This window comes from Pteronotus mesoamericanus, unplaced genomic scaffold (assembly GCF_021234165.1).
Source record: "Pteronotus mesoamericanus isolate MK-2021 breed Mesoamerican mustached bat unplaced genomic scaffold, CSHL_Meso_final contig_173, whole genome shotgun sequence".
Classification (NCBI taxonomy): Eukaryota; Metazoa; Chordata; class Mammalia; order Chiroptera; family Mormoopidae; genus Pteronotus; species Pteronotus mesoamericanus.
In genome coordinates this window covers 1681811-1787822 of record NW_026555072.1, presented here as the reverse complement: position 1 = coordinate 1787822, position 106012 = coordinate 1681811, and the positions used below count along the sequence as shown (strand labels likewise).

Here is a 106012-nt window from a genome sequence, read left to right as displayed (position 1 = left end):
CTGGGTGATAAGTGAATTTATATGCAGCTCTAGTAGATACTGCCAAAGTTTTCCAAAATGATTACTGTCCCCATTACACTTCCATAAGCTGTGAACAAGACACCTTGTTTCTAGAATTCCTTAGCAACACTTGGTGCTAACAGATTTAAAATTTTTTGCCCATCTGATTGATATGATATAGTATTTTGTTGTCTTAATACACAGCCCCCTGACTTAGCATAAGTATATTTTCATATGTTATTGGCCATTTGGGTTTTCTCTTTTGTAAAAAAATTTACTTCATCCTTTGCTTGCTTTTCTATTGCTTGTCTTTATTATTGTTTTGTAGGAGCTCTTTATATATTGTGGTAGTTCATTATCAATTTTGTTTTGAAACTGATTATGTCTTTTGGGGTAGACATGTTTGTATGATGATCTGGCAGATAGGGCTCGTATAACCATCAAGCTGCCATTATGGTTAGGGAGAGTGAGCAGTATTTCCTATTGCCCTAGGAGACACAGAATTAGCCAAGAGAGAGAATCACCCTGTAGCCAGTCTGAGCAATAAAGCAGGAACACAGGGCATGGATCAACACCCGAGGACCACACAGGACCTGGCACATCTCAGAAGATTCCTGTGTGAAGAAATGATCTTCAAGGACAGCCCATTCTCCCTCGTCCTCTCTAAGTCCCCAGAAGTTAGACTCCAGCCTGGGGAATAAGAGGGGTACGAAGAAAGCCTGTTTGAACTGAAATTATTCTTTAAAAGATTTATTTACTATTAGAGAGAGATGAAAGAGAGGCAGAGAAACATCAGTGTATGAGAGATACATCAATTGGTTGCCTCTCACATGGCCCCCAACCAGGGACCCAGCCCGCAACCCAGGAATGTGCCCTGACCGGGAATGGAACTGGTGACCTTTCAGTTTACAGGTCGGCACTCAATTCACTGAGCCACACCAGCCAGGGCTGAGCCAAAACTATTAAGGAAATAGGGTTCAGTGGAGCAGATCCTAAAGGAACTGAGATTTTCTTTTGTAGGAGAAAAACACCGTATGTTCATTATTCCACTGAAATTAAAAAAAAAAAATCCTCTTCGGCCCTATCCTTCATATTTTGCAATAAAAATTTAGAGCCATAGGCCTGTTTTCTCTTTCTAATGCTCACTAAATAAAATTTCAGAGCCCAGTCCTATAGTTGATTTCATAAGTAACTAGGGGAATCTGAGGAAAAGCCTTCCTCTGTGTGCTGTGGAGGGAGAGCTAAAAATCTGCATCATATAGTTCATACCATCTCTTTGGTGAGGTCTTCAAGTGAGAAACTTTGTCTTGAGTTCCTGTATAAACACAGAGCCCTATGTGAATGCCCAGAACTGTTGCTGATTTGATCTCCATTAAGTCTGTCCTTGAAATTATTTTAACCAAGGGGGCTCAGAAATTGTGGCCATGGCCTGCAAAACCCTTCCAATGACACAGGTAATCATGACTGGCAATGTGTCGTTCTGGAAATTATGTTGCAAATGACATCTGTGAAACTCTAAGCATTATAAATAAGGATATAGAACCCAGCTTTGTCACTTTCAGGTAGCATAACTGAGGGCATGGTTTCACTGTCGGCTCAGAAGTGATAAATGCACTTGGGATGGTGAACACACAATATACAGATGATGTATGATGTATTATAGAATTGTACTCCTGAAACGTACATAATTTTATTAACCAATGTCACTCCCAATAAATTCAATAAGAAGTGATCGTTGCACATCCTTCCTCTTCCACATGATTGTAGGTAGTCTGATGATGCTGTAGATTCCCCAGAGACAGCCCCCATTGGTCAGCTCCAGAGGTTGGTCCTCAATAGGCTTCTTGAGATGGCTCCCAGTCCCAACATCAGGGCACAGATATCTATAGGTATATCCCCAGGGGAGGCGGCCTTCCTATGCACCTCGATTACCTAGGTGGTTGAGGTGGGGACATCACAGCTGTCCTGCTCAGTTAGGCCCTGTTCTCCAACTACCACGGAGAGAACAGAGGACATAAGAACACTCAGACTAGCAACCCCCAAACTCAGGGTAAGGTGTGTGCACCCATCTCTCTTCTCTTACTTTTTCTCTCCTTCTCTTTGTTCAACTCTTCTCTTTCACTTCTGTCTTGTTCTGACACTCTCTGCCCCTCCATTTTTTTATGTCTGAGTCTCCTAATTTCAGTCTCCATCTCCTCACTTCCATTCTCTCTTTTCACTTGTTCACTTGTACTTTTTCTTTTTTGGTGTTTCTTTTTCTCTGAATCTGTCTCTCCTTTTAACGTCGCTGTAAACTCTGACTTTTCTCTTGGTATCTTTCTCTGTCTTTGATTTCCCCATTCTCTGTCTCTCTTCCCATCCTCCCAGGGACTCTGCCTCAGGAAGTGGATAGGGTGATTCCCCCACCTCACTGTTCAGGTTGGACTCCCTGTTCTTCCCTGATTCTGTCCATCTCTGCGACCCACCAAATATACCCCCCACCATCGTGTGGACAGGTTTATGGCAAATACATGGACCACAGGGAAAGACAGCCACCAGTCTGGAAGATCAAAGAAAAAAAAATAAGGGAGAAAGACTGAGATCAAGACAGAAAGGGATAATGCTGGGAGGAAGAAGGCAGGAAGAAGAACCTGAATGGAAGGAGCTGAAATTCTTATTGAAAGCAGATGGGATTAGAGATGAGATGGAGAGAGGATTCAAGAGTGTAGGCTGGCATCTCTCTGCCTCTCTGAGGGCCCTCAGCTCTAAGTTAAGTGGGCAGATGGCCTGAGACCTGGCCTGGAAGGCTTCTGGCAGCCGAGCCCCTCAATCCAGCTCACAGCTCTACAATGCCACCTCGCCTTCACTCCTGTGTTTGCCTCCATCTCAACCTGAAGTTCTTGCCTGTCCACAACTGCATTTCTTTTTATTGATTGACTGACTTTTAGAAAGGGGAGTGGGGGCAGGGCAGAGAGAAACATTCGTTGTTCCCCTTATGCATTCATTGGCTGATCCTTGTATGTGCCCTGACCAGGGATGGAACCTGCAACCTTGGCTTACCAGGGCAACACCCTAACCGAATGTTCTACCCAGCCAGGGCCGTACCTGCATTTTTGACCTCCAGTCTTCCTGTTTCTCTTACAGTCTCTGTCCTTTCTCTTGTCTTTTATCTCTTGTATGTTTCTGCCTGCATCTCTTTGTGCGTCTCCATTAGTGTCTCTTATTTCCCTATGTGTATGTCTGTCCAGTTCCTATTCCTTTTTTCACCTACTTCTGCTGCACTCCTGCCTTCTCCCATTCTCTGCAGTCCCTGCGGGTGCAAACCACCAGGGGTCTGAGCCCACATCCTTTTGTTTGGGAAGTGAGGCAGGCCGTTGGGTCAGGTGGCGGGGCCTGAGGATCCTGACACCCCCCACCGTGACTCGGGAGCCGGTGACCCCAGCACCTAGGGTTTGGGATTGCCTGAAGGGGTGGGAGAGGGTGGGGTCTGAAGTTCCAAAGAGGTCTAGAGGCTGAGGCTGGGAAGCTGCAGATTAGGGAGCTGTGGGGGCGGGGCCCATTTGGAACACACCAAAGAGATACAGTAGGGGCTGGGCTTCAGAGGAGCCTGGGTTGGTTTATGAAGGAGTAGGGTCTGCAGGAACCTTAGAGGGCCAGCAAGAAAGATAGGGAGGGGGTGGAGCCTGAAGACAAAAGGGTGTGTTGGAACACAGCAACTTAAGAGGGTGGAGCTTGAGGACTACTGGAAGGGAGTCTCAGAAAAGCTAATGGGACAGTGTTAGAGATGATCAGGGTGGGGTCTACGGAATGTGCCCTGGAGCTGAGGAAGGGCAGGACCTACGTATACAGAAGGGGCAGGACAAAAGCAGTGGGCCAGAAACGCGAGTCACAGCCTGAGACACCCTGGGTCTGACCGGGACCTTGGTCCTACACAGACCTGCGTGTGGAGCCACAAGTTTGAGGATGGGGCCTTGCTGAGGCCCTGAGAGCCCTGTGCACGGTGCCTGCTGCCCTCCCCAGCCAGGGTCTTCACTGGGATGGCTGGGCTCTGCCTGGCATTGAGTCAGTCAAGCACGCAGTGCTGCGATCCTGCTACCACTGAGAACCACTTGGTCCCTGTTGAAGCCTTTGGAGGCCCTGGGACTTAGCATTTGCACCTCCAGGGCGTGATTTTGTATGAGGGACTTTCTACCTGTTTGTGATGGATTGCACAAAAGGGACAGCTTTTATGCCTCCTATGAGACTACTTGCACTGGAGCACTTGCACCTCAGTGGATGCAATGTTTGCCTCACCCATGCAGGGGTTTACATGGAAGAGGCAGCGTTTGGAGGCGATGTCCATCCAGAAAAAATTTTCCCATAACCTACCTGCCCCAAAATGAAAACTCATTTATTTTGTGGTTCTCCCTAAAAAGTCCTGACAGCACAGAGCATGGCAGAGCAGAAGTATCTCTGTGGTGCAAAAGAGGAGACTGACACAGGACCCTTCTTCAAGGAAGCTGGGTCTCCCTGACCCTTACTTCTTCCCAGGTCCCTGGTGAGGCCATATGGAGGGAGACTATCTTCACGCCAATGGTACCCAGAACCGCAGAGTTCATTGTGAGGCAATGGGGGCCTGGGATGGAGGGGTCAGGGGTGCCGTGTGCAGAGCCGCTCCCTCAACGCCAGCAATCCCTGTGTTCCCTCACTTCTTTCCCAAGCCTATTCTTCTATATACTGATGATTCATTACTTGGCCCCCACACGCTTATTCATGAATCTATTCACATCTTGATTCATTCCTCCTCCTGGTCATTCATCCTATATTCACTAAGGCCCACTCTCTGTGGGTCTCCAAATTCAGGGCTTCTGAGTCCCTGAAGAGGGCTCTCTGTCTTTTATCTCAAGGTGGGGGGTATCCCACAGGTAGCTTAATGAGTACATACGTAGGCATTTCAAAACTGGCTTTAAATACTCATCAGGGCGCCACAGGAAGGGGCTGGGGTGAGAGCTTGTTACATGTGAGTGTGGGGCTGGGGTGCCCTGAAGGAAGGGGACCCATCCATCAGGGCAGCTGGGATGCCCCACCCCCACCCTGGGACAAGGGAACAAAGAGAGTAGAGGCCCTCTTTGGAGGGTCCCAGGGCCAACTGGGAGCCAGTCCTCCCTTCGAGGTAGATCATCGGGGAGGGAACCGAGGAGGAGCTCCCACGATGGTGGTAACAGGTGGTCACTTCCTCAGTGGTACTGCTGATAGCTGGGATAGCCTGAGGCCGGGGTACCCTCCTTAGGGGGCAGCTGGCTGGGGTCCTCCAGGAACGGGGGTGCTGGAGAGGGGAGAATCAAGTAAAGGTGAGCAGAGGAGACTAGGCAGAGCATTTTCCACCTCTTCCTGGCCAGCTTCACCAGATACTCACCGTTGCGGAACTGCTGGGCGGTGTAGCGAGTGAGGAGTATACCAACACCCTCGATGAGGGCCAAGAGGATGCCCCCCATCATTGCTGAGCCCACCATGGCTAGTGGGCCACCTGGAGGAGCAAGGAGGCAGGGAGAGAGAGGTGAGGGCTGGCAGAACCCGGCGGAAGGGGCTAGGGCCAGGGCTGGGGACACTCACTGCGGGCAGCCAGCACAGCCCCGGTCAATGCTCCGCTGGTGATGGAGTTCCAGGGATCCTCCTTACCCCGCAGCCGCACCAGGCCACAGTCGATGGTGGAGAACAGGCCCCCCCACACTGCGAAGCTACCTGCAGGGGGACAGAGGCCTAATTAGTGTTTCTGGGGAATCCTAAGAATCCACAGCTCAAGGACTGTGGACTTCCAAGGCCTGAATGCTCTAGCAAAGAAAGGGGAGAAAAACTCAGATGCGAAGACAGAAAGCAAACTTCTGGGGGATATTCCCATCTGTCCCTGAGGTAGCTACCTCTTCAAGCTGCCTCTAATTGCAATCATCAACTACCTTCTTCATAGGGAGGTGAAGAGTTTACAAGCACATTTACCTTCTATATGGCTTTTCTGTAATTTTTTTTTAATTTTTAGGGAGAGAAGAAGGGAGGGAGAAACACAGGGAGAGAAACATCAATGCGAGAAAGAAACATGGATTGGTTGCCTCTCATACATGCCCCATTCAGGACCAAACCTGAAACCCAGGCATGTGCCTTGCCAGAAACTGAACCTGCAACTCTTCACTTTGTGGGACAACCCCCAACCAACCGAGCCACAGTGGTCAGGGCTCTATTGGCTTTTAACAGAGCAACTTTTACCTTCATAAACCACCACATAGAGTTGGAATTCTGATCTTGGTTTCAGTGAGAAGGAAACAGATTAGGAAAGCCAGTTAACAATATGATAGTTAAAATGTTTACTGACGCCTTACTGGGTCCCGAGGGTCCCGAGACCTGATCTAGGTACTGCATTATTTGACTTCTGAAATTTTAAATTAGTTAACATCATTAAAGTGCATAGCAGAGCAACTGGCACTTAATAAATGCTATGTAAATTACATATATTACAAAATGACTGGGCTGGTTACTGCTATTGTCATCCCCATGTTACAGATGAGGTTCAGAGAGGTTAAGCTACTACCCCAAGGTCACGCATCAGGGAAGAGCCAGGGTCTGGACTTAAACTCCAGAACTCAGCCACATTAAACTGTTGGGAAACATCACCCCTCCCAGGAAGTCCCATGCAGAGTTGGGGCTCGAATGTGGACCTCCAACTTGCAGACTAGACCCAAAGCAATAACCACCACCAACTTTGCCATCACATCTCCTGTCTCCCCATGCCTCTCACCTCCAATCTGAGGGGCTCGGATCCTCACTGCGTTGACACTACCTCTCAATCGGTGCCGAATTCCCTGGGAAAAGTGAGGAGTAGGAGTCAGAGCAGAACTGAGGCCATTGGTAGATAGGGTTTTTAGCTTTTCAGAGAGGGAAGGGGGTGGGAATCCTGTTAGGGGCATTCAGGGGTAAAGATGTGAAGCAGCAGCCAAGATCTAAGGGGCTGAGAAGCACCCCAACACAAGCTATTCTCAAAGCTGGGTTGAGACGTTCTCATCCATTTATCTATCCTTCCATTCACTCAATTATTACTGAGCACCTATGTGCCAGGCACCATGCTGTATGCAGGCACAGAGCAATGAGCGAGGTAGAGCTGACCCCTGTGCTTTCATAGCTCATATTATAGTGGGACAGAGATATACAGAGGAAGGGTACAGATAAGCAAGCCAGCTTTAGACAGCAATACGCACCCTACAGGAAACAGAATAGAGGTATGACAGCAGCTGAGAGCTAAGAAAAGACCTCTTTAAGGAGAGGGTATATGTACTGAGACCTTGAGGATGAAAGGGAGAAACCTGGGTAAAGGTCCAGGAAAGAGTGTTACGGGAGTTGAGGGGAGGGATGGGGAGAGAGACATAAACTGCAGACCCCTTGGCAAATGGATGGTATTCAAAGTTTGGCATTTGATGAGATCTCCAGGACGGGTGGCATCAGAAATAGAGACAGAATAGATTATCCTAAATTTAAAACATTTTCCTAACTTTATGGCTGTCTTCTCTCTGCCAGTTAAACTCCTGTCACTTCCCCTCTATGCACGTTTCTGACCCAGAATCTGCTGTAGGTAAAATCTGTCTGGCTCTGTATATACATATAGAATTTGGTGATCTGGACAAAAAAAAAATAAAATAAAATAAAACCTAACTGACATCCTTTCCTGTGCCCTTTTAGGATTGACACAGTGCCCTAAAAGGATAATACAGAAGGGTAAAGTAAGTCTCCATTAAACCTAGAGGAGATTATATAAAACTGCTCTTAGAATTATAGCTGAGAAAAAAAAATCTCACTGAAAGTAACCACACAGGGTGATCTGATCATAAATTCCTAACTGGAGGTCATGGTAGGTAGTCACTACTCGGGCCTGTAACTTCCCTAGTAAAAGGTTCCTTCCCTTAGGCAAGCCCTGTTCATTGCTTTTGTGCATGTAGGTTAACACACTGCTTCACATAATCTTCCTTATGTTCACTCTTTAATTCCAAATGTATAAAACTGCAAACTGTCATGTTGGGAAGCATTTTTCTCAGTCTTTTGAGATCTTGCTTCCAGGCAGTCCTCTATTTGGCTCAAATAAACTATAATGAATTCTTATAAAATTTTTCTACAAGTCTGGAAGTCTTTACATTGACAGTGATGACCATTTTCACAGCACAGCATTTCCACAGAGGAGCTCCACTTGGGTTTGGGGTGCAGAGGTACAGAGGCTATGATTTCAGTTTCCCTTCAGGCACACAGAAGGCAAGCAGGCACCAGAATGATTAAGTGCATGTAACTGGTAGCTCCAAGCAGTTTTAAGAGCACTATCCCGTGTTGCTAGGACAGGACCCCCGCGCCACCCAGGGAAGGCCAGGACTCACAACAGGGGCATTGCGGAAGCCCTTGATGGCCTGGAAGACTCCGCCACCGATGACACCCATGGTGAAGGCTCCACCACAATCATCCACAATTCGCCATGGGCTGCAAGTGTAAAGGGTAGGATGGGGTTAACGTGAGCCGCCCCCCCCAAAGCCATGCCACTTTGACTCTTTGCAACTGGGAGAAACTAAGTCACCCGAATGGGAAGTAGCATTCCAGATAATGAGATTATTTTCCTCCTCATTTAAGCAAGAAATAGTACAAAGAGGGAAAAATATTCTTTGCCCTCCCCAACCCTCCCTTTTGCAGCTAAACAAGGAATCAGCCAACCTCTTTACTTCTATCAAAGATTACATGAATTGATACGCAAAAAGAGCTGGCACGTTCAAATAATCACTACAGTGTTAACTGGCTAGTACTGGTATTAAAGCAGGCAGGGTCTCACCCGGTTCTCCCACAATGAGCACTTCCACTTAAGCCCCGCCCTCTTCCCTCCCTTTTAACCTCGCACTACTGGGAAAAACCAAGAGCAGGCCGTGGGGAAGAACCAGCACCACCTCCTTGCTCACAATAGGCTCACCCAGGCCCCGCCCCCACTCGCTAAAGCAACCTGGGAAAAACCAAGCGTTGTAACCCTGGGGATTTCCGTTTAACACCTCGCCACCCCTTAGCGGGAATGGATTCGACCAGCGTCTCTTTTCTTTAACAAAGACGGGCTGGGAGATGCGGAATCAGGGAAAACGTGGGGTGGTTCGTCCTGCACTGCACCTTGTCCTCCAGGCACATGGTTGTGGCCCTTCTTAACAGAGCCCGAGTGGGAGGGACCAAGTGGAGGGGAGCGGAAAGACACAACTAAGCGTCTCCGGAGTCTGGGCCGTGGCGTTGCGGGGCCACTGCCTGTCCCGCCCGCCTCCCACAGCTGGCCGTGGTGCCGCAGGGACAGTCCCGAGGCCTGTGCCCATCGCCGTACCAGGGCTCCCGAGCGTACTCCTCCATGGCGCCGGCGTCTGCCTAAGCCCCGGAGTCCGCCTAAGCCGCGGCTGGGCCACGCCCCCACTGTAAACGCACAGACTCTCGAGCTTCCACCTATCCCATGGCCACGGTTAGGTTGTTGCGTCTTACGTAAGGCCAATGGTGCAGTCTCATTGGCTACCCTGGATACGTCATCTGTTTTCGCAGCCTTAGCATCACCCAGTTATTTCAAGTCTCGGGGAGAGGGGAACTCTTTCTGTGGCTTGGAGGGGAAGTGTCTTGTGCTCCTGGTGATTCTAGCGGCGGCGACAGCGAGGTGGCCAGTCTGACAGCTCTCCACTACCCGCGTGACTCTATTGGTAACGTCGAGGGGAGTGCATTTATTGGAACTGGAGGGGGTGCTACACTGTGCACCCCCATCCTAGCTCTTTGGTTCCTCCCACCTGGCCGTCTTTGGAGGACGTTGGGTGAGCCCATTTCTAGGGCGTGGGGGAGCTCCGTTCGAACCCTTCAGCGGTGGGTGGAGCCTAGGCCTGGGAGAGGAACTGGGTTCTGGAGGTCCTGTCCTGGAGAGGAGGGTTGGTGAGAGTTTTGGTGATGTTGCCACCTATTTTTTTTACTACCTTTTAGCTCAGCTTTTGTTTGCCCAGCTACTGGTGCAAGTGCGGGAGGTGAGGGTCCAGATGAGCACATGCTGGGGGGAGACGCTTGGTTACAGGATTCAGATTCATATTTTCATCTGAGCTGGTTTTCCGTCTGTCCTTCCGTCCCTAGGTCTGTCTGCTACTCGCTATGCCGCTGCCCGTTGCACTGCAGACCCGCTTGGCCAAGAGAGGCATCCTCAAACATCTGGAGCCTGGTGAGAAAGCTAGAGCAGATGGGCCTACCACGTGCCAGGCTTGACAGGCACTTTGTTGATACTGCCACTTGGTAGGGAGTGTGGGCCTACTGTGCAGCTAGCAGTGGAGTGGCGGGCATTCCACAGTTAACCATATGGGTTTCTGACACACATTCTTACTGGGTGCCAAGAATGGGATGGGGGAGGGGACCCAGGGGAGATAAGACATTTCATCCTCAATATTGACAGCTGATACCTGTTTGGGCCTACTGTACGCTGGATTCAGTCCATCCATCAATCCATAGAAGTGATTACAGAGTATCTAATAGTAAGGCTAACTATCATCTACTGCAAGTCTCCTGTCGGCCTAGGACAGTGGCAGGGTGCTGATGCTATGTTGTTGTCTTTTAAAATTTTGTATTTTATTTTAGAGAAAGGGGAAGGGAGGGAGAGAAACATCTATGTGAGAGAGAAACATCGATTGGTTACCTTCTGCCTTCTGAAAGTGCCCTGACAGGGGCAGAGCGCAGAGCCTGCAACCTAGGTAGGCTCCAACAGGCAACCTTTTGGTTTGAAGGACGATGCCCAGCCAGCTGAGCCACACTGGCTAGGGATGATACTACGTTCTTTACGATACTGATAGATAACATTTTTCAGACCTATTGTGGTGCCAGGCACGATGCTGGCGATATATATGTTATCGTTCACCATATCAAGAGCTGATATGTATTTTTGTCATACTAAGTGCCTGGACATACATTATGGTTAACAGTATAAAATAATGATAGGATCTATCATGGAGGCCTATTGTGCTGGCTGCTGCTAATATTCACACCTTATTGTCAAAAGGCATCTGTTTTGGGCTACAGTGTGCCAAGTACTGGAAAATGCATCTTGTTTTCATCTTGTTGATAAGTGACATTTATTACAAGCTTAATGTGTGCCAGGCATAGGTCTTGTGGTTAATAGTACTGGTAATGGTTATAGATATTTATGTTAAACCTATTAGGTGCCAGGCCCTATGCACCTAATTTTTTTTTTCTGATGGTATATATCTTGATAACAGTAATGATGGTTATAGCTGACATCTCCTTTGGGCCTACAATGTGACAGGCATGCTGTTGCTGACATACACATTTCATTGTTAGTTATATCCACAGCTGAAATCAATTATAGGCCTACTGAGAACCTGGTACTGAGCTGACAATATATACCTTTTTTAATTGATATTAACTGGTAACTGTATGCACCAGGCCTCAGGAACTGAATGGATTCAGAGCAGTGTTTGGATAAATCCCTTGCTATCCAGATTCTTGCTACTCAAAATACAGGAGTCAGAAACCCCCTATTTGCCAAGCTTGGGAGCTGAATAGATTTGGATATTTTCAGATAGACTTTTTGCTGTTTCAACTCATTTTATCGAAATAAATTTTTGTAGTGTACTATTACATACTCCCTGAATTCAGGAACTGAGTGAATATGGATAAATCCCTATCTAAACTCTGAAACCAGATAGGTTTGGGTAACAGTATATTTTATGTGAACCCAGAATAGGACAGATTTAGGTATATGTTTTTATAAGTTTACTATTTAGATGCTAGGACTTGAAATGTGAGCAATATGTGCCATGGCTACTGAGACCTGGCACACACACATGTCCACATGAATGTGAGCACTCTCCAAGCCCAAAGTGTAGGATGAGAATCTCCTATCCTTACTGCTCTCTGCCCGTCCTGGCAGAACCGGAGGAAGAGATCATTGCTGAGGACTACGATGATGATCCCGTGGACTATGAGGCCACCCGGTTGGAGGGCCTGCCACCAAGCTGGTACAAGGTGTTTGACCCTTCTTGGTAAGCCTGGGAACCTTGGGGTGGGGAGGGGGAGCTGACTTCTAACTTCGCCCTTCCTGTGCTTTCCCTGGCCTTGGGGAAATGGGGGACACAAGAGAAGGGATATGGGGTCCTCCCTGGGGAGTCCTGATATGGGGTGGGTACAGGCAGAGATTGGGGAGCAGTTGAGGCTACAAGGAGAGGGCATCTGTGCTGCTAATCCCTCCCTCCCACTGCCTCATAGCGGGCTCCCTTACTACTGGAATGTGGAAACAGACCTCGTGTCCTGGCTCTCCCCACATGACTCCAACTCCATCGTTACCAAATCTGCCAAGAAGCTCAGAAGCAGTAACACAGGTGAGTAAGGCAGGTCCAAGGGTGCCTCAGGTGCTTCTTGCAGTTCTCGGAAAGGGCTCAGTAAATGGTCGTGGATCCAGGAGCGGCAGATGAGACAGGCGTATCCAGCCCCAAGCAAGAGAGGTTGTCCGAGGCAAAGGCTATTGGGTCCTGAGGTAGGAAGAGGAACGTCACTTCAAGGCTTTGATGTCCCCAGATGCTGAGGAGAAGTTGGACCGGAGCCATGAGAAACCGGACCGGAACCATGAGAAATCGGACCGCAGCCATGAGAAATCTGACCGGGGCCATGAGAAATCCGACCGGGGCCATGAGAAGTCAGAGAGAGACCGAGAGCGCGGTTATGACAAGGTGGACAGGGAGAGAGAGCGAGACAGGGATCGGGACCGGGACCGTGGGTATGACAAGGTGGACAGAGAAGAGGGCAAAGAACGGCGCCACCATCGCCGGGAGGAGCTGGCTCCCTACCCCAAGAGCAAAAAGGGTAAGCTGAACAGGGCCATGACTGGGTGAGGCAGCAAGGCACCAAGTGGGGGGCACAGTGTACAGAAGTCCTCACTTCCCTTCATGCAAGTGTCTGAATCTGGGGCGTGGGAGAAGGTGCTGCAGCCATGGCACCTGTGGGCTCCATTTCTTGTGATCGGGGAAGCTCAGTGATCAGGAGTCTCATGTGCCTCCATTGAAGACCTTGCTCTGCCACCATCTTCCACAGCTGCAAGCCGGAAGGATGAAGAATTAGACCCCATGGACCCCAGCTCGTACTCAGATGCACCGCGGTAAGTGACACCCCCCCGCCCATGAGCCCTTTTCTTTCCTGGACTCCCTGTACTGGTGACCATTCCTTTATGCCTCACTAGTCTCTTTCACTGACTCATCAGTTATTTGTTTGTGTGGGGGGCTACCACATCCTACTCTCTGACCCTCTGTAACCCCCAGGGGCACATGGTCAACAGGACTTCCCAAGCGGAATGAGGCTAAGACGGGCGCAGACACAACAGCTGCTGGGCCCCTCTTCCAGCAGCGCCCCTACCCATCTCCAGGGGCTGTGCTACGGGCCAACGCCGAGGCCTCCCGAACCAAGCAACAGGACTGAACCCTAGTGGGTCTCTAATAAAAACTTCAGTGGATCATGCCCACGAGGCCAGAGTGCTTTTTTCCCTTTGTATTTTTGAGGCTTTCCAACCCAAGGCAGCAAGATGCAAAATAGTTTATTTGCAAAAACTCATCTAAGAAATATAGGGACATTAGAGCAGCAGGGGCTGGAGGCTGAGGTGGGTCCTGTGTGGGCCCTCCTTACCAGGGAGTTTAGTCATGTCAGCCCCGTGTGGGGGTGGGGATGGGGGAGGTGGGGACGGGGGGGGATCCTTGTCTGTCTCCTCCCACCCCTAATACTGATCAGAGTTTGGTCCTGGCTGGGCCAGGGCAAGAGGGAGAATGGGGCCAGGCCAGCGTCTTCAATCCCAGCGGCTACGAACCCTTCACCTTGCTGAGCAACCTGTGGTGGAAATGGGGAGGAAAGAAAAACACAGAAAGCTGGGGTGGGCTGGCAGGCAGGCATCCTGAGCAAGCGAGGCAACAGTAGTGAGGCTGGTAATCCTAGAGTTAGTAATAGAGCCCACGTGTAGAGAGCACGTCCCCTAGATCAGAAAGCTACACATGGACTAAATAAATACAACATCTTTATTTGGCATTAGGTATCCTGACATTTGTTCATTACAGTTCCTTAGAAAACAAACAAAAAAAAATTGGAACAAGTTAATCAAAAATAAAAATCCAATGGCCCTATTTACACATAGCAAAGACAGCCCAGGCGTCTCCCATGCACACGCGCACACCCCCCACCCAAGGAGACAGTTAAGGGGTTAATAAGCTTTGAGGAGTGCATGGGGCAGGTTCCGTATTTCAGCATTTTTAAGACACCCCACCATGAAGTAAGGAAGTAAGGATGCCTTATTCAGCCAGTGGGTCGCAAGAGTGGTTGGCAGCTTTATTTTTCCTCTCAGGATGTCTCAGAAAATAACTCTGCATCTGGCAACTTACAGTGTCTTAGATTCAATGAGATTCAGCTACTTCACGGACCTCCCTCCCTGCTTTTTCCCCCACACCCTGGATCATCAATTACCTGATTACATAATTCCCCAAATCACTAAAAACCAAATAGTCCCTTGATTCTGAACCGGGCTAATGCAAAAATCTCAGCTCTCGCCCCTTCCTCTCCCTGGGTGCTCCCAAGAGGCCCATTTTCAGGGGTCTCCGTCTCAGGGAAGCTGCCTGAAGGCCACAAAATGAGCTGCTAACATGATCCAGTGTGGCTGTGAGAGAAAGTCCCAGAGCTGTGGGAAAAGGAACCCCACAGGTAGGCAGTCATCAGTCATTACTAAAGAGCTGTAGGATTTTTGTCCAATTTGTCCCTACAAAGGTGGAGGGATTTCTGGGAGGGACTCTCCCAGGCATGAGGCAGGACACCTCTGGCTGAGGGGGGTGAAGGGGGCAGGGCAGACAAAAGGCCTTAAATGACAATACCCCCCCCAACCTGGTCCTCAAAGTGGTTAGACTGAGGCAGAGGAAGTGGCTCTAAAAACCCCTCCGGGGGAGGCAGGGGTCAGCAAACAAGGAAGGTTTCAGTTAATGCCCGCCCAGCCCCACGCCCCTGCCCCACGCCCCTGCGGAAGTCTCAATGACCTAGCAGAAAAGACTTCCAACTCCACAGGAGCCAGGCCCCAGTGGCAACTTGGGTCCTGCAGATGCCCAACACCCTCCACCCACTCCCCCTCCCTGTCTCCCCGCACTGCTGCCAGCCCTCACTTCACCAGCACTGACTTTGGCAGAAAGGGCTCCGTGCTGAGGTCTCCACGGTGGGAAGGTAGCTGCGGTGGTGGTGGCTGCCCAGGAGGCTGCTGGTGAGTGCAGGGCCCGGAGGCAGAGGTGGAAGTGGAAGCTATGGCTTTGGCTGCACCTCGGGGAAGGCTGTAGAGGTAGACGGCGCCAATGACCAGCCCAGCGCCAAGGGCAAACAGTGGGTCCACATGGAATCCAAAGAGGCGGATGGAGGCAACAGTGGACAGCACGATGGACAGGGAGGTGGCAAAGCCCTTAAGGATGTTGTCGGCGTACTTGACAACAACAGCCACCAGTAGCCCGCCAAAGGCCTGGTTGAGCACCACACCCCAGACAGCAGGCGTGTACCCAAAAAAGAAGCCACGGTGGGCCACTGCAGTGCCCTCAGCCCACCAGAGCCCCACCAGGCCCAGTGTTGTGCCGAAGAGGCCCAGTTGCAGGTTGCGCAGCCACACGGAGCCTGAGCTGCCTTTGAGGATCTTCTCAAAGTAGACACCTGCGAAGCCCGAGGAGAGACAGGAGGCCACGACAGCTGCTAGGCCCACCCCAGGGTTCTGATCCAGTGGTCGTGGGCCCCCACCACCGGCTTGCTGTGCCTGGACAATGGCGACACCCATGAAGAGGAGCAGCAGGGAGGCCCATTGTAGCCGGGAAAGGCTGCGGTTCAGCATGAGCACAGAGAACAGGGCCGTGGTCAGGATCTTCAGCTGGTATGTCACCTGCAAGTGGATATGGAAGGTGCTGAGGGCTGTCGCTGACCCCCAACATGTGCACATGGAGGACAGCACCCACTGTGGGCCCCCAGGCACAATGGCAGGGTAGGGTAGATGACAATAAAAACGGCAAAAAAAAATCTCTAGCCATTGGCCATTGACTGAGAAGTAGCTAAATAGCTCTGAGGTACCTCCCATATGGCACGCAGTAGGTTGACTGTGCAAGGAAATCCTGGACCACACCCAAGCCCACATCCCAGCCCCATTTCCTGGCTGTGTGATGAGGGAGAAAGCACTTGCCGTGTCTGAGCCCTGACATCATCTGCTGTAAAATATGGCTGGTGTATGTCAAACACCTCACACAGTAGGTAATGAATGAGTAGTAAACATCATGATGAGGGAGGTCTTGGTCGATATCTGTTGATACAAATGAGTCAGCCACACAATATCAGCAAACTATGTGCTGGGTGTGGGGTCTAAGCCCATCATGTGAATTCTTTTGTTTAATCCTCATGTATGAAGTGCGCACTATTTTAATGTCTACTTTAAAGATGAGAAAACTAAGGAACAGGGAGGTTAAGTGACTTGCCCAATATTACCCATCACACAGCTGGAAAATAGCAGGGCTGGGATTTGAACCCAGATAGCCTGGCCCCAGAATCCAGGCTCTGGAACCATTTCAAAAGGCTGCCTGCAAATAGCCTAAAGCTCATCTTTTGCCACCCAGGGGCTCTTCCCTGGTGTTGTATCTTTTAATCATCTCAGCATCCCAGTGAGTAGCTATGCCCATTTCCATTCCCATTTCTCACAGATGAGGAAACAGGTCAGAGAAGTTCCCAAAGGTAATACAGCTCCTGCTCTCTGCAGCCCTGCCTCCCACCCCAGCCAGTTCCTCTGGGGCCATGCTGAGCTTGGGGCTCACCTGGAAAGTGGCAGCTGGCAGGTTGGAGATGGCAACATACTGGAGGTTATTCTGCAAGGTGTAGATGAGGGAGGGCACTGCGAGCTTGAATGTGTCCACATATTGCACCAAGACAGCCTCGTGGAGGAAAAGGACCAGGTGCTTCACGTTACCTTGGTGGGTGGAGGAGAGCCCTTTTTAGCACTGACTACCAAAGACAGGAATCCTCTGAGGGCTGGGACTGGGCCTGGTCCTGTGTCTCCCCACCACACTCAGACTCCCTGAGGGCTGGGGTAAAGTCTGTGCTCTCAATTTCCCTACAGTATAAGCACATCTCCAGTAGGCAGTAGGCCTGTGAGATATCCAGCCTAATAAACACTAAAGTCCATTAACACTAGACATACTGTGTCTGAGACTCACAGGTCATATCTTACTCATCTTAGAGCCCACTGGCAGAGCCCCATTTGGGGCAAGCGCTCAACGCACATTTGTACAATCGGCCTTAACTAGAATCTTGTGAAGCAGAAGCCCAAAGAGTGTAGGTAGAGGCTGTTTACCAAATAGGGTAAGTTTTAGGCTCCACTTGTAGACTTAACCTAGCTCCTTACTGGCCTACAAGCTGCCGCCGGGGGCCATCTCTCACTTGGCTGCCTCTTTCCTGTCAGTCCTACACACACCAAGCAGTTGTCCCTGCCACATGGAAATACACAGGCTTGACCATTAACCCTGTGGAGGTCTCAGCTGATATGAGACACAAACTCTTTTCTTAAATATTATTACATATATTGGGTGCATAGGTTCAAGGTCATGACTAGCTGCGCATTTGTACATGATTAAGGGTAAGGCGTAACATTTAAGCCATCAGCTTGGTTATAACCTGTGTTAGGTTTTATGTATCCAAAATGGGTCGCTTATCAAAATACTGTTGTGAGTGTTCTGAGAAGTATTTGTGCCTTGACTATAGCAATATTGTTTGGGATGACTGTTACAAACGTTTTGCAAAGCCAACTATTGAAGATTTTGATTAATTACATTTTTTATTGTATTTTTAGCAATATCCATGTTTCCATTATTTGACAAGAAAAATGTTATTCTTTTTGTTTCTTTAATACTTTCTATGTTGTAACTGAAAATAAATTAAAAAATCATGTATTTTACTATATAAATATAATGAATGCAAATTTGCAGTGTTTTAAATTTTTGTTGTATTTCAGCACATACTAGTAATGAATATATCTCTTGGATACACACAACCTGTGCTGTCATTTTTTTGACCATGACCTCTGCAATGTTAGGCAGAAAGTTTGGTTGGGACCTGCTCCAACCAATAAATGAAAACATTTCCCTACATAATAAGGCCTTTGCAAAGCCCATTCTCTTTTGCAGTTCAGCATCGCTCCTCAGGGACAACCCAACCACTGCATGAGAGTATCACAGGAACTACTGATGCTCGCTCACATACCCTGTCCTTGACTTTCATGGCATTAATCCCAGGAGTAATTATCAACATTTAACCCCTTACCCAAATGTCCTGGGCCCAGGTGTTTGGGTGTTCAAAATTTTCCAGGTGTTAGGAAGGTAACATGGTATATATACACACCATGTTATGTTGTATGAAATATATTTCACATAACATACCCCACATATATGGGCTACACACCATATTCAAGTACATTCATATTCCCACAAAATGAGAAACATAAACAATACAAATATAAATAGCCTCACATCAGGTCAGGCCAAGTTTACTAACAAATGAAATCAGGAAAGAGAAAAATGGGGGTGGTGGGAGGATTGCAGATAAGTGTTGAAAGCCTGTGATTAAGTCTATAGCTACTTGTTTCTCCTCTTCTAAAATTATGAGTCCTATGAGAGTAAGATGCATGTCTGCACTGCTAACACGTCCACCTCCACAGCCAAAGCAGGGCCTGCCATGCAGGGTTCACTAGGAAGTCTCTCAGAATCCATCAGGAAGGCGCAGGTAGGTCCCTGAACAGCTGCCTCACAGGGCCCTGGAGCTAATGATTCAGTAAGAGTCTTGTTCAATGTAAGTTCCGAGGGCATAGCCACATGCAAGGCCTTTATAGAGAGAAAAGAATGGGCAACATTTTAAAGACCTTCAGGGAAGTGTTTAAACTAGCAGATAAACCCAACTTATAAGAAATACAAAAAAAAAAAAAAAAAAGACAGAGGACAGAAGAACATGTTCAATGATACTATGGGGAGGCAGCCAGCAAAATCCAGGTTACCCAAAGTCTACAAGACAAATGACCTGATTTCTTCAACAAATTAACTACAGAGAGAAAGAAGAGTTGGACGGAAACCTAGAGTTTAACAAACCCAGAAGATACTAACTAATTACAAAACACTGATCTTGATATAAACTTGATCCAAACACTCATAGATACAAAGAACCAACGGCTCTCAGAGGGGAAGGGGTAGGGGGACTGGGTGAAAAAGGTGAAGTGATTAAGCAAAAAACAAAAACAAACAAACAAACAAACACTCTCCTAAACAGACAACAGTGTGGTGATTGCCAGCAGGAAAGGGCATGGGGGGAGTTAGTAGAGAGTAAGGGGGGATAAATGGTGATGGAAAGAGACATGACTTGGGGTGGTGAACACACAATACAGTGTACAGACGATGAAATAGAGAATTGTACCCCTGAAACCTACATAATTTTATGAACCAATGTCACCCCAATAAATTCCATAAAAAAACTTGATTTAAGCAAATTTTTTTTTATTTTTAAAAAAATTTTTAAAGACTTCATTTTTTTATTTAATTTTAGAAAGAGGAGGAGAGGGAAACCTGTGAGAGGAACAATCGGTTGCCTCTCGCACACCCCCAACAGGGGACCTGGCCTGCAACCCAGGCATGTGCCCTGACTGGGAATTGAACCAGTGACCTTTCGGTTTACAGACTGGTGCTCAATCCACTGAGCCACACCAGCCAGGGCTGGTTCAAACAAAATTTTAAAAATGTTTATGACAGCTGAGAAATCACTAGAATATTTGAACATTGACTGGATATTCAATTATTTTATTAACTTTTAAATATATATTCAAGATAATAAGAAGGATTTACTTCAAACTAATATTGCATGTGGAACATAGGGCAGGTCCCCAAGTAACATTGTTTTGTTCAATGTCATTGTGTTGTAACTGTTGATGAGATGCCTAGGAACTTAGCTCATTTGTATCCATTCACGTGCAGTAAAACTGGTTTTGTTATACATTGTTTCACTTCAAGTTCCTGAACCTATTAACGTTAAGTGAGAAGTAACTGCACTTCAATATAACAGGGTGATGGAGGGGGTAAGATTGCTGTTTAATGGCAGAGTGGCCATGTTGACAGTAACTGACTCTGGGTGATGGGTACATAGAGACTTTACTATTTTATTATTCTCTCGGGTTTGGGGTTTGAAAGTCTCCATAATAAAAAGTTAAAGAGAAATAAATCATCGTGTAAGGGTCACCTGCTACTTATGGGCACAGACTGTCTCACTTGTAAAGTCTCCTCAGGCGAGCTCCCAGGGGGTTTGGGGAATAAAAGTGTGGATGCAGCTACTCAGAGCTGTAGGAACAAGGCAGCTTACCTGAGCTTACACACTTCCCAGGCAGTTTCACAGACACAGAAATACTCCCCCAGCAAACCCTCCATGTGGGGTTCAGGTGTACAACACACACACACACACACACACGCAGAATCCTACCCGCCAGCTCCAGTGCAGCCCCCCTCCCTGGCTCATACCCCTCTTCTGTGCGAAGAGCAGCAGCAGGCAGGTGAGACCTTTGAGCACCTCGGCCATGACCACAGCAGTAGTGGCAAAGAAGCGGTCCCCAGGCAGCGTGCGGGTATAGCGGATGCTGAGGATGAGGGAGGCATTCTGGACCACCAGCACGGCCAGGGATATATATTTGAGGCGCCGGTGAGCTGTGGGGAATGGAAGGGGCAAGGGGGAAAAAGGGGTCAGAAGCTGCTTGGGGCATAGCCAAACTACCACCCTCCCCTTTCCTTTCTCAACCAGTATCCTCCTAGCCACCACTTTTCCCTCCTCCCTCTACCTGCCCATCTTGACCCAATAAAGGTCTGACTACTTCTGCTTCCACTGCTTTAGTCACAGGAAGAAGAGCCAGGAAGGTACAAGTGGGCACAGCCCATACCTGGAATCTTTCCTGAAGTGTCAGGAAATGGCTGGGACAGGTCCTGAACAGCCACCTTTCCTTCAGTAAGAAGCAACCCTCCCCCAGAAAAGATACCAACTACATTTTCAACATTTATTGAGTGCTTACTGTGTGGCTATTACTGGGCTAAGGGATTTATGTGGATTACCTCAGTGGACCCATATATCACTCTGATCTCCAAAGGAACTATAAGGATTCCCATTTTATAGATGAGCAAATTAAAGAGTTATATGAAATGCTGCTTCTACTTAAAGACGGGTTGTCCCATGTAAAGAATGTTACCCCAATCCAAGGAATGAGGCTGCTGTATAAAGCATGCCCACCCCCTAAGAAAGTCTTTCTCCCATCTAAGAAATTATTTCATTCCCTCACAGTCAGAATGATCTCTCCAATCCCTCCCTCTTATGAGGACTGATTCCTTCTGACCCAAAATGATCTAATAAAATAAGAAATGAATCCCACTATCCCAAGGAATGAACCCCAAGAATGGTCTGGTTTCTTCAATGATATAAGCAAATACTTCCCTATGCTCCACATGGTCTAGTCCTCCAACTGCCGCATCCCCTACCTCCAGCCCAAGAATTATTCCTTGTTTTTTTTCACACAATAAACAATTCCGACTATAAGGAAGGGCCTGGCACCCTTAGAACGTTCTTTCTGTGTCATATAAAGAAGGACCTTCACACTCCAACATATAATAAACTCTATCTCCATTAGGAAGGGACTGCCCCAGCACGGTCTACTCCCCGTATATTGAAGGACATCCCTATCCTCAAAATGGACTCTATGTCACATAAGGAAGGACCCGCCCCACCCTCTCTCTCAATAGCCCCTATCTCTTTATAAGGAAGAAATCACCACCCTCAGGAATAGCCTCTCCCTTCTATAAGGAAGAACTCTTCCAGCCTCAGAATGGCCTCTTCCTTCTATAAGGAGAAACTCTCCCACCCTCGGAATGGCCTCTCACTTCCATAAGGACGGAACCCACACACCCTGAGAATGGTCTTAGTGGTCTTAGCCTCCCCAAAAGAAAGCATCCCTCTAGACTCAAAATAGCCTCTACTTCCCATGTGCAGAAGGGAGCCTCCCCACCATCCTCAAAATTGGTCTCTACCCCGTCCCACACATTCACAATAGTCTGTTCCGTCTTTCCTCCCCCACCCCCCTGCTCACCCCTGTCACACACACATAGGTCGGTCCATATGGGATGCTCCCTCTCGCTCCAATGAGGAACCTTCCTGACAGCCCCCAATGATCCTGACCCCCGCACTGCTGCCGATCGCTTGTCCACGGCCTGTCTCACCCGCACTCACGGTACCAGGTTCCAACGCCCCCGCGGAGACCGCCCCTGGCCCTGCAGCCGCGGTGGAACCGCCAGACCCAACCGCTGCCATGTTGGCATCTGCCTGGCCCGTCCCTCCTGCAACAGCAGGCCACTTCCGTGTCCGTCACTTCCGCTTCCCGGCTGCCACGGTGAGGTGGGACGAAGGACTGACCAGAGCAGTGGCTTTCCTAGTCCTCTCCAGAACGCGAAGTTATAACAAGAGGCCTCGAGACTTCCCAATTCCATCGGGTGAGGGAGACCTGGTGCGCGGCCGGCTCAGCCTCTCGCCGCCTTTCAGCCCATTCCCGTTACTAGGTCCACCCCTTTTATTGATCCCGCTTTCCGCATCACCCGCCCATCCCGTCTCTTCGTCTCATTGGTTCAGTTGCCCGGCTTCTATCTCGACTATTTATTGGGACGGCCTCCTGATGGCACCGCCCTTGCCGCATCAAAACTAGGTCTTTCCTGGTTGGGCTGAAGTTCCTTTGCCCTCCCAGACCGAGACCCCGCCCTCTGGAGAGTCTGCGGGCTTTTGGGTGGGAAAAGACTGACGAGGCGGGACAGGTGAGGGTCAGACAGGTAAACTAGCATATAAAATCCAGGCTGTTTAGGATATACAAGTGAAAAAGCACAGCAAAGTTTAGTTGAGACTGAGAAGGGAGGACAAGTAAGCCAAGAGATGGAAAAAAACTGAGAAGTGGACTGGTAAGACTGCAGGGGAGAAGCTTACAGGTTAGCTTTTGAAGGCAGGGCAAGAGAGGGTACAATTAAGGTGGTTATGGACAGGTGAAATCAAGATAGAATAGGGCAGGTAAGTCAAGAATTAAGGAGAGATGAGAAGGATGAGCAGTTAAGAAGGCAAAAAGGTGAAGGCAAAACAGGTGACTTACACCCTGATTATTAGAAATCAAGTAAGGGCTGGGAAGATTCCCGTCTTCACTCAAACCCTGACCCACCCTCACCAGTGCCCTGAAAGGGCTTTTACTCTTCCCTGGCAAAAGAGACTTCCTGCTTAGGGTTGGGGGAAGGGCATTTTTCCCTGCCCCTGAGCTAGCCATGTTTAATTGGGGATGTGTCCCAAACATCTTCAATGCCGATGTCCAACGGAGACCTTCTGCACATACTGGTCATTACATAACAGCTGGGAAGGGGGTGTTGTCAACAGTTTTTCTTTGTGGCCCTGCTTAAATGAATACATAGATCTTTAGGATGACACCACAAGACTGAGGCCTCCAGAGGTGAAATCCAGTCCATTTCCCTCTTGGCTCAGCATGCTGTAGATGCTCCACAAATGCCTCATTGCAACTACGAGACAGTCATTTGTGATTCTGTTACATTTATTAAATAGTGGGTTTCCACACATGGCTTTTTAAATAATCCAGGCAGGTGGAAAAGGGAGAGGATGACACAGTTGGAGCTCCCTTCCTCCCAATACACAAGTATTTACATTTCAGCAACTGGACAATCCTGGCTCAGAAGGAGGCAGCAAAAATCCAAAAAAGGTGGAGGGGGAGGCCCCAGGATAACAAACAGCAAGACTTATTCCCCCCCCCCACTAAAACCCATCCACCCCATCCTAGTGGACTCTGGTGGTGTCCATCTCCCTTTCCTTCCCAAATCTTGGAAGTAGGGTTTCTCCTCACCAGAATAAGAGCACTTGGAATAACAGAGTAGGGTCCCTTCACCAAAAACAAACAAAACAAACAAAATTAAAAAAAAAAAGCCCTGGGATAACAATAGGGCATTACCTCCCCCAGAATAAGCAACCCTGGGCTGAGGTAGGCAAGCAGTTTGACTTAACATGGAACCCTAGGCTAGAGTAAAGAGTCCCTTTACTAAAATAAGAGATGCTAGGGTTTTGAAAGGAAAGCACCCTTGCCCAAGTTAGAGCATTTGAACTAAGTTTGTGTGGTGGTAGCAGGCAGGAGGTGCCAGTGTAACGGTTTAACACATCAGAATAAGAGTACTGGGGCTCAGAATGGAGTTAACTTCAACCAAATAAACATCCTTAGCAAAACGAGAAGCAAGGAAGTCCTCCCTCCAGAATAAAAACCGTAAATTCTGGGAGGAAGGCTCCTTATCAGGATTGGGATGGGGACTGGGCAAACTTGGCTTATGTTTTCTGACCCCAGATCCCCAATCTCTGACCCTAGTTAACACTGGATTTTTAATAACCTGTAAAACCAGGTCAACAGATGTCCTTCTATCCCTGTGGCATGGCCATGGGATGGCTATCCCAACTAGGGTAGCAGGGACCAGGCCAAAGGGGTAGGGCCCCCTTTAGGGGCATTAGGGGGTTCATCCTCGGCTGGTGTCTGCATCCAGGGATCCAGCAGGATTTCCTCCAGTGAAGGACGGGCAGACGGTTTGGGGTCCAGGCACCGGCGGATTAGGGCACAACAGTCTGCAGGTCAGAAACACACAGGAAATTAGCAGTTAGTTGGGGGCACCATTCCCTGGGAAATATGGAGTCCACTGGGCTAGGACCAGTGAGAGCCTCACCTGGGGATACATGGGCAGGGAAGTGGAGCTCAGCCTCCAAAATCTCCTGGTCCCTCTCGAAGGGAATGTCCCCGCACACCATGTCATAGAGAAGGATACCCAGTGACCAGACAGTGGCCGGGAGTGCATGGTACTGATTACGAGAAATCCACTCCGGGGGGCTGTACACTCTTGTCCCTGCACACAAGCCAGAGGTTAGACCACTCTCTGAGAATACCCTTCTCCCACACCACCCTCCCCAGGAAGTATGGTCCTATCACCACAATAGGAACTCTTTAAATATAACCACAGGGTCTCATCACCAGAATAAGAGCATTTAGGATGACGGAGTCCCCTCACAGAACAAAAGCACTTAAAAATAGTAGTAGGTTACCCTCACCAGAAAACTCTCAGGAGCAGGATCCCCTCACCAGAATAAGAACCCAGAACAAGGTTGGTGCACTGTGAGGAAGATGGACTTTAAAAGAGGGCAAGGCATGAGAGCCCTCAATGTTAAAAATCAGGAACTGTATAAAGGTGCAATATAGATCAAGGGTTACAGGATACCCCAGCAAAGGTCAAGAGCCCATAAAGATAAAAGGTAAAAAAAAAAAAAAAATCTCCCCACTGAAACTGAGGGAAGTCTTACCATCAAAGTCAGTGTAGGGTTCATCATGAAGGAGGGCGCCAGAACCAAAATCAATGAGTTTGACACAGACTCGGCGGAGGTCTATCAGGATGTTCTCATCTTTGATGTCACGATGGACAACTCCACGGGCATGGCAGTGTCGAACGGCTGCCACTACCTGGGCAAAGAGGCAGCGGCTTCGGGCTTCACCCAGCGGGCCCTGTTCTGTGATGTAGTCAAAGAGATCCTGGGCAGGCAAAGGTCGCTCAAGGACTAGCATGAATCCCTCTGGTGTCTCAAACCAGTCAAGCAAGCGGATCACACCAGGGTGGCCACCACCTGCACCCACCTTCCACAGCAGTGCTACTTCCAGTGGGCACGTGACAGAGTCTGACTGTGGGGGGAAACAGGGTGAGAAAAGGGAACAGACATTAGGTTAGTAGCTCTGAGGCTGACTTCTCACCTAACTTAAATCATAGCCCCTTGGCCTCCTGACTATGTGACCTTGAGCAAACAACTTCCTTCCCTAGGCTTCAGTTTCCTTATCTTAAGGACTCAAACTCACATAGCCATTTGGAAAGTGATTCAAGTCAAAAAGCCCATGCACATCTGGCCCTAGCTGGTGTGGCCCAATAGAGAGTGCTGGCCTGCAAACCAAAGGGTCACAGGTTTGATTCCCAGTGTGGGGCACATGCCTGGGTTGCAGGCCAGGTCCACAGCAGGGGGCATGCAAAATGCAACCACACACTGTTTCTCTCCCTCTCTAAAAATAAATAAGATCTTTAAAAAAAAAGCCCATGCACATCTGGCACATAATAGGAGCTCAGCAAATATGTGAAGAATAAAAGTGATTCTTAATAAAAGACTCTATGATGGACTATTTTATGTTTTGTTCACTGGCAACTCCAAAGAGTTTAGAACAGTACACCTTATATGCAGTAGATGCTCAATAATTGTTAAACAGATGAAAGAACTTGGAACAGTGCCTGGTAACAGGGTAGGGCTCAATACATATGTGTTAAATAGGTGAAAGCAATTAGTAGAAAAGGACCTACTACAAGCTGAATTCTCAATAAATATATTTTCCCAAGTGCCTAGAACTGTGCCTGGCACATAGTAGGTGCTCAATATACTTTTGTTAACTAGCTGAAAGTGAGTAATTATAGAGGGACAGATACAAAATAAAGACTCAATGTTATCACGATATTTTGTTACTCTCACCAAGCATCTAGAACCATGTTGTATAAAAATGATTACTAGGACTTGGAATAAATAAGCTTTTTATGATGAAGTAAAGCCAGAAGCATACCTGTTGGTGCTCAATAAAGAGTATAAATGTTACTGGCCACAAAAGCCGTCTCACTCTAGAAGCCCCACGTGGGCACGACTTGCAGAAGCAGCATTACTGCCTGAGGTGGGGCCCTCTCCTGGCCACTCCACTGACTTGCACAGCTGCAAACAGGTTTTCTCACGGTGATGAAAATCCCGCTACTGCGCAGGCGCAGTCTTCCCAGCTCCCGCCAGGGGGCGCTACCGCCTTTACAACTGGCCCAGACCCGCCCTGCCGTCCGTTAGCGCGCTAACGGCAGAGAAGCAACCACCGTCGCCATGGCAACCAGTGACCTCTGCCCCCCCCTTCCCCACCAGCATGCCCTGCGGGCAGCCCCTGAAGCGGGGAGGACGAGAAAGAGGGGTTGGAGGGGAGATTTTAGGGCCCTAGGGAAACTAGGGTGAGTCAGAATTGTGTGGAGGTGTGGATGTCACTGCAGGGGAGTAAACACAGGCTGGGAGGAGTGATCTCCGCGCCAGTTACAGGGCCCAGGGAGGCACACTAGCCATCGAAAGGCACGGGGGCGAGTGAGCCCATCGTCAGCCATGGCGCCACCAGGTCAGAAGGGGCGCCGAAGATACTCACCAGTGTGGACCATCCTAGCACGCGATTCCGTGGGATCACTTTGATGGCCACCTGGAGAAGCAGGCTGGGTGAGGGGGCCGGCAGATGACCCCCAGAACCCTCCCAATCCCGAGCTTCACCTTAGTCTTTGTGGCCTCAACCACACCACACCACGACCCCCAATGGGCTGAGGCTTCTCCCCAGCCCGCAAGTCCCCAGGACCAAGTTCATCTCTCCCACCGCCCTAAGCCCTGGGCTCTCCCTTCTCAGGTTTAGGACTGCAATCCAGGTTCTGAGTCCCGAATTTCTTCACATCCCAAGCGCTCCATCTCCCCATCCAGCCCCAAGACGCCCCGACTCTGTTCCCGGGGTCTTTTTCCTCAAGACTCCATACTGGACACCTTGCCTCCAAAATCCCCCAAATCTCAGCTCTGCGTCCCCACCTTCACACACATTCACACATCCCCGGAATCCCAGGGTCTAAAGTCATCACGAACCCCCCACCATCACCAGCCGGTCTCACTCCCTGGCCTTTCCAAACCCCTGCCCCTCCCCCACACGCCCACCTGAGTCGCCACACACACAGACACACGCGCGCGCGCGCGCGCGCGCGCGGGGTGGGGGAGCGCGCGCTCGAACGCCCTCAGCAAGCCGGGTCCTGGTTCTCAGGACCTTACCACACACACATTGTGGGTTCATTCCCAATCAGCAGCCCAGCCCCGGGCCTCCCGCCCCCGCCACACACACACACCTGACCCTCCCCAGACCCTCGTGGCGGATACCTGGAGTCGGTCTGTGATGCGATGTCCTGCGAAGACAGTGCCAAAGCCCCCCTTACCCAGCAGGGGGCCAAGCCGGTACTCGGCCTCGAATGCTTCCCGATCCTTGCCTCCTACGCAGGCGGAGGCGAGGAAGTCAGGGTAGCCCCATGCTGAGCCCCGCCGCGACCCCTCCCCACTCCCCCCGTGCCGCCCTCCACCGCTTCAGCCCGCCCGGCCTGTTAGCGGTAGGGAAGCCTCCCTCACCTGGCGGCGGCGTGGGGGTCACGGGGGCCACCGCGAGCCCCTGAAGAGGCTTGCTCAACATGGAGGAGGCGCTGCGCAGATTGAGCCCACTGAGCCCGCAAGGTGTAGATGCCCGGGGCAGCGAGGCTGGGGAGCCAGGACTTGGGGGCGCCAGGGTGGAAGGCAGGGAAACTGGTGGCCCAGAAGCGCCCACAAACGGCGCAATGCTAAGATTCTCCGCGCGCTCCAGCCCCAACGCTACTGAGCCGGGGCACGCGCCTCCGGAGAGAGTCACCCCGGGCGACAGCCCCGCCCACTTGGCTTTGATCAATCCGGACGCGGCACCTGCTGTACCCCAGCCAATCGGAACCAGTCCTTATTTGCATACCACCCGCAATGTCTCAAGTACCCCCTTATGCAAATACAAGCCCGGCTCCTCCGTGGGGGGCGGGGCCTGTATGCAAATGAGGGGGCGCGCGCGAAGAGGAAACCGGTTCTGGGAATCCCTTTGGCGCAACTGCATTTGTTTTGGTTGTTGCGCGGGGTTGTTTTTATATGTGTGTGTATGTGTATATATAGATATACATTTATAAAAAAAATTACTGCACCCCCTCCTTTCCTAGGCAGTTAGTTTGCTGCTGCCTTGAGATAGCACAGAGATAACGCCAGGTCTGGCTTCCAAGAATCTGGGCCTTGTGGCTATCCAGGACCAGTCTCCGAAGGTGCTCCTCACCAAGGACAAGGGCCTTCTAGGCCACGGATGGCTTCCGCCCTGAATCTGAAGCCAGGGATCTTGGAAGATACTTTTCAGCTGCCAGGGATGGTAATCCCCTGACGACCAGGGTGGGGGGACAAGCTGGTCAAAGACAGCATCCCTGAGATGGCGGCCTGTGGAATGTTTTTGTAGTCTTTAAACTAGACAGAGCTAGGTAGACCTGGCCATGAGCCCAGTTAGCAGGTCTAGAATCTGGAAAGGGGTGGGGGGTGTTCTTGAGGAGTGGGAGTAAGCCAGAGTGGTGGTGGCTTCAGGGTATGCTTCCAGATGAAACGGGGCTAAGAGCTGGAAGAAGTGGTAAAATACCTTTAGTCACAAATTTGGAAAAAATAGGTCTCATGCCGCAGAAAGACAATCACTCGGAAGAGACACACACGGAAGTACCACAGGATATACACAAACACATACCACATTTGTGTAAACTTGTCCTAGACATACATGCAGTCACGCATTGTCATGAAGAGTGACGTCCACTGCCAGGCAGGCATGCTGCCAGAGTCATGTCCCAGAATGACACAAACTGTTACAGAAAGGCACTCCAGAGAAATCACATAGACCTATATTACCATTTGACCATGACACAGAAATGTCCCTCTCAGACACACTGCTAGAACTTGTCACAAAGAAACTGGCACCATCATATGTGCACTATCACAGAAAGGACTTGTGCTGTCCCAGAACTTAAGAGTCCCAGAGTCTGTCACAGGAAGCCACATAGATGCTCAAGAGACACATATGCACTGCTGTTAAAGCAGACACATGTATGTGACAGAGCCATAGAGATAGGCAGTATCACAAACAGGCGCAGACAGACCCAGTCACAGACACACATATACCAGCAGGCATGCAGCACTGTCACCGACACTGTTCAGAAATAGCTACCCAGAATCCATCACAGGAACACAAACGGACATTCACCCCATCAGAAAGAAACCACAGATGCGCTATCACAGACAGACCCCCACACACATGCACTCGCCTCAGAAACAGACACAAACTGTCACAGATAAGAGTCCCGCACTCAGTCACCATCTGACACACCTGGAAACAAGCCCTCATCACACAAACTAGAAACGCTCTTGTGAGATGCACATAAACACTTGGACTCACTAGTCACATATATACAGGCAACACCCAAACAGCAAATACATACATACTCACCCTTACGCATCTATTTATTAGGGGTCTACTGTAAGCCTACCAGGCCCTGGTGGGATTGCAGATGTTAGAGATACACAGGCTTCATAGCCCTTGCCCAGGAATCTGATAGTACAGTTATTGGGGAAGGAGTAAAAGCATTTGTACATAGATGGGAGAATGTGGATGCAGTCACAAGGGGCTTCTTAGAAAGCAACCCTCTACACTTTCAATTACCTTGAAAGACACGGTCGGGGGCTTGGGACAGGGGAAGGGCAAATTCTAGGTCGAGGCCAAGGTAATTGGAGGCAAGAAGAGGTAGGTAGGGGCAAATGGTGCATAATTTTCAACAGTAGAATAAATATCTACTGAGTTCTCAGAATGTGCCAGGCCCTGTGCCATCTCATGTTGACCATATGCATTCTCTCTCATTGCTCACAACCAGAGAGAGTTTGAGGTAGCAGGCATTAATCACCCCCATTGTAACACAAGCCACTTGAAACTCAGAGAGCCTATGTTTTGACCAAGGCCACACAGCAAGAAAACGCTGAGGAAAGTTTCAAACCAATTCTCCAAAATACACATGCTTGACCAGTAGATTCCAGACATCCCTCAGACAGCTACTCAGGCAGCCATGTCCTCACCTGTAGAGATGGACACGTATCCTTCCTCAGGGGCCCCATTACTGAGGCACAGCAAAAGACACTTGACAAAACCTGTCTTGGCTTTACCCCTAGGAAGGTCTGGGCACAGAAGTGTCAGAGAACTGGGGGGACATGAAAAAAAGTGAAAAAACAAAAAATGGTTTAGCCATTCCTCGGCTTCTAAAACCTAGTCAGGGAGGCCCATCTGGTCACTTCCACTGAACTCATATAGGTATGAAGCATCCGCTGTACCTTCCCAAAGCATTTCTTCATCAAATGATCACAAGGAAAGAGCAAACATTTATGGCAAAAGAGGCAGGCAGAGAAGTTGGAAGTTCAGTCCCTGCCCTCAAGCTCAGTCCTCTGTTCCCCTCACACCCAAGGAAATAAGGTGGGCAGGCTACATCATATGCCAGGACTGAGGTAGGGGCAGCAGGCAAAGATGGAGATTTCTTGGTGGTCCAGAAGTTGGTTTAGAAAGCAGTGAATCAAACATGAACTCTGGGCCCCAGGGAGAACCTGCTGGAGAGCATGCAGCCCTCAGAGGTCAAGCGAAAGTCTGTACCCTTGCCACCTCTGCCCAGAACCCACCCCCACCCCCCACCACACACTCTGCCCCACACAGAACAGAGGCGCTTGGGGAAACTGACATTTGGTTTTATTGTGCCAAGGACATTACAGATGGTGGATCTTGTCAACACCTGCAGGGCACGGGTGCCCCATCTGCCAAGGCTGCTCCCACTCCCCACACTCAAATCCTGGGCGGTGGCCATAACCCTCAAAGGTGCCTCCATCCCAAGATTCCAAAGAGACTGGTAGTGGCGATGGTGGAAGCAATAGGAATGCAGTGAGGTCAGGGTCTCATTGTCCAAAGCCCCTGTGACACCAGCCACCCGTACCCCCCTACTCTGCCCTGACTTGTACTCTAGACCCTGCCCACCTCCACAGAGCATGAGGCCAGAGAAAACCACCACATCTTTGTGCTCCCTCTGTGTGCCACAACCTGTCTGCCCCCAAACCAGAGAGATGCCACCTTCATAGAGTCAATGCTGTTGTCTATGTCATTTTTGATTGGTTAATTTTATAAGATAAAAGTACATTTTAATAAAGAAAAAATTCAACATTGAAGGCTCAGACATTCTTAGGGTACTGGGAAGGGGAATTCCCCACATCTTCCTCCCACTTCCCTGGCATAGTTGTGGAGGTGGGGTGACAAGGTCTTCAGAACTTGGAAGGAATGGGGGTCAGGGCGGCTTTCCTCTGCCTAAATGTCTCTCCTCGGGGACTGCCTGGCTGCCAGTTGGTTCGTCTGTGTGCCTCTTGCCTACCTTCGGCACCCTTGCCCAAGTCCCCTGTGGAATGCAGGGATGGTGCTGTGCAGGGGGCAACAGGGCACGTCAGCTGGCGAAGAGACAGGTGATGGTGGTGGTGGCAGCGATGAGAGGGGGCGCAGGGGTGGGTCAGCAAGAGGGAAGTGGGGAGGAGGAAAAGGAGGAGAGAAAGGGAAGGAGGAAGAAGGCAAGAGGGAGAAAGCCAAAGAAGGTGGGGTGGCACCAGAGGACAGGAGTGGTGGGAGTTGGGAGATGGTCTCCAGTCTCTGGGTCTCCATCAACTCTTGTCTGGGGGTGGATCTCTGTGCACTTTGTTTTTCTTCATACTGTCTAGGTATTCTTGTTGGGACACTGCCAGCACCGATGCTAGGATCTCATCATCATCCCAGTCGTTCAGACCTGCTAGGCAAGAAGGTAAAAAGAATGATGGAGCACCCTCAGCCTGCTTTTTCTTCGCCCTTCACTGATTCCTGACTCTAGAAAGATCCCGTCCAGGCCTCTCTCACTCTTATCTCCAAGAAGTCTCCTCTGAGCCTCTGAAACCCACCTCCCAACCACTTAGAATCCCTCTGGGACATATCCCTTGGGCCTAAAAGAGTCCCTTTTCATAGGGAGATGGCCAGACTCCAGAGACCCCCGACTCAGGACTTACTGCTTCTTCCACCTCTCCCAAGATCCCAGCTGGCCCCGGCCCCTAGATAGAGGAAGCTTACCAAAGGCGGAGGGGGACATCTGCTGAATGAGGGCCCGGCACTCCAGAGCAGGGTAGAGGGACACGAGGGGAGAAGTTGCTGGGTCGGCCCCTGCTGAGAACTGGCTGCTTGTACCTGGGGCGGATGGACAGTCAGAGGCAGGGCCCAGAACCTAGGCAGCACCTCCTAAGCCCTGCATGTTCCCTGTCAGTAAGTCACTGACCTGGTGCACAGGGCGAAGGAGGTTTGGCAAGAGCTAAGACAGTGCCTGGGGAGGGGGGCTTTATGCCCAGCTCAGCATGCAGCTCAGAGTGCTCAGGTGACCGCTGCCGTGGGGACCGGCTAGTCCACTCCTCCAGGCCACTGGAGGCGGCAGCTGTGGCAGAAGTGCAGGTGGCGCTGGCTTTCCGGGGCTGAAGTAGGGAAAGAGAAGGTAAGAACCTACAAAAGTCTCTACCCTCCTCTGCCCCATCCCTGAGGGCTCCCTCCCTCCCAGAATCCTGGCTGTGACACAACTTCTACATAGGCCACCATCACTCTCAGTCACACAACGGACCACACAACGAAGGTAAGCTCCTTAACTCTCCTCACACTCTCACAGGCAGTCTGGCAGGAAACCTGTTACCTCCACCTTCAAAGTAGACCCAGAACCCCACCTCCCTTGACTGTGCCAGCAGCAGCGACCTGAACTATTGTAGCGGCCTCCTCCTTGCTGGTCCCCTGTTCTACCCTTGCCACCCAGACTCCGTTCTGTACTCAGCAGCCAGGGAGATCCTGTCAAATCCTAAGTCAGATCCTATCCCTCCTCTGCTCACAACCCTCCACAGCTTGTCTCACGCAGAATAAAAGCCAAAATCCTCACCATGGCACACAGGTCCCTTCCCAATCTGGCCGAACTGCCTCTATGACTTCTGTTCAGCCACACTGGCCTCTGACTGCTCCTGAACCCCACCAGGTGTGTGCTACCTCAGGGCTTTTGCTCTAGTTGGTCCTCTGCCTGCCCGTACACATGAACATAGCTAACTCCCCTCACCTTTGGCAAGCTTTTGCTCCAATCTTACCTGTTCTGAGGCCTACCTAGTCCACACTATTTAATACTGTGAACTCCCAGCCCCTCTCAGCCCTACATATTCCCTTTACCCTCCTTTGTATGTCTTTTCATACATACCACTACTTAACTAATTTATTCATTATGTTTATTTTGTTCCATTCTGCAAAAAATCACAAGGACAGGGATCTGGGCCTGCCTGGCTCACCGAGGTACCTCTATACACCTAAAACAGTATGGGACATAGGTCTACAATAAATATTTGTTGAACGATTTACTCAGCTTTTGCCAACATCTACAATCATTTTAAACTCCTTATGATTTCTCAAATATCTCTATGTCCTGCCCCTTCCCTGCCCCTAAAAATTTCAACCTTCCTGTAACTAGAGCCCCCATCTCCACTAGTCTCCCAGCTACGGTTAGGGGCCCCACTGAGGCACCTGTTTCCCTCAATAGACAGGGGACCACTGAGGATGGAGCAGGCTAGACCTTTTTACATTCTCAGCACAGAGCCTGCCACACGACACTCAACAAAAGCTTGTCTCTCTGAAACTATCCATCAATCCAGCATGTCACCACCAGTGACTGCTCTCCCTCCCTCACTTTCTAAGTACTTGTTCTGCACAGGTGTTGAGAGTTCTAAGGCACATTGCCAAGACTAAGGTCAAGATAAGGTACAGACAGGTTTGGGAGCTTCCTTGTCTCCCAGATGTATAAACTGTTTAATTTTTTCTGCCTGTTTGGGGCAGAACATGGGAAATAATGGGTTCTTAGGGAGGCCAGTGGCAGAGCCTAGGACCCACCTGGCTGGGGCCGCGAACCTGGCGGGCCTGTTTTTCCTGATCCCGCAGCCATTGCAGGTATGATTCTCGAGCCACCTGCTCTTCAATAGCCTCATTTGTGGCTTCCCAATCTGTGGCCCGCTTCTTGTCTTCCAGCATCTGCTGTTCGATCCATGATTCCTCTGATGTTTTTATGGCACTCTTCATCAGGGACTGCTCTGCAAACTGCGAAAGTAGGAGGAACAGAGATATGGGGAGACACTCTGAACTCTGGCCAAGAGCCAGAACTGGCTCGGGGAGGTGGTTCCACAGGCCCAGAAGAGAGGAGACAGAAAGGCAGGTACTTTTACTAAGCACCCCCTGGGTAGGCTGACTATTCATCAAGGACTGGGGGAAAGCAGGTGTGAGTGGTGGAACTAGTAGTTCCAAACTCCTACACTCAGTAGTAGATATTTATTCCACAACAACTCAACTGAAGTACTAGGTCTGGGGCAGCCAGGTACCCTCCAGCATAGGCCGGAATTTAAAGAAGTCTTACCCACTGATGACTTAGTTTCATAATGCTGAGGCCTTCCTCATCTATGCTGAGGTGTGACAAGGAGATTACCTAAGAAGTTAGCTGTATGTACGCAGGGTGGACAGAGTAGTCAGGTATTTAAGGGGGTGAGGATGTAGTATCAGCATGATATGAGGTATTATGAGTTGCAGGACACTGTATGAGAGTGCTCTTTGTTAGACTGTGAGATATGACTGCATTTTAAAAAACAAAATAATAAAAAATATCAGAGCATATCCCAGGGAGTAAGTGTTAAGTACTGGTCAACAAAATTCTAATATTATTTTAATGCACATATACACACTGCACACCAATGTGTGTGTGCACAAAGTAATGATATAAAATGTAAATTTTTACCTATGGATAACAGTCTAAAAAGTATGTAAAGCTCTATGTTAGAACAAGACAATTTAAAAATGGGCAAAATAATCTAAACACACAATTTCATCAGGTATATGGATGGCAAATATTCACAGCAAAGATGCTCAACACCATTTGTCATTAGAAAACTAAAAATTAAAATGAAGCAGTACCTATCAGCTGGTAGCTTCATATAGTTATGGATAGTTATATATAGAAATATTTCTGGATATGTGTATACACATGTTAGTATACACACATATATCTCCTTACACCATCAGCTAAAAGGGTTTAGAAGGACACCCCAGTATCAAGGAGCACACTCAGCCCTGACTGGTGTGGCTCAGTGGGTTGGGCATCGTCTCACAAACTGAAAGGTCACCGGTTCGATTCCAGGTCAGGGCGCATGCCTGGGTTGTGGGCCAGGTCCCAGGTTGGGGGCATGCAAGAGGCAACCAATTGATGTTTTTCTCTTGCATTAATGTTTCTCTCCTCTCTTTCTCTCTCCCTTCCCCTCTCTCTAAAAATAAAAATAAAATCTTTTAAAAAAAGAAGTACACTCAGCACTCAGATTGCGATTTTTAATAGCATTCCAGTAAATGGAACCAGGGCCCCTGGAAGGAATGTCTGGTTCTAAGACCAAGGAAGGAAATATACAAGCTGAGCCTGGAGCACCTTTAGTGTCAGAAAGTAAGGAAGTGCTCAAAAACAAAAAGAACAACATCAAAAAACAAAGACAAAAATTAAAAAAAAAAACACTACCACAATGATGGGGGTACGACAAAGAGATGAAGGAACCAACTACGACAGCTTCCAACAGCCCAAAATGAAACAATTTGAGCATCTAAATAAGAATAGCGTTGGATTATAACCCAAAGTATGAAATTTGAGTCCATACCAAATAAACAAATGATTGAATAAATGGGGGACAAGAGTCCAATTCCCCTTGCAGGAAGAATTCCAAAACCTTTATATAGGTATTCTGCCCTCAAGGAGATGGAGCTGAACACTCACTACCTAAGTGTGGGCAGAATACAATGACTTCCTTCCAAACAATACAGTGTGGAAAAGAGGGTGGGGGGAAACCAATGATTTTACATTGGAGAAAACAGACACTGCTTCTGCCAGGTGATCCCGGTCAACAACAGTCATACATCATTTTCACAGTTTGTACTGCTGATATGATGAGATGAGAATGGCACTTTACCATTGTGTTCTTCCTCCCTACAACCCATAACCCCAGTCTAAGTATTAGAAAAACATCAAATTCCAAAAGAGAAACATCCTACAGTATAGCTAACTAGTACTCCTCAAAACTGTCAAGGTCATCAAAAACATGCAAGTGTGGGAAACCGCCACAGATGAAGGAGCCTGAAGAGACACGATGACTTTAGTTAATGTATCAGTATTGGTTCATATATTGTAACAAATGAGTAACAGTCATCTGATATGTTAATAATGAAACTGTGCAGGAGGAAGGAGGGATACATGGGAACTCTGTACAATCTTTTTAGTTTTTCTGTAAACTCAAGGTATTCACTTTTTTTTTTTAATGAAAGAGAAAGAAATGAATGCTCAAACCACGAAAAAATCTTAACTGTATAGCATTTATATGAAAGGAGACATTCTGAAAAACGACATACTGTATGACTCCAATCATATGACATTCTAGAAACGGCAAAATATGGAGTCTAGAAACAGATTAAAAACAAAACCAATGCAGAGGAACTGTCACAGCCAAAAGGAGCCAAAGGAGATACAACAACAACTGAATGTAACATGGTTCTGAATGGGATCCTGAAACAGGTAAGATCATTAGGAGAAAACTTAGATAATATGAATAAAGTATGGTCTTTAGTTAATATATCAATATTGGCTCATTAATTGTGACACATGTACTATGCTAATAAGGTGTTATCATAGTGGGGTATATGGGAATTCTCTAAGCACAATAATTATTTAAAATCTAAAACTGCTCTAAAATTCAGTTCATTTAAAAGAAAACAAAACAGCCCTGGCTGGTGTGGCTCAGTGCACTGAGCACTGGCCTGTGAACCAAAGGGTCACGGGTTCAATTCCCAGTGCAGGGCACATGCCTGGGTTGCAGGCCAGGTCCCCAGTTGGGGATGTATGAGAGGCAACCGATGTTTCTCTTGCACATCAATGTTTCTCTCCCTCTCTTTCTCCTTCCCTTCCCCTCTCTCTAAAAATAAATAAATAAAATCTTTAAAAAATAAATAAAAAACAAAAACAAAAGAAACCCTGATGTTGGAGGGTGTGTTGGTGTTAGGGTGTGTGTTTCCTAAAATGAGGCAGGAGCACTTTCTGTTTGTAGGAAGTGAAACCTGAATAGAAGATATCAAAACCCCCAGGAGATGACTATTTATGAAAGAGAATGAGAATCTGCCAATGTGTGCTGGGAAAATGTACTGCCACCTTCTGAGCACCTACTAGGCACCAGGCCTAGTGCCAGGCACTACCTTTATCAGCTGAGCTGCCAGTCCAGATTACTTTTGTATACTTCCTTGGTCCCATAGCCACTAAGTGGTGAGGTCAGGCCTGAACTCCAAGTCTCTGTGACCACAATGTCTGTAATTGCTGAGTTTCAGAGGAGGATCCACACAGGTGCCAAGACACCCAGACTGAGCCCTGGCTCCCGGTTCCCAAATATGACTCCATATCCCAAAATGCCAACCCTCCAATAGGCACAAAAGATGGGTTAGGCAGCTCAGACAGACAAACTGACACTGTAGAATGAACCCTCAGAGATCACCTTGGGTGATTCCCTGATTTCGCAGAGGTGAGACCTCAGGGGCAACTCAGAATGGGCAGGACATTTTTGTGGGCTAGAGGTAAAATTGAGACCCAAACAGAGGTTTCTGACCTCTAAATCCAACAGCCATCTTGGGTATGGTAAGATGCTTACCCCTGGTTTGAATGATGGCAGGCCCAGCCCCACACCAATGGTGGCCTTGTTGGGATTCACCACTGAATTGTAGTGGATATTCCGATGATAGCTGACACGGATGGGTTCGTCCTCATTTTGATGGATCCCATGGAATGTGTTGATGGGTTCTGCAGAAAAAGAGAAGAAAGTAGCATCCACAGTCAGTTGGGTAGGGCAGGTTTATACCAGGTACCATCAGTCGCTCACCTACCCACCACAGAAGTACCTGTGCTGTACTGGTACACCTCCACAGGCCGGTTGTACATCTCTGCCATGGCCTGCATCTCAATGTGGTTGCCATGGCAGTTGTTTTTTCGTTTCCGGTTGATGTAGGTGGTGAAGTCCTCTGTTACATAGTTGGAGAAGTAGTCGGCATTCTTCATCTGCAGAAGAGATCAGAGGGTCAAGATCTGTGTGGGCAGGAGATCCTCCCACTCTGCCCCACCCCAAGGTCTCTGCAGTCTCACCAGATAATCCATGCAGTGCTTTCGTACAACTTCATGCATGTCCTGGTCTCCATATACCTGGTCAGCTGTGGAGGCAGAAGAAAGGAGAGGCTGGGATCAGAGATGCCACCTGAGAAGAGTTCCAAGTCACAGAACATCCTTGGGGCGAAGGGCTGGGGGCCAGAGAAACTTCCTTTCCTACCCCAGGGCCTGGAGAGTTCTTAGTCTTGTGGGCTAAATGGGGTCATGGAAAAAGAGGCAGCCAGGGACAGTCTTTAACAAGAGGACAGGTGAGAGGGACACAACCACAGGCCTCTCGTGCAGATGATTTTGTCCTGCCTGGCCACTTAGACAAGTAAACATATGATGTCTCATAAGTGGCCTCAAGCACTACTGATTCCATATCTCCACCTTCACTCTTCACATGAAGAAACTGAGGCTCAGGGAGAGTTTGTGGCTTGACCAAGTTCATACAGAAAGTAAGTCGGTGACAAATTCAATTCTAAAATTCAGTTTGCCTGACTTCCCAGAGTCAGCGTGACCTTTGTATATTGGAAAAAAAATAAAAAGACAAAGAAAAAGGAAAACAGCTGGACTCCAAGCCCAGTTCTGCCAAGTACTAGTGAGCTAAATGGGAACAAGCTGGATGACTCCCTGGCAGGCTTTCTTGTGAGATTAATGAGATAATGGATATAACGTGACCACCACTGGGCTTGAGACAGAGCAGTCACTCAGTAAATCACAGTCCCCTTCCCTGTAGTGGGGTCTAAATATGGGGTACTGTGAAGGTGACAGAGCTGAGTAAAATCCTACCCATGTCCACAAGAAGCACATAGTCTAGTAAGAGAGATAAGATACATATGTACCTAACTAAGCTTAATTCAGAAAGGGCAGCCTGTGGACCAAATGGTTCAGGCATCATGGGGTTTTGGTCAAATTAAAAACCAGGCTCCCTCTGCCTTGCCTGAGGATCTTCACACATGCCTTCTCTCATTTCAGGATGTTCCTTCCATCTTGCTTGACTGCCTACTTGCCAAACACCAATGTGTTCTTTAATAGTTCCACTACTCTCCCAGGCACCTCTATTACCAGATTTATCAAAGGTATGTACAGACTTCATTTGCCTGATCATACTAGGCTCCCAGTGAAGGCAGAGGGCAGTTCGCATCCAGTCCACCCCCAGCTAAGGGCCCAATACAGCGCAGAAAACTGGCAACAGTTTGCTGAGTGGATGGACAAGCTGGCGGAGTCAGGAACACTTCTCCCTGGGAAATTAAGGTGGGCTTGGAGATGAGGCATGCCTGATGTCCACTGGCTAAGACGAAGAGGGAATTTCCCTTTGTCTTCCTAGAAGACCATTGCTCTGATGGGCTCTCCCGCACTGGGGCAGGGTTAGGTTCTGCAGGGAACACTGCAGAATTCTTCCATGACAGCCAGTCTACCTTTATGAAGAATTGCCAGAAAAATGCAATTCTTTTCCCTCCCTGGAGGGTTCTGTGTGATAAGGACAGAAAGGCTGCTCTGAGGTAGAAAATGGGGCCCATGCCTGCTCTCAAGTCCTCTTGGAGGTGTGCAGAGACCTGAGGGTGAGGCGGAGTAAGGGTTGTGAAGGCGGGAAGGGGTAGCCCCATCACTGATGTAAACAAGGATGTGGGTTCTGTGGCTACATTCTCCCCCGCCCCCCAGCGGCACTTCCAGAAAGTCACATGCCCTGTGCACAGGCTGGGGGCCCCCTGCTGTTGCCTTTCTTAGAAGCCAGTACCACAGAGCCCACTGTGGCTGCCTGCCTGCCAGAGCTGCTTGACAAGCTATTTCTGTACAATGGGCTTGGGCACTGAGGAGGCAGTGCTGTGGGCAGCTGCAGTAAACAGGAACTGAAATGGGAGCAAAGGGGTTAAATAGCAACTGGCCAGCCAGGCTCCTGGAGGTGCCTGAGATTTTGCTAGGATATAGGTCTACCTGAGCTAGATGCTGGATGCAAGAAAAAGAAGAAAGAGGGAGACTGTGGGACAGGGAAGGGAATTGGGGAAGAACTCCGTGAGGGTCCTCACATTTCCCTACCATTGACCCCTTTGCCTGGCAAAAGGGCTCTGCTGCCTCCTAGCTGTGTGACACTGAACAAGCCCCTTAAACTCTCCGGGCTGTAATATCCTCATCCATAAAGCAAAGAGAGTAACTCCTCTTCTTCTCATAGGACACTGTAAAGACTACAGGGGACGGTTTGCCAAACATCTGAGGCATACTAGGTGTTCAAGAAATGGCTCCATTTGCCATGAGGAAGATGATGTCTCCTTCATGTAGGTAGCCATCCACAAATCAGCCAGAATGTCACCGGAACCACTTATTAAGTTTTTCCTCATTTCTGTTATACTTCTCCAACCAGAATAAAGCCCCAAATCTGGAGTCTAGGCTGTCCCTTGTGTAGGCAGGACTGGCTCTCTACCTTTACTGATGCCAAAGGGCCATAGACCCACCTTCTATAATTGTACTGAAAATCTTTAGCAACCAAATTAATGTCAAATCAATAATACAGGCTTCACATAAGGGGGTCCGTAAGTTTGGACAAGGTATGACCTTCTCTACTTATCAATAAAACATAAACATACTCTTTTCTCCTCAATTATAAGATGCACTGACAGGTGGTACGATAACATGTATTTAATCATGCTGGTGGGGAGATCACCAATCTCACTGATGATAAGATACACCTTAGTTTAGGTATCATTAATGTGGAAGAACACAAGTTCCTCAGAACCAAGGACACAGAGCAATAGTACCTCCCCAAAGAGCACGAGTAGAAAGATCTTTTCAACGATATCCAATGCGGGCTAATAACACAGGAAGTCCTCATTGAGGAGGTTCTTGCCTGATTTTGCTAGTCCCACCTCTGTCCTCCTGAAAGCCCTCCTCCTCCCAGAAGGTTAGCACAGGGGCTAGGGGCCAGGCTGGATTTCCCTGTGGGGGCCAAGGTAGGGGAAAGGGCCCAATGGACTTACAGAGGTAGGGGAATTCAGAGAACTTGTTTTGATAGAAACTGAAACTCCTCCTCTTGCTGACGCTGCATTTGTGGGCAACGTGCACCTGCTCTCCCCTTTCAGCGTCCAGCTGGAAGAGGGTCCCCCACTACCTCACCTCTGTCCCCAACCCAAAAAGGGCTTGGAAATCCTCAGTACAATACTACAACTGGTTCCCCCAAGGCCTTTTTACATTCCAACTCATCCTATCCTTACCCCTCCAAATACGTAACTTTACATAGAGGGATCGTGAAGTACAGAAATGTGGCCCAGGGGCCCAAGGTCACCGATTTAGGAGGGTGAAGGGCAAGTCAGGCTCTCAAGGACTGACTTCAAGCACTGATACCCAAGATGATATTTTCATCACTCTAATCCAGCTAACCTGACACCCTAGGGCCAGGCCTGATCTTGTCTACCTCTGTTTCCCCACAAGCACAAGCAGGATTCAGCTGGAAAGGCCTGGGAGTAGGCAGAGATTATAAATAACAGGGGCTATACTCCTCACTAGGGCCAGAGGTCAGCATGAATCTTACCTCCCCAAACCCCACTTCTGTCCTTTCTCTGAGCATAGAGACACAAGCATAGAAATGCACATGTACACATTCACACAGCCAGCAGATCCTGCCAAAGATGCTCCCTGAGGCCAAATTCCCATAGGACAACCCTCACAACTAAAGACAACCATCACATTCAACAAGTAGATGCTCTTGCCACCAACAAGGAAAGACTGAAGGCTGAACAAGATATGAAGCTTTGCAAACTGAGGACCCTACACCCTCTTTCCTAGCCTTTGCCAGGGGTTGGTGGGAGGGGGAAAGAGCCAATAGCACTAACTGACTTGCCTCAGCCTCCCTCCACTGCTGCCTGGGGGCAGGTCTCTAAACCTCTTTAGGTTCCCTAAAATGTCACTATTTGCTGAGGAGTTATGTGGTGAAGCAAGACAGGAAAGCTTGGACCATCTAAAGGAGTTTAAGTACAGGGCCCTACCATTTGCTTTAGAGGCACCTGGGAACTGTGTCCCTGCCAGGTTACTGCCCACCCGCCTGCCTGCTAAAAGAGCCACAGCAAGTTCCGCTGAGAACAAAAAAGGAAGCCTTGGTGTCTTCAGGAAATCGAAAAACAAACCACAGAAGTGTGTACACAGAGCAGCAGGGGGAGACAGGGACCTGGTTTGTTCCCACTTCCCTCCTGGCTCAGTAGGAACCCTGGCCCCATAGAGGTGCACAAGGGAAAAAGCATCACCTTCCTGTCAAGCAGCTGTGATGCATACTTGGACAGTGGGCCCAACTACCCTAAATGTCATAGACTCAGTGGGGAGACAGCAGAACTCAGTCCTCTCAATAGCCTGGTCTCTGTGATGCCTGCTCTTCTACTCAGACTCCCATGGCAAAGATGGGAAGGCTGATGGGGGCAGGGCAAAAGCCAAGGGAAGCTGCTTTTCCGTCACCCATGCAGACACACACACACGTGGCCTCCACTTTGCCCACAGAGGCCAGGGCCAGAGGATTTTGCTGAGTCAAAGCATATGGCGAGAAGGAAGGAGGAGAGATATAGACTCACATTTCCAGGAGGTTATCTGAGCACAGCAGAGGCAGAGTGGACCACAGGATACCTCTGGGACTCAGACTCCCACTTCCATTCCACCCAAGTCTTCGCTGATACTCATGAGTCCCCCAGGAGGGGGTGGTGGGAAAGAACTGGGCACAAGCAGTGGATAGTGGTTCACAAAGGGGATACCCAGACCTCAGAAGCAAAACAGAAGGTAGAAAGCTGCCTGCCTCAGGATTCCCAACAGCAGAGGGCCACAGGCTCCCAGTTGGAGGAAGTAAGGCCCAGAGAGGTCAAGGAATACGGCTCAGGTCACCCAGCCCATGGAGAGCTAAATTAAGAAGTTAGGGCTTTCCTAGGGCAATGGAAAGAATATGTCTTTTGGCGTCTCTGGGTTCTCATGCTAGCTATGCCACTAATGACCTGAGCATGTCATTTCCCTTTCTTGAGCCTCAATAGTTTCACCTGTCTCATGGGATAATGATCTCAATTTTGCAGGTGAACCTGAAGCATCCAGCTGAATGCATAGCAAAGAGTCAGGATCAAGGAACAAGAGAATGTCATGTCTGCAACCTCCCCTCCAACTCCCATCCTCAGTTATGTACTCCTTTCACTATTCAATGAATGGCGGGAAGTTAGAACATGTAGTTTTCTCACCAGAGCCTAGGGCAACTGCCACCGGTCCCTGTCCAAGCTACGCTGGAAGCAGAGAGGCAGTAGACAGTCTGAGGACAGTCTCCTTTCCAGGCACATGCTGTGTGCACTCTGCCCCAGGGAAAATGCCAGATGAGGCCTAGAGACTCAGGGGCCATGTACTTCTGGACAGACACTATGGGGCTTCTAAGGTTTTATGAAGAAAAGCCAAGGGCAGCTCAGTCAGGGGAAATGTATAGCCATAGTGCTGATAAGGAAAGGCCTTCAACCTTCCATGGTCAGCTCTTCCTGTAAGCTCAGACGTCTTACTGGAAGGTCCCAATGGGGGGAAGGGCCAGAGGGTGTTTGGGGAATATAGCTAAGTGAACACATGAGCAAATATTGTTCTCAATATGGGTTACTGCACAAGCCGGGTCTTCACTAGTCCCAAGGTCTGCCCCAAAGACTGCTCAAGACCCAGATGCCCAGCTGCATTATCCAACCCACATTCCACCAGAAGCCCTGCTTACCCCACAACCAGTCTGAGATCTCAGAATAGGACCTAGCCCTGAACAGGCTCCCACCTATTCTTTCTTTGCTTTCCTCTGGTCTAAGATGCCTCCAAACCTCTTTCTCTAGGAACCATCTTAAGGAGAACAGACTTGAACCACAGGGGTAGAAGGATTGGGAATTTCCCAGCCCAGCAGAGACCACTGCCCGAACCTCCTCTGTTTAGTAGAAAGGAGGAGGCAACCACTCACCGCAGCTTTCTTTCACCCATTCAACAAGCATTTGTAACTCTGAGGTACCACTGAGAATAGCATTCTGGCTTTACCAATGCTACTGTTCTATGAGGGGCTACTATGCTGTCAGGCACTAAAGGGATTTACTGAAGTCATCTCATTTAACTGTTACAACACTGGGTCTTTTAGCCTCATGTTACAGACAAAAAACAGGCTCAGGATAAAAAAGCTGCTTGCCCAAGGTCACACAGAGAATCAGTAGCACAGCCAGGAGTGGAGAATGGATCAGTCCAGCCCACCAGCAGGCACGAAAAGGAAAGGAGTATACCCACAGATTAAGAATAACGGACCCAGAAGGGATTTAAAGGAGCCCTTCAGAATCAATGCCACTTCACAGATGGGACAATAAAAGTTATGAGTGAGGGCCAGAACAAGAAGAGACAGAGCTCCTGACTCCCAGCTCAAAGCTCCTATCAGAGGACACTTTGTATGGAAGATATCAGCGCCCCAGAAGAATCAGATCACACTCCCAGCTTCCCCCGGGTGCTAGCACAGGGCCTCATGACTGCTTGTTGGGTTTAAACTGGAAAGTAAATTGTATTAAGGAATTATTAATTTTGTTAGGTATGATAATGGCAGTTTGGTCATGTTGAAAGACAGACAGACAGACACACAAACAGACTGACCAACCAACTGACTGGGACCCTATTTGTCAGAGAACGATAACAGAAATATTTACAAATGAAATGACCCAACGTTGGGGTTTTGCTTTAAAAATACTCATTTCAGAAGAGTGAGAAAGAGTGGGCAGGGCAATGGTGAAACAGGGCTGCCCATGTGTTGATGACTATTTGGAAGGTGAATGGTGAGTACATGAGGGTTCACTATTGTCTCTACTTTTGTGTTATTTTTTTTTAAAAGGTCTATGATCCCAAGGTGAAAGTAGTGTGCTGTGGTAAAGAGCCCTCCAACTAACCTAACCCAGACTCCAACTCCTAGTTCTACCATGTACTTTCTGACTCTGGGGAAATCATTCCCCATTTCTGAGCTGCTTTTCTCATCTGACAGATGGATGCAACAGTCCTAACACTTACTCAGCTTGGGGAAGAATTAAAAGAGCTTTCCTGTAGTGCCTGACAAAGCAATCTGTCCCTAAGTAATGTTATTTTCCTTATCGCTATTGTGTTGTTATTACTCTCACACCACCACACTGCCTCATGACCAAGAGCTAGGGGCCAGATACTAACTTGAGGCCGGGGCCTGGAGTCTCTAAAAGACTAGTTTACTCTGTCTCCAACCCTGCTTCAGGGGTTACTCCTGACAACTGGGACACTCAGGGGCAGCCCTAGGCAATTGAAGGCTGAGGCAGAGACTCACCTACAGCCCGGAAGAGACAGGCGCCGTCCTCCTTCATTTGCTTGATGATGAAGCCCTTCTTGTCTCGCAGGGCCTTTTCAAACCAGTGCTCCTGCTGCAGGGAAGAGGTGGGGGGGTCAGCATCAGGAAAGGCCTGTACCCCCTCCCCAGAGCTCTGCCCTTGAGCTCCTGAGAGGCCCAGCTGATTGGCTGAGAGGACACTGGGCAGGGTCAAGTTCTCAGCCCTGTTTGACCATTCCATGCATGTGGAGCAGGAGACCTTTTCCTTTAAGGAAGCAATCACTGTGTGAACAGAAGACTTACTCCCAGAGGGGCCCCAGCTGCATTCTGCCTCCTGCTGACCATGCTGGGAATCCAATGCAGGACCTTCCCCTAGGCAGCCAGAGGCCCAGGGCTGGCAACTACGGGGAGAGAGGTAACCTGGCTCTACCTAAAGGAGTTTCACCTGGGGAACCTCTAGCCGCTTAGGGTAGGAGAGATGTTCAGAAGGGAGTTATTGGTAAAATCTTGAGCCCCACATATAGCTAGGGAATTCCAAGATCTTGTATAAGGCAAAATGTATGCAAATTATCATTTTAGTTGTACTTGAACACATTTAACATATATACATACGCCTATGCATACAAACACATATGCACACGAAGTTGGGAAGGCTATGTAACAAAATATTAGCCCTAAGTATTGGTATTGCAGGTGATATTACTTCACCTCCTTCTTCATAGGAGGTATACAATCCCTTGTCCAAAATTCCAAAACTCGAAAAGCTTTGAAAACCAAGTCTCTAGTTAACTCATTTGGCATCACTGCTTAACCTGGACTGATGAGAACCCATTTATCCCACTTGGAGGTGAATAGTCAAACATATCCATGAAGAAGCATTTGGGTGTTTGATTATGAGGTGCTGCTGCCACAGACCCCACTGGAGGTGTTACAGATACACAGTATATACACAGTATATACACCAGGTGACCTTTGTAAATTCTGAAATTTTTCTAAATTCCAAAGCACGTCTGGCCCCAAAGGTTTGGATTAAGTGAACCTGTACAAAAGTGTATTTTCAAACGTGTTTTTAAAAGTAATGCAGAGATGACAAGAGAGAATACAGAGGCTTTTCAGGGCAATGAACTATACTATGATACTATAATGGTGGATACATGTCATCATACATTTGTCGAAACCCCTAGAATGTACACCAAGAGTGAATCCCAATAAAACAACTATGGGACATGTACACAATGGAATTCTACTCAACCGTAAAAAAGAAGAAAATTTTACCCTCTGCAACAGTATGGATGGACCTGGAGAACATTATGCTAAGTGAAATAAGCCAGTCAGAGAAAGACAAATACCATATGATCTCACTCATACGTGGAACCTAACGAACAAACTGAACTAACATGCAAAACAGAGACAGACTCATTTGGATGAAAGCTAGGTAGCGGGGGCGGGGGGACGAGGTTAGAGGGTGGAGGAATTGAGCAAAAGGGAAAAAGGACTCATGGACACAGACAAGTGCAGTGATTGCTACGGGAAGGGGGTTTAAGAGGACAAAATGGTACTGGAAAAAATATAATAAAGATTTTATACTTAAAGAAATGACATAAAATTAAAAAAGAGTGAATACCATTGTAAACTATGAACTTTGGGTGACTGTGATGTGTCAGTGTAGGTTCATTAATTGTTATAAATGTATCACTTTGGTAGGGGACGTTGATAATGGAAGAGGCTATGCATATGGGGGGGAGGGCAGGGAGTATATGGGAACTCCCTGTACCTTCTGCTCAATTTTGCTGTGAATCTGAAACTGCTCTAAAATATAAAGTCTATTAAAAAATATGATGTCTACATGGCACTTAAAACATATTTTCCATTTCACAACCAAACTAAAAGCAGAAGACCTTTCCCAGGCCCCTCACGCCCTCTGCTGGTTATCAGAAGAAGCCAGCCTGATCCAGTATCAGGGCTAGGAACCAAAAATCCAAGCCTGCTCCTTGGGGACACCACGCTGCCTAGAGATTTATAGGATCCAGGCAATTGCCAACCAGAGGGAATCACCTCTCTGTAGGCCATTTTTCTCCAGCTCAGGTGACAGAAATTCCTAGCAAAGTAGGAAGCACAAGGTTTGGAGGCCAAAAGTTCTGGGTTTCAATCCCAACTCTGTCACTCACTTGCTGCATGATTTTGGGTAAGCTCCCTGAATTCTCCAAGCCTTAGTTTCCTATTAAATGGGGGATATGTGACATACCTGAAAGAGCTGTCAAGAGGATCAGAAGAGCTTCAGGACCAGAAAAGGCTTTGTAAATAATGTACTATATACTGGTTAGGTGGTCACCAGTCAGAGAGGAAGGGGTGAGACCAGCCCAGAGATAATGTACAAGTGAGAGGCCCTCAGAATGTCCCAGGTGAGTGGCTGGACAGGAGGGGATGAAGAGGGGGTGATAAGGTAATATCCAGCAGCCCCGCCATCAGGGCCCAACCCTGGGAAGGTATGGCTGGCTGGCTTTCTAAAGATGACAAAGGCACTGGGAAGCCATGGGCACAAAGACTCTTGTTTGTGCACAACATTTCAGCAGTCCAAATGTCCCTCCTGCTCCAGAGGCTGTGGACTAGTACACTCCAGCCAGTTCCCCCAAATCCATCCCTGCCCCACAAGATCAGCTATCTCCCAGCACTGCAGCACCTGTCCTAGCCAGGGTTCTCTAGCAAAGAAGCTGCAACTACGGCTACAGCCTCAGACTAGATACAAAGAGTTGTATTTAAAAAAAAAAAGGGCACACAACAACCTCATGCCCTCAAGTGTTGGGGGAAAGACGATAAAAGGGGATGAGAGGGGGCTACTACTTATTTATGCAACAAAGGGTTAGCAGGTAGCTACTAAGCCAGGCCTTGGGCTGGCAACGAGGCCAGAAAAGTGAATCAGACTTGCTCTCTGCCCTCCATAAGCTCACCAACTGCTAGAGGGGTAGGGGAAAAGGCAATGCCTTCAAACAAGTATAAAAAGAGCTGTGAAAGAGATGAACACAGGGGTGCTGGGAAATACAGAAGGGACCTAGCCAGTCATCAGGCTGGCACCTGAGAGGAGGTACCACCTGAGCAAAGGATTAAAACACCAGTACCTCCAGAAAAACTTGTGAATTGGGTAAGAAATCACTTCTGCCATAAAGTACCAGGGATGCTGGAGGCCAGCAATGAGTTCAGCAGAGCTAAAGTCCTGGGTAGGACTATGAAGGTAAGCAGCGCAGGACCAGAAGAAAGATGAACTCATGTAAGCCAAATGCCTGCCCCAAGCCAGGTGCCAGATGCAAAAAGTGACCTCTTAATTGTCATTACCACAGCCTGGATGGCAAGAAGCATTATCCTTATTTTGTGAAGGCAGAAAAGACCTGAAGTTTGGGCATCAGCAAGGCCTAGTGTATAGGCAACAGGAGAAGCCTCATGAGCCACAGCATGGAGACAAACTTGGTCACCCATCCTGGGGAAAGCCTGGTTTGTCCCTAAAAGTGAAGAATGCCTGAGCATACCATTTGCACAAGCAGGGCTTTGGTCCTGGGGTAGTCAGAGTAGCATGTGGGCTTGGATCTGGAGGCCAGGCCACTACCCACCCACTGACTTTGGCACCAGCAGGCTTAAGACCCCAGGCTAAGTCTGAAACCCCCTCTCTCTCCCTGTAGGGAGAGAAAACGGAGATCTTGGTCCTGGGTTCCAGAAAGTTTATACAGTCCCAAGAGCTCCTAGCACAGTCTCTTCCTTCCCCCAGCTGGACAGGAGCCTCCAAGGAAGGTGCCATCTTGGAAGTTGTTTAAGAAAATGGCCCAGGAAGCACAGACTGGTGGGAATGAGGGGTGGGGGCTGGCCCAGCCATACAGAAGTTTAAGCTATATCAATGCCCTGGCCTGAGGAAATCGAGTACAGACCCTCAATCTTGAAAGCCCATTACTGACCCTGTGGGCAAGTCCATCCACACCTCTGAGCCTCCACAAAGGGGCTGGACAAAGACTTCTGACACCAGGGGATCCTAGGTGCAAGACTGCAACCTACTAGTCCAAAAGCTCAAGAAATGTTAAATAGGCATATGGCATAATAGGCATAATGGGCAGACTCAAGGACTCTGCCCAGGAGAGCATTTAATGAGTTCCCTTCCCCTCCCTGGAATGCAAATAAGAACACCCCTGTAGTAAGCTGAATAATGACCACTCAAACATATCAGGACCTTATCCCTGGTACCTGTAAATGTCACTTTACAAGGAAAAGGGGTCTTAGCAGGTGTGATTAAGTTAAGGATGTTGAGATGCAGAGATTATCTTAGAGTATCTGGATGGGACCTAAATGCAATCACAAGTGGCCTTAGAACAGCAGAGGAAAATCTGATACAAACAGAAGAGGAAATCATACATAACACAAAGATGTAAAGACAAATGGAGGTTAGGATAATGGGCTCACTAACCAAGGGATGCTGACAGCCCCTAGAAGCTGGAAGAGGACTGGGTTTTCCTCTCAAGCCTCTAGAAGGCACACGGTCCTGCCAACACTTCGATTCTGGACCGGTGAAAATGATTTTGTACTGCTGGCCTCCAGAACTGTGAGAGAATGTATGCTTGTTGTTTTTAACCACCTAGTTTGCAATAATTTGTCACAGCAGCCACTGGAAAATAATACAGCCCCCTGGCAGCATTCCTGCTGTGAGGCAATGTCATATGGCTATCACCCCATAGGATTCATCCATCCAGCATCAACCCCCCCACCCAAGAGAGAGGGTTAGAATTAAGGCAGCTGAGACCTAGATTCCCTCACAGCCTGGGAAGCTACTGACCCTACTCATCAATAAATGACCTGCCACTGAAGGAAGGAGGACACAGGAGATGGTAGCAGCAATGGCAACTCACAGACAAATGTCTTCCCAGAGCCCACGACAAAGGGGTATTTAGTATTCTTGGCTTCAGAGCTCTGTCCCAGCAAGCCTGGTGCCAAGACCACCTCTCTCCCCGCTAAAACACCCAAGAACCAGTGCATGGCTCAGCTCCATGCGCAAAATACTTCCAATGAGAAACACAGACAGATGCACTGCTCTCTAAGAACACAAGCTCTTCAGGGCAGAGGGATGGGAAAAGAGCAAGGCTCTAAAATCTAATGCCAGGCCACTGGGGGGCAGGATTTAAAAAACGAAGATTCTATTATTATGTGACAAAAAGAAATGAAGTACTGATCCATGCTACAACATGGATGAGCCTTGACAACATTATGCTGAGCGAAAAAAGCAAGTTACAAAGGACTGCATATTGTATAATTCCATTTCTATCAATCATCCATAAGAGAAAAATTGATCAAGACCAAAAGCATATTAGTGGCTGCCAACAGCTGGGGGTAGATGAGGGGACTGGGGGATGATGATACTGTTCTAACCTTGACTGATCATGGTGATGTACACACAACTCTGTGAGTACACTAAAAGCCACTAAATTTTACACTTTAAATTGGTGAATTGCGTGGTCTGTGAGTTATGTCTCAATAAAGCTGTACAAATTTAAAAAACAACACCACCCAAGAACCTATCACACTGGCCAGGGAGAAGTGGAACACTGCTTGAAATTTTGCAGCATATCCCCAAAAGTCAAGGGGCCCCACCCAAAATTTTTGCAATGGTTTGGGGGAGTGGGGAACAGGGAATTAAAGAAAGGGTTACAACTAGTTTCAGAACACTGAGTCCAATCTCCCTCCTCACCACTACCCATTTTATGGATGGAGAAACTGAGGCTCAGCAAAGGAAACTGCCCAAAGATACAGACTCAAATCCAGATCACCCAGGCAGGGACCACTTCATGCTATACCACTCTGCCTCCCCATTAGAGAAATCGGCAGGTTCCTAGAAGACAAATGAAAGATGTTTGCTAACAAAGACTGGTTGTTACAAAAAGGCTCCTAGGAAGAGCCCAGATGACCCTAGGGAAACAGCAAGAGAAGAATCAGCCAAGGTCTGATGTGGGTCAGGTCAGGTATGTACATACCCTATCACCTGAGCATGAGTTAACCTTTGGAAGAAAAAAAAGGCGGGGGCAGCTAAGCATTTACCCAAAGCTGTAAAGTAGCTAAACAGGAGACCCTGGGGTTTGAACTAAGGCCTACTCAGTGCCAAAGCCCAAATTCTTTCTACACACAATCCTACCTCCACACATTCCAATAGGCCCCCTGACAGGCACCCCGAGCTTATTCACCATAGCACAAGTGGCCAAAAAAATCACTGTCCACCCACCCTGAACCTCAAACCAAACAGGCTGCTTGTCCTGCCCACCAACCTTGGATGGCTGGGAGAAAACAGGTGCAGGAGAGAGGGGGAGAAAGCCAGTTCTTTCTCAAGACACCTACCATTCTCTGTCACCTCCAGGTCCAGAGGGCTTTGGTGTGAGCTCTCTAAAATCCCAAAGCTAAATGACACCCCATCTTACCTGACCAATGAGAAAAGAGGCCCAGAGAACAGGGGCAGAACTATTCTGGTTTATCCAGTGGAGCCCCAGCAGAGCCTGAGTGGGAACCCAGGCACCTTGACTATAATGCTAGGTCTAGCTTCTTCCACCACCTCAGCAAGCATGCCCCGTTCTCAAAAATGCTCTGTGGGGTCTTCAAGCTGAGGATGTTTTCAAACCATTCTTTTCATACAGTAGACTCTCAGCAAGGTAGCTGTGCCTGGGAAAGGAAACCCTTGACCGTAAGCTGCCAAAAAGGTTCCTAAAAGTAGCAGAGGTACAGTCACAGTATCAGGACAGTCTGAATAGTTAGAACAAGGACTAGATTTACCATGTGGGCTCCCTCTCAACAACTCCCCTCTTTCCCAAGGGATATAACTGGCCTCCAGGCTACAAGTGCGCTGGTGACAGTTCAGGACCAAGACTGGAACAGCAGAAAGAAATCTCCCCCTCTTATAATCCTCAAAAGGTCCCAAGTTGGACCAGGTGAGGCAGGAAGATGCTTCTTCCTGCCTCACCTTCCTCCTTTTGTCCCAAGAAGTGTGTGGACAGGAAGCCTCTCCTCTATAGTTAAGAAGGAACGATATCATGCAACCACAGAGCTTTACTTCCATGTTCTTATGGGGACAAGTGTAAGGGAGGAACTCCCAGACTAGGAGATGCAAAGGGAGTATAAGGAGGTGTCATTCTAGTCATCATGGCAGCATGCGACTTTCTTCCTCTCTGTCCCTGGGACTGGGAATGTAGCTCTCCCTATTTCTGTGGGGGAGGAAAGGCAGACTTTACCCCAACCAGGGAGAGAAGAAACAACTCCTGGTCCTGACTCTGTGGGTCCAGATGATTTATCCTGCCTGGAGTAGTAATGGGTGGAAAGGCAACAAGGAGGGAGGCTCAAGACAAGGCCCGCGCCCCTGTGAAGTACAGAACAACTTATTTGAGCCGAGGGGGACAGAGATATGGGTGGAGAATTTCCCTGGAGTGGGAATGTCCCGAACTCATTTCCTGTCTCTGGGAAGAAAAAAGCTTGTTAAAAGCAATTCAGGAAGCTCAGAGTATTTCCCTGATCCTGAATATGAGAAGCAAGCAGAACTAGGTCAGAGTGAGTCTCAGGATATCTCCTAGTTCTTGAGGGGAGACCTGAGTCCCCATGTCCCCAGTAACTGACACTCTTCTCATAGAAAGTAAGGGGACCTTTCTGGCCTGAGGGTGAGGGTTTCTTATGATTGTGAAGAGCACCCACACCTTTCTATCCAATGGGGGAGGCCTTAGACCACACTAGGGTGGTGCCTCATGTTTTTCTCCCTGGTGATAAAGGATTACCTGGGGGGGATGCTTCATACCCATGTGGGTGTAGGGCTCAGGCCCCTCCCTGAGGTGAAGGATCTTTTGTCCCTGGGGGAAAGCTTAGGCCCCTGGGAAGAGGCTCATATTATTTTCCTCAGAATCCCACCTTACCTATGTCCCCAACGGGAAAGAGCAGTTCTCAGGACTTAGTACACAAGTGAAAGGTGGTCTTAGGCTCAAGTCCCCAAGGCAGAAAATCTTGTCCTTAAAAGGTCCCTATGACTTGGGCATGTGTATGCTGTCTGAAGTAAGGTGATGGTCAATACTCTCAGGGCATGTCCAGGTCTCAGGTCCTAAGATGGCGGGGGCGAGTATCTCATGTACAAGAGGGAAAGATCTTGGGGGGAAGAGGGGAAGGCTCAGAACCCTATTCCCCAAGAACTCTGTATCCATGCCCCCCAAGGGAAGGGTCTCGGAAATCAATTCTGGTGGTGGGGAGTCCTATTTCTGAGGGATACCTTAACTTCCTTGAGGGGGAAGCTCAGATCTCATCTACAGAGATGCAGCAGTCACTGGAGTACATTAAGGGCCTCTTGTCCTTGAGGGAAAGCTCAAGTGTCCTTGGTAGAGTGGGTCTCGGGCCATTGAAGGCAGGCTTAGATTCATGGGGAGGCCTCAGACTCCATCTCTGGGACTCCATGCTGCCTAAATCTCAGGCTATAGTTCCCAAGGCAGAAATTTTACATCCCTGACAGGAAGCTTAGGCACTTGGAGGGGGGATGCTTAGATCCCTGTTACAGGGGGAGAGGGTCCTATTATGTTCCTAAGATGTGTTTCAGTCCTTCATAATTGGGTAGGAGCTCATATCCCGGTGTGTGCATGTGTGTGCATATGTGTGTCAGGGAGGGGGCCTTAGGCCCCTAAGGAGAATCACTCAGACAAAAGGTCCTGAGGAGAAAGGTCCCCTAAAGACTTCATCTTGCCTAGGACTTCTGTGGGAGGATATCAGTCTCCTAAAGAGGATTCGGGCCCAGTCTCTGAAAGGCTGAGTCCTTACAAAACAGGGATCTTAGGCTCCAGTAGCCAAAACAGTGAGTCTCATTTTCTTGAAGAAAGGCTCAGGCCTTATGGGAGTAGGGGAGAGGGGGCCAAAGGTCTATCACTTAAAAGAAGCTTACGTTCCTGGAGAAAGATTCAGACTCTTGTCCCCAAGGTAGTCTCTGAGAGAAAGCACAGACCCTTGTTACTTAGAGAATGAATCTCATGTACCCCAGTATAGTTTCTGATCTCTGGGTACTGATTTTGGCTCTTGTCCCCAAGGGGAAGGGAATCTTACCTCCCCAAGAGAAGTCATGTCCCTGGAGGAAAGCTCAGAAGATCCCTCTCTCTAAAGGGGATGTATGTGTGTTAGGCTCTTGAAAGCGGGCTTAGGACCCCTGAGGAAATCTCAGATCCCACTAGGGAGGGTCCTGTGCTGTGTCCCCGAGAAGGAAGGAGAGGGGTTGTCCTACACAGAGTGTCTCAGACCCCTGAAAAGGTTTAGGTATCTTGGGGACACTCAAACATCTCTGAGGTCTCCACCTTACTTGTGTCCCCTGGAGAGGAAGTCTTAAGACTCTTATCTCAGAGAGAAAAAAAATCTCAAGCCACTGAACACAGACCAAGGTCTCTTGGAGAGTCATAAGACTCCCCTCTCAGGAGACATTTCATCCTGCCTGTGTTTCTTGGGGCGTTCCCACCTATTGGCCCTATAAGTTGAGGTTCCAGGGCGCCGAAGAGGCCACAGGCCCCAACTTTAAGTCCTCGGTCTTATCTGGGGCTTCTAACCTCAAGTCCTTGGGGGAAAAAGGGAGGGGGAAGAGGGTGTCTTACACCCCTATCACCAGAGAAAAAAAAGTATTAGGTTCCGGGGCAGGACGTTCAAGTCCCTTGGGTCCCCACCCAATTTGGGGATCCCATCCACCCTTCCCGCTCACCTGTCATCCCCAGCCCATACCTGTTCAACAGTGGCAGGGTCCATGGCCTCGATGCGTGCTGCAGCCGCTTCATACTCATCCTCACTGTTGTAACCTGCGCCGACCTCCTCACGTTCCGGACTGCCCCCTCCAACTGAACCAACCCCGGGGGCTTGACGCCGCCGCTTGCTGTGGCCAGGCCCGGAGCAGCAGCTGCCAACGCCCACCGTGCCGCCCACGCCCACCACCACGCCCGCCGCGCCCACACCTGCTGCAGATGCACCCAGCGCGTCTCCCGGGCCGCTGCCAGGACCGCCCGGGCCCCCACAAGGAGGAGGAGAGCCCTGCTGAGGCCGGGGGCCCGGCACCGCGCCAGGCTGCACTGCCAGCGCCCAGCGGTGAAGTGCTCCCGGTGGCCCCGGCAGCGGGCCTTGAGGTGGCGGTGAGGCCCGCTGTCGGGCCCCCACAACGCCCGACTCACGGTCGCCGCTGCCCACGCCCGTGCCGCCGCCGCCCACGCCCACACCCCCGCCGCGGCGCGGCGCCGGGGGCAGTTGCCCAGGCGGCGGCGGCTCGTTGGCGGGGTCGGCGTCGGGAGGCGGCGGCTTCTTTTTGGGGAGAATAGTCATGGCGGGACAGCTGAGTACCCCCCCAGCAAACCCGGCGCGCGGCACGCTGGGAGAGAACCCGGATGAGGGGCTAATATGGTGCGCGAAGCACGACGGGATCGTCTGGATCCGGATAAAGAGATTGAGGCACCGGCTCGAGAACCGTAGGCGGCACGCGGGTCACGCGACAGAAGAACCCGGATGTGAAGTCCAAGATGAAGGCAAGTGCGGCGAATGTCGTCGCCTACTCTCCGAGTTCGGCTAGTTGATTGCTACGCTTGTTCCGGCCTTCCGCTTCAAAGGAAACAGAACCAAAACAAGCACCTTTTCGCCCCGCCCCCTTGCAAGTTCCTGAACTACCGGGTGGGGCCCCGGGGCGTCGCGCACGCGCGCCACAGCACAGCCCCCGCCTCTGGTACGGAAGTACGTGGGCAAAATCTTCGCCGCCGCCACAACAGTTGCAGGCACCAACCAATTGAAGCGACTGCGTGGGTCCTCGTTGACGCCCAAGGACCAATCAGAGGCGGGTAATCGCCCTGCTGTGCCCTCCGTCTCAGGTGTCAGTCAAAGTCGGCACCCTGGTTCCTGGCCTTTTTTCTCGTTCGCGAAGTCCTGTTCTTCTCTCCCTGAGGCTTTGACTCGCAGGCAGGGGTACTGCGACAGAACAGCCTGCCTGGCCTGCCCTGCACACGACAGTTTTAAAAGGACCTCCCTTCCAGGCTTCCAACTTGACCGCTCTCAGACGGACTGACAGGAAAATATCAACACTCCCAGAGCAGAGCAATCCTCTGAAGCGTCAGTTCCGGTCCCACCCACCTGCAAATCCACACCAGTGGAGAAGCGGGCGCCGCTTCACTCTGACAACAGGCTGAGTGCTGCGGTGATTGGTTAAGAGATGCAGTCACTCGCGTCGGACAGGCCAACCTTGTGACAGGCAAGCACCGAGGGAACAGTAGGTGTTTGGGAAGCAGATACGCCCTCTTTGGCACTACCACACTGTCGCCCCCACGTTGACCTCCCCGCCCCTGCGGCTAGTGCGCAGGCGCGCGTGTGTGTGTGTGTAAAGCTGAGTTTACCTGGCTCGAACAAAATTTTATGTATTCATCTCTGTCACCAGCCAGAGTTTCACAATGGAGTTGATAAAACTCTGCTACTGAGCGGCTGGAGAGTTACAAACTGTGTGTGTGTGTGTGTGTGTGTAAAACTGAGTTTACCTGGCTCGAACAAAATTTTACGTATTCATCTCTGTCACCAGCCAGAGTCTCACAATGGAGTTGATAAAACTCTGCTACTGAGCGGCTGGAGAGTTACAAACTAATCCTAGCCTGCTCGTCCAGTATGAATGATCTCCGGCAAGTCATTTAATATCCACCCCATCCTCAATTTCTATTTCTCTGTAAAATGGCAATGATAATTCCAATTTAAGGATGAGAGATTCATGCTTGTAAAGGGCCTGGTAGTGTTCCTGGCACATAGTAAGTGCCCAGTAAATTAGTCGGCATGACAGTGCACTGGGAGGATCCCAGGCTTTGGAGTCAGAAGACCTCAGTTACCAACTATAGGACTGCGCAAATCATTGTGCCTCAAATTTGAGGTAACCCATATGTAAAACAGGAATGATTATGCCTTCCCAGACTACTTCAGGGAGTAGTTAGTTACAGGGTTCCGATGAGTTCATGAACCAAGAGGCTGTTACAGAGGCGAGAGCTCGCTTGCTATGTCTTGGGAGCCAAGCCATACAACAGGTTGACTGAAATAGAGACCATCAAAAAGCTCTTCTGAGTGCCACTTAACCTTCTCCCTTCAGATGCCAACCCTAGTTGAAATACTCCCTGAAGGGTGTCAGTAATAAATACGCTATTGTGTTTTTTGACGATGGGACTTAATGAGAGAGGACTCATGTTTACTGAAGGGTTTTTTGTGTGTGTGTTCAGGGCACTGTGCCCAGGGCATATACATGTTATCACATTGAATCTTCTCATGACCATCTCCCTTGACCCATATATCCCACTCCCTACTGGATATTTGTCCAGTACCACAAATCTAATACTGAACTTATGATAATAATTGTAGCTAATCATCACCAAGTATTTACTATGCGCCTGGCACTGTATGCTAAAAGTTTTGATGTTCTCTTTGATGGTAGATGGCACCCCCCAGCCTTTGCCCAAACGAGAACCCTAGGAGTCAGCCTTGCTTCTTCCTCAATTCCCAGATGCCCATCAATCCCAAGCACTGCCAATTCTACCTCTCAAATCTTTTGACTCTCCAGCTCTTACTGCCACTACCTGGTCAAGCCACCATCATCTACCAGTTAAACCACTAAAAAAGCCTCCTCACTGCTCTTCTTCTAGGACTGTTTTCTCTATAATCCACTATCCACAACCAGAATGATCATCCTGAAACACAAACCTCATGATGACTTTCCTGTTTATAAGCCTTTAGAAGTCCCCACTACCCTTAAGATGAAGTCCAAAATCTGTATCCTAGCTTCAAAGGCCTTTCGATATCTGGCTTATTGCTATATCCTCTCCCTCACCAGAGCCTCACACACTCCTTCCCAGCTCCAATTTCAGTTCCCTGAAGTCCCCAGGCTCACCCTCTAACCTTCAGGTATTTTGCACATGCTGTTCCCTCTGCCTGAAACATTTTTATCCTTTTGTCTTTTACTTGGCTAACTGCACCTCATTTTTTGTGTGTTAGCCAGGTTAGTTTCTCCTGCCATCTACGTGCTTCTGTAATCCATCGATCTTAGTTCTCCTGCACTATATTGTAATTGCTTAGTTGCCTTCCATGCTCACCTCTGTAGAACAGAGATCATGTCTACTTCGCTCATCTCTATATCCCCAGGGCTAACACATGATGTCCAGTTACTCACATGATATGAGTAAAAGAATGATTATCTCTGTTTCACAGACTAGCAGCCTGAGGCAAGAGAAGGTAAGTAATTCTCTTCCCCCGCCCAGGGACTGGAACTCAGGTCAACCTGAATCCAAGGTCTGTCATCTTGATGCTGCACAGAGCTCAGTCACACACTGCCCAGTAGCCCAGAAGAGAAAACGTAGGGAACATCCACCCGGAAGGAGAATTTGCCACACTGGAAGAGGCTTTTCATCAGGGTTCAATTCAGAGCCGTTTGCTGTCAGGAAACCTGGGTTTAGATCTCCCCCTAACCAAGCATGTGCTGCTCTTTGTGTCAGTTTTTCCATCTGTGAGTTAGGGAGCTGGAGCAGGTGATGTCCAAGGGGGCATGTCTCAGGACCTCCTCGGCTGCCTCACTGGCTGGAAAGTCAACTTTTTCAATCACTCCCTTTTAAAATTTCCCCTAGATCCCCATATTTCAGAACATGTCACCAACCATCTATCTCCCATACCTTTACCCACACCAGCTCTTTTACTAGTTGAAAGGAATTGAAATCAGATTATAACTTTCAACTCCCCAGCCCAGCCCAGCCCCCAAATCCACAGAGCCAGGAAGTGCTCATCCTCATCTCTCCCCTCAGGTTTTATTGACTGATGGAAACTACATCTTTGTCAGCCACCAGTTCCACAGGGACAGTGCTGGGGACAGGGAACCTGAGATGATGCCAGATATCAGCCTGAGTGCAAAAACAAGAGTTCAGGAAGGTGACCCAAGAAGGGGAAGAGAGAGGAATATGTGAAAAGGTGTTGTGGGGGAGGAGGAAATAAAAGAAGTTCTTCCTGCCTCCTACAACTCCCAGAGTTCAATAACAACCCAGGCCTCAGCCCCAGAGGCTTCTGGACTCCTGCCCAAGAACAGGGAATCAGCTCATGATCTCCAAACCCAGCCCAGCCCTTGCTGGTTGCCAGGTGCTTATCTCAGCCAGTCCAGACTCCAGCCCAACCCAGGAAGGAAGCAAACCAGAGGAAAGAGGAGGAATATTAGAAGTGGCCCCTGTGATCAGGGCAGATGTAAATGCTGCAGCAAACTGGGCAGAGGCTTTGCATAATGTCATGGCAGCAGCTGCTATTGCTAGAGTTTGCTGGGAACCCAGCGGAGGATGGGGTTGCGAGGACCCATTCCCAGCAGCCAGGGAAGAGGGGTAGTGTTTGTGCTATCACTGTGTGTTGGAAGAGGCAGCCCCACTCTTGAGCCCCGGCCGGGGGGTGGAAGGTCACTGCTGGGGCCACAGCTCATGAAGCCTGTGGCTGCATTCCAAGCTTTGGAATTTGGGTGCTGTTGGGCCCGGCGGAGGGTGGGGGCCTCTCTAAGGGGCCAGATCAGAGGTGATGGCTCTCGTCCCTGAACCCCCAAGCCTCCACAGCCCAGATAGAGAGAAAAGGAAGTCTCACCTCTTCTCAGGCTAGAGCTCAGATGTTAGGTGGGAGCCTGAAGGCCCGAGGGGAGGAGCATGCAGAAGGCCAACTGAGGGAGAGGGTCTGGTTCCCTCATTGTGCTGGGGCAAGGAGGCTGGGGCCTGATGAAGCCCAATGATTCAGCTCCCACCAGGAAAATAGGGGTGGGGAATGTCCCATTCCCTGGCTACATCCCCACAAAGGAGGCCATTCCATAAAACTCCATTGCATAGTTCTCAGTGGGGGGAAGAAGGGGTCCCTAAGCCTGCCCCTGTCTGTCTCCCAAAAATATGGCTTTGGAAAGGAGTCTCCAAGAATCAAGAGGGGTCTCTGGATGGGCGGGGGCCCCCCCTCACAGGGAAGAGATCTTGACAGTCTCAGGAAGGAGGCAAGGGGTACCCAGGCTGGAGTTCCTAAGGTTGCTGCTGGCCCTGCCACCACCACCGCCACCAGGGGAGGAAGGTTGGCTCTCATCTGGGGTGTTGGCAGGAGGGGTAGGGATACTGATGATGGCAGCCACGAAGTCCCGGCTGTCGCAGTTCAGGTCAAGGCTGTCGTGGGGCTTGGCATTGAGGCTTGAGCGGCTGTGGATAAGGGTGGGAACATGGAAGTTTCTTAAAAAGTCATCTTAATACTTGCCACAACAATCATGACATTTATTGAGCAGCTACTGGATCCCTGGCACTGTGGTAAAGCATTCACCTGCACCCCCAATTATGGTGGTGCAGAGCGAGGGCTCTGGAGTCAGGCAGTCCTGGGTTTGAATCCTGATTCCACTTTTACCACTCTAAACCTCCCTTTTCTCTCATCTGAAGCATGGGATTAACAATAAAGTAAGTCCTCACTTAACATCGTCAATAGGTTCTGTGACTTTAAGTGAAATGATGTGTAAACAAAATAAATTTTAACACAGGCTAATTGATAAAAACAAGGATTAACTTCCTAGGCATCTCATCAATGTTATAATAAAATGACATTGGGAATATTTCTTGGCCATAAAAAAAGTGAAATCTTACCATTTGCAACAGCATGGATGGACCCAGAGGGTATTATGCTAAGTGAAATAAGTCAGCCAGAGAAAGACAAATACCATATGACTCACTTACATAGGGGATCTAAAGAACAATATAGATGAACAAACAAAGCAGAAACAGACTCATAGATACAAAGACCGGACTGTTGGTTGCCAGAGGGGGAGGACTGGGTGAAAAAGGTAAAGGGATTGAGAAGTACAGATTGGTAGTTACACAACAGTCATGAGGATGTAAAGTACAGCACAGGAAATATACTCAATAATATTGTAATAACTATGTATGGTGCCAGGTGGGTTCTAGAAATACTGGGGGAAACACTTTGTAAAGTATATGATTGTCTAATCATGATGCTGTATACCTGAAACTAATACAAAATAATATTGAATATAAACTGTAATTTAAAAAACAAAAACAAAAGCCCAAAACAACATTGAACAAAATGACATTATTCAAGGACCTGCTGTATTTCCTACCTCATAGGGGTTCATGTGAAGATTAAATGAGATAATAAATTATACAAAGTGCTCAGAATAGTGCCTGAAACATAATGAGCACACCGGCAGACACACACACACACAAATGTTACCTGTTATGATTACTCCTTACAATGCCTAAGTCCTCATAATAGTCTACAGTAAGAGCCACATAATCTGGTCCTTGTTCCTTTTTGATTTTACCTCCTACCACTCTCCCTCTCACTCACACCACTCTACTCACTGTAGTTTCCTGGCTGTGTCTCTTGTTAGAGACATACAGACTCATTCCTGCCTCAGGGTCTTTGCACAGGCTGTTTACTCTGCCTGGAAAGCTCTTCTAGATACCTACATAGCTCACTCCCTTGTCTCCTTCAGGTCTTGGTTCAGATGTCACCTCAGCAAAGTCTTCCCTGACCACATGGTTAAAACTACATCACACCCTATTCTACACTCTCTATCCCAATCTCTGATTTATTTTTCCCCTTGGCACTTAACACTCTACATCATCTGTGTATTTGTTTGTTTATCAATGGTCACACCCACTAGAATATAAGTTCCAGAAGGTCAGGGATTTCTGCCTGTTCTATTTACTGCCTAAAGTGAACTGAATTCCTAAACTCCTAAAGTGAACTCCAAAGTGGCAAAAACTGTGCCTAGCATATAGTAGGTGCTCAATAAATGGTTGTTGAAAGAACGGATGAAGAACAAGAAGTTCCAGACAAGATAAGCCCAAGCTCCCAGCATGGAGGAGTTTGGGTTTGATCTTGACTTGGCAGGCCTGGGGTCATGAAATCTCAGACCCTCTGGTCCAAGCTCTGAGCTTCCTCAGGTGTGGCCAGCTGGTGGGGGTTACTTACCTCTGAGAGGCAGGGCTCCTCCGCAGCCCTGCCAGAGTGTCCAACTCCTGCATGCTGCCACGGCTGACCGAGGCAGTGGAGTTGGCAAGGCGAATGGCACGGCGCTTGGCCCTGCGCGGGCAGCAAGAGGATAGAAGGCTTCCGGGACCTACAGGCTGGGAGGACACAGAGGTGCTGCGGCTGGTGCGGCCACCCAGTGAGACAGCACCCAGGGCCTCGTTGAAGGTTAGCTCATCTGTGAACTCATGGCACTGTGGGAAAAAGGGAGGCACGGTCACGAGGTACAGTGTCAAGACACCACACGGGTTGTCCCCACTGCCAGGCCTTTGTTTAGGCCATTCCTTCCTTTCTCAAAGTCGCTCTCTCTCCCCTTCCTTTGCCCATCCTTCAAGGCTCAGCTCTATCAGGCCTCTTCCAGGAAGCCTGCATGATTTCCACAATTAGTAGTGAGCCTCCAATCCCAAGGGGAGCTGGCTTGGTGGCTCTTCATTCTGCTATACCACTTCTCGTTAGGCCTCACCGTTGTCTTCTCTAGACAGTGCAGCAAGTGATGATGTTGTTGTTCAAAAGCAGAACGGTTCCTGATACACACAGCCTGTTCCTCCCCACTGCCATTGTCCTGGAGTGGATGAAACAGAGAAATGAGGTCAGCACCTTTCTCCTCCCATTACTGCTCACACCCAACCCCAGTCTGGGACCTACCCACCTCAAGGCCCCCATTCTGTTTGTACTGCAGGAAGGCGTTGGTGGTACCACTCTTGGCCAACCGGATCCTTGCCAAGCGCACCTTCTACAGAGAGGAGAGAAAGAGTCAGGTGGGTAAACACAACGGGTGACTGACTGGCTTGGGGTCAGGGGGAATAGGAGATACTCAGATGGAAGGCACAGCTACCTGCTGTGCTCGGCGCTTGTCAGCACGCTGGTTCTGGTGGTAGATGCGGCTGAAGTTGGAAACAATGACTGGCACAGGCAGAGCAATGACCAAGACACCACTGAGTGAGCAGATGGATCCGAAAATCTTGCCAGCAATGGTGCTGGGCACCATGTCTCCATATCTGGGGCCAGAGGAGGTGAGCCAAGGTCAAGAAAAGTGTCTACCCACTCCTCAGTCCCCCGCTGCATCCCATCCAACCCAACTCGCTCTGAGACCATGGCCAGGCATTTGAACCCTCTGAGCCTCAGTTTCTTGCACTGAAAAATGTGAGGGATGACCTTTTGGGTCATCAGTGGGGGTTAAATGAGAAATGGGCCCTCAGCCCCTACTATCTGCTGCCCCCATCCAAGCTGTGCACTGGGCATCTGACTCAGCTGGAAATCTATTGATACCTAGCATAGGGGAGAAGGAGGAAATCACAGGCAGTAAATGTAGCCTTCTGGGGAGAGAGTTCCACCTCCACAAGCCAGGTGAGGGGTTCTGAGTCCTGGCAGCAGTGCTCTGTTGGTTTTGTTTGTACCTGTCTTACCTATTCTATGTAGGACCCCTTCCTATTCCCCTAGAGGAAACCTTGAAACTGTCCTTGTATGAAAAAACAGGGGGGAGCCTTAGAACTGCCCCCTCCCTTTCTCCATGCCACCCCCGCCCCATGGAGATGGAGCAGAGCCAATCTTGCCACCTTGTTTCACAGAGGAGGTGAAAACCAAAGTCAGGGAGGTTCATAACTAACTTACTCCAAATCACACAGCATACTTTTATCCTAACTACAGGACCAATCAGATCCCTGCCACAAAAGTGCAGACTCTGCAGTCTTAAGCCTCTAGGCCTTTGTTCAAACTGTGCCCACCCAGCCCCATGGCTCTTCCTTATTTCTTTTTTTTTTATTTTGACTTATTTAAAAGTCTCTCCAACTTGGCCATTTCTGGCTCTATGATGTGTCATCTCAGACTGTTCTCAACTAGAAGACACGAGGAGCTGCCCATCCTCCCAGGGTTATTGTGAAGACTGAACAGGGTAAAAGGCATCAAATTATCCCATTCCAATCCATTCTCAAGGCTCAGTTTTGTTTGTCAACTTAATCCTGAACCTCCAACCAGAATTAATTTCTACTCTTTAGAAACCTCAATTCAATTTTTCTGTACCATTATTAAAGCACTGAGTGTCATCCACTCAGCAGATACTGAGCAGCAAGTGTATACCTAATCCCGGTGATGGAAATTAGAAAAGGCTCACAGTCTCTATCCTAGACAGTGTCTTTAAGAACGACATGAGTTTGGCTGTTCCATTCAATGTTTTTATCCCAACCATTTCATCTCAAGGACTAGCAGTAAAAAAAAAAAAAAAAAAAAAAAAAAAATCATGCTGAAAATATCTTGTTCTGGGGAGCCACAGAGGTGGTGCCCCACACAGCAGATGATTCTAGAGGGTTGAGAGCTATGGGAGCTCAAGATGAAAAAGGGAGTAATAGAAAGCCAGTACCTATTTATCCTGCACGAGAAACTTCCAGAGAACTTTCACAATCATTATGTCACTGAAGTCCCTAAAAAGGGATCATCATTTCTCATTTTACAGAGGGGAAAACAGGCCCAAAGAACACAAGGTCAACAGGAAGAGTATAGCTAAGGCAATCCTTGAACCCAAGTCTCTTGACCAGGAGAATCAAGGCATTGTCAAAGCTGGGTGGAATTTGAAGACTAGTCCAACTTCCTCAGTTTTTACAGATGAGCTAACTGAAGCTAAAATAGAGGGAGCTCATTTACCTAACCTTCTTTTACAAAAATGGTGAGTGTAATTGACTGATCAGGCAGCTCCTAACAGAAGGTCTGCACTCACCCAAGTGTGGTCATGGTGACAATGGTATACCAGAAGGCCGCAGGGATGCTAGTAAAGTTGGTCTTGTTTGTGCCCTTCTCAGCGTAAAACATGACAGTGGCAAAGATGATGATGGCCATGGTAAGGGAAAAGAGGAGAAAGCCCAGCTCAGAAGCACAGCTCTTGAGTGTGTAGCCCAGAATTCGCAAGCCCTGTGAATGCCGGGAGAACTTGAAGATGCGGAACACCCGGAACACACGAAGGGTGACAAAGGCTCCAGAGACATCCTCGTTCTTGGGCACAAAAAGCCCGATATAGTATGGCAGGATGGCCACCACATCGATGAGGCTCATTACACTCCGCAGAAAACGACAGCGGCTGGGGGCAGCAAACAGCCGCAGGAGATATTCACCCGTGAATATGAGCACACAGGCTGTGTCCATGCAGAAAAATGCCAGCGGGAAACGTTCACCACAAGGTTGCTCCCTAGAGGGCCGCCGTGCGGGGCTGCGGCACGGGATGGTCTCCACCACGTTGGCAATGACTGACACAGCGATGAAAAAGCCGGTAACGTAGTAGAAAACGAGGGCCGCAGTGCTCGTGTGTGGATTCTCAAAGGCCCGCCAAAGCCTCTGGCGCAGGGAGCTGCCGGCCCGCAAAGCTGGCCCATCCCCGGTCTGCTCGGCTTCCTCATCCTCCGCCAGGCGCTCTGCATTCTCCTTCTTGCGGTCGCGGTACTCTTCCAGGCAGCAGTCGCCAACAAGCTCAGGTACCAGGCCGTAAAAGGCCAGTTCTTCATCGAAGGCCTGGATGCACTCTTGCCGTGGGCAGTGCAGACGGCCTGTGCGGTAGAAGTTCAGCACGTGTCGGAACATGTCCGGGTCGCGATCGAAGAAGTATTCGCCCGAGTCAGCATTGTAGAAGAATTCCTTCTCTGAACTGCCCAGCAGGGTGTCTGGGTAGCGGTCCAGTGTGTTCTTCCAGGTCTCAAAGCGTCTTCCACTCACGTTCACCACCAGAACCTCATCTCCTCGAGATGCCTTCACCCCTGGCGCTGGGGGCAGGGGCTGCTGGGCCAGGGGCAGCCAGCCCACTGCAGCCGCCCGCGCAAAAGGCAGCCACGTGGCCACGCCTGCCGCCATCCTGCCGCGCACCCCAGGCCCTCGGAGACTTGGGGGGGTGGCCTTTAGGAGAATGTGGCTGTCTCCAGGATGGTGGGGGCTTGGAGGGGCCCTGGGACACTTGCACAAGGAAACTGGGGATGTCTAGAGATGCCAAGAGGAACCTGGAGGAGGAACTAGAGACAGGGGCAGGAGCTTGGGGGGCATTTAGAGGGTCTGGGAGGGACCTGGGAGAGGTCTTGAGGGACTGAGAAGGGGCTGGGGGACATGGAAAGGAGCAGAGAAGGGGCGTCGAGACGGGGCAGAGAAGGATCTACGGGAGCACTTAGACTGATATGGATCTAGAAGGGTTGGCATTTGCCTGAGAGATATCCGGGCGTGTCTAGTGGAGGCAAGAAACACAGGAGAGCTGTCCACATTCTCAGGAGTTTGGAGGGAAGGAAGAAGGGACTAGAACTACTTAACAGGGTTGGAGAGGGGATTGAGGCATCCAGAAGGGTAGAAATGGGACCAGAGATGTTTGAAAGAGGCTGAGAGTGTCTGGATAGAGATTCTAAGGGGGATGAGAAAGGTGAGGAGGGTGGTCCACAGTCTGAAGACTTCTGGGTAAAGTTAAGGGGGTTGGAGTCCCTTCTTGGACCTAGGAAAAGGGTTGATGCATCTAAGGAATATCTACAGAGCCTGTAGGTGTAAAGAGGCTGAGAGGTGTCTTGGGAGTGCCTAGAACTGCCAAGAATAGCCTGGGGGTGTCTACATTTTAAAGTAGTTCTGGGGGAATGGAGAGGTGGGACCTCTAGTGGGCCTGGAGAAGGGAGTGGGGTATCTAATAAGGTAGATAAGGAGCTAGGTTATTTTTTCAGAGGCCAAGAGGTGTCAGGGGGAGAGAGGTATCTAGGGGTTTGAGATAGCCTTGCCTATCCTCATAAGAGTTCCAGGGACAGAAAAGGGGACTGTGGAATCCTGCGGGGATGGAACGCAATTGGAAGGAAGTTAGACACAGACCCAGAGCACCCAGAGGATCGGAAAAGAGTAAGAGGAAGAGGGGGTGCTCCCCAAAATGGGTCGGAGATCAGAGCGGGATGTTGAAAGGGAGTTGGGTGTGTCTCCAGGAAGCGGGGCTGCTGGGCCTTGCAGGGGGCTGAGGAGGGAGTCCAAGATAAGGCTGCATCCCACTCTTGGGGGCTGGTCTGGGGAAACCACACCCCGAGGGGCTGATGGTGTTCGCTGGGCAGCAGCAGTAGTAGCAGCAGCAGTTGGAGAAGGAAGAGGAGAAGCAGCCACAGCCAGGCCTGGGAGTGAAGGCAGCACAGACAAGGGAGGGGGCTGGGTCCCTGGAAGGAGGCTCTGGAAGGACAAGGTCCAGCAGGACCCAGGGGGACTGTCCCAGGATAGGCTAGGGCGTGGGGACTGGACCAGGGAAGGGCAAGGACAGCGCTGTTGGTGCCCCCCTCCCATTCCCCACAGGGCCAGCCTCACCTGTGTCCCCACTGCAGCAGCGGCAACAGCGGAGGGGCTGGGGGTACCAAGCACCGGAGCTCTTGCCCCCCTCTGCAGAGGTGCCCAATCTCTCCTCCTCCGGCTCTCTCCCCGCCCCTCTGAGCTTGCCGGGAGATGGAGAGGCAGGGAGGGGCCTCTTGGCTCCCAGAGCCCCTTCCCCTAGGACCGCCTGAGAGGTACCCTGGGGAGACTCCGCCTCCTACAAAGCTGGTTGGGCCTCAGTCGCGTCATCTGAAAAATGGGGGTGGTAGGGAGCTTTGCCAGTTCTCCCCACCTCCTTCCTGAACTCACCCCTCTTCCTGCCCAGCTCCTACCCCCCTGCCCCTTGGGGCCTCCACCCCCACCGTCTGAATCAGCAGCACTTAGCAGATGCGATCGATGGGGAGGCGTCTGTTTAATGGCCCTAGAGCAGAGTGCCACAGGGAATGATGCAGCGCTGTGTCCCCTCCCTGCCCCCCAAGGCTGGAGAAGGGGTGGATGGAGGGAGACTGGTGGGGGAGCATTTCTACAGATGGCCAGGCCCCCAACGCTGCTGGGGGCACAGATTAAAGCACAGCTCTAACCAAGACTGCTGGGACTGAAGTACTATACTCCTGTTTTCGAATGTGAAAGAGGGCGGGGTAAGAGTGTAGCTGGAGACAAGCGGGACCCCACCCCCATACTAGGTTCTTTCCCAGGTAGGCCCCACTCTGAGGGGCAGTCTCCTTCATCTGTCTACATCCAGGAGCCTCAGACCATGTCCTCCCCTAGAGGGCTCTGCTGCTGTGGCAAGAGCTCTAGGTACAAAGTGCCTCCGGCATGGATGGGTTCAAACTCCAGCTTTGCTGACTTATGTATCCTTGAGCAAGTGACTTGCATTGTTTCCTTATTAGATGGAGAATTACCCCAGCTTGGTGGTGTCACTGGGAACATTAAATGGAATCATATGAAAGGGGATGCACAAGGCATGGTGCACAGAGGACTCATTTTTAGTAATTAAAGCTGTGTGGTGCTGGAGAGCAGTAATGCAGGGCCAATTATAGCCTTTCAATCAATTTATCTCCATGTAACCCTCCATTTGCAAACTCATCACACTCCTGATTTGTCCATTTCTCCAACCCTTCACCCACCCACTCACTCATCCATTTGTGTATTTACCATCCACTAGTCACCAACCTATCCGTATGTAACTCCCTCTGTCCATCCACACATAGCCCCGCCCATCATTTATTCACCTACTCGTTCTCTTCTCGTTCATTAGCTCATCCATCTGCCCACTCATCCACCCACATTCCCCTAGCCATCCATCTGTCCATTTACATCCCCACCTGTCAATCCTCTCTACCTATCCACCTACCAATCCATCTATCCATTTATTCACCCAACCACCTATCCATCCGTCCATTTATTTCCTAATCTATCCATCATTGTTCAATACCTTTTATTGATTTACCATCAGTCCATCCAAACCCTTATCCATCCATCCGTCCGTCCACTCATCCATACCCACACTCCATACACATTGACCCAAATATATCTGCAGGTATTTCTGCTCCACTCAGTTTGAGGGGCTAGTCAACAGCCATTGAAGACAGGCTGGGTGAGGCTGGGTGAAGGAGAGTGAAGTTGTGGCCAGAGACCTCCCTCCCCATTCCAACGGTGTGACCTTAACACCCCCAGTATATCCCTACTGGTTAGAAAGAATGAGGGCAGACAGTCAGCGGGTGGGCCCACCTGGCCAGATGATATTTTGGCTGCACAGCCTTTACACACACACACATTGCTAGAATGCTGAACACAGACTGCACCCCACCCAATATTCCCAATCCCAAATGCAGAGTAGCCAGGCTCCCAAACATAAATTAAAAATAAAATAAAATAAAAAAGAATTGGTCTCTGGGAAGGAGAGCTCATGCAGAGATGAAGGCAAGTGCCCCTGGGAACCAGGGCCAAGGAGGACTGGACATCCCTGCCCCTCCCCTCAGGGTCTTCACTCCCCAGGGACCACTGCCCTAAGATAGGGTCACTAACAACCAGCCATCAGGCTTCCAACCCCTTTAATGTCCAGTCTCCCAACTTATTTGATTTTGGTGCCAGCCCCCATTTCCCCACTTCAGCCCAAGGGAATGGTGTTCTAAGGGTGGGTTGAGGAGGGAGTGGGGGCAGCCTGAAGGTCTTTAGCTCGCTTCTCCTGGTTGTGGGTCTGGGTCGGGGGACCCCATGCACTCCTTGCTGAGCCGCACAATTTCCTGGGACAGAACTTCCATGTCCTAAGAAACAAATAAACCATTAGGGGCCACAGAAGGTGGCAGGGGAAGCTCCCTCACCAAGCCCGGGGTGTCCTCCTTCTTACCTCATTAATCAACACCCAACTACATCTAGTCTGGGACAGAAAGGTGTTTGGAGTTCACAAAGCCCCCAGAAGTGGGCTGGGCTCAGGAAAGGTACATGTATGAGCGTGTGGGAGCCTCTGGAGCTAGGGACATGGATATGGGAGAGGATCGCCTGCCATGCATGGTGCACTGGAGGATATGACCCCCTACCACCCTAGCCACCTTCTTTTTAGCAAATGGTGAGTTTGCTTCTCAGAAGCAGGTGCCAGGTCTGCATTCCTTCTAACTCCTCCAGAGATGGGGGAAATATTTGAGTGGTAAGATGGGCAAGTGGTCGTGTCAGTAGACACATGGGGGATCCATGGTAGGCAAACAGGTAGACAAATGAGCTGTTCAGAGGACAGATGAAGGGCAACAGTAAGCGGGCCGGTTGCTGGGTGGGTGGGTAAAAGCTAGGACAAGGAGTGTGATTGATGAGTAGGTAAGAAAGAGAGCATAAGGTCAGGAAATGGGTGGAAAGATACGGGGCAGATGATTAGATGGTTATGGGGCAGATGGACAAATAGTAGGGGGGGTTGATAGGAGAGTTGGGTGACTGTGGGTACGAACGGATGAGTGGATGGATGCAAGGACAGGAGGAAAAGTGAACAACTAAACTGACAATAGTAACTTGACTGGAGGATGGGAAGATGAGGATGAAGGAGTGGTTGGTGAATGGAGGAGACTGGCAGATAATCTAGGGCCTGTGTGGCGACTGGGGAGTCAGGTGGCTGTATGGACAGATGGGCACACTGATAGGCTACTCGCCTTATGCAGGTGCATATTCTTGGTGAGCTGCTCCTCCAGCATGTTTTGTAGCTTCTTGTTCATCTCCCGAAGGTTCTCATCTCCTGGTTTCACTAGGTCTCTCAGGACACTGCCCAGCCCACTGCGGTCTGTGTGGCCTGCTGCCACGGACACATCTGCAAGGGCCCAGGCTGAGAGCTACCCCTCAGCAGAACCAGAGGAGAAATAGCCAGAGACAGAGCAGAAAAGAAGGAAACAGAGAGTGGGGGAGAAAAGTGGTAGACAAGTCATATCATGTAAGGGGCAGAGGCTTAGCCATGTGAACCCTGGCTGTCACTTGTTGGCTGTGCAGCCCTGAGAAACGGGGATAATAACTCATGGAGCTGGAAAAATGTATATGACTGCATGTGAAGCACAGAGCACAGTCAGGTCTCAGCACATGTCAGCTGGTATTATTCTGATTCATAAGGGAAAAAAGGGAGAGAAGAAGGTTTGAAAGAAAGGAGCAAAAGAAAAAAAAGATGGGGAGAGGGGAGCAAGAGGAGAGAGTAGAGGAGAGGAAGAGGAGGGAGAAAAGTGAGGAAAAGATAGGGACCCCAAAGGTATACACATACAGAGAAAGAAAATTTCTGAAAAAAAATTAAAAAAAAAAATTTCTGGAGATGGAACAATATAGACAGGAACAGTGTGACAATATGAAGGGAGAATGGGGCAGAAAGAAGAGATAGGGAGAAGAGATAAAGAGGAGACACATGGAGAAGGAGGAAGAAGGCAGAGAGACACACTAGAGGAAGCAGAGTGGAGAGATGGCAGAGACCCAGAGAAGAGTGAGGAGCTGAGATAAGAAACAGAACAGAAAGAAAGACACTCAAGTACAGGCCTGCCCTGATCTCCCTTCCACCAGCTGTGGTCTTATCAGTAACTTTGCTGAGTTCCAAGAAAAGAGGAGAGAATTCTTGGTACTGGACAGTGGGGAAGGAGGGAGCAGGTGAGAGGCTGGATGAGTGGCGAGGGCTGGGGAGGAGGCACTGACCGATCCGGCTGTCCATGACGTAGGTCTCGATGATGGCGCTCTTCCGGCAGAGATCCTCTGCCATGGAGGCACTGCTCACTTCCAGGTGTTTCACCTGTGGGGTGGCCCAGCCCATCTCAGACCCCTCGATTGCACATGTTCACACATGAAGAAAGGATGGCCAAACACCAACCACCCCGCCCCAGTCTCCTGGCCATGTAGGGACAAGCAGGCAGACAGCACCTTTTCCTCCAGCATCCATTTCTCCTGCTGTGTCTCTGCCAGACGCTGAAAGAGCTCAGCCACTTCTTCATCTGACAGCTCTGCTGGCCTTGGGGGCTGGGCTTGAGGGCTGCTAGATAAGGACTGCAGGGAAGAGGAGGGGAGAGGCAAGCCTGGACTCAGTGCCTCTGGACTCAGTGCCTTAGCCTGACAGGATCAGGGTTTAAGAAAGAGAACCAAGCTGGTGGGGGAAGGGTGGGCTCTGCACCCAGGGCTGTACTCAAGTCTCAGCACATTCAGACTCGATCCCCCTTTGCCTAAAGGGGGAGACAGGAACCACCATGTCAAAGCCTTATGGAGAGGATGGAGAACCCAGAGCACATGTGACCTAAATTCCAGTTGACAGGAAAAGGAGAGGAACCAGCTAAATGACACCACCAGAAAGCCAGCAGGAAAATCCAAAAGGTAGAATACTTTCTGCAGTTCAACTGGGCTGGTCTCTTCTACAAGTTGGTGTTATGAAAAAAGGGACCACACTAAATTCAAAAGACTTTAGGGATATAAAGCAACCAGATGTAACATGTGCTCCGAAACTGAATGCTGGTTTATAGAAAACCAGCAATAAATGACATTTTGGGGCCAACTAGAAAATCTGATTAAGGGCAAAATATTAGATGAGATTAAAATTAACAAACTGGGAGGGTAGAGATCTGCTGAACAAAAATAGGTTACTTATAATCTCATTTAGGCTTAAAAAAAGAGAAAGAGGCCTGGAAGGGTATGAATTAAGGATTTATAGTGGTAATCTCTGGGTGAAAATGTGAATGCTTTGTTTTTTGGTTTTTTTTTAAATTGCATGTTTTTAAAATTTTTCTATGATGTGCACACATGGAATAATAAAAGAATTACTTCCAAACAAAAGTAGCTGGCAAGGAAGCTGGGATAATAGACAACAATAGCAAGTGATAATTATCAGTTGGGAAAAAAGGACTTCCCACAGGGATGACGCACCTACTAAGAACCACTTATTTTATGGCACCAGGAAAGGCAGAATTAGGGCACAGATGACGAAACAGCGTTAGAGGAGGTAATTTGCCCATCCCCTACTTAGCAATCAGAATCTAAGCTGGTGAGCTTGGGGAAAAGTTGACAAGGAAATGTGTGTGCTGGGTCCGGCGGGAAAAATGAGGGTCCCAGAATTTGAGTAGAAGAGGCTGGAGCTGTTGGCTCTCCCTTGTCCCTTACCCTGGCTGGAATGGTTGAGCTTTCCTTCTCCCGCAAGATTTCCCGATAGCTGAAGGAGGAGACGCTACTGCTGTCCCCAGTCTGGGTCCGGCTTGGTGAGTTCATCTCTGACAGAACTAGCTCCTCAAGGCCTGGACAGAGAGGGAAGAGAAACCTGAGCCCCAATTCCCCAGGGTTCCAGGGCAGCGACTGGCAGGAAGAAGCAGAAATAGATTTGACAGAGATGGAAAGAGGCAAAAAAGACACTTGGGCAGACAGGAAGATAGGGAGAGGCAGAATCAGAAAAAGGAGCTGCCTCTCTAGGAAAGCCCACACACATCAGAAGAAAAATATAGGTGAAGAAATGAGGGAAAGATCATGAAGTAGACACATACGGACATAAAAGTGGCATACGCACTCATCAGGGTACAAACGGCTAGAGAGGGCACAGGGAAACAGCCACATACAGAGATAAAATCCCTAAGAGACAGCAAGCTGGAGCAGATGACAGAGGACCCTGGATAAGGACAAGAGTCAGAGCAGAGACAGAAGAAAAGATGGAGCTAACTCTTGTAGCCAGGCACCTAAATCTGAATTTCACCTAACAAAAGAATGTATAGCACACAATCTGAGTAAGTTTGTTGATTCATAAATTAATCTGTAACAAAACAAATCAAACTCTTCTTTTATAAAAAGGGCCTACTTCAGGAGACAGAGTGCCTCAGAGAGACATTGATTTAGTGAGAGATACATTCGTTTTTGCCATGTCGCTTAAAACATGGCCACTGTGCTTAGGCCTCTGCTTTCCTGCAGTTGCTTCCTGGTATCAGGATGGGTGGGCTGATGCCATATCCTCAGGATCTCCTACAAGAGCAGACTGGCTGTGGGGGGACAGGGAACAAATTTTCTCTGAGCCTGTGATATGGGAGATACGCCAGGGCCATTATTGCAAAATATTTATTTGTTTAAACATATTTATAAGCCATTTCTTACTTAAAAAAAAAAGAAGTCTGAAGCAACTCAACTTTTGTTGTTGTTGCATCTTCTGGCATAACTGGCAGAAATAAAATGGACTTTAGCTGCATAATGATCATACCACAGTATTGCTGCCTGATTGTAAGTCTGTCTCCCTAGCTCAACTTGGACTTCTTGGAGGACCAAGACATGGAGGCTTTCCCATCAGGGACCCTGGACATATCTATAGATGAGAGAATGGATAGAAGACATTTAGAGACATTGGGTGAGGTGCAGGAGTGTGAATTTGGTGGTTGTGGGGTAACAGACAGGGGCATAGGAAGACAAAAGACAGAGAGAAAGAAGAGATAGAGAGAGAGATAAAGGGAGAGAAAAAGGAAAAACAAAGGTGGGAGGAAAAAAGGAGAGGACTAAAAAAACTGGAGAGGGGGGAAAAAGGCAGATACACAGAGAGATGACATGAGCAGGCAGAGAGAGACAGGAACAGAGAAGAGACACAGCAAAAAGAAGAGAAAGACACAGAAAGAGATAAAAATAGAAGAGAGACAGACGCAGGGAAAAGGGAAAAGACAGACCAAGTTCAAGAAGGACAGAAGACACAGGAGAGCTGGTGGAGTGAGGTATAGGAAGCAGCTCCGGCTTTCAGGCCCAAACCCTGCCTCCCTGGGTCTCAGCCTCCCTTGAGGTCTGGATCCCTCACCGGAGCGGCTCTTGCTGTTCGTCAGGATATCCTGCAGCCGCTCCTGCAGCTTATCTGCCCGTTTCCTCTCCAGGTGCAGCTGCCGCTTGAGATCCTTGAGCTTTGGGGGCACAGAAGGAAAGGTAGGGGCTGAGGCCCAGTGGGGCCACAGGTGGGGGAATGCAGGGCAGGAGAGGGCTGTGCTGGGACACCTCCCCATCGTACCGCAGCACTGCCTTTTTTCTCCAGGATGCGTTGCCCATCCACTGTGTCCTTCACCTCCTGTATGATAAAGAAAGCATGGCTGGTGGGTGCCCGAGTGGCTGGGTGCACTGTTCCCTCCCTGCCCCATTACTGTAAGCCGAGGCCTGGGGTGTGTCTGGGGACCATGGAGGAAGCAGTAACCTGCTTCAGGCTGCTGATGGTCTTCAGGTGACAGTCACGCTCCTCCCGGGCCTGCTGGAGCTGATCCAGGACACACTGTAGCTCCTCCTCCTTGCTCTACAAAGCAGAGGGCAGCTCAGGCCTCAACTCCAGAGACAGTCCTTCCACCAGAGCCTCCCCCTCCCCGAAGATGGATGCCACCATGGAACAGGCACCTTCAGCTCGTTCGCATGCTGCTCCCGACACTGTTTCAGGGCTTCCTCTTGTTCCTGCTGCTGCTGCTGCAAAGATTCCTACAAGACAAGTCCCAGGTCTCTCCATGGTCCCCCAGAGGACACTGCACCCGGTGAGAAGTGTGAAGGGCTACAGCATGGGGTCCCCAGGTGTGCAGAAAAGACACTCCTGCAGGGAACACTGCACGTCTTTAGGCAGTACACAGAAGTGTCACACCTGAGGCTGTGCTGTTCACATCCAAGACCAACATTTGCATCTATATTTTATTTAATAAAACATGACACAGCATTTACTGCAGGTGAGGAATGTTGCAAGGATTTTACATATATTGACTCATTTTACATACCCCTCCACAATACCCAGACAGTGGGTATTATTGTTATTCCTTTTTTACCGATGATGAAAACAGACCACATAGAGGTCCAGAAACTTGGCCAAGGTCACACAGCTAGAAAGTGGCCCAGCCAGGACTCAAACCCAGGCAAATGACTGGATCCAGCATCTATGCTCCTCATGGCTCTGTGACACCACCTCTCATGTACTGCTATTATCAGGAGTTTTCCAGAAATTGGCGATAGGAGTTTTTGTTTAAACAAAATTACGATATTACAATAATTTCGTGACAGAAGTACAATTTCAGAAAGAGGAGGTGCCTTTTCAAATGTGCACATCTGACATTCTGCCTTGTTGACGGCCATTCCCTAATCCCTCCCACAGGGCTGCTATTGAGCCAGGGAGACTGTGGGGATACCCAGTTCCAGGGCATCTCAGAAAGTTCCAGGGCCTAACCACTCCTTGTTTCCTGGTTTTGCATGCCACCTCAGCAAGCCTCTGAGGCTCACCAGGCACCAACTTACCTCAGCCTCCTTCAAGCGCCGTTCAAACCAGCCCTTGGCTCCATCCATAGAGTGTACCTGAGCTTGAAGTTCTTCCACTGTATGCTGGAGATTCTCCAGTTCCCGTGTTCGGGCCTGGGAGAAGATAGACCATCATGGGCCAGACAGGCAGAGGAGTGGGCACCTCACCTATGCCATCCCCTAGCACATCAGCAGTGCTGTGCTGCTCCTGTTTCAGAGGCAGAAGTGCATCATTATCTACACACCCACCTTCTCCTCGCGGATCTGGCCACGGAGCTCCTCTTCCTGTCGCTTTTTATCTTCATGCAGCTCACGGAGTTCCCGCTCGTAGCGGGCACGCACCCCCAGCACCTCCTTCTCATGCCGAAGTCGGATAGCTCCTACCTCCTCCTTGTGCTGGGACTTCTCCTGCAACGTCTCCATTGCTAGCTCATCCAGCATGGCCTTCCGCTTCTCAGCACTCTGGGGGCCAGGAAGGAGGGGCAAGAGGATGTCAGTCAACAACATCCTCACCCAATGTCAAAGAAGGCCCACAACCCTCTCCCCAGGTCCAAGGAATAAGCCAAACTTCACCTCCTCTCCATCCCCACAGACCTGGCTGTTAGTCACCCATCTTCATGGAACTGGTCACTTTGCGTCCCTTCCCTTTCCTGTGGGTTGGGCCACATCACCTGACCCATCCTCATGAACCATGCCAATCCCTCCCCTTGCAGCCTTCCCCGAGCTGCCCACCTTCCGAGCCTCCTGCAGTTCTTGGGTCAACTGTTCCTTCTCTTGCCCGATTTCTTGAAGTTGTTCCAGCAGCCGACTATTGGCCCGTAATGACTCCTAATGCAGGGACAAAGGGGATGAGTTTGATAAAGAGCCCCAAAGAGGTGCTGGTCACCCAGGACACTTCTGGTAGACCATCTCCCTAAACCCTGTACAGTGGGTATTGTCCTCTCCATTTCTACATGAGAAAGATGGCAGAGACTGCTAGCTGCTCTTCGGTATTCATTCTCTCTTCATTCTCTAGCAATAGACTTTGTAGTTGGGCACATGGTGGTCTAGCTGATGTTTCCCTGCCTCCCTCACAGTTAGGTGTAGCCATGGAATTAAAAGTGGTGAGTATAATAATATACATTGTAAAGGAAAAGGGCATGCTGGGCTTTTCCCCCTTTCCTCCTTCTTTTCAGATAAAATAAAAACATGATGGTAAGGGAGCTTGAGCAAGCATCTTGGATGCCAAGTCTTATGTTGAAGGTGGTAGGACAGCAATGTAGAAGGAACCTGAGTCACTGTTGATGGATCCGAAGCCAGCGTCGCATACCTGGGAAACCTAGCTAGACTCTTACATGAGAGAGAACTAAACTTGTATTCAGTAGAAACCACTATTATTCTTCTGTCTATTATGGACACAGAATGGCTCTCGTAACTAACTTAAGATGCTTAGTCTCAGAAGTGAAACAACTTGGTCTAGGATGCACACGTGCTAATACGCTAGGGAGGCCACACTGGAAACCAGATTTTCCTGACTGCACAGTCTTCCCACTGCACTTCATCGAAAACTCCACTGAGCCAGCACTAGGAACTAGAAGACAGGTCATAACCATAGGTGTCACCTGAAGCTGGGAGTTGAGGTCATCTTTCTGTCCCATGAGGTCTTCATATTCAGTCTGCCGCTGCTGCAACTCAGCTGTCAGCTCAGCAGTCTGTTCCCGGAGCATATTCAGCTCTTGGGTCTTTGCTGTTTGGATCTAGAGAAAGTAGTCGCGATGGGACATGGAGTGAAAGAGGCCCCTGGGGGCAAGTCACAAGGCATGAACCTCCCAGTTCCAGGGAGACAGGGAGAGAAGTAGAAAGAGAGCCAGGAAGAGAGAGGAATAATTTCAAAGAGAAAAACAGTGGGAGAAAGATCAACAGGGGAATGGATATACGTGGTATATTCATATACAGGGATGGTACACAGAGATAAAAGAACAAACCAGTGCTACGTATAAATAAGCTTTATAGATATAATGCTACAGGAAGGAAGCCAGACACAAAAAGGAAGCCAGATTCCATTTGCATGAAGGTAAAGGACAAACAAAACTAATCTATGTTGTTAGAGGTCAGAGGGGTGGTTATTTTGGGGGAAGTACGGATTAGGAAGGGGTAGAAAGGAGCTCTTGGGTGCACAAAATGCTCTGTGTCTTGATCTGGGTGGTGGCTACATGGAGAAAGATAGATAGATAGATAGATAGACAGACAGACAGACAGACAGACATGATTCACTGAGTGTACACTTAAGACTAGTCCACTTCTTGCACTTACTGGAGAAGCAGGGATGGATGCAAGAGAAGCAGGGATGGATGGCCAAAGAGAAGAGGGGTGGAAGCCAACAGAAAGCAGCCGAGAATAAAGCAGAAAGAGAGGTGCAAGTACAGCATGAGGTCAGGACTATACTGCCCCAATGTGGATCAGAAGCAGAGGGAGATAGGGAACTGGGGAGGGATCAACGAGGGCTCCCAAGTGTCCTGTACCTGCTCCAGGGCAGCCAGGCTAGTCCTTAAGGCATTGTTCTCAGCCAGAAGTCCTTCTACTTGTTCCTGCGCATCCGCACTCTGGATGGACACCTGGCCCCACCCCCACCCCCACAAAGGGTGAGAGTGGGTCCAGAACAGGGGGACAGTCAAGGGAGGACACATACACTCACACACAGAAACTACAACCAGGGAAAGCAGGACCTTTGGGGCCTGGCCTGCCTGTACAATACCCACTGGAACTGCCCCTGCCCTTGACCCCCATCTACCCTGAGCCCGCCAGTATGACGTACCTGATCTTGCAGGGCTCGCAGAGCTGCTGCATGTTCTAAGCGCTCCCCCTGTCGCTGATCTCTCAGCTCTGCCAAGCTCTGTGGGGACCAGGTCAGGGGAAGCCATTCTAGATCTCAGCTTCCCCTAGGGTACATAGAACTATACAGACTCTCTCTTTGACCACCTGACAGCATGTGCCTAGCACCTAAGTGTCTCGAGATACCCAGCCAGCAGAAATCTCAGGTTCACCCAGACTCTAGATCATTATCCTCAGGGGCCTCGAGCACCCCTATATCCTAGTTCCAAGCACCTCAGAAAACATCCATGCTCCTGGTGACTTCAAACTCACTCAGCCCCCATCCATAATAGGTCTCATGCTCACCCAGACTCCAGCTTAGAGGCCCCAGGATTCTCAGGCACAGTTAGCCCCCAGGGACTCCAGCTTCACCCAAACTCCAGACTCCAACCTCAAGGGTTTCAGACAAACCCATATCCCTAGCTGCCAAGTGTCTCAGACCTATCCAAACTCACAGCCCCAGACCCTCGAGGTCTCTAACTCATACAGTCTCCTAATTTCCAATTCAAGGTGAGGTCTCAAGACTAACAACTCCTCCACCATCTGCCATTCCTGTTCTCAATCTCTAGAGATCTTCAGACCTAGCTAACTGAATACCTAGCTTTACCCAGACTTCTGTCTGCAGCTCCTAAGAGCTTTAGACCATAAGCCACCATATTCCCCAATCCACAAGACTTCATACTCGCCTACTTTAGGGGGAAGCCCAATCCCCAACCCTCAGGAGCCTCAGACCCAACTAGACTTTTGCTCCAGTCTCTGGATGTCTCACACTCACCAGTTTTCTATTCATAGGCCCCAGATGTCTCATGACCCACCACCCAGCACATGTGATCCGACCTCCTATGTGTCCCAGACCAATACCCTGAGGGTCTCAAATGCACTCAACCTCCAGGCCCAAATGTCTCATCCTTGGAAGTCTTGTATCTACTCAGCCCCCACAGGTCTCAATGTCACCCAACTGCCCTGGTGGGTGTGGCTCAGTGGGTTGAGCACCCTGGGAAGGGGACATTCAAGAGGCAACCGATCAATGTTCCTCTTGCACATAGATGTTTCTCTCCCTCTCTTTCTCCCTCCCTTCCCCTCACTATAAAAAATTTTTTTGAAAAAAGTCACGCAACATCCAGGGAGTTTCACACTCACTCCAATTCCTGATCTCAGCCTCTAGTGACCACAGATTTCTCTAGACTCCTGTCTAAATCCCCCAGAGTTGCAGATTCACCCAAACTTGTGGCACACAGACCCCAAGTCCTCAGTCCCCTGGGATCTCTGTTTCATGTAGATCCTAGCCCAACTCCACAGGTTCTTGGGGCTCCCCAGTTCCCATTTTCCTAGCTCTTGGGAGGCCCAGGACCTATCTAGTCACTGTATTTCCAACACAAGAAATCTCAGACTCCTCAACTAGTTTCTGTAGTTCTCAGACTGATTTGCACTCCCAGCCCTGGTCCCCATCCAAATGATCTCAGAATTCAGCCCCTCACCTGATTGGCAGCCTCGAGCTCCTGCTGCAGCTTCTGTGTTCTGGCCAACTGGGCTTTGAGATCAGCTTCCTTCCGCTGTTGTAACTCCTCAATCTTGTTCCTAAGGGTGATGCGGGGCAGCAGGAGGTACATTGACCATGGCCTAAGGCCCAGTTTCCCAGCTGTGCTCCTGAGGTCTTCAGTTAATTCTGTTGGGCACTGTCCCTGGTGTCTACCAATACCCCCAACCCTGGTAGTTACCGGCTGTCATTGAATAGCGTCTCCTTTTCTGTCTGCAGACGGCAAAAACTGGCCACAGAAAGACACATAGATGAGTCAATTCCATAAGTTAATCCTTTCCCTAGTTCCACCAAATCCCTTCCCCCACCTCTGGAAAAGAGAAATTTACCTTTCTTGTTTCTTTTTCAGTTTCTCAGAGAGCTGGGTGGGCGGGTACAAACAAACTTTAATGATCATAATATTAGTAAAGATAAAAATAAACTTAATATTTACAGATAATTCTTACTAAGTCCTTTTTGGAAGCTGAATTTACTTATGTTATCCGTGGAACCCTCAAAACAATTCTGAGGAGTATAACTGGTTTTACAAATGGAGAAACGGAGTCTCAGAAGGGTCTTTGGTTGCCCAGCTGGTCAGCAGCAACAATGTGATCTCCATCTAGTTCCTTTGGGCTCCAAAGCCCAGCATTTATGTTCCCAACATATCTACTAATGACTACGTAATAGAATGGCTAGGCTGGGAGGCCTGGAAAGCAGGATCATGACTGCCATCCATATCACTATGTCTCCAGTTCCTAAGATATGAGCCTACAGTCTATAAATTCTTGAATGGATGAATGAATGAACAAGTAGAGCTTGGAGGACACAGAAGAAAGGAGTGGGGCCTACCAGATACAAGACATAGTGAAACATTAGCTGATTCCATACTGAAAGCAACTCTGAGCCCTGACAGGGTAGTTCAGGTGGTTAGAGCATCATCCCCATACACCAAGGTTGCATGTTCGATCCCCGATCATGGCACATACAAGAATCAACCAATGAATGCATAAATAAGTGGAACAACAAATCGATGTGCATCTCTCCCCGCCCTGCTAAAATCAATCAATAAATTTAAAAAATATTTTTAAAAAAGGAAAGCATCTCTGAGACCTAGTGTGAGCATCTCTATTTCACAGATGACGAAACTGAGGCTACGGAAGAGTGCTCAGCCAGCTTTTGCCTTGCTAGGGGAAGCACAGCAGGTGGGAAATGGGGTAAGGCAAAAGCCAGAAAAAGTTTGGCGAGCCACACCTTAGCAAGTTCTTCCTGTAGCCTGGACGTTTCAGCTTGCTTCGAGCTCTGCAGAGAAGGAAAAGAGAGAAGGAAAATTAATAAGCAAGGAGGGAGGTAAGGCCTGTGCCCACCCCTACCCTCCTGCTTCCTTCATCTATCAGCCCACGAGAGGGTGATGTCACAAACATCTCCACGGGATCAAAGGCAGAGGTAAGGGCATCTGCCCGCCACCTGGCACCCCAGCTCCAAGAAACCCAGATTCACCTCCAAGCCTTGTAGCTGCTCCCAGAGCAATTTCTTTTCTTCCTTCTCCATTTCCCACTTCAGCTCCACCTCTGCCAATGGCATGGGGGACAAGGCAGTGAGGGCTTGGCCCTCCAGATGGTCCCCTTGGCCTTCGCTGGCAGTTGGAGACTTTCTGGCTTCTTTTTCATAGCGTTCCTGCAGTGCTAGTGGGTAGAACAGAGATACGTGATAGATAAGGTGATCTCTGAAGACCCTTGCTATGTGTCAAATAGAGAATTGATCTTTAGCCCCTCAGGTAGCAGAGACCCTGCCTCAAAAACCACAAGCCTACAAAGCAAAGATTCAGCCCCATCCACACAAATCACAAATCTTTTGAGCTCCACCAACCACTGAAATACTGTCTATCATTAAATTAGACTAAACTGGTTTCCCGAGCCCTGCCAATAGCCCTCCAAGGTCATTCCCACCATTCTCCACTGTCTACTTACAGCTGAATTATTCCTATAACCTCCTGATCCCCAGCCACATTCTAGTCTCCCTACTGACCTCCGAACTACCATCCACTACCTCACAAGTCCCAGTTGGTCTCCAAAAGTCCACACATCAGGAATTTCACATTCTATCAAGTTTTCTCTCAGCCTTCATCTCAGACCCCACTGACAATCTAGGCTCAGAATCTTCCCAATGCTCCTTCATTCCCCTTCTCCATTTAGCAAACATCTTGCTGATGTTCAATTTGCTGATCTGTAAAATCTTCTAGGTACCAGGCAATGAACTAAACTCAGACAGATACCACCTCTTACCTCTACTACAGTCTTCCAGGTGGTGGACATCACTATACGCACTTTGTAATTGAGGAAGCTTAGGCTCAGAGAGGTGAAATGGTTTGTCCAAAGTCATGCACTGGGGTTCATGGCAGGGCCAAACTTGATTCTGAAGCCTTTCCACCTTTCCCCAGAAGGAAAACACCCCATTCAAGCCCCAAGGTCCCACACATTCCCAGGAGGGCCTCCACGTACCTGCCACATTCTTCTGCAAGGCTGTGTTTTCTGCCTGCAGTCTCAGCAGCTCCCCATCTACAACGCTCCCGGCTTGGGCAGCCCCTGCCCTGGAAGCCCCATCCTTCAATTGCTGGTTTTCCAGTTCCAGCTGTTCCATCTGGCTGCAGAGCTGAGCAGGGTAAGAGCGAGGTAGCAGAATGGCAGAGAATCAGAGCAATATTTGCTGAAATGTATAAAGCACTTGGCCCATGCACTTTACAATTCATTTGATTCCCATAACACTCCTGTGACGTAGATGCTCTCATACTCATTATCCCCACTTCACAAATAAGAACACCAAGGAACAGATGTTAAATGACTTCAAACTCACACATCTGTTAAGTGGCAATCACAGAAGTTTGAGCATACTAGAACAATTTTCTGTTTGCCCACTCCAACCTCACAGTTGCAATCCAAGACCTCAGACTCCACTGGAAGTTGCTGGTCCAAGATGTCAGCATCACGGAGAGCCCCACCTCCATCCCTCTTCTGTGGAGGGGTCTGTGGTGGGAGCCTAGGCACCACAGACAGCTTTCAGGGCATTTCCAAGGCCAGCACTGCCCACAGCCCCATATCATCAGCCTTTGGCTGTGGAGAGGTGTACAATGCAAATAAAACTAAGCCAGCCCCTTTATTAACTCCTGACTAAAATACAGTTCTCACAGCAGACTTGACAAGATCCTGTGTCTCATTTTCAGATGAAACTACTAAGACCCACAGAGAATTTTTATTTTATTGCCTTGGATATTTTCTACCCAGAACATTATTGCTTTAATGCAGTTCTTCACATGACTGGCTGCATCCTCAGTGCTCTGCTCAAATGTCACCTTTCAAGTAGTATTCCCCAACACAGAAATTCCAATACTCTCTAGCGTAATACTCTGTTCATTTCTTTCTTACCTAGCATTAACCACAATTAAATTTAACTGATATGTTTCTAATTTCTTAAAGCTCTAAAAAAAATTCTGGACCATGAATTCTGATGACAATTACATTTCATTTTGTAACACAAGATCTTAAGCAGAGTCTGAAACCAGACTGCTTGGATGTGAAATTCTGCTCTGCCATTTATTAGCTGTGTGACCTTAGGACAAACTATTTCATCTCTTGGGGGTTCAGTTTTCCTCACCTGTTAAATAGGGATACTAATAATATTTCATCAGCTTGCTGCAAGAATCAAATGATTGAACAATGTAAAGCACATCAAACAGGACCTGGCACACAGTTAACACTATATAACTGTCAGCTATCAGTACTACTATAGTACTTATTTGTTTACTATGTTATCTTCTTTCTCCCCATCCTACCCCCGGAATGTAAGCTCTCCAAGAGTGGGGACCATTTTGTGCCTCTCACAACTATTTCCATAACACATAGCACACAGCAGGTGCTCAACAACTATTTGCTGCAGGAACAACTGAGCTGAAATATCTGGGCAAATAAGTGGTGAAGGGAGAAAAGCCTTGAACTTGGGTCTCTCTGTGAACACTTCCAGCTCCCAGAATGAGGAAAAAGAAAGTAAAGGAGGTTCTATACTTGGCCCAGGGCCTAGCTCAGGGCAGGTGCTGGGGAACATGAACTAGATTTATGGAGGAATACCTGCCCCTGCCTCACCTTGTAAGAACCATGATACCACTGAGGCTAAAGGCAGGAAGCAGTGAGAAGTAAGGTGATTATGTCAGCTATATGTGAGCACCAGGGGCTCTGACCTATAGGGGGCAAGGACCCACTAGGAGGAGTTGTTTAAAGGAGTGATGTGATGAGACCTTCTGGCCAGGACACCCGTTAGGGCTTGGTCTAGTAGAAAAAGCTAAAAGTGAGGAAACCAGTGAGCAAGCAGGCTGTAGGAATAGAGCAGGTGAGAAAAGGCTGAAGTGGGGCAGGGCCACAAGGTAGCTATAAAACTTTTAAATGGTCAAGAAATATTTTAGAGGGAAAATAATAAAAGGATACTAGTAGTAGCTAGCATCTACATAGTTGGTACTATGTGCAAGGCTGTGTTCTAAGTGGTATATAGACATTTACACATTCAATCCTCACAAAAGCCCTGCAAGGTAGATACTGTCATTATTATCATTTTCATTTTAAACATCTGGGAACCAAGAAACAGGCAGGTCAAGTGACATGCTCAAGGTTGCAGTTAGTAAAAGGTAGAGCCAAGAGTTTAGTCTAGTCCTTCTGGCTCTTAACTACTACTTGCCAAATAGCCTCTCCTGGTATTGTACCTGCTTAAAGGTTGGTTTTCTTTGTTTTGTTTTGTTTTGTTTTTTAAGGTCTTAAGCATTCCATTCTCACATGGAGACTTGGAAACACCATTTTGTTGTCATGAGACTTTTTTTCCTTAAAACATACTAAAAACTTAGAAAATCATTGAGCATGAATACACAATAGAGACAGGGAACAAAAGACAATGTCTCCAACTGCCCAGTAGATTCAGATATAGCCAGGACACTAAAATCAGTGAAGAGATAGAATTATCCAATCCAGGATGAGTTATGTAGAACTAGAATCCCAAGCTCATGTCAGGAAGAAAGAGAAATGAGAAGCAGCTCAAACATTTGTCCATCCAATGTTAAATATAACAACTTTACCTAAAACCCACCAACATCCTGGGGCTCCATAACATCAGACCCAAAATATACAAGGAGTTCAAAGCTCAGAGAAAAGAAAGGACTTGGTCAGGAACCAGAGGACCTCAGGGCTTGGAGCCTTCTAAACCCAGCACAGTTCGGTAGCCCCATCTGTCAAACCACTGCCCCCCAGCAGACATCCAGGACCTATTTCAGCACCATGGACAGTGATCCAGGGCCAGCCTCTGTCCAACCACCCTCAGCGGTCCTCCAGCTTCAGCCCCAGTGGCCCTCTACCCCTAAAATGCCCCTTGGCTATCCCAGGCACCAGCACCTTGCTGAACTCAGCCATAAGAGTGCTGTTCTGCAAGCGGAAGTCCTCCTCCTGGCTGTGCAGCTTTGCCTGCAGCATCTCATTTTCACTCAGCAGCCCCTCGACTTCCTGCAGTGGAAGACATGGGCCAGGTCTCCAACAGGGGCAGAAAGGATGTGAGATAGGGCAAAGGAACAGAGGGAGGAGGAAAATGACATGGGTGGGGAGAAAAGAGAGGACAGAGAATGAGACAAGTAAAATCAGGAGATACAAGGAGAGAGAGATGCCATGAGGGATAAAAGCGGTGACAGGGAGGGAAACAGGCATGAGGGGGTACAGAGAAGGTAAGATGGGTCAAGAGAGAGGAACATGACGGGGGAAAAGTGGGAGGAAAGAGAGGGGTAGATAGAAATAGAGAAGATGGGAGGTAGAGAGAAAGGGGATAGATAGGGAAGAAGAAAAGGATGAAGAGGGAGAGGAAAAAAGAAAAAGGAGGAATACAGAGAGATTGGATCAGAGAGACCAACAGACGGAGAACAGGAGAGAGAGAGGAGAGAGGGGGTCAGGGGAAAAAATGTGTGAGAAAGAGATAGAGGAAAGGGGGAGAGAGAAACATGGAGTCAGAAAGAGATAAAGAAAAAACAAATGATGGCAGAGATAAATACGTATTGGGGAGAAACATGAGTCAGAGAGAGAAGAAGAGGAACAGAGAGACAGGGAATCAGTGAGAAGGATAAAGAGAAAGGGAGAAAGAAAGACAGAGAGGCACAAAGTGAGAGATGAATGAACACAGGAAAACAAGGACAGACACAGAAACATGGCAGTGAGTAGATAGTCACGGTTGCAAGTGCACACACAGAGAAAGGCCAGTACTAGGAGATCCCGGCATACAGAAATATTCCCACTAAGACAATCTCCCAGACACATTCACCCACCACAGGTCCTCTTACCTGAGCTTTCTTGCTCTTGCTCAGTGCCTAAAGGTGAGTGGGGGGAGAGAAAAGGTGAAGAAGAGAGAGGAACAAGTGTCAAGGGGAGGCAATCATAACAGGGGGTCGGGGTTGGGAGCATCTTTAACCACAGAACTTGCATGACAATTTGCAGCCCACAGGAATGATGCAGTGAGTGAGTGGCATCCTACTCATATCTTTTCCGTTAAGCTCTTGAGGCTATTCATGGGTCTTAGTATTTTACCCAGGCTCAGACATTGTGGTTGTATTGCTACATCTGTCCAAACACATCTATGTGGCTCTCTGCCATACACCACAGAAACTGCTGTTCCTCTGCTGAGCAGCTGAGGGCATTGTCAGGTGGGAAAATCAGCACCTTACCAAAGAGAAGTCCAGTTTCCCGACTGCCAGACTTTCTGCATTCTGTATTCCTTCATCTAACAGATATTTATGGAGCATACATTATGTATAAAATTGTGCTCTGCGTGGGAACAGAGCAGTAAACAAAGAGACAAAGGAGGGCCTTGAATGCCTTGAGGGGCCACAATAGCTTGTATGCTATCTCATCTTCAGAGGACTGGAGAGATAGGTTCAGTCTCACTTTACCAACAGGACCAGGACAGGGATGGGAAATAGGAGCACAAAGCAGGAGAGAGAGTGGAGAAGAGGAGGCAGATTCAAGGCAGATTTACCACTAGATCTGTAGATGTTAACGAATGAGAATAAGTAATTGAAATTAAAAATGAATTGAGAGTAAATTAAAATTAAGTGATAAATTAGGCAGAATTAGATAAAATTAGGAAACTAAAGAGACTTCCATGAGAACTGTTTGAATAACAGCATGTAACATTAGGTCCAGTTCACAGCAGGTACTCATTGGACTGATGAATGAGTCAAATGACTACAGGGAAACATAGGTGAGAGGTAGAGGGAACTACCTTCTGAGCTTTGTTGAACTCCTTATCCAGGTAGGCGACCTTCTGTCGAAGACTGGTGAGTTCTGGTGTGGGGAAAGTATGTCTCAGCCTCAGTTGGTAGCCAGGAGCTGAAAGGTCTTCCTGCCAGGCCTCTGAGGTGTTTTCCCTTGGCCTCTGCCCTCCAGAGCCACCCCCATCTAATGAGACCCCCTTGGCTCACCAACACCATTCTTGCGTAATTCATCTGAAAGCTGGTAGTTGTTTGTCCGAAGTTCCAGGAGCTGAGCCTTTGGAGGAAAGAAAATAATTTGGTCAGGGCTGTGTCCTTATCCTTACCACGATGGTACCAATCCCCTGAGCCCCACAGACCCTCCATGTACCTCTTTAGTCACTCCTTAAGACCTGTACATAGTACATCCTGAATGACATTCCAGAGCCTCAGCCCCAACTTCTTCAGTGCTACTTATAATCACAGCCAGCCAAACCTCTCCATCTCCCTACTGCCTCATTTGCTCCTCTTCCAGTCCACTATGTGTTGACCTAGTCAGGCTCTTACTTATGTGTGTTCCATGGCTCTCGATGCCCACAGGATAAAGTTCCTCCTCCTGCCCTGACTGGAATGGCTCAGTTGGTTGGGCATTGTCCAGTAAGGCAAAAGGTCACTGGTTCAATTCCCCAGTCAGGGCACATGCTTAGGTTGTGGGTTCGGTTCCCAGTCAGGCACGTATGAGAGGCAAAGGATCCATGTTTCTCTCTCTCACATCGGTGTTTCTTTCCCTCTTTTTCTCACTCTGTTCCCCTCTCTTCAAAAAATAAAGTTCCTCCTCCTCCTCCTGGCTGACCTTGTCACACACTAAACACTGTTCTGACTATCTTTCTGTCAGGGGTAAGTGTTATCTATCCTGAACGGATCAGGGAGTAGGGGTTGCCTTCCTTCTTCTTTCCCAATGGAAGAGGGCCTAGTAGTCTCATGACCAATTTCACGATGCAAAAGGGGGCTGCCCCGGGTCCCCACCCCCAAGGCTCTCAAAATATGTCCAGTCCCCTTTTAAGAACTGAAGGAAAGTGAAGTACGGACCATGTCAAACAGTATACACCTACCTACCAGCCCTGTAGAGCACTGATATCAGTTCTTCCCAGAACCACTGTTCCTCATTCCACCAGGACCTTTCCCTTCCATGGCGCCAGCCACCATCCCACTGGTGCTGTGCTAAAGGTCAGAGGGTTTGGCCTCTACAGAATCATTCCGGCATCTGTCCTCTCCTGGACCCATTGGTCTGTCTCCCACAGTCCTAATCCAACTGGTACACCCTTGGCACCCACCTAGAGTTCCTATTTATCGGAGTCGAATGGTTTTTCCCCCACTCGTGGCCCAATAAAATCAACCTTATTCACTCAAGACGCCCCCACCCCCCTCAAGATCTCCCTAGTCACAATCCAATGGGATGGCCCTACATCTTTCAGAGTCTTCCTTCCACAAGGCTTTGGGTGGGCCAGTTGGATTACTCTTACTCACTCAGAACCACCTGCACAAATTATAGGAATCTTCCCCTTTCATGGTCCAATGATCTCAACCTTCCACCCTCAGGGTCCCTCACACACAGACAACTGGTCTCTCTTATTCAAAGACCAATGGATTACCTGTCCTCACTCAGACTCCTTCTCTTCTTCCACAGGACCCTACTCAGGGTTTTCTCTTTTCAGAGTCTCCCCTTACACAAAATCCAATGGTCTTTCCCAGTAAGGAATTCTCTCAACAAGGGCCCACTCTGGCCTTTCATCCCATCTCAGGGTCCCCCCTCAAAGAAAATCAAGTGGTCAGAGTACCCAGTTATGGTACTTCCCCAAAGCCCCGGTGGTCTCCACTCCATGCGGCCCAAGGTACCGCTCCTCTGGTCCTCTCTAAAAGGGATTAATGATATTACCCATTCAGGGACTCCTTTCCCCAGGCCTAATCACCCCTAACCATCCAATGGTATTGTCCCCTCTTGGGGTCCACTGCCACCACTCCCACAAGATATCCCCCTCTCAAGAACAATGACAACGTGTGGGGACTTGCCCCAATTCCCCTGGCACAATGGTATCTCCCACAAAAATTTCCACCTCCCACCGGGTTATGGTATTGCCCTCTCAAGGCCTCCCCCCCACCATGACGTAAATGACCCAACGCCCACTTCCTTCCTCTGCAAACAAAATGGTTTCTCCCTCTCAGGATCTCCTTCCCTCAAAGCCTAACGATATCATCATCCACCCATGGTGTCCCCCGCACAGGTCCAAGTCTCATCCTCTTCATGTCTGAGTAAGGTATCCCCTCACTCTATAGGACTCTCTCCTCTGCCCACAAGGCTCACAGAATTCAGCCCCTTAGAGCCCAAGAGTATCTCGCAATTCAATAGTCTCACCACACAGAACCCCAGTTTCCCTTCTCCGGACCAACCCCTTAGACTCAAGGTCCATCCCAACCAACCCCGTCTCAGTGCCGGTGGCATGATTTCTCTGCACCCCGCCCCTAGTAGTCCATCCCGGTGGTCTTTTCCCCGGCGAGCAGCACCTGCATCCGCTGAAACTCCTCCTGAGACAGAGCTTGCGCCATGTTCCTCCCCCCTCCCCCCCCGACAGTTTTCTGCGCAGACTCAGCGGGTTCTACTGTCATTGTGAGGGTCGGACCAAACCACTGGCCAAGAATCGAGGGGGAGAACTCTACTCCGGAAGTTCAACGTTTCGAAGACACAGAGAAAAGAATGAAACTGACAGGTCAGATGAATTGCAATTTAATATTTTATCAGAATGTAGGTCATCTGATCTAGCTTTTGAACTCTCATAGAGTATACATTTTGATGTGACACTATGGCATCCCTATGTCAGAGGTGGACTCGTCAGGAAGGAAGTGTTTGCCGACAGAAAATCACTTCTACGGTTCTCCTTTAAGGAGAACGGTTGACTTAATAACCATAGAAATGAAAGCGGAAGCTCTGCTTCGGTCTTGTTCCCGCCCTCTTCCGTGTAACTCCAAACGGGAATTCCACCTCCTGTGAAGCCATTGACCTTTTCTGCTCTCCCCTCCCCTCCCGTCTCCTCCCCTCTCCTTCCCTTTTATCTTTGCGTTTCCCTGTTTTTCTTTTCTCTTCTTCTCTTTCTCCTCTTCCTCCTCCTTCTTCACGTTCTTCTTCTCTTTTAAGATTTGATGCTGATTTCCTTAATATGATGACGTACATCATGTTAGGTAAAGGATCTCGCCACCAATAAATTTAAATACCTACGAGGAGCCCTGGCCGGGTGGCTCCTTTGGTTGTAGCATCCTATATATCAACAGGTTGCCGAGGTCCCCTCCCTGGTCGGGGCGCATTCGGAAGGCAACCGACTGAAGTTTCTCTCTCTCTCCCTCTCTCTCTCCCTCCCTCTCTCAAATCAATAAAAATATCCTCGGGTGAGGATTAAAAATAAAAAAATAAAATAAAATAAAATAAAATAAAATAAAATAAAATAAAATAAAATAAAATACCTGAGAAGGAAGAGTGACAGTGAATCAAATGAAAAATCTTTAAAAAAAACAATTCGCCCTGGCTGGTGTTGCTCAGTGGACTGAGCGCCGGCCTGTGAACTGAGAGGTCTCCCGTTGGATTCTTGGTCAGGGCACACCCCTGGGTTGCAGGCCAGGTCCCCAGCTGGGGGCATGCATGTGAGAGGCAACCAATCTAAATATCTTTCGCATATGGATGTTTCTCTGTCTCTCTCCTTCCCTTCCCCTCTCTCTAAAAGTAAATGAATAAACTTTAAAAAAAATTAAACTAGTGTTATATAAAACTATAACAAAATAGATATTTCATTGATTTACAAAACAAAAACAGGGTGGTGAAACACTAGAAACATTCAAATTTAAGTATTAAAGTGCATTATTAGCCTCTTGTGGTTTATGGTCCCTCTCTGCAACCCCCTGCTAGCCAAACAGTAGTTTTTACTTGGGAAATTAAAAAATCAGCATGGTTAGTGACAACATATCAGTACTAGAACACTTCCTATTTTCTTTTATATTTGGGGGGAAGAGACTTAATTTTGATATAACTCTAAATGTACAGAAAAGCAAGGATGGTACAAGGAAATTCTATGTATCCTTTACCCAGGTTCATCCATTGTTTACATTTTGCCAACTTTGCTTTACCACTCTACCTCTATATATAAAATTTTTGAAACATTGACTTCGGCATCTGTTGATGATTTCCTAAAACCAACATTCCTTTGGTATTTATTAGTTGCTGTTCTACCGTAAGGAAGAATTTTCTCTTCTTTCTCATTTATGTAAGTATTTATTTCTGTACACTCATATTCTTATTTTATTCAATGAATTATAATCAATATCATTTCCTTTGACGCCCAAATTGTCCCAGATTTGGCCAGTGGGAGCTCCTTCAAGTTGAGTTCCGTATCCTTTTGACTTGCTCCTATCATTTTTTTTCTTTCAGTACCAGATGCTCCAACCCTGGCTGTTGTGGCTCCGTGGATTGAGTACTGGCCCGTGAACCAAAAGGTCACTGGTTTGATTCCCTGTCAGCTCAAATGCTTGAGTTGTGGGCCTAGTCCCCAGCTGGGGGCGTGTGAGAGCAACCAATCGATATATCTCCCAGACATCGTTGTTTATCTCTCTCTCATTCTCTCTCCCTCTCATTCTCCCTCCCTTCCCCTCTCTCCAAAAAACCAAAAATTACTGCTCAGGCTGGGTAGCTCAGTTGATTAGCGTATCATTATGATACACCAAGGTTGCTGGTTCGATCCCCAGGTCAGGGCACATACAAGAATCAATAAATGAATGCATATGTAATTGGAACAACAAATCACTGTTTCTCTCTTTTAAAAAATCAGTAAAATTAAACATTTTTAAAAAATTACATGAGCTAGTTCTCCCCTCCCTCCCCCCTTCAATGAAGCCATGTGATTCACTTAAAATATAGTTGGGTTCCTTTGTTTCTGTTTGAATTTCATTTTGGGCTTCCCACCCTTGTTAAGGTAACCAATCTATTTACTTTCTTGTTTATCCTTTCTGTGTTTCTTTTTTGTACAAAAGAGCACATACATGTATATTATCTAATTTATCCTGCATGAATAATAGCACACTTTGCATTTTCCATTTGATAATCTCTCTTTCTCAGCTAGGTAGTACCCTATTTTGTAGATGTATCTTAATTTAACTACTCTTCTATGTTTGCCTATGTAGGTAGTTTCCAATATTTTGCAATTATAAACAATGTCAAAAAAGAATACCCTTGTACATATACATATTTTCATATCATCTGAGGTGTATCTTCAGGGTGAATTTATAAAACCAGGATTGGTGCATCAAAAAGTGCAAATATAGCCTTGCCGGTGTGGCTCAGATGGTTGGAGTATCCTCCCATAAACCAAAAAGAAGGTCGCAGGTTTGATTCCCAGTCAGGACACATGTCTGTGTTTTGGGTTCGGTCCGGTGGAGGTGTGTACCAGAGGCAACCAATCAATGTTTCTCTCTGGCATGTATGTTTCTCTCCCTCTTTCTCTTGCTCCCTCCCTTCCCCTCTCTCTAGTGTCAATGGGCATGTGCTCACGTGAGAATTTTTAAAAAGTGCATATATAGTTTTGTTAGGCATTTCCAAATTTCTTCACAAAAAGGCTGTTCCAATTTCACTCCCACTAGCAATATATTTTTAAAAAGATTGTATTTATTTATTCTTAGAGGGAGGGGAAGGAGGGAAGGAGAAAGAGAGGGAGAGAAACATCAATCAGTTGCTTCTCACACACCTGCAACTGGGGATCTATCCTGCAACCCAGACATGTACCCTGAACAGGAATTGAACCTGTAACTTTCTAGTTCTCAGGCCAGCACTCAACCCACTGAGCCACAAGAGTCAGAGTCCACTAGCAATCTATTTGAGTGCCTCTTTCCCCTCAGCCTCTCCACAGACTGTGTTGTCATATTAAAAATTTTTCTCTGATCTGAGGGGTAAGAAATGGCATTTCATTGTAATTTTCTAATTTTCATAGCTGTAAATGATTTGCCTGCTGTGGGGAAATGTTTTCAGATGTCATATTTATGTAAAATTTCTTTCTACCTTACTAGGTTTTTTTGGCTGGTGTAATAATTAAACTGACAAAGGACAGATTAACAAGAGAAAAACAAATTTAATTTTGTACATGTGGGATCCCCATAGAAGTATGAGACACAAAGGCAGCCAAATACTTAAAGTTTATATGCCATCTTGGGCTTCCAAAGGGAAGAGGGCAATTCACAGGAAAATGAGAAGAGCAGATGTTTGGTAATCAGATGTTTGCTCTCCCATGAAGGTAAGTCTTTCAGGTAAAAAATTATCTCTGGCAATAGCTCTCTTTCTGGTACAGGTACCCTTTCTAAATTCTTTTAGGCAGTTAAGGGAGAGGTAAAAGTTTTTCTTGAGTCTGCTGCTTCTTGATTGCCTTCAGCTCAAAATAATCCACTTGCCAAAGTGGCACATTTTGGGGTGGCACCTTCTGCTCCACTTCAATGTACCTATTTTAAGGGTACAGTTCAGTGAGTTTTAACAGATGTATACAACCTTGTAACTACCACCACAATTAATATATAAAACATTTCCATCATCCCCAAAAGGTTCTTTTATGACCCATCATAACCCCTCCCCACCTCAGCCAACCACTGATTGGTTATCACTGTAGAGTTTCATGCAAATAGAATTAGACAGTATGTACTCTTTCACTCAGCATAATGGTTTTGAAATCCATCCAAGTTGTGTGTATCAGAGTTTTTTTTCCTTTTCATTGATGAATAGAATTCCATGGTGGATATACCACAATTTTAAAAATCTCAGTTGGTTGGAGTGTTGTCCCATCCACCAAAATGTTGTGAGTTTGATTCTTGGTCAGGGCACATATCTAGGTTGCAGGTTCACTCTTGGTTGGAGCGGCTGTGAGAGGCAGCAGACCAATGTTCCTCTCTCACATTGATGTTTCTCTGTTTCTCTCTCTCTCTCCCTTTAAAAAAAGTGAGATTGTGCTTTTCATATATTTAAGGGCCATTTTAATATCTTTTTTAAATGTATGAATTGTCTATTCACATCTTTTGACCATTTTTTATTGGCTTTTTGGACTTTTCCCCTTCAATTTGAAAAGTTCTTTGTATATTGAGGATATATGTTGCACATATTTTCTCCCAGTGTGTCAGTTATTTTTAAAAACATGTTTATGATCCTAGGAGCTAGGAAATAGATGTTTGTATACTAACTCATGTACACATGCATACCTCTAATTATTTTTGTATCTTTTAATATGTATATACCTTAAGATACACATGAATTCATACTGATATTCCAGTACCGCATGGTTCATTCTAGCTTTCCCTTCTTGCTCATCTGTAGCCTCCCATTCCAACCAGGAGAAACCTGGCTCCAGTTGTTCACCATCCATTTATTTAATCATTCAATCCCAGATACATATATAGCAATATCAAAATTGTTAACCTGTACCCTGTGGGAAATGTTACCAAAATTGAGTTAAAAAACAGAACAAAACAAAAAGCCCTGGCCCAGTAGCTCAGTTGGTTAGATCATGGTCCCAATATACCAAGGTAGCACATTGGATCCCTAGTCAGGGCACATAAAGAATCAATCAAGGAATGCATAACTAAGTGGAATAACAAATTGATCTCTCTCTCTCTCTAATTGAGCTTAAGTGCTTTTCTATGGTTCCTTTTGTCTTTAGTTTGGAGTTTCCAGTAAAATATCATTTCTCATGGTTATTTAGGTCAGCATGTCTTCTCCCCATGCCCTTCAGTGAGGTTATGCCATATATTTGTAATCCAGTTAGATTATGTTATCACAGTATTATTCCATTCTGGGATTCCCTGAAATCCTAGTCGATTTTGAAACTTTTTTCAAACATTAACATGCATTTTCTCTGTGTATGTGCTGCAAAAATGGGATTCAACAAATACATCTTAAAGTTTTCCTCACATAACCCTGACTGGTGTGGTTCAATGGGTTGGGGTCCTCCCACAAACTGAAGGGTGGTTGCCTGGATTGCGAGGTGATCCTATTTGGAGTCACATGGAAGGCAGCAGGTTGATATTTCTCGTGAACATCGTTTTTCTGTTCCTCTCTTTCTCCCTGCCTTCCCTTGTCTCTAAGGAGAGATAAATAAAATCTTTAAAAAATTTTTTCTCACATAGATTTTTTTTCACATTTTCTGTTAGGTTTCTTCTTAATGTATGTTATCTTTTTTGTTGCTGTTGTAAATGGGGGTTTCTCTATTATATCCTCCGATTGGTTTTTACTTGTATATATGAAGGTCATTGATTTCTCTATGTTAATTTTGTATCTTTCCACTTTGCTGAACACTTTTCTTATTAGAGTTAGTTTTATTGTTGATTCTCTAGAGTTTGCCAGGTACAAAATCATATCATCTGAAAATAAATATATCTTTATTCTTTTCTAGTTCATGTGCCTCTAACTGATTTCTCTTGTCTAATTACCACTTTTCACTAACAGAAATTAGGGCTTCTTGTTGAAATCTGATTCCAGGGTTGGGGCAGGGAAAGTACAAGATGAACCTGGAACATCTTGTTTTACCATCCGTTGAATGAATTTGAATTTTAAGAAAGAATCTAAGGGTCCAAACTGATCTAAACAAATAAATGGAAGACAAGAGGAAGCTATTCCTTACAGAAGAGCACCAACAAATACATATAGAAGGAATGATGGAATTAGAAAATCATGGTTTAGCAACCACCTCTATAATAATTACTTTGGGGAAGAATCATAAATGGATGCTGACACTAGTGGGTAAAAGTGTGATGAAAAACTCCATATTTACATAGTATCAAAGGCTCTCCTCACAAATTACCTCTTAGTTATAATGGAACAAGGGTAAATTTACAGTGAAGAAACCCAGTGGACACCACCTTAACCAAGTGGACAGCACTGACATCAATGATATAGGAACAAACTGGTATTTCCTGCTTCCTGATGTGATGTACTAACAAAGACACATCATTTCTTTGGTGTTCCTGCCAAAAATTCATAACCTGCATCTAATTATCAGGAAATATCAGGCCAACCCAAAGCAAGGGACAGCTTACAAAATAAAAAGGTTTGTGCTCTTAAAAAACATCAAGGTCAACAACAACAGAAGAAAAAGTGAGGAAGTGATCTGGTTTCAAAGAGATTGAGGGAACATGACAGCTAAATGCAACATGTGATCCTGGATTTAACCCTGTATCAGAGAAAAAGTTTTTTTTAAATTTATTTTATTATACAGGATGTCAGTGGGACAATTAAACTTTGAATAATGTCTGTAAAATAATAGTATTGTGTCAATATTAATTTCCTGATTTTGACCATGGTACTGTAATTATAGAAGAGAATGCCTTTCTCTTATATGTTTTTGTACAGAAAATAGTTAACACAGTAGGCCTGAGATTGCCTAGCCTTATAGAGGCTTGATTGCAAGGTTGACCCCTGACTAACATTTGGAAACTTGGCTGGTAAACAATTTCCTACACTGATATAAAACCTTTTCTAAATTATAGGAATGGTTCACTGGGCCTAACCTGTTTGTACAAACAATGTAATTTACGCTGAGCACCTGCATTCCTTCAGGGAGTCTGGAATTTTGGTACATGCTAGGTAGAACGTGACTCATGACCAGCTCCCAGTGAAAACATTGGGCACTGAGTCTTTAATGAGCTTCCCTGATAGACAGCACATCACACATGTTGTCACATCTCTTTGCTGAAGGAAGTAAATGCATTTTGTGTGACTCCACTGGGAGAAGACTCTTGGAAGCTCATGCCTGCTTTCCTACAGATTTTGTCCTTTGTGCCTGTGCCCTTTGCTCAAGGGAGATGGACAGAATAAGGAGCCTGTGCACGGATTTCTCCAGATTCCACCTGTGTCCTTTTTTTCCTTGTTGATCCTATCACATATATATCCTTTCATTGATAAATTTTAGCTGAATACAACTATATGCTAAATTCCGTGAGTCCTACTACTGAATCACCAAACCCAGGCATGGTCTTGAATTCATACACAGAGAGAGACCCAGAGAGACAGAGAAAGAGACAGAGACAGAATGATAAAGGAAAGGTGGCAAAATGGTAATATAAGGAGAATTTGAATGAAGGGTATATAAGAATTGTTATTTTGCAACTTTTCTGTGTCTGAAATTATTTCAAAATACAAATTTTTAAATGGAAAATGAAACCAAATCTGTACCCTATGTGGGCTCATTGGTCATCACCAGAGGTCTCTCTGCTTCTAGGCCGTCTCAATGAACAGACATGGGAAATACATGCACACATTCACACACAGAGTTCTCTTTCTTTTAAAATTTATTTTAGAGAGAAGAGAAGGAAGGGGGAAAGAGAGGGAGAGAAACATCTGTGCAAGAGATACATAGACCTGTTGCCTCTCACACACCCCCAACTGGGGACCTGGCCAGCAACCCAGGCATGTGCCCTGATGGGAAATCAAACTGGTGACCTTTCAGTTCACAGGCTGGCGCTCAATCCACTATGTCACACCAGCCAGGGCCGTTCTTCTCTTTCTATGTCTTATCTAAAATCAAGAGATCATCTGATACCTCCAATTTCGATTTGACACTGCAAGGGTACATTCTTGTGTTCCTCCACTCACATTTGTAACTTCCTTCTTGTATTATAACCTGTTTATAAATGGGTTTATTTATTGAAAATGGCTTCAATAATTCCTAATTCATTTACTTGTTTCCTCAAGCCTAGACTAGGGAATTTAAGAATTGTTAACTTATACCTCTGCAAAAGCAAATCTGTTACTAGAGTTCAATATTTGTTCACAGGCATTTTATTTTTTTATTTTTAATTATTCTTTATTTTGTTATTGTTCAAATACATTTGTCTCCATTTTCCCGCCACGACTTTCCCTTGCCCCCCCCACCCCCACATCCCACCCTCAATCCTTCCCCACTTTGGCTTTGTCCATGGGTCCTTTACACATGTTCCTCGACCAGATCCTTCCCCTTCTTTTCCCTATTACCCCCCCTCCCTCCGTCCCACTTGTTACTGTCGGTTTGTTTTTTCTTTCAATGTTGCTGGTTATATTTTCCTTGCTTGATTGTTTTGTTGGTTAGGTTCCACTTATAGGTGAGATCATATGGTATTTGTCTTTGACCCCCTGGCTTATTTCGCTTAGCATAATGCTCTCCAGTTCCATCCATGCTGTTGAGAAGGGTAGTAGCTCTTTCTTTTTTCTGCTGTGTAGTATTCTATTATGTAAATGTACTATAGTTTTTCGATCCACTCATTTACTGTTGGGCACTTAGGTTGCTTCCAGCACTTGGCTATTATTGTAAATTGTGCTGCTATGAATATTGGGGTGCACAGGCCCTTTTGAATTGGTGTTTCGGGATTCTTAGGATATAATCCCAGCAGTGGAACTGCTGGATAAAAAGGCAGTTCCATTTTTAGCTTTTTGAGGAAATTCCAAACTGTTTTCACAGTGGCTGCACCAGTCTGTTTACAGGCATTTTAAGAGCAAAATTTACACTGGGTAAAATTCACAAAATTCATAGCATTCTGATAAATGATGAATACACCCAAGCAGCTCATACCTCTATCAAGATGTAGAATATTTACATCACTCCCAAGAAGGGTCCCTGTTACTCATTCCCAGTCAATCCTCTCTCCCATGGGGCAATCACTGTTCAGATTTTTTTAAGGCATGTGGATATCTGTTTTAATATTGTTTGATGAAACTATCATCCATTCTGCACTGCATTTGCACCTTTGTCAAAAAAAATCGGTTGACCGCCCTGACTGGCATGGTTCAGTGTGTTAGGAGTCCTTCCGCAAACTAGGGTCCCCAACCAGTACCGGTCAGCAGCCTGTTACAAACCAGGCGCAAGCAAATCGCACCTGAGCTCCGCCTCCTGTCTCCGCACCAACCACAGCTGGGGAGATAAGCTCACTTGAACTCTGCCTCCTGTTCCCGCCCCCCGCCCTCCCGTCTTCCCCTAAAGGGTCCGTGGCACCCGCAAACCAAAAAGTTGCCGGTTGATTCCCAGTCAGGGCAGCTACCTTGGCTGCGGGTCGGGTCATGTCTCTGGTTAGGGGCGTCTGAGATGCAGCTCATCATTGTTTCTCCCTCCCTTCCCCTCTCTCTAAAAAAAACAAACAAAAAAAAAAACCCAAAATCTTTTTTTAAAAAAATCAATTGACCATATATGTGTGGGTCCAGTTCTGGAGTTTCTTTTCTTTCATTGATGCATTTATCCTTCCTATTTTTTCCAGTTTTATTTATATAAGATGGACATACACCACTGTATAAGGTGTACAGTATAATGACTTGACTTACATATATTGTGAAATGATTACCACAGAAAGTTTAGTTAACATCCATCGTTTCACGTAAATACGAGAGAGAGAGAGAGAGAGAGAGAGAGAGAGAGAGAAACATGTTTTTTTCCCTTATGATGAGAACTTAGGATCTACTCTCCTAACAACTTTCAAATATGCCATACAGCAGTGTTAACTATAGTCATCATGCCATACGTTAAATAATTAGAATTTACTTATAAGTGAGAATTTGTACCTTTTGACCACCTTCATCCAGCTCTTCCACCCCCTTATTTGGCTGTCTTGACATCAATATCACAACGTCTTATTATTACAGCTTTACAATACGTCTTAAAGTCAGAAAGTGCAAGTCCTCCAAATTTGTTCTTGCTTTTTTTCAAAGTTGCATTTCAATCCTTTGCATTTCAATATGTATTTTAGAATCTGCTTGTGAATTCTATAAAAACAAAAACAAAACAAACAAAACACACAAACCTGCTGGGATTGTTGAATCTGTAGATCAGTCTTGGGATAATTGACATCTTAATAACAATGAGTCTTCTGATGCATGAACATGGTGTATTTCTTTTAGTATCTCTCAGGAAAGTTTTGTACTCAGTGTACAGGTCTTACACCTGTACTTTCATATTTTTGATGCAATTATGAATGGTATTTTAAAATTTCAATTTTCTATGCGTTATTGCTAGTATATAGAAATACAACTTAGTGTTTTGAACTTATATCCTGCAATCTTGCTAATGTCACCAGTGTTTTTAACTCTGCATCTTATAGGTTGGCCATCTCCTTGTCACTTAGTTCTTTTTATGGAGTTTTGATCTGTTCTTTCCTTTGGGCCATATTGCTTTGTGTCAGTGTACCTGCTACCTTGTAAGGGACAGAGACTTTCATATCCTCCAGGGTGGGGCAAGCCACGTGGCTGCGTTGTGGCACTCTATGTGGGGGAGGAGTCAAAGAGGGAACAATATCACTTGCTCGGCTCTCGGCTGACTTTCAGTCACTTTCCCTGCTACCCACAAGCAAATTGGGCCCTTCTGGTGCTTATTCCCGGGTGGGTGGGCTTGTGTACATTCTAGGACCCCGTGGGTCTCTCCAATGAACTCTACTGTGAGGCTGGAAGTTTCTCCTGCCACTGCAATCCCCACAGACTTTTACAGCCAGAGGTTGTAAGGCTTTCTTTTCCCATGATGGAGCCCTGGGTTGTGTAGTCTGTCTCACTCCCCTGTTGTTCCTCCCAGTTTATCCGCATGCAAATGTGGGACTGCTAGCCACCGTCTCACCCACCCAGTCCTCCAGCCACTGCCTTGCCGTGCGTCCTCTCCACCCTGGCTGCCCATCTCCACCTCTCCTACCTGTCTGGGTGAATATTTCTTTAACTCCTTGGTTGTCAGACTTCCATGCAGTTTGATTTTCTGGCAGTTCTGGTTGTTTTTTGTTTTTAAATTTGTCATCCTTTTTGTGGTTGTGCAAGGAGGCAAAGTTTATCTACCTATGCTTCCATCTTGGCCAGAAGTCCCCATCCATCACTTATTGTATGTTTAGATTGTTTCCATTTTTAGCTATTATGAATAATCATTTTTAAATTTTTAATTGATTTTTTTATTTTTTGAGAGACAGAGAGAAAGAGAAACATTGATTTGTTGTTTCACTTATTGATGAACGCATCATTGGTTGAGTCCTGGATGTGCCCTGACCGGAGATCAAACCCACAACCCTGGTGTATCAGGATGATGCTCTAATCAACTGAGCCCCTCGGCCAGGGCTAAATAATCATATTTAAAGTCTTTTCTTCTCTGTGTGTTTCATTTTGGATATTTTCTGTCATTGCATCTTCAAATTTGTTCATCTCTTTTTTGGAAGATCTAATTGCAATTAATCCCAACCAGTGTATTTTTAAAATCAAATATTGTTGTTTTTATTTCTAGAAGTTCAATTTGGTAACCTGCATAATAAACTGATTACTACAGTCATTACATATAAAAAATGCTCCCCTGGAGCCTGCACATTCAAGAATTATTAATGTGTGTAATAGAAGTTCAACTTGGGTCTTTTATATATGTTCCATATTTCTAATTAACATGTCCAATATTTCCTCTAACTTCTTGAACATGAAATACTATCACAATAGCTTTTAATGGTCTGACCTACTAATTCTCTCATCCATGTCACTGCTGGGTCTGTTTCTATTAATTAAGTTTTCCTCCTCATTGTGGGTTGTATTTTCCTGCTTCTTTGCATTCCTGATAATTTTTTATTGAATTGCAACTCTTACCTTTTTGGTACTGAATATTTCTGTATTCCTCTAACTATTCTTGAACTTTGAACTGGAATGTGACTAAGTTACTTGGAAAAACTTTCTTACTTTCAGGTATTGCTTTTAAACGTAGGCAGGAATGAAGAAGCATTGAATCTAGGGTTAATTTTTCCCACTACTAAGGCAAGACCCTTCTTAAGTCTCTTACACTTATCCATGAGTTATGAAATTTTCCTCTCTGGCTTTTGGAAAAAGGCATTACTTCCAGCTCTGTGTGAATTCCCAGATATTGTTCCCTTTAATCTTTTTGTTTATTTTCCTCTGGTCTTGAGTAGTTTCCTCACAAGCCTGTGCCGATTAGCATTCAACTGAATACCGATGGAAACTCTCTGAAGCTCTCTGGAGTTGTCACTCTATGAATCCCTCCACACCCGGGGTATCCAACTCACGGCCCGTGGACTGCATGCAGCCCACGATGTCTATGAATGTGGCCCAATACAAAACTGTAAATTTATTTAAAACATTACTTAGTTTTGCCCTGGTTGGTGTGGTTCAGCGGATTGATTGCCGGCCTGTGAGCCAAAAAGGTCACAGGTTTTATTCCCAGTTAGGGCGCATGCCTGGGTTGCGGGCCAGGTTCCCCAGTTGGGGCTATGCGAGAGGCAACCAACTGATGTATCTCTCACACACTGATTTTTCTCTCCCTCTCTTACTCCCTCCTTTCCCCCCTAAGAAGTAAATAAATAAAATCTTTTTTAAAAAAGATTATCGAAAGGATCCCTGCATAATTAGGGTTATTATGTTAGGACTTTTTTGCTTACCTGTAGTGGCGGATATCACGAAAATTATGCACGGACCTTTTTCTTGCTCATCAGTTTTTATTAGTGTTTGTGTATTTTATGTATGGCCCAAGACAACTCTTCTTCCAGTGTGGCCCAGAGATGCCAAAAGGTTGGACACCCCTGGCTATTCTCTGATACTCTGCCCTGGTAATTCTAACTGCCTTCCTTGGCTTTCACGAGACTCGCAGCTCTGTCGCCTCAACAGAAGCAGATTAGGTTTTTCCCGAGTTGGCCCTCTGTCTTCAGGTAGTAAGCTGGGCAATTATTTAAGTCTCACTTTATTTCATTTCTCAAGGACCACTTTCTTTGGTTGCCTGATGTCCAATATCTTGAGATTTGTTTTTCTTTTTATATTTTGTCTAGATTTTGATTTGTTTCAGGCAGGAAGGTAAGTTTGGTCCCCTTTGCTCTATCTTGGTTGGAAGTAGAATCTCATTATTATTTTGCTAATCTTGTAATTCTATCCACTACTAAACCAGACGTACTCCGGTCATGATTGTGGGTGTCTTATTTCTCCCTTTATTTCTGATGGATTTGTGTCATGTATTTTGAAATTCTGTTATTAAGTGTCTTATACATTTGTGATGTTATGTCTTCCTGATGAATTCAGCCTTATATCATTATGAAATGTCTCTCTTTATCTCTAGTAATAGTCTTAAACCATATTTTGTCTGTTATTAAGATAGCCATTCCAGCTTTCTTAAGTTTAGTGTCTGCACAGTATAAATTTTTCTATGCCTTAAATTTCAAACTATCTCTTTTTACCTAATGTATTTCTCCTGTAGACAGCACATAGTTGGGTCTAGTGCCATGTCAAGCCATATTGGGGCCTGAGGCACAAGGGAAACTGTGTGCTGCTATATATTTGTAATATAATTTTTAATGGTTAAACTTACTCCAGAACATTAAAATCACTGAAAAAATATTGACAAATTGAGAAATAGATGTATTAAAACTCACAGTATTAAGTTTAAGCTTATATTTATTTATTTTTAGAGCAAGGGGAAGGGAAGGAGAAAGAGAGGGAGAGAAACATTGACCAGGGACTGAACCTGCAACCCAGGCATGTGTCCTGACTGGGTATTGAACTGGCAACCTTTCACTTTTGGGACGATGCCCAACCAAGCCACACTGGTCAAGGCTCACAGTATTAAGATTAAATATTTTATTTATACCAAAACAGAATTTATTATGCTTTTGTTTGTCTTGCTTTAATAGCAGCACTCACCAATAATATTTTCAAAATGTGCTTTTTTTGCTGATCTTGTTTTCAGATGAGAAAATTGTCATGTTTGACAATTTCTCTTGAGGAAGAGACAATCTGAAATAATTTTTAATCAACTTCAGCTTACACAAAACTCTTTTGCAGGACAACATGTGACTGGTATTGTTAAAATAGTCTCAAGGGCAGTTCCAAATTTGGATAAGGTTGCACAAAGAAAAATTGGTAAATTAGTTTTAGGAGATCCAAACACACTGCTGACTTTATATTACAAATTATTGATTGTGAATGCTGCTTAAACCTAGGGCTTAAATCAGAC

The 106012-nt window shown here is 47.7% G+C and overlaps 7 protein-coding genes and 1 non-coding gene across 15 annotated transcripts; 2 read left to right on the top strand and 6 right to left on the bottom strand.

The window, feature by feature from the left end:
- Positions 1 to 2222: 2222 nt before the first annotated feature.
- Positions 2223 to 9429, bottom strand: TIMM17B (translocase of inner mitochondrial membrane 17B). Its single transcript, XM_054566463.1, has 6 exons — positions 9332 to 9429; positions 8364 to 8463; positions 6746 to 6809; positions 5572 to 5700; positions 5375 to 5485; positions 2223 to 5284 (listed from the first exon to the last, which is right to left on the bottom strand). The coding sequence occupies exons 1-6, from the start codon at positions 9355 to 9357 to the stop codon at positions 5196 to 5198; spliced, it is 519 nt and encodes a 172-aa protein (XP_054422438.1). The 5' UTR covers positions 9358 to 9429; the 3' UTR covers positions 2223 to 5195.
- On the top strand, positions 7669 to 7789 carry LOC129065314 (small nucleolar RNA SNORA26). Its single transcript, XR_008528576.1, has one exon. It is a non-coding gene; the product is annotated as a small nucleolar RNA SNORA26 (small nucleolar RNA).
- Positions 9430 to 9560: 131 nt separating the features above from the next.
- Positions 9561 to 13481, top strand: PQBP1 (polyglutamine binding protein 1). 5 transcript variants are annotated; one of them, XM_054566458.1, is made up of 7 exons: positions 9561 to 9692; positions 10108 to 10192; positions 11912 to 12023; positions 12247 to 12359; positions 12556 to 12840; positions 13069 to 13132; positions 13293 to 13481. In XM_054566458.1, the coding sequence occupies exons 2-7, from the start codon at positions 10126 to 10128 to the stop codon at positions 13447 to 13449; spliced, it is 798 nt and encodes a 265-aa protein (XP_054422433.1). In that variant the 5' UTR covers positions 9561 to 9692; positions 10108 to 10125; the 3' UTR covers positions 13450 to 13481. The 5 variants fall into 5 exon arrangements, with proteins under 5 accessions (XP_054422433.1, XP_054422434.1, XP_054422437.1 ...); XM_054566459.1 differs by having other exon boundaries at positions 9561 to 9800; XM_054566462.1 differs by lacking the exon at positions 9561 to 9692 and adding an exon at positions 9837 to 9911.
- Positions 13482 to 13785: 304 nt separating this feature from the next.
- Positions 13786 to 22389, bottom strand: SLC35A2 (solute carrier family 35 member A2). The gene is made up of 5 exons (XM_054566457.1): positions 22299 to 22389; positions 20562 to 20744; positions 16830 to 16981; positions 15177 to 15913; positions 13786 to 13851 (listed from the first exon to the last, which is right to left on the bottom strand). The coding sequence occupies exons 1-5, from the start codon at positions 22387 to 22389 to the stop codon at positions 13824 to 13826; spliced, it is 1191 nt and encodes a 396-aa protein (XP_054422432.1). The 3' UTR covers positions 13786 to 13823.
- Positions 22390 to 23672: 1283 nt separating this feature from the next.
- On the bottom strand, positions 23673 to 28583 carry PIM2 (Pim-2 proto-oncogene, serine/threonine kinase). The gene is made up of 6 exons (XM_054566368.1): positions 28348 to 28583; positions 28105 to 28214; positions 27344 to 27394; positions 25450 to 25822; positions 24822 to 24998; positions 23673 to 24723 (listed from the first exon to the last, which is right to left on the bottom strand). The coding sequence occupies exons 1-6, from the start codon at positions 28406 to 28408 to the stop codon at positions 24560 to 24562; spliced, it is 936 nt and encodes a 311-aa protein (XP_054422343.1). The 5' UTR covers positions 28409 to 28583; the 3' UTR covers positions 23673 to 24559.
- A 3378-nt stretch (positions 28584 to 31961) lies between these two features.
- On the bottom strand, positions 31962 to 57472 carry OTUD5 (OTU deubiquitinase 5). 3 transcript variants are annotated; one of them, XM_054566456.1, is made up of 10 exons: positions 56325 to 57472; positions 56098 to 56210; positions 46360 to 46453; positions 39066 to 39130; positions 38825 to 38981; positions 38578 to 38726; positions 34757 to 34960; positions 33129 to 33318; positions 32927 to 33040; positions 31962 to 32615 (listed from the first exon to the last, which is right to left on the bottom strand). In XM_054566456.1, the coding sequence occupies exons 1-10, from the start codon at positions 56683 to 56685 to the stop codon at positions 32491 to 32493; spliced, it is 1572 nt and encodes a 523-aa protein (XP_054422431.1). In that variant the 5' UTR covers positions 56686 to 57472; the 3' UTR covers positions 31962 to 32490. The 3 variants fall into 3 exon arrangements, with proteins under 3 accessions (XP_054422431.1, XP_054422429.1, XP_054422430.1); XM_054566454.1 differs by having other exon boundaries at positions 56098 to 57472; XM_054566455.1 differs by having other exon boundaries at positions 31962 to 32612; positions 56098 to 57472.
- A 3861-nt stretch (positions 57473 to 61333) lies between these two features.
- Positions 61334 to 67318, bottom strand: KCND1 (potassium voltage-gated channel subfamily D member 1). The gene is made up of 6 exons (XM_054566367.1): positions 66116 to 67318; positions 64241 to 64403; positions 64055 to 64138; positions 63869 to 63967; positions 63349 to 63599; positions 61334 to 61565 (listed from the first exon to the last, which is right to left on the bottom strand). The coding sequence occupies exons 1-6, from the start codon at positions 67234 to 67236 to the stop codon at positions 61334 to 61336; spliced, it is 1950 nt and encodes a 649-aa protein (XP_054422342.1). The 5' UTR covers positions 67237 to 67318.
- A 3098-nt stretch (positions 67319 to 70416) lies between these two features.
- Positions 70417 to 91645, bottom strand: GRIPAP1 (GRIP1 associated protein 1). 2 transcript variants are annotated; one of them, XM_054566452.1, is made up of 26 exons: positions 91584 to 91645; positions 89253 to 89319; positions 89054 to 89115; positions 88116 to 88142; positions 87187 to 87294; positions 84262 to 84412; positions 83261 to 83445; positions 83015 to 83062; positions 82114 to 82145; positions 81966 to 82013; positions 81726 to 81825; positions 80192 to 80269; positions 79899 to 79991; positions 78999 to 79133; positions 78130 to 78225; positions 77647 to 77859; positions 77398 to 77511; positions 76522 to 76599; positions 76328 to 76423; positions 76148 to 76204; positions 75944 to 76043; positions 74290 to 74420; positions 73066 to 73188; positions 72844 to 72937; positions 71832 to 71986; positions 70417 to 70961 (listed from the first exon to the last, which is right to left on the bottom strand). In XM_054566452.1, the coding sequence occupies exons 1-26, from the start codon at positions 91623 to 91625 to the stop codon at positions 70869 to 70871; spliced, it is 2526 nt and encodes an 841-aa protein (XP_054422427.1). In that variant the 5' UTR covers positions 91626 to 91645; the 3' UTR covers positions 70417 to 70868. The 2 variants fall into 2 exon arrangements, with proteins under 2 accessions (XP_054422427.1, XP_054422428.1); XM_054566453.1 differs by lacking the exon at positions 87187 to 87294.
- Between the last annotated feature and the right edge of the window lie 14367 nt (positions 91646 to 106012).

What these genes read in the sequence shown, in the direction of transcription:
- TIMM17B (XM_054566463.1), bottom strand. Translation starts at nt 9,357, where the DNA reads ATGGAGGAGTACGCTCGGGAGCCCTG. An exon ending in GCTTCCGCAATGCCCCTGTT is followed by an intron (nt 6,810 to 8,363) that starts GTGAGTCCTGGC and finishes CACTTTTCCCAG; the next exon opens with GGAATTCGGCACCGATTGAG. An exon ending in CGCCCAGCAGTTCCGCAACG is followed by an intron (nt 5,285 to 5,374) that starts GTGAGTATCTGG and finishes TCCCCTCTCCAG; the next exon opens with CACCCCCGTTCCTGGAGGAC.
- PQBP1 (XM_054566458.1), top strand. Translation starts at nt 10,126, where the DNA reads ATGCCGCTGCCCGTTGCACTGCAGACCCGCTTGGCCAAGAGAGGCATC. An exon ending in AAGGTGTTTGACCCTTCTTG is followed by an intron (nt 12,024 to 12,246) that starts GTAAGCCTGGGA and finishes ACTGCCTCATAG; the next exon opens with CGGGCTCCCTTACTACTGGA. An exon ending in CTACCCCAAGAGCAAAAAGG is followed by an intron (nt 12,841 to 13,068) that starts GTAAGCTGAACA and finishes CATCTTCCACAG; the next exon opens with CTGCAAGCCGGAAGGATGAA.
- SLC35A2 (XM_054566457.1), bottom strand. Translation starts at nt 22,389, where the DNA reads ATGGCAGCGGTTGGGTCTGGCGGTTCCACCGCGGCTGCAGGGCCAGGG. An exon ending in ACCTGGTACCGTGAGTGCGG is followed by an intron (nt 20,745 to 22,298) that starts GTGAGACAGGCC and finishes CATTCCCCACAG; the next exon opens with CTCACCGGCGCCTCAAATAT. An exon ending in GCTCTTCGCACAGAAGAGGG is followed by an intron (nt 16,982 to 20,561) that starts GTATGAGCCAGG and finishes CCACCCACCAAG; the next exon opens with GTAACGTGAAGCACCTGGTC.
- PIM2 (XM_054566368.1), bottom strand. Translation starts at nt 28,408, where the DNA reads ATGTTGAGCAAGCCTCTTCAGGGGCTCGCGGTGGCCCCCGTGACCCCC. An exon ending in GACCCCCACGCCGCCGCCAG is followed by an intron (nt 28,215 to 28,347) that starts GTGAGGGAGGCT and finishes CCGCCTGCGTAG; the next exon opens with GAGGCAAGGATCGGGAAGCA. An exon ending in GCATCACAGACCGACTCCAG is followed by an intron (nt 27,395 to 28,104) that starts GTATCCGCCACG and finishes CTGCTTCTCCAG; the next exon opens with GTGGCCATCAAAGTGATCCC.
- OTUD5 (XM_054566454.1), bottom strand. Translation starts at nt 56,685, where the DNA reads ATGACTATTCTCCCCAAAAAGAAGCCGCCGCCTCCCGACGCCGACCCC. An exon ending in AGCACTGCATGGATTATCTG is followed by an intron (nt 38,982 to 39,065) that starts GTGAGACTGCAG and finishes TCTCTTCTGCAG; the next exon opens with ATGAAGAATGCCGACTACTT. An exon ending in GGTGTACCAGTACAGCACAG is followed by an intron (nt 38,727 to 38,824) that starts GTACTTCTGTGG and finishes CTTTTTCTGCAG; the next exon opens with AACCCATCAACACATTCCAT.
- KCND1 (XM_054566367.1), bottom strand. Translation starts at nt 67,236, where the DNA reads ATGGCGGCAGGCGTGGCCACGTGGCTGCCTTTTGCGCGGGCGGCTGCA. An exon ending in ACAAGCGCCGAGCACAGCAG is followed by an intron (nt 64,139 to 64,240) that starts GTAGCTGTGCCT and finishes TCCTCTCTGTAG; the next exon opens with AAGGTGCGCTTGGCAAGGAT. An exon ending in AACAGAATGGGGGCCTTGAG is followed by an intron (nt 63,968 to 64,054) that starts GTGGGTAGGTCC and finishes CATCCACTCCAG; the next exon opens with GACAATGGCAGTGGGGAGGA.
- GRIPAP1 (XM_054566452.1), bottom strand. Translation starts at nt 91,625, where the DNA reads ATGGCGCAAGCTCTGTCTCAGGAGGAGTTTCAGCGGATGCAG. An exon ending in TTATGGCTGAGTTCAGCAAG is followed by an intron (nt 84,413 to 87,186) that starts GTGCTGGTGCCT and finishes TACCCTGCTCAG; the next exon opens with CTCTGCAGCCAGATGGAACA. An exon ending in GCCTGGCTGCCCTGGAGCAG is followed by an intron (nt 79,134 to 79,898) that starts GTACAGGACACT and finishes TACTTTCTCTAG; the next exon opens with ATCCAAACAGCAAAGACCCA.